The sequence below is a fragment of the Nuphar pumila genome, chromosome 3 (assembly GCF_984573655.1).
Source record: "Nuphar pumila chromosome 3, dmNupPumi1.hap1.1, whole genome shotgun sequence".
NCBI lineage: Eukaryota > Viridiplantae > Streptophyta > Magnoliopsida > Nymphaeales > Nymphaeaceae > Nuphar > Nuphar pumila.
The window spans coordinates 31127676-31270449 of NC_143251.1; the positions used below are offsets into that span (position 1 = coordinate 31127676).

Genomic DNA, 142774 nt, shown 5'->3' on the forward strand with positions numbered 1-142774 from the left:
ACTTGGTCAGAACACAGTATGTATTCATCCAGGCGGGTGGCTGCTCCCGAGTCCAGAATAGTCAGCCTAGTGACCCAAGAATTAAAAGATGGTTGGATTCTTCTTATGCTCTCATCTTATCTTATCTTATGGATAAGAACAAGATTTATCAAAAAATAAACATTCTTTTTTATCACATCACTTTTTGTTTAAATTAGTAATAGTGGATCGTGACGCCTAATGTATTACAACTTTATATCACCTTGATTTTCAAATATTTAAAATAAAGGCTTACTTTTTTAAGAAATTGCTAAGATGATTGCTGGAGTGTCATTCTCCCATTGAAATTACTTGTCTACCCTTAATTGCAGTAGCTACAAAAGTGACGTTAAACCATTATTTGCAAAGGAAAATGTTAAAAGGTATAACTTTAAAGAGTTAAGTGAGATGATATAAAAAAGGAGGTTAGGTGGTCATCCGAGCAATTTCTTAAAAAGGTAGGTGTTTATTTTAAATATCAAAAAACTGAGCTAAATTACATATGAATTTACCATACATTAAGTAATTAAAAAGTAAAAGAGAAGTCCTAGAAAAAAGAAAGTGCGTAGTTGGTAAGAGAAGATAAAATATTATTTGCTATTATTGGATTTGTTTTAGGTGTGGGATGCAAGTTTTCACTTATCTGAACCATGTACACAGTCACAAATATCGCCCATTTTTTTTTTAAACTCACAATTTTATTGTGAAGTTTTCAAAAACCAATATGATCCAAATAAATGCACCATTTTTTCAAAATATCACCTATCTTCATAAAACCACATTTTTACACAATATTTGCATTTTTACATACTTTTATATTTTTTATGTTTTCACTTTTTCTTATATATTTTTAAATGTAAATATACCAATATTTTTAAAAAATTTATTCCGAGATTTTTCCTTTGGTTTATAAAAAGAAAAAGGTTCGATTACCAACTTACCAAGCGAGTAGCTGCTGGTGCCTGAAGGCAACCAATGATGCTACTTAATTTATATATGATATTTTCTTTTCTTTTCTTTCTGACAGAGAAAGCTGGGGTTAGGCAGAGCCTATCAGTTATAGAACAATACCATTGTGATTAGAACTTGCAACGTCTCAACACAAGGTGACTTGCAATAACTGCTCCTGCCAGACAAGCGGAGCCCCGTTGGTGCTTTTTTTTTCTTAAAGAAGAAGAAAAAGACTCCCCTACCACATAGCTTGGATTTAGTTGCAAACCACTTGAAATGCTGAGTCAAGCTTGTCAGTGTCTACCATCTCAAACTAATCATATTCTATACTCAAAACAATTAATAATCAAACTAATTATTAGATTAATCAAGCAGTTCTTATATGCTATCCCATTAAATTTTCTTGAAGACCGACATGACGATATGGACATGATTTAGACAAGTTTGAAGGACCATGCCCTATTATTATTATTGTTTTAGACCGCCATGTTTTCACCTTTTTGTTCTTATGTAAATACCTCTTCCAACGGTCACAAAAGTTTTTATCAGCAATTTCTCATTTTTCAAAAACTCATGAGAAATTGAAAAAAAATCATAAATCTCGCATTTTTTCAGCAAAATCTCGGCAATAAAATTTAATTAAAAATATAAAAATTATTTTTTATAAGAAAATATTAATAAAAATTATTTAAAAATAAAAATATAGGATTTTTTTTGTGATAAATAGCTGTTTAAAACATAAATATCGCGTTTAAATCGCGGTATTTATATTTTTTCATAAATCTCATGATATTTTGAAAATCTCACGAGAAATTACCGTTTTAAACTTTCAGGCAATTTCTCGTGATATTATCACGAGATTTTCATAAATCTTGCGATATTTGTCACACTGGTGACAACCATAATGGGAGGGGTTCAGGTCATGGCTGTTGGTTAATGGCTTCCAACCACCAACCCTTTGCATTCAGCAGTCCACATATCAGGTCATATTGCATGTAAAGTTGTGTTTGAAAACCTTGGATCTCAAATCCGGTCGAGATCCTAGGATTTGAGAACAGACCCGATCTCAAATTTGATGATCTAGCTTTTATTCCCTTCGTGACCAAGGATATGAAATCCCTCATTTGAATAGCCTCGGATTTTGGTGTGATGCCTGTACCACCTTAGCAAGCCCCACTTCCCTAGTTCTCAAGTGATGTGTGGTTGAGATTGAATATAAGCGATGATTAGTCATACACGATATGACCTGATCTGCCCTTTTGGTTGTTTGGTGTCATCACACTGATGAAGAACAGCATCCAGGGGTGTTGAAATGCGTACAATGTGAGGTAAGTTTAATCAACTTTTGTTACCTCATATATGTGGGTTATGAGAGGAGCTCTTTTGAGCATATTTTCTTCTTGGAATTCAAGGATGGGAGGTAAGGCTGAAAATCTCTTTGGCTTTTGCTTGTATTCTCCATTATCGTAGTGAAGAAGAATTGCCATGTTGTTGCCCCGTGAACCTAGGCATCTTTTAGGAAACACGTTAGAACTAATGTATATATTTCTTTTCTTTGTTTGATTTGGTCATGATTGGCAAACTTGGCTAGTAAACTTCTGACTTGCCCGAGTTGACTCATGGCACCTCTCAATTGAGAAAAAAAAAACTAGCATAACTATGTTAGGACTAAACTTGGCCAAATCAATGTTTTTACTCAACCAAGTCAATTGAGAATCAACCGAATCACCCGGGTTTTCTTTAAGACTCGGCCCGAGTCTCATCTATTTTTTCAATAATGACTAATTAAGTGCATTTAAAAAGTTTAATTATGTGTCACCTCTTACACCCAAATTAAACACTCCTTTTTAGTGACTACTTTTTTCATTGCATCATTTTTTTTAGAAAGATTTGCTTTCTAGTCAAGTTTAATTAAATCCATTCATTTTAAGAAGTTTAGGTAGCATTTCTCACACCCAATTAAACATGCCTTCTTTAAAGATTTTACTTTTTTATTGCATGTGCTTACGATTTTTAATGTTTTACCTGTCCCCAAAGGGGTTTGGCATAGTGGGATGGGACATAGGCCGCTAGGTAGGTGGTCTAGATTCAAATCCCATGGGCGTCACCTCTTGCGCAAGCCAAAGCATGGTGACCCCTAGGGGCAAGGGGTAATCCCTTGGAGTTTTAGGCTACCAGTACATCACCATGATTAGGTCTTTGATCTTGTGGCCGTTTCTCCGTGCAAATATATAAAAAAAATAAATAGTTTTACTTTTTTATTAAGTCTAATTAGAAAGTCAATTATTATTTTTTACATAAGGTAAAGACACGAGAAAAAAAAAATTGCAGAGCATAATCATAAAATGGTAACATAAGTATAAAGCATATGGATGCAAAATTTACAGAAACGGGAGAAAAATTGTAGGAACCATTCGTTTCCTTTGATTTTGCACCTTTTACACATATCGACACTTTCTATCTGCAAGATCAATGTTGTGTGGGTGCTTTGATAAAAAAAAAATTCTGAAAACAAGATAAAAAAAAAGCAGCAAGACAAAAGGGGAGAAAGAGGTTTTTACTGAATTTCTGCAGGGGTCGGCTGGAGTTCTTCGAGAAGTTGGAGATGAAGGATTCCTTCGGTCAACCAGAAAAAGAGGAGTAGGCTTGCTTCGCTATGCCGCAGGTTTTACTAAAGGGGTCTGATGGTGGAGGTGCGATCTTTAGCCAATGATCGGTGCCCGATGTGAAGGGAATCAAAAAGAGGAATGGATGCTGATGAAAAAATCTCGGTGCTGAAGAGGACCTTTGCAGTTTGCTTATGTAGATGCTGGAGGAAAGGAAGGCTTTCTCGTCGATTAGAAAGAAAACTGAGAAAAATGGGATGGCGCTAGAAGTGAGATAGATGAGGTGAATAACGGAAGATGGATGTCCCTCAAAGAAGATTGATGCCCTTCTTTCTCCTCCTGTGTGTGTTCTTATAGGAAAGCAAACGAAGGCTCGAGAAGGGTGAGGTCGTTGAGGGTGAGCGGAGGAGGGAGAATTACATCCAATTAGGCATTCCTTCTTTAACGACCTATTTAAATATAAGTTGCCTCTTTTTCTATCAAAGAGAAATGTTAAAACTAAAAGTTTAAAATTTGCATATTCTTTATATATATAGACACGAAGGTTTTTATATTTATAAATTATATATTTACTATTTATTTTAATAAATTAAATTAAAATTTATGGCTAGTTCAAGTCACCAAGTTGACTCACTTGAATCATTAAATTAAGGGAGGCTTACTTGAGATTGAGTCTAGAGAATGCCAACCATGTTTTTGGTGATTTAATTCAATCCAACATCAAAATGTTTGGCTTGTAAAGTGCTTCCTGAGTATAATATGTGCAAGCTCAATGTTTACAGAATATGTCTTCTACTAAGTTAGAAGTGTCAAAGTTTAATGGAACAAGCTATGCTTTGTGAAAGCTAAAGATAAACACAATACTTGTGAAGGATGATTGTAATGTAGCAAATGAAAGTACTGACAAGAAACCAAAATACATGCATGCATCTTATACTTGATAATTTGGTGTTGTTCAACATGTCCGATCAAACCATTGTTAAGGTTTGTGGGATAAATTTAAAAGCATCTATGAGAAAAGTTTGTCCAACAAGTTTTTTCTTTGTTACCAACTTTAGAACTTGAGGATGATAGAAGGCTTCATTGCAAGAACACCTCCATGGTTTCAACAATCAACCATTTGATTTCTATAGAGGTTAAGATTGAGGAAGGAAAAAAGGTTGTACTATTGTTGTATTCAATGCCAGATTTATGGGGTGAATTGATTATGTATATTAGAAATACTAAGAATCTTAACATGGAATTAGTTATTTTCACCTTGTTTGTTGAAGAAAGTCATTGTAAATTTGGTATTAATTATTTTGTTATTAGACAGTGGCAATACATATCTATGTAATAAGAAAAGAGTAGAATAGATCAATCTAAGTCCAAATTAAAAGGCTACAAAATCACAAGGTATTAGAAATGCCGAAAGAAGAGCTATCTAAAAGGCAAATCTCAAACTTGATTCCAAGTAAGCACAAACAAGTTCAAAAGGTTCTCAAGAAAACATAGCATATAAGGATGCTTCATCTAAAGATGGAGAGGTGCTCTCTGTCATTTCTTGTAATACCTTGGAGCATAAGTGGATTATAGATTTTTATGTGTCCCTTTATATAACTTTATGCATGAACTATTTTCACTTGTATAATCATGCAATAGATGTGCTATTTTTATGAGAAATTATAACTCATAAAATATCTAAAATTAAATAATTTAGAATCAAGAGGCTTGATAGCATCGGAATCACACTTTAAAACATGAGACATGTTTCAAATTTTAAGTTTGTTGTCTTTAGAAAAGCGTAATTAAGATGAATTTAGATATTTTGGATAAAAGGGTCCACTAGATATTGTCAAAAGAACACTTATGGTTTTGAAAGCTGAACTACAAAGAAATTTTTATAAGTTGATTGGTGATATTTTGGTTGGTAATGCAATGCAAATTCAATGATGACATGGCACATGTGTTTGGGTTGATCAAAATTTACTTCTAGAATTGAAATCTACTTCTTTAGATTTTTGTGAAGACTGTATATTCGATAAACACTCTAAAGTACTTTTTTTTTTTAAATTTTCTAAGAGCAGAAGTAAAAATGTATTAGACTTAATGCATTTTGATATTTGGGAGTCTCCTATTGAATCTTTTGAAAGGCAAAAGTATTTTGTTTCTTTTATGAATGATTTCTCTAAAGTATGGATATATATGCTCAAAGAGAGAAATGAAGCATTTACTTGCTTTAAGAAGTTTAAAAAGCATATGTTGAAAACCCAAAAATGGAAGATAATTAAATGTCTTAGAAGTGATGATAGACTAGAGTAGACTTAGAAATATTGTAATGACCATGACATTGATAGGCAATTTACAGTTCCAAGGGATGTACCATAGAATGGGATTATTAACATATGAACCATACCGTCATGGATCGTGCTCGAAATGTATCATGGCATAACTAGAATAGTGATTTTGGATAAAGTTGTTAGTATGGCATGTTACCTAATAAACATATCTTTTTTATAGCACTTAATTATAGAATTCTTGAAGAGATATGGGCTAGTATTAATTACTCTTTCTTATACACTTTTGTTTGTGATGTTTATGTTTGGATTCCCAAGGAGCAAAGAACCAAACTTGTTGTAGGTCCAAATATATACACACACCAAAAGCTCCAGCACAAGAAATGGTCAAGATTGAATCTTCAAAGAGATTGATGAGCCAATCTAACACCTAAATCTTGAGGTAAATATACATGAAGAAAGTGCTAAAATTAGGGGCATATTGAGTTTGATGTTTCATAAACAATGACGGATCAAGGTTAGTTTATACACAATTATAGAATAATCACTTTGCATGTTATCACAATGTAGAATGAACTCATCTCGTATAAATAAGAGTGTGAATCAATTGATGTAGCAAGGTCAATATTATCCAAAGAAAAAGGGATGGAAGATATACATAAAAACAAGACTTGGGAAAGTTACCCAATGGAAGGAAGAACATTGGTTGTAGATGAGTATACAAGTTGAAAAAGGATGTTGCAAGAAACATTAAAAGATACAAGGTAATTTCAAAAGCTAAGGGCCTAAGGGCTACACTCAGCAAACAAGTATTCATTTTAATCAATTTTCTTTAGTTGTTTGCATGACCACAATTCATATTAATTCAAGTATGACTACAATTATAGATTTGAAGCTAGAACAATTAGATGTTAAATAGGCTTTTTTGCATGAGAATCTTGATGAAGAAATTTATGACTCAACCAAAGCCTATGAAGAGGAAAGCAAGAAGAACTTGGTTTGCAATTCTTAACAATTTAAAGCAAGCTCTAAGATATTGATGTAAGCGATTTGATTATTTCACTGAGTTTGAGATTTCAAAGTAGTAATGTGAGTCATTGTGTTATTATTTAGGTAATGATAACTTTATAATTTTTGTTACTGTAAGTTAATAATATACTAGTTGTAGACATAAGTACCAATGTAATTGCAACCTTAAAAACTCAGTTGATTGGGAAGTTTGTCATTAAGAATCTTAAGGACAATAAATCAAATACTTGGTATGATAGTACTTGAGGACAAAAAGAACATGAAAGTTTGGATAACTCAAAAGTTTTAAGATATACGATGTCGAATTTGTCTCTACCTGACTTTTTGTTGGTTACAAGTTATCTTCTGAGTAGTTTTCTAGCACATATGCATAAAAGAAAGATATAACTTGAATATCATATGCATCTTTAGCAAGTAGCCTTATGTTTGTCATAATATACACTAGGCCAAACTTGCACGAAATAGTTAGCAAATATATGATAGATCTAAGGAGAGCTCTATGAAAAGAACCTTTTGTTATCTAAAGAGCACTTTAGATGTTAGCATTTACTAAAATAAGGATAGTTTAAACACGACTAGTTTTGTGGATGTTGATCTTTCAAGTAATCATGATAAGTGAAGATTTACAACAATTTATGTATTTTTTTAGCCAATAGTAGCAATGTGGACTACGAAGGCAAAGCACATGGAATTATAAATGCTAACAAAGAAGTTGTTTGGTTGAATAGATTGATTGAAGATGGGTATTTCGTTAAGAAAATGATATAGTTTATTGTAATCGTCAAAATGTTACTGATCTTGCAAGAATTTTAATTTTCATGGTCTATCCCTATCTACCAGGTAGATCCTAATCAAATGAAGTTGGATAAAGATGAGGCAAATGCTGATGTTTCATGAGAAGGCAAGCTAAGGCAAACACAAAAATGTAGGGATGCAGGATAAGATAAATATGTAACAATATCAAATATGATAAAGATCATATTAGGTTTAGTTTAGATATGTAACATGATGTCATGGTTTTGCTAACATTATAAAACATGAATCTATATATTAGTGTAAGGGTCTGTAACAAAATTCTCAAGTGAAGTAAATTATTCAAATTCACTATTTCCTCTAATTTTGTTATGGTATCAAAGCATTAACAAAAATAGAGTTTGTTACCATGGCCTCTTATGTGCCTCCTACATCGGCATCATTCCAGAATTTATTCTCTTACCCATCCACATTAAATATGAGAAATTTCATTTACATCAAGTTGAAACAATCCAACTAAATTTTGTGGAAAACACAAATATTAGGATTGATAGAAAACAAGGACCTTCTTGGATTCATCAATGGGGAAACACCCATGCCGCAACCATTCATCAGCTCCCCCACACCTAAATCTCTGAAAAATATGTTAAACCCAGGGTTATGCCTCTCTATGATGTTTCATGCCAACATACATCAAAGGTATTGGCCCAAAACATTTAAGACTGCAGTGTGGTTGATAATCAGAATTCCAAGTCGCACTTTAAAAATGAAATCCCCTTTTGAAAAATTATATGGTCGAGTACTAGATTATGGATATTTGAGAGTTTTTGCTGTGGGTTTTACCCATAACTACGAGACTACTCTATAAATAAACTTGATCTAAGTTCATTGCCATGCATCTTCATTGGTTACAAGGGTTATAGATGTTTGCATGTTCCTTCAAGGCGTGTTTACATCTCATGACATGTGATATTGGATGAGAGAGTCATGTCGTTTTAGTATTTGAAACCAACAGACATTCAATATTTAAAAATGCATGAACTAATAGACTTTTCTTCTTGGTTTCCAAACATCCAAGGACGTGCAACAACATAGCGGCCTGCAGCAGCTGATATATATGATGCTATCGAAGCATACAACAATGCTGACCACCAAGTCGGCTAGGCAGAAAACCAGTTTCACGCCAGTGCTGTTTCTTTCATTGATTTAACGTATAAGTCATCACATAACTATGCACTCACAGTCAGGTGTGTTCAAGCCAAATCATAAGTACTTCATGGCTACACTTACCATTCTCCTTGAACCAAAGTTTTTCAAGGCAACACTCAAGCACTCTGGTTGGTTGAAAGCCATGAAGGAGGAGATGCTCACTCTCCACCAAACCGGGACATGGGAATTAGTTCCCCAATCACCCCACATGAACATAGTCTACTGCAAGTGGGTGTTTAAAACAAAGACTCGTGTTGATGGCTCTCTCGAGCAGCTCAAGGCTCACCTTGTCGTAAAAGGTTACAGCCAGGTTGTCATAATCAATTTTATCGAAACTTTCTCACCAGTGATTAAGCTGACCACAATACATGTACTTGTCAGTAGCCACCATTGCTCACAGATGAAAGATACATCAACTCAATGTCAAGAATGCATTCTTGCATGGGCTTTTAAATGATCCTGTGTACATGTAAAAACCACTCAGCTTTGAAGATTCCAACAAGCCCAACCATGTTTGCAAGCTCAAGCATGCACTGTACAAGTTAAATCAGTCATCACATACATGGTTTGATTGTTTCTGTGATTATTTATTATGTTTGGGGTTTTATTGCAATGTTGCTGATTCTACATTGTTTGTTTGCAACAACTCAAAAGGAACCATCTTACTTCTTTATGTTGATGGTATCATAGTCACCAGAGCTAGCCCTATGTTTTTATCTGATTTTATTCAAAGATCAAGTTCTGAGTTCGCCATGAAGGACTCCGGGGATCTCAATCATTTGTTGGCATTCAGTTTCAACACTTGAGGATGGTATTTTCATGAATCTATCAAGGTATGCCCTTGACATTCTTAACCAAGCTAAGATGGTTGACTGCAAGCCCATTTCAATGCCTATGGTAAGAAAACCATACATTTACAGCGATGACACATTTTTCTCATATCCTCATTACTACCAAAGCTTTGTCGGAAGCCTCTAATATCTAACATTCACTCGGCCTGACATCGCATATTGTGTCAACCATGTCTATCAATGCATGCATGCACCAACTAATCATCACTTCTAACTGGTCAAAAGAATACTCAGATATGTCAAGGGTACTCTTAGTCATGAGATTTGATTCTTGTCAAGAAATCCTATTGTTTTATATGGCTTCTCAGACGCTGATGGAGCAGGCTGCCCAATCACATGCAGATCCACCACTGGCTACTGTATATACTTAGGTGGTAATTGCATATCATGGAGTTTGAAGAAACATTCAACCGTAGCTCATTGAAACAAAGTACTGTGCACTAAAATCCACTACTACAGAATTAACGTGGATCTCATTCATCTTGAGTGATATCGATCTATTTATTTCAGATCCACCGACTTTGTTTTGTGACAATTTATCTGCTCTTCACCTCATTATCAACTCAGTTTTTCATAATCACTTTAAGCATGTAGAGCTAGATTACTCAGATATGTCAAGGGTACTCTTAGTAATGGGATTCGATTCTTGACAAGAAATCCTATTGTTTTATATGGCGCAGGCTGCAAGTGCACAGTACTGTGTATACTTCGGTGGTAATTGCATATCATGGAGTTAGAAGAAGCATTCAAACGTAGCTCGTTGAAACAAAGTACTGTGCACTTGCATCCACTATTGCATAATTAACGTGGATCTCATTCATCTTGTGTGATATCGGTCTATTTATTTCAGATCCACCCACTTTGTTTTGTGACAATTTATCTGCTCTTCACCTCATTATCAACTCAGTTTTTCATAATGGCTTTAAGCATATAGGGCTAGATTACCATTTTGTGAGGAAAAAATAGCACTTAGTCAACTCATTATCAGTACATCCTAATCAGATGAAGTTGGATAAGGATGAGGCAAATGCAACAATTAAGGCAAATGCAGCTGTTACGTGAGACGGCAAATTTAAGGCAAATGCAGAAATGTAGGGATGCAGGATAAGATAAATTTCTAACAATATCAAATCTGATAAAGATTAGATTAAATATAGATTAGATCTGTAACCTGGTGTAACTGAGAGTCTGTAACACAATTCTCAAGTGAAGTAAATTCTGCAAATTCCCTATTTCCTCTAATTCAGTTAATCCCTTGGTCGTGTCCTTAGTCGTGTCCTTGTGAGTTGTTACAACTCCTTGACGATAACCGAGGCATTTGGAACTTGGGAGCAATCGCATAAGTGACATTGCATGGTCCCACGGCAATTTGAATGCGGGCCCCCTTCTATAGATGGGTACAGGTGATTGTCGAGAACCCAAGCAGCAACATCCCCGACCCTAAACCCTGCGCACAAATTGCCCTCTTTTGCGTCTCTCTCTCTCTCTCTCACAGAATGATTACCTCCGCCAGATGCCCTCTCTCCCCCTTGGCCTTCCCCAGCTCCACCCGTAACCCTAACCATCGCAGACCCTCCGCCGTCGTCTTATGCAGGTCGCGGCAGCTCGAGTCGGAGACTCTCAATGCCGAGCCAGCCCCCGTCTTCTCCACCGTCCGATCCTTCGCTCCTGCCACCATCGCTAACCTCGGCCCGGGCTTCGACTTTCTCGGCTGCGCCGTCTCTGGGCTCGGTGACCACGTCACCGTCACCGTCGATCCCTCCGTCGATCCCGGCCGCGTCGCGATCTCCGCCGTCCACGGCACCCCCAGGCTCACCCTCGACCCGCTCCACAACTGCGCGGGGATCGCGGCGATCGCAACCCTCCGGGCCCTCGGCGTCCGCTCCGTCGGAGTCTCGCTCTCGCTGGAGAAGGGGCTCCCTCTCGGCAGCGGCCTCGGCTCGAGCGCGGCCAGCGCCGCCGCCGCCGCCTTTGCCGTGAACGTGCTCTTCGGCGGCCGACTCTCCGGCCTCGACCTCGTCCTCGCCGGGCTCGAATCTGAGGCGAAGGTCAGCGGCCGGCACGCCGATAACATCGCTCCCTCGATCCTCGGCGGGTTCGTGCTTGTCCTCAGCTGCGACCCGCTCGAGCTCATCCGCCTGCCGTTTCCGACCGGCCGGCAGCTCCGCTTCGTTCTCGTCTCTCCTGAATTCGAGGCACCGACGAAGAAGATGCGAGCCGTCCTGCCGGAGGGGATCGGGTTCAAGGACCACCTCTGGAACTGCAGGCACGCAGCCGCGGTGGTCGCGGCGGTGGCCGCAGGGGACGTCGCCGCCCTAGGGGCCGCGATGTCGGCCGACCGGATCGTCGAGCCGAGGCGGAGCCCGTTGATCCCGGGGATGGAGGCGGTGAAGGAAGCGGCGGCGACGGCCGGGGCGTTCGGGTGCACGATCAGCGGAGCCGGGCCGACGGCCGTGGCGGTGACGGACGACGACGAGAAGGGTCAGGCGATCGGCGAGGCGATGGCGGAGGCGTTCTTGAAGGTGGGCGGTCTGAGGGCAAAGGTGAGCGTGCAGACGCTGGACCGGGTGGGCGCTCGGGTGGTGAGTGCCAATTGAGTTTTTTCTTCTCCTTCCTGATCCACTTTGGCTAAAATGTTTCATGTATTTTCAAAATTAAGAAATTGGAAGTTCCCATTTGAATTAAGAGGAATATCTGGTTTTTGCTTGGATCCGTTGGAGAATGCCTGTTTGGATCCGTTGGAAAATTTGTGATGGATCTGGTTTTTGCTTTTACCTGTACTGTACTTTGTACCTGCAACTTTAATAAACTTGCGTCGTCGTCTTTTGCTTCTTATACAGTCTCAGTTTGGATTTGGAGTGTCAAGGTTCGTGTTTGTGTCAAACCAAACCCATTCCCCTTTGGTGGTTTGGGGGGTGTTCCAGTTTGGCATTTAGGTTTTTCAGCTTAGTTATCTGAGCAGGGGCCATGCTATTTGGGGTGCTGTGTGTGTCTACACGACGAGCTCAAACATGTCCTTTACGACGTGTCCAATACCATTTATATATTTTAATTGCTTGTTGCATTTTATTATTAACTATTGAAACTTTCTCACATATGTTTTGTATATCAAGTAATTAAAAAATAGAATTTCCGATTTTATGTGCTGATTTTTTTACAAAATTTATGTGTTGGTTTGCATCTTGTCTCTACTCCATAGATGAAGGTTTTTCCCCAGTAATGATAGGGGCACGGGTGTAAATTAGCTGAGTAAATGAATTTTATGTTATTGACATTTGGTTTCTAATGACTTGGGTGTCCAATTCCAGCCAGAGTTTATTTAATCCCTGTTTGGATGACAGAGGCCAAAACCTGGTTTTTGGAAAAACTTGGTTTTTCCTCAAACCAAGGTTTTTGGCAAACAACCAATTGAGAAACTTTGTTTTTAGGTTTTTTGGTCACCAAAACTAAAAATTGAAAAGAAAAAAATATGGCTGGCCATTTTCCTGTCAGTGGATGGCCAGAAAACGGTCTGCCATGCCCAAAAATGAAAAAAAATTAACTATGATTGGCCATTTTCCCGGCCATTTCCTGGTCGGTAGTCGGCCGAAAAATGGTCAAGCAACCTAAAATCGCAAAAAAGAACAAAAAAAAAATCTCCAGCCATTTTCCGACCACCCACCTGTCGGAAAATGGCTGGTCGGAAAAATTTGATATTTTTAGCAGTAGATTTAACCTCTGTCAAAACTCGATTTTCTCAGACCTCTGGGAAAAACTCGATTTTTCCTTGTCAGGGTGTAGACAGACCCTAACGTGCTGTTTCCGTTCAATCCATGAGTCGTCTATCAAAACTTTCAACACGAAAGTTGCTCCTAACCCATTTCTCTGTCATTTCCCCAAAAATGAGAATTTTTTGGATTATCCAAGTATGTTTTTCGAAATTTTCTTTTTTGTCTAACGTTCTTTTCCAATCTGTAACCCGAATTTCAATGATGTGAGAAGAGGAAATTTTTCTCTGTTTGTCAGAGACGGTCATGGATTTGTAAAAAAAAAAATGAGCTATTTTCCGGCCGCTCACCTATGGGAAAATGGCCAGACTCAGGTGGATGAGAATGGGCTGGTAGAAAGAGAAAGGAAAGAGTGTGGATGGAGGTGGGGAAGCGGCCTCCCCACGATAAACCAGGTTGCAAACCTAGGGGAGGGCCCTTTTTTTGGATAGTCAGGTTTTAAGAAAACCTAGTTTGAAACAAGGTTTTAGTGTGTCATCCAAACCCACCAAAACCCAGTTTTAAACTCGGGTTTGAGTGATCCAAACGATACCTTAGGTGAAACAAGTATGGATCTGGGCTGGTGAATATGGGTACCATCTTGTTGTCCACCTAGGTGGTGGTATCCCATGTGGTAAGCGGGGTCTTGTTCCAAGCTGAAGGCCCAGGTTCGAATCCCTCTCCCACATGGGCCTTAAGAGATATCTGGTTGGTGTCTGCCTAACCTCAGCTTGCCTTTCAAAAAAAAACTTTGGAAGCTTATCCATCTGGTTGTGCGTGCAAAATCAAGAAGTATTTTCATCCATTTGAGTTTCTTTGGAGGTCATAACTTAGGAATTTTGTTGATGTTCCATAGCAGGTTCTAAGCAAGTACTGGTATAATTTTAGCAATATTTTGCAGTCGTCTAAAATGTTCAAAATACTGCAATACTTCTAAGATATCATAATTTTATTGTGAAAATTGTGTTTTTATATCGGTTATCTCAGGAAAATGGAAATCAATTTTTTTCCAGCTTTAGGTCTTCCCAACTGAATCATGAAAAAATCCAATTATAATTAACATTCAAACTTGTTTACCTGTAACCAGCCATCAATGATGTGAAATTAACACCGTCCATCCTTTTCCATCGTATCAATTAGCAGGATCTACTGATTATTTATGCAAATGCAACCTATTAATTTCAAACTAGTGTTTATCTCGATTTACTTCACGCGCACATGCACGCATGCAGGTCCCATATGGATCGTGAAAAGGAATTGGTTAATCAAAGAGCAATGTTTTGAAACAAAACCAAAAGATTTGGTTGTGGTGGCAAATTTGGTTAGAAAGGGATTCCTGTGTTTTTGAAGATAATTACTCTTCTTTTTTTTTATAGGCAAGCTGGGGTTTGGCAGACCCCCTACCAGATTCAATTCATGTAAACAACTTTACAATTAGACTTTTTCCTATTGGGGGTGTGGATCCCTAAATTTTGAAAACCAAAAAGTTGGGTTTTATCCGAAAAAGAATTTTGGATCGAAAAACTGAATTCGAATATAAAATGAGAGAGTTGTGGTGTTTGCTCTCCTAGTTGCACGTCTTTTCTCTTTCACCGAACAAGGATCAACTGCACGCGAAGCTCAAAAACTTCATCGTCGGGCTTTAGCTTACGAGTAGTCTTATCTTGTACGCAGCTCTTGAAAAGAAAACAGGCTTGATGGTGTGAGCCACCTCCAAGGCTCGAGAAAATATAAAACAAGTATATGAAAGTTAAAAAAAAAATCATGCTTTTAAAATGATGAAATAAACACAAAAAGGAGACCGAATCTCACATTGGGCTTAGGTAGCCCTTTTCTATGACGATGATGAGTGCAATGACACTTGAGCAACACTCTGGCAAGACATGGGCTCTAAAGTGGTTGAGTGAGATAAGGGATCTGGTTATGTAGGCTTAGCTAGGTTAGACCTAGCTAAGCAAGTCTAGAGTATTAGATCTAGAAGGCTAGGGAGAGTAGGGATTTCTGCAAGGTAATGACACTTTTAGATCTCAGGTGCTAAATGATTAATGAGGAGATTGGACCCCTATCTACAAATTTTCTGACAGATTTAGTACGGAGGCCTATTATTTCTGATTGGTGAAGGGTTTTCTAGCATAGAATTTAGGGAAGAGATAAGTAGAGTCGTTTAGGATTTTAGAAATAGTAGTTAAGTTCATTTAGATACATAAATTTTGACCAGGTCATTTCATATCATAAGTCGCATACCAAAATCTTGTGTTTTTGGTATATTTTAAGGTTTTGTGAAACTCAACTATATTTTTGGCCTTCAAAATGGCATTTTTAAGGATTTTAACCAAAATAACAATTAAACTAAAGGTTTTGGTCTTTTCAAAAAATAAAAAAATTAGGTTAATCAGACATCAGAGTAAAAAGTTATGACCAAAATAATATGACTTATTTAGTAAAAAATATATTTTTTCAGGTAAGTCTCAATTTGAACGCATTTTTTATCCTCAAATAGATCAATTTTGGGTTTTTTACCAAAAAGATAGATTAAATTTAAGCATGTTAGCTTTTCAATGCATCAAAAATTACCTCAAACAAACATCCAAATAAGAAGTTATGGCCAAAACAAGTTGATATTTCATGATAAATCATTTGTTGTTATTACTTTTATGAATTATCCTTATTAACATAGGTCTCACTTTAACTAAGTTTTTTGCCTACCAAATCGATCAAATTTGGTTTTTTGCTTAAAAGATGAATTAAAGCTGAAGTTGTTATCTTTCAAACGCAATAAAAACCACTTCAAATAGACAACAGAACAAAAAGTTATGGCCAAAACAAGTTGACGTGTTGAACCTATTTTTGTCTAGAGTAATAATGACAAATCATTTGTCATATGAAGAAGCTCAGGAGGAACCAAGTTGCATTAAGTGTAATGTCCCAAAATTTAACTCAAAATTTTTAGTAATTTTTTTTTGAAATAGTAAGCTGAGTAGAAATAATTTAAATGAAATAGTGAACATCTTGAGCGAGTTACAGGTGTTCGCATCCAAACATAACATCAATTAAAATAGATAAAAATCATATGTTCAACACATAAAAATTTAAAAGAGTTATTACAGTAAGTTTATTCAAATGAAATAGCAAAATGTTCAATTAGATAAACAATGGTTAGGATCCCCCGAGATTGTGTAAATCATGCCCGCATCTGCAACATCCCACAACGGCTCCTGGATAGTTATTCATGACCTATAGATTTTTGGCAAAATGCTTGTCAGACTTCACTAGTCTCAGTAGGGGACTTGTCCCAAAGCACGCAAACAACATACCATTATATAAGAGCATGCATTATAAGAAATTTAATATTGAACATTCATTAATAACAGAATTACTACCAAACATATGAAATCATGTATTATAAAAAATTAAATGTTGAATATTTACTAATGACAGAATTATAACATATCTCAAAGCATATTTCAAAGCTAACCATAGTGCATTCACAAAATTCAGTATGTAAAATTAATTGCATTAAAAATGTAAAGTTGAACAGTTATCATTTATGTTCCATAATTAACCCCCTATGGGTATGCATAGTTTACTTACATCGAGACAAATGAGACTATTCAGGGGTTTATTATGTTTAAATATTGTAATACCCTGAATGACTATATCAAACATATTCTTAAAGGGGCAGTGTAATGACCGAGACATCTTTCCTAAATGTTGAAATTTCAGGATGCATCTGACTTTTGCAGAAGTTGTAGGACCTACCCACCTAGGACAAAAGTGGTAGACCAGGTTTCCTAATTCTCTGAGGTAAGAAATCATTGAGTTATTGCCCCTCGTAACAAGTGATGTCTTTTTGAAAAAATTGTAGTTTTGAAAAGATTTTTATATGAAAAGCATGTGAAAACCAGACATCAAATAATAAAAATCGGTTCTCACAAGTGGTAGAGACCGGGTCGAACTCAGGGAATGTGAATATTTCGTATTCAAACAAACAACTAAACTATTCTTTATTGCCGAAAATGAGAAGTATGAAGAAAAGTAAACTACTTGGCTATTACAATGAATGAATACCCTACGCAGAGGGCTTATAATTGTTTTATTACAAACCCAAAAATTGAATTCAATTCCTAATTCTAAAAGAAAAGTAAAAGAGTCTTCTGTGCTCGTGCCTTTGCTCTGCGCTTTCCTGTGAAACACGAACACGCAAAGCAGAAAGACAAAACAAATAGTACTATACTAAAACAATGTAAAATACTGTAAAAATATGTGGAATAAAAGAATGCAATACGTAAAAACTACAATGACTAAAATACGTAAAAAGGCCTAAAATGTACAAAAATGATATATCTAAAGTAAAACTAAATGCAAAACATAAAATAAAACTAAAATGCATTGTTTGAAGTGCAAAATAAAATGTGAAATAAAACGATATGCCTAAGATGAAACTCACGTAAAAATCAAACTAAAAAAAAACTAATGAAAATAAAATGATATACCTAATGAAACTAAAATGTTAATTAAACTAATGACATGTCGTGACATGGATAATTGCATACAACTGTGAAATTCAGTCTTAAAAACACACAAGAAGATTGGTTTTAAAAAAACACACGGGCCTATGAAAATCTGTTTTAAAAACCAACTGCTTGTGGAAATCCGTTTAACACTTGCCGTGAAATGGGGCTTCACAGCAAAAAAAAAATCAATTGTTGTGAAGCTTTAAAAACAAGTAATCATGAAGGAGCTTTAAAAACAAGCAGCCGTGAAAATCCGATTTTCACGGCTGAACAGAAGAAGGTTGCCGTGAACCCAGGGACTTTCAGATTAACACAGAAAATTGCAGATTTAACAAGTGTATTTGTAGATTTAACACAAGGAATTTCACGACAAAGGACTATGAGATTTACAGCAAATTCGATGATTGAATTTGCTTTCACGACATAGCTTCCGGCAAAGGCATATCCAATCCAGCAGATGCAAGAAGTCCGGCAGAACTGAGGATTGAATCTGACAGCCAGTAGAGGAAAAAGGATTACGGCTAATCTAATTTGAGTTCTGGATGATCCAATCATACACAACAACAACCGCTTCTATCTCATGCAATTGAAATTTCGGCAATACAGAGAGAAGAATCTAGCAGGACGATACCAACGGATCTAAACGGATCCCGACAAATCTGAAACCACTCCAGCCTTTTGTTACATTGCAGAGCTCTGGCAGCAGCAGAGGTTTCAAATTTGCATGACAAATTAGATGAAGTTCTGACAGATTGAAACTTCTTCTGATCACAACTGATCTAAAAAAAATTATTCCACAATTGATCGATCGATTAGATTGATCAATTTCTTTGATCGATCTAGTCTTTTACAACAAATCCCAGAAGAATTTCTGGCCGATCCAGAATTTCATGGTTGTATGCTATGCAGATTGATGCAACATGAAATGCTACAGATGAAGCTAATGTGCTAATGCAATGGAGATGAAGGTTATACGATGATGCAAATGTGATGAAATCAAAACACTAAATCAGAATGCTAAAACATGATTGTAGCGGAGGAGAAGAGAGAAGAAGGAGAAGAAGAAGATGGAAGAACTTACTATGATTTGGATTGGGTTGAGGAGAGAAGCGGCCTTTCCCCGGAATCGACGCTCCTCGTTGCAGAAGGCTCACACCGGCGAGATAAACGGGTTGAGAGAAGAGAGAGATGAAGGAGAAGAAGGGGGAAGAAGAGCCAGTGGAGGAGAGGGATTTAGAGAGGAGAGGAGGATACATTTTTTTTTTTGCAAAGGGAAGACAACCCCTCTCAAACCCTGCGTAGGGTATTTAAAGAGGGGCTTTTGGCTCCTAACTCCTATCAATTTTACAAAATTCCAAAAAGAAGAGTAAAAACTAATTGATTTTTGAAAAACTCTAAAAACTTACATTTTGCCTAATCTATTTAAAAGTCTTACAGAAAATATAACTCTAATTTATTTATTTTTTCAAATCTAAACTACTTAAAATCTAAATCCTAAAGAAAATATCCCAACTAATTCTTAAACGACTTGAATTGCCAAATTAACTTGCAATTTATGCTTTTTCTGATATTTATCTTTTTCGTGCGTTTTCTCGAAACTAATGATAAATATGAAAATTTAATGCAATTATTATCGGATCATGCTTGAATTAATATGATAAAATGCTAAAATAAATGCATGATCAACAAGTTTGGGCATACAGCACCAGCACACTAGAGTGTGTACCATCTACCCTCTCCAAGGTAGAACCGGGACCAGATGGGCATTAACTTTATCAGTTTAGTGTTTATGACATTATTATAACTACTTCATTAGGCTACCAGGGCTTTGAGATCTCATGTACCACACTAGAGTATGCAAAAAACCTGCCTTCGTGCAAGAACATCGATTACTCCAATGTGGTAGTCAATACATTATTTTATGGTATATTATGATTACCCATCCAGAGTACTCGTGGTATCGAAACACCAACAAAATTCAAAATTAAGCTCCTATACAAAACCAGTCTAGCCTTAATTTATGTTTGTGTTCATGTATTGTTCCATTATTACTATCTTGGGTATATGTAGAGTACTCCGTTGGTCCAATTCGACACATACCCAGCTCATGGGTGAAACACATATGTGCACTCAGGACACCATCACAACACAATATTGGCATGACACAAACACAATTTAAAGTGCTTGTGTGGCACTACAAAAGTTCTACTAAACATGTTTTGCTTATTTACAAGCTTTTGCAAATCTATCAACCATTCATATATCCACAACCATACAATTTATCAAACACATGCATTCATATTTGGGACTATGGTCATGACAATCACGTGTGAAACATACATAATTTAATGTAAAACAGTAAATGCATACAACATATTGTGCATTTTTGCAAAGTTCAGAAAAGATACATAAAATCTTTTCATACACAAAGGATAAAAATTGGATCTTATGTGATATCATATTCATGTACATTAAATCACATAAAATGATGAAAAAGACCATAAATAACCTTATTTTCATCATGTTTCGAAAAATGTCAGAATAGTGTACAACTTAATACATTAAATAATGGTCATATGCATGCAAGCATTAGTTTTATGTATACATATGTATACACATATATATAATATGTATCTCTTTCACCTATATATATTCTACTAACACATACATATGGCTATATGCATGCAAGCATTAAATCGTGTACAACTTTCTTGAAGTTCGTGTGATATATTGGTACGCCCACCGTGTATCACATACTCTCACTAAAATTTAGATTGATACTTTTTTTGCAAACCTCAAGAAGTTTGCATAATCATATATATGAACTTCCTATAATTGAAACCTAGAAACTTTACAAATATTTCACTAAATTCACATATATAGTATAAAATTATAATCATATCTGCCAATTTTCTGTAACTAAAACCTAAAAATTTTGTAAATATTCTACTAAATTCGCATATATAATATAAAGTTTGCATAACCATATCTATAAACTTTTTTGTAATTAAAACCTATAAAGTTTGCAAATATTTCACTAAATTTACATATATAGTACAAAGTTCGCATAACTATATATGCAAACTTTCTATAACTGAAACCCATAGAAACTTCACAAATATTCTACTAAATTCGCATATATATTTCAAAGTTATCATAACCATATGTGAACTTCTTATAATTAAAACATGTAGAAACTTCACAAATATTTCTCTAAATTCGCATATATAGTATGAAGTTCACATAACTAAATGTATAAACTTTCTTTAACTGAAACATGCTTAACTTTGCAAATATTTCACTAACTTCACATATATAGTATAAAGTTGGCATATAACCATGCAGATCTCATTTTAACACAATCTTAAGGAGATCCACAAATAAGGGGCGACCTATACAAATTTTTGGCATGATAATTTTCTTATATTTACATTCTTGTTGAATCATATACAAAGTTATTTTTTCATTTTATTCTTTTTCTTGTTTGTTTCTGTAAAGAACCTTAACCATTTTTCCTTTATAACCATCAACATTTTTTCTCTCCTCTTTCAGTGATTTTTGTGACTTTTTTTTTGTATTCTGATGAAGTTGTGGTATCCTTCGCATCAACTTTCCAGGTTAGGTCAAAAGGTGAGTTTCATAACCCCTTGCGTATTTATGTTATTTCATTCTAAACTTTTTATTTTATTTGTAGATATGAGCATTTACTAGCACCATGAGTATTTGTGTTTGGTTGTTGGTGTGGATGTTTTTGTGTTTTATTTAATATTTACCACTAGATTTATTGTTTAGTATTTATTATGTTTAGGGTTTCTTTCATATATATATATAATATAGATGATTTATGTTTGTTTGTTTATCCTTTAATTAATATTTAGTGTTTTTGTGTTGGTGTAATGGGGATAGGGTTTATTGTGCACAAGTATTGAATAGGGGTTAAGAGGTTATTATGGGTAATTAGTTTTTAGAGTGGTTGTTGTATGTTGTTATGTTAATTGAATGTTTCAAGTGTATATGGATGGTCTTTTCTCATATGCTATTTTTCATTAGATGAATGATATGTTTTTGTAGTTGATGTAGGCAATTAATGATGACTTCTGAAATGATTAAAATATATTATATTAGCACTGATTGTCTTACTTGAAGATAAGGAATTTATGATCTTGATGTCTTATAAAATTGGATATGTGAAAAAGTCAATGATCCTCTAGTATAGTTGTTCTTCGAACATAGATAGCGAACATATATGAATAGGTGTGTTGGATGATGATGATGATGATGTAGAATCGACGTTATTTAGTAATGATGTTTGCTTAGTTTCTCACAGAGCAAAATAAGTTGTTGCTTGTGAAGTTAAACAAGAAGCAGTTGATGAATTTAATGATGGGAATCCTGTGGAGAATATGCATTTATCTCTGGCACCATCTATCGAGCTCAATCCTTTGGCGAATATTCACTATCTTAAACAGTGAACAATATCGATATCTCAAACATTAAGCTCAGGTACGCACAGAGCATGCAGTTTGCCAAACCAATTAGAAACATAGATCTTCACGTGCAGGTAATGAAGAACTTTTACAAACAATTGATGTTGTATATGATCTGAGATGAACCATGTGGGCAAATCAATGTCAGTTATCTAGTTATCTTGGTCACAGTAATGTGGATGACATCCAACCTTCTAGGGTAGATGATAAAGCTAGGTACAAGTTGTTGGACTTTGTAATTTATGCTTGATATGTAGGTGTGATGATGGATGTTATATTTATATGGTTAATCTTGAAAGTTGGAAATGCAAGAATGTTGCATGAATGGAAGCAAAAAAAAATGATAGATGAGATGAAATTTGATTTAATTTTTGTAACAGAACAATCAATTAATGGTAGTAGCGATAACGTAGATAGTGAAAATCAGATAATATCGATGATGATGACTATACCATGTATGTTGAGCCATACTCATAAACGATAGGAGATGACCAATACACTGATGACATTGGACAAATAATGACGGTTAAAATTTTTGCATAAATGGCAATTTGGAAGTCAAAACCATGGTATATTGTATAAGCCATATGAACATTTGTTGAGTAGTAGAACTGTTTTATATTTTTATACTAATAAGACGTGGTTGAATAAGTTCTCATTCAATAGATTCTCATACAATAAAGAACAATTGAAAATCATCAAAATTGAGGCATATCAGTTATATGATGAGTTGCATAACAAAAAACTTAATGATTATTAACATTTTTAGTAGCTAACAATAAGCTCAAATGATCAAGAAATTGTTTTTGACAAAAGATTTAATGATCTTCAACATTGTCGCGAGAAAGAACCCGTAGACTATGGTTGATTGCCTCTGAAAGATTCATTGCATAAAGTTGAGTGAAGCAACATTATTTTAAGTAAAGAAGTATGAAAGCGAGCATATATTTTATAAATCATTGGGTAACCTTATAGTAGAAAAAATATCTTTCAAGTGGATTATAAGTGTTATTCACAAATACAAACACGATAACCTAAAGATGATGCCAAGAGAAATCATGAATGATATCAGTCGTGAAGGTGTGAAGGTCTTACAAACAAGCATGGTGTGGACGGGAACAGACAAATGAGACGTTATATAGTTCTTTTGAAAAGTCCTTCAGAATTATTTTTGCCTATTTGGATCATTTGATAAAGGTTAATCGAGGATCGCTAGGGTACATTAAGATTGATAAAAAGATCAATTTAAGTACATGTTATTATCATTTCATCCATGCATCGATGTATTTTTTAAAGAATGTTTTCCAGTTCTTTTGGTAGATGTCGCATTCCTAAAAGGAATATATATGAGTATATTATTGTCATCCCATAGTATTGATCTTTGTAGTAAGATACTTTTAGTAGCATTTGTAGTTATGGATAATGTGTTGAAGGATCTATGGGCATGGTTTTTGGAGCATGTGAAGGAAGAGTTCGCTTTCTTTGACAAATATAAAGAGATATTACAGTTTACAATTGTCTCAAATAGACAAAGATCTAAAGTATATTGTCCTCCCGCACACATGGCCTACATATCATGTTGGATATTATATGAAGCACTGGACAAAAAATTAAGAAATTTGGTTTACCACTGAGTGTACTTTGGTGGATCATAGCCCAAGCAGCCATGAGATGACAATCCAATTACTTTCTTGAAAAAAATTATAGAGTAAGATAAAGTTGCATATCATTATATTGCTACCGGCCAAGATCCAAAATATTGAGTTGTCACTTTCCAACAAGAAGATATGAGTGACTAGCGTTTAATATAGTAGAGAGCTTCAATGCATGGATTTTTGTCATACGTGACAATCTTCTAATTTCTCTTGTGGAGAGGCTTTCTTTTGTGCTGATAAAACTTTTTTTAAAAAGAAAGAATATCGAAGAACAAATGACAGGCATTGTGATGCCTAACTTAAAAGAAAAAATAGAATAACTAAAGATAAAGGTACAACAAGTACATGTGCAAATAGTACAATGCCACCGACATCAGTACAAAGCCCACGACCGATCTCATAGTTACAATGTTGAACTTGACAAGCAAAAATCCTCTTATGAAGAGTGACAAGTTAGCGGGATTTTGTGTGAACATGTAATCGCATGCATTTTGTATGAGGACAAGCTACCAGAAGATTATTGCGATAAGTTATTTACAGTTGAATCATATCAAACTGCATATAATGCATATTCATTCCTTCTGATGGTGGATAATGTCTCGCACATTGCTTCATCTTAAGGTTTTTTGTATATATATATATATATATATTTTATTTATTTATTTATTTATTTATTTATTTGTTGTCCTTGTAGTATTTGTGTTTGGTTGTTGATGTTGATGATTTTTGTTTGTTTGTTTGTCTTTTATTTAATATTTAGTATATGATTGTATGTTTAGGGTTACCTACTTTTAGGTTTTTTATATAAATATATATATTTGTTAGCCTGATAGTATTTGTGTTTAGTTATTGTTTTAGATTATTTATGTTAGTTTGCTTGTCTTTTATTTAATATTTGATATTTTTGTTTTGGGATAATGGAGTTAAAGTTAACTATGAACATGCATTCAATTGAGATAATGGGGTTATGATTGAAATGACAGGATTTCAGTGTCAGACAACAATTGTGGTTGGTGTGAGCAATTATGTTAATTGAATGTATTAAGGTTATATGGATGGTCTTTTCTTACATGTTATTTTCATTTGATGCATAATATGTTATGTGGTTGGTATATATAGTTAATGATGGCTCTAGAAAGGGTTAAAGTACATTATCATCTCATTGATGGCCCTCATTGGAGATCTATAATGGTGTCTAACAACAATAGTTTTAAAGAATATATGACTTTGATGTCTCATAAAATCATATATACCAAAGAGTATCTGAGTCTGAGACTCCAATATAGTGATTCTACAGACATAGAAAGCCAGAAAAAATTTATAGTTGTTCTAGATGATGATGCATACTTTATGTTATACAGTAGTGATGTTTACTTAATTGTTTTCATTGTACTACATGACAAAGTTAAACAAGTAATTGTAAATTATTTTCAAGAAGCAATTCATGGATAGAATAGTCACTGACAAAGTTAAACAAGTAATTGTAAATTATTTTCAAGAATCAATTCATGGATAGAATAGTCACTGACAAAGTTAAACAAGTAATTGTAAATTATTTTCAAGAAGCAATTCATGGATAGAATAGCCACTGAAAAAACAATGCTTCAAATGATGATATGAAATGTGTGGAGAATGTTCATTATTTCAGACAATATCCGTTGAGGGCAATCAAGAGGTGAGCATCCAACTCTCTCAAACAATTGGCAATATTGATGTTTATAACATGTCCGTGAATGGCATGTAGTTGCCCTAACTAATTAGATCAAAGGATTTTCAACACTTTGAAACACATTTAAACATTGAAAAATTATAATCTAAAATATGTTACTTGTAGAACCAGATCAATGAAAAAATCTTACTTGTTAGAGAAAGAATGTCATCCAACCATCACAATATATAAAAGAATAACAAGAAAAACTGATTTTGTTCGTGTTGATATCACAATAAAAACACTAACAACATTATATTCACAAAATGAAAGATATTTGAAGTGATGCACATTTTATATATATTGCCATTGAAAATATTGTGCGATATTTCAAAATATCATGATATTAGTGGCATAGGGGAGGAGGCTTGCCAAAACTAGTACCAAATATACCCTAACTCATATTGTACTATTAGAACGAGGAATCGCCAACAAAAGAAATTGCCACTCACACACACATGTGGGCATGCGCAAGTCCTTAGGTACATGTAGAAGGAGAAGGGAGTAGCTGCCTATGGCAGCCTACCGTGACCGATGGGAGGTTTTTGAGTTGTTTTTTCTAAATCTGACCACACAGATGCATTCGACATGGTCGATTTATTAGGAAACATCACTTGGATTGTGTTTTTTCAATAACGAACATGATTTTTTAAGCCTTGAATAGTTATGATATTTATAAAAATTTATACCATCGATTTTCAAACTTTATAAAAGCCTACATGCACATCGAAATCGAATGATACGAGAGTTCATTCCTATAAAATCAAACACGTAGAACACATTTGTATGGTCAGGTTCAAGAAAAACATGTAAAAGAACCCTTCAAAAGCCCCGTAGGCAAGCAGTAGGCATAGGCAAATATCAAGTCATACTTGTGGATTTTTGAACTCTACAATTGGCAAATCTGATATCAAAAGGACAATTTGCAAGCCATACTTATTTCTAGAGGTGCAAGTGGGTTTGATCCAGATCCGATATTTCCAACCAATCAAAGATATTTCAGACAGAATATAAAAAAAATGTCTATATTATAAATGGGTCGGATTCAGAACAAATAATGTTGGGTTTACTCAAGTCCATGTTGAATTTGGACAAATAATTGGTCCAAAACCAAGTTAGAACCAACCCGTTTTATCTGTTTCACATAAAGGATCAATACACTTGACCTGTTTTATGTGGACCCAGTGCCATAGAGGGGGGTCGGATCATATCCAGATCCGAAATTATACCATGCATTCTGGGTCAGATCCACTTAATGAAAGTCAGATCCAATGTCAGGTTAACCCCGACTAATAACTAAGGGTGTCAACTGGTCAAGTTTACCCAGACCAAACCCTATAGGGTCAGGGTATGGTGATAAATAAGAAGACCTGATTAAGACCTGGGTCCAGACCCAAAGGTCCGATTAATACACGGATTCGGGTATAGTTTATGAAATTTTATACCAGACTCGGGCCCGGCCTGAGTTTCAATTAAGACCCGCAAATTTTCAAAGTAAAAATGGTAAAAAATATTATTTTACCGGGTATGGTCCAGGTCTGGTTCATGTAGTTCTTATCAGATCTGGGTATGATTTCTCTTATAATAGACCCGATTAGACCTAGGTCCAGACCCGATACCATACCCAAAAATCAGGTTCAAGTCTGGTTCCAACTGGCTCCAAACCAAACCCGACCCGTTGACACCCCTACTGGCCGATTGCAACCCTGTTAGTCACTTCCCAAAATTCCTCCCCATGCAAGTGTTCTTGTCTCAAACAAGTAAAACCAAAGGGATTTAAAACCATCTCTCTCCTTAATGCCCCAAACCTCCTCCTGCCCCTCCTGCCAAACAGTACATTATTATTATGAGCCAGATTTTGGAAAATATAGTAACTCTTGCCCATAAGGGTTCCACACGCCTGACTACGTGAGTCAGCTAAGGCATAAGTAAAAGGACATTGAGACATGCAGGGATTTCAACGGTTCGGATTCGGGTTGGATGTAGCCAATACCAATTCCAACTGATTGGATATTGGCTAATTGGAGTTGGAATGGAAAAAAGCTAATACAAAATCCTAGACAATACAAATACATGTAATTAGAATATCGGTCAGACTTGATCATGAAATCCTTATACCAAATCGGAAACTGATTACTAATCGGATTCATTTTTCTTAACCTTGTCTAACTAATTGGATTCAGAATCGGGTCAGATATCAGATATACCCAATCCATTGATATCCCTAACAAGAAACTGTCCCTGGTGTGGTGTGAGGGTACTCGTGGGGTTGTACACTGCAAACAACAGAACAAAGCTACGATCAATGTGATACCTTTGGGTAAAGAGACATTCAAACTAAATTAGTGATTTTTCATATTTGAAAAAATGGTTACTATTATGATCCGACTTTGTTTGGTGTTTACTAGTTTGAAACAGGCAGACTTAGATGCCTATACCCATGCAAACACACACGCTAAATTCAGGCCTACAAGATTTGGATTGAATCCAAAACAAAAATTCTCATAGATTTAAATAGAGAAAACAGAAAATAGGTTTTGTTTTGTTTTGTTTTGTTCTGATGAACTTTAGAAAAAATGTAATTTCTCCAAATTGGATGAATAGAAAGAGATGATTTTTTAGGTGGAGCTTCTATGTCTGAAAATATTTGGCTAAATTTGATGATCTAACTCCTAAGAGTTTGGGATTTATAAGGTCGGGAACAAAAAAACGAAAATTGGGTCTAGACTGGGTTTCAGATTCAGAAGAGTCTTGTAAAAAGGTTGGTTCTCCTAACTGGTTTGGAGTTTAAGACATTTTTTGAGGGTAGGTTGAGGATACCTTAAAGCACCTGTGGTTAAAATTTCAACGTTAGATTAGGTAGGATAAAAGAGACATGACCTAAAAAAGTTGGGTCAAATTCTACAAATCACAGCATGCAGAATTGGGTCGTCCTTAACTATATTCGGTTTGGGTCAAAGAGGTGCATAAGTGAGTTTGAGCCTAGGTGGAGGTAGTTTCAACTTACTGGAAGTTAGGAAAGGTACTTGGAAAGGTCTGTAACTGGTTGATATGGTTGGGGCTGGGCTGAAACCGTTGGGAACACACGAGCTTTTTGGAATTGTGAATCCACCTAAGTTCATGAGGACTTTGGTGAAAATGGGCCTGGGCTGCAGCCTAGATCTACTAGGGATCAGCTACCACTATGAGTAAGAGAGACAAATCAAGGGGAGGGATTCGCTACAAGGTCAAAGAGGGACCTAAGTTTGAAAGAAGGACTAGGGGCCAAGAGAAAGAAAAGAAGGAGCTATGTCCAAAGAGAGAGAGAGAGAGAGAGAGGAACGATTTTGAGAATGAGAGAGCTCTTGTTAATAAAATTTCTCAACAATACAAAATGAGCCACTATTTATAGGCTCAATAGAGGCATTAACACCTAACTCCAATTACAAGAAATTTAAATGAAAATAAGAAATCCTAAGAAGTTTTTTGAAGTTTCAGCTCTATAATTAGATAAAACCTTCAGGATAACACTTAGGATTTTCTTAAACACCCTTGCACAGCCATCTAAGTCACATTCAAGAAGGTTGGGCACCCTTCAAGGTGGACTCACAATTTTTTTAAAATGCCAAAAATGTCCTTTCATAACTTTCTTGGATCTGGGTACTTCCTTGATTATTTGCTCTACTCCATCCAATGCCAATGTGGATTTGGGTTCTTCTGGATATGTAGCATCAACTAGATCCATCTAAGTCCCTTGGTGTGTTGCATATGGATCTGGATCTAAGAAAAAAAGTCTTTATCAATTACTGAAACATGGAGCTTAGATTTGAGTTCTCACCCGAGACTGAGTCTGCATTATTTAGATCAGGAGATAGGTCTGCAAAAATTAGGACCGTATCAAGGTGCAACCAAGACAGGATTTAAACAAGCCATATTTGCCCAAACTCAAATTGTTCTAGTTGAGTATGCCCTACTAGATGCTTGCTGGATGTTCATTACAATGTGTCAAAATCGATTCACCTAGTGAATCAATTCCTCAAAAAACAATGATAAACTCGATCTGAATCAATTTGTTTTTTAATCAAAACTTTTAAAAAAACGTTTTTTACTCAAAAATCAGAAAAAGATAAAATTAAACATTTAATAAATGCAGAAATAAAATATGATGGCGTGCACTATAGAGTTGAATCCAATTTTAAAATATGGCAGCAGCAGATAGCCACTGGCCAGCAGAACACCGGCCCTGGCCAATTATCAGGCTGCCAGTTCTGGAGAGAGAGAGAGAGAGAGAGATCACTGGTGAGCACAGATGATGGCAGGTCCAGCAGCTAGTGTGGTGTGTGTGAGGAGTCGGGTTTTCTCGGATAGTTTATTTGAACCGATTCAAGATAGAAATGGTCGATTCTGTCCAATTCTATTGATTTAATAAAAAATCATTGATTGAAGAAAGCGGGGGAGATTTGATCTGAGTCAGCCGATTCAGACTAATTTTAACATTGGTTCATTTGCAGGACCTGTCCTAGACTACAACTTAAGCAAGCAAAAAACTTTCAATATGCACTCTGTAGCAGCTTAAAGTTCAATGCCAAATCAGCCATGAAAAATACAATATTGGAGTGTGAAACCCATTATATATTAACCCCATTTTTGCAAAAGCAAATAAGAACCGCTTTTTTGCAACTTGCAAGTTTACGCGTATGGTCAAGATTGTCTCTGCAAAACAAGAGGGCCAAGCTACTAATGTACCCATCGAAACCCAGTCATTCACCTGCTCGAAGATTGCATAGTTGTTTACAATGGAGCAATACAAAGTTTGTTTTTTCCCCAGTGCTGGGAAACATTATGACACTAAACGTGCATGTCATTTATATTCCAAAGAAATGCAAGGTTCTTTTTTGAAGTGTTGGAAAACATTCTTAATCACTAAATATGCATGTCATTTGTATCCCAACGAGAAACAAACCTTTAAAGTGGCATAATCAAAATGCAGTCGCAGAAAGATATTCTGCCTGCTAGGGTTTTCCATATAATCCTATGGAGAGTCTGCTAAGGCTTTGTATTACAGTAAAAAGGAAATGATCTTTGCCTGTGCTGACTTTGTCTCTTGCATCAAAGATCATCATGATCATATAGCAGCTTCAACTTCATCAGAATCCACTGATGCACCATTTGTCCTGTCATCAGCCCGAAGCTGAGATGAGACCTCATCAATCGCAGAGTTCAGCTGAGCTATCTTCTCTGTTAAGATTTTACGTGTTTTCTGCCATCAGTAACACCAACCATAAATTGTTAATGAAGATAGAAATGATCATTATTGCATTCAAACTCAATAATACTACATACGATTTAATTTTGCCAAAATTTGTCATGCAAGACATGTTGCAAGACAGACCAAACAAATTTTGTTAATGAAGATTGAAATTATTATACAAGAACTTGTGTTTCGAACTCAATTGTGATGTATAACAGAAGTACAGAGGATTTAGTGTTGCTAACATTTTTGCGTGCAAAACAGGTTGAATGCCAAACCAAAATGAATTTTGAATATTTTCAAGCATACCTGACGACCCAAGCCAGAAAGCAACAGCACTTCATTGTGAAAATCCTACTAGATTTAAGCAGAAATTTTTTTCAAAAGAAGCTTAATCATACAAAGATGTGGCACCCTGAGATCCACCCATATGGTGCGTGTAAAACCATTATAATGATACAAGCAGGCTGTCTATAATCTGCAAAATGCACACAAACATATGCATACACACACACACACACACACAACAAGAAGAGACCATATTTTCAAGTTACATAAATAACTAGAAGTTACTCACAATCCACAAACAAATAAGTGATATCCTCTGTACACATCCACTAATCCCATTAAATTCTATCACTTGGTTGCTGGCCACTTGATTATGGAATCCGATAAGATTTTATTGAGGTGCTACTTGATGATCTCCAATACAAGAATACATGTGTATAGTCTCAAAGTCACTGAACAAGCATCCTTAAGAAGCTCAGCAAGTATTGAAATCAAAGAGCATTCAACTTCAGTAAAGAATCCAGAAAGAATTCTTTCAAAAGAACAAGATTCCTTCCTCAAAATAGCAGAATTGTGAACCAAGCTCTTTGTACCAATAGCCCAATCAACACTCCAATAAAAATTGTGGATGTAAAAAGGACACATGCATTTTGCAAATGATACTTCCCAGTTCCTTTCAAGTGCCCCCTTGTGGTCATTAATATATTCACCAAACTGATAAGATATCCAATACGAATATCATATGGCGTCTTACAGTGAACTAATTTCAGCTAAGACTAATAATTACTGATTCTTATTTAGGTATGAAAAATAGAAGGAACAAGTTTTGGGCAGTAACTATAGTTACAGGAAGTGCCCTTAGGGGTGGGGAAGCACCACACTTCCCCTGAAGAGGGGGAAGCGTGGGGAAACTCACTTCCCATGTAATGGAAGTGTGCTTCCCCTCGCTTCCTTATCGCTTCCCATTTGCTTCCTGCTTGTTTCCTCTTTGTTTCCCACTCGCTTCACCCTTGTTTTTTGTGTTTTTCATGTTCATATTTATTTATTTTTTGCTTCCCACTTGCTTCTTCCTTGCTTCCCCCTCATATCCCCATTGTTTCCCCCTCGTGTCCTTAATGTTTCCTTTTTTGCTTCTCACACCATCACACACTTCCACAACCACTTTTAAAACAAATCCTGTGCCATGCTTCATGCTACTTTTTAACACTCGCTTCCCCGCTTCCACTTCATGCATTGCTTCCTGTATCCATTCCGCTTCCTGGTAACTATGACAGTAACAATAATTTGTTTTCTTGTGTTCATACTGAACATACCAGGTGGCTTTTACAGTTAAGATTATTTAAAACTAAGGGATAAAATGGTACATAATAAAACATCAATACAGTGGTCTCCCTTGTTCAATGTGTTATGCTCTCTCTCTCTCTCTCTCTCTCTCTCTCTCTCTCTCTCTCTCTCTCTCTCTCTCTCTCTCTCTCTCTCTCTCTCTCTCTCAGTGATACATACACCACAGCTGGGCAATGCATGGTCAATCAACTAGTGTTTCACTACAATAAACCGATACCGCGATTATATATCTTACCAACAACTGTACACACATAACAACTTGAATCTAGCAAAGTTCATACAGATAACTAAAACAAGATTAATCTGATTATGAAATTTTTGATTATTTGGCAAGAAATTTTGCTAGGAGAGTAATCTACAGAACCGGCCATTTAGCTTGTAATTAATGCTTACCTCCAAAGCCTTCTCCTCGTCATATATAAACTTTGGAAGCTTTCTCATCAGATCCTTTCTGTCTGCTCCAGCCAATGCTTTGCTAATCTATAATGGACAATGATAGACTAAATTAACAATCACATCACATACATGGATAAGATTTAGACACCATGGATATTAATTATAGCAGTTACAGAAAGCTTCAATTAGAAGAAAACATATCTGAAGCAGCATTTTATCATTTTAAAGCAGTAAAAATTGAGTTACCAGGGCACATACACTGAATTTTGAGTCCTGAATATATTTAAGAACCTCTGTAACCATGTACTCCATGAATTTTATGATATGCCCGAAGCTAATGAAGTAGGTCAAACCATAAGCAGATGACCTATATCAAACAAGATGTCCAAAAAAAGAAAAAAACCCACCTGAAATCACACAGGAAGTTTCTCATCTTTCACAATCACAGTATCATTAAATGTGCCATGACGATGGTGACCGTATAAGAATTTGCAGATATGATTGGAAAGAAGCCATAAAAACTCGAAGGCATTTTTCTTTAAACCAACAGTCCAGATGATTAGACCGACAATTCATGTAGGACCTATTATCTATTTGTTGTTAGATTGTCAGTCCAAATGGTCAGCTAAATTAGATACATTGTGCCCACTCATGATACTGTTCCTCACAAAGCCATAAAAGGTTTCTCAAAACCTAGTAGTTCCGATAGTCACAAAACATAACTTCCAGAGCAAATATTCTTAATATCTAACAGAAACATATAAATGAACAGCATATCTAGATATTATTCCTGACAGAAAGCTGCAACCATCACCTACAAATCTCTGTTACCAGGTTATACATGCAGGATATATGTGTAGCCAATTTCTTTGGTACATTCCCCCAGAAATAGGGGAAACATGTGTGTGATTGAAGTGGATATGCAAGTTGCAGCCTCAGGCTGAGAACACTATTTATGTCATCATGATTATAAAGCATGGCTGACATGGCATACTGATCAATTTGAGATGTGTGGTGTGTATTATTAGCATGCTTTAAGCATAGCTAAAAAATCCACTATGATTCCTTGCACAAGAATAGAGAGCAAAAGACTATTGAAACACAAGCACCTTAACATGAAAATCTCTTAGCACAAATAAATGACTTGGGAATTCTAGAAAATATTCTACCATGCAAATCTGTAATAAACTCAAGGGAGAGATTCACAGCCATAGTACCATCTGAGTTGATTTGGTTAACATATCCTTCCGAATAATATCTTGATTACAGTTTTTATCTTCCCTAGAATATGTCCATCTTCAGGAAACTATGCCAGAGACTGAGAGTTAAATCCTAATAAAAGATCTTGGTCCAGCCAAACATAAAATGGTTGTGAACCATGTTTAAAGCTTGTAGGGTTATGCAAGCAGTTACCTGTGGTGCATATATACAACCAAGAGTTCCGACTATGATGCCTCCCAAAATGAATCCCCCAACAAAGATGCCTGCACTATTTGTCCTTCCACCATCTCCACTGTACTTGCAAAGCAGTAAAGGCATGTCAGAAGGGTTAACGTAAAGTGAAACTAACTGCAACTTTTTCAAAAAACTGATGCAAAACAACAGCAAGGATGCAAAAGTCTAAGAATCATAAAACATTTCCTTTGAATTTAACTCATTATTGCCCAAATAATGGAATCCACTAAGGATCATGAGAAGTCTTTTTTTTTCTTTAACATCTTAAGCAATTTAAAGGAAAAGTGAGTCAAAAAGAGTTTTATCTTTACAAAAGCAGACTTTATTCTTTAAAAGAGATAATTAATTAAAAAATATTGTGTGTCTGTGTGTGGGTGGGTTTTCAATTTCACCCTGTTTGGAGCTCCGGTCCTAACACTTACTGCCGAGTGATTACTGCACATTGATTGGAACATAAGATGGATAAAGTGGGTCAAGTTAAGTTCATAATCTAGTTGACCTGTACTCGAAAGTACCCACCACTATGGTTATGACATAGATAGGGCTTAGTAGAAGTAACCACGTTAATAGTTAATAGTAAGAAATACACTCCCTCTAATGCAATAAAGTACTCCTGACTAGGCCATGAACAACATCATAACAAGCATAAGGGTCACTTATTAAATGTAATCAATTGTCTCATGTAACCAGAGATTAAATTTTTCAAGTAGTTGTAAAGCGGTTCAAACATTAATAATAGTAACTTTTCATCCAGAGATCAAATTCTTGAAGCAGTTATGAGGAATGTCAAACAATTATGCAGTAACTTTATCGGTCTTGGTTGATGACCAACTCAACTATGTCAAATGGATGAATGATAGATCAAGAACTTTGTTTAATTGTTAATATGACAGAATCTTACAAGAAACTTACACCTAGATTGTATTATTTACATTTTCAATTTGTATGAACACTTCATGTGTTGATTTCTACTTTGTGAATAGAATATGTATGCATTTATATCTGAATCCCACTAAATGTATGCTGGTATACTTCAGCATTGAAGCACCTGAGTTGAACCACTTACAATAAGCTCAACTGGCATGCAGTGCAAGGGAGTGTTAACTCATATTCATATGCATATAGAAATCACCTAAAATGCTAAAGCCAGAGAGATTGTATTTGTTTTAATATAACATAACCTAGCGATGCACATATTCATATGCACAAAGAAATTACCTAAACCACTCAGAATAATTGCTGATTCCCGACATTCATGGTAGGAACATTAAGAAAACCGTAGGTTTTATGAGTATTATGTTACTGCAGATAGCATGCCTTTTGCATATAGATAGGGCCATTGGACCTTAGTAAGGTTAAACTGGATCAAGACACATCTAATATGAACACCTTGCGCGAGGTATATGGATTGGAACTATGCAGATTCGAGTTGACACTAGGTGAATTCATGTTTAGTACAATTTGAACTCAGGTATACCAAAACATATGGAACTTTCTTGGTTCAATTCTGAAATAATTCAGGATCCTAATATTTAATTATAGGGCTAATACAGGATGTAAGTAATACCCATTGTGATCTATATCTGACACGTGTAAAATCTGGTTTGGCCCATAGAACACAGCAGGTTGGGTTGAATCTGCGCTAGTTTGAGTTACCAATGTTAAGTTAGACTCATAAAGATTATATGCAGAGTAGACTCAAGTACTCCTAAGCAAAAGGCATAAAAGGAGATAAATAAACATTACTTTTATTTATGTTTTATAAGCAAAAGGTAAACGAGCAATTAAAAAAATACACATCCCAAAAGTCTACCTTAGTGTTGACTCTATCTAACACAGACACTCCATTTAGGGTCTCATACCCGTGTCGACACAGGTACCGCCACCGGAAGCAGTGCGAGTACACCGCGGATCGGGTCCCATAGTGACAAATATTGTGAGATTTATGAAAATCTTGTGATAATATCGCGAGAAATTGCCTGAAAGTTTAAGATGGCAATTTCTCACGAGAATTTCAAAATATCGTGAGATTTATGAAAAAACATAAATATTGCGATTTAAACGTGATATTTATGTTTTAAACGGCTATTTATCATGAAAAAACCGTGTTTTTAATTTTTTAAATAATTTTTATTAATATTTTCTTATAAAAATATTTTTTTATTGTCGATATTTTGCTGAAAAATGTGAGATTTATGAAAAAAATTCAAATTCTTGCGAGTTTTTGAAAAACAATATTTTTTCATTTTTAACTTTGGTCACTATGTCGGGTCTCGCACTGTGTCAGGTTGGGTCCAAAAATAACCCAACCTGTGTCATTTTTTTTAAAGAACCCCCCCAACCCCCTCTCTCTCTCGGCTCTCTCTGCCCTAACCCCTCAACTTGCTCTCTCTCGACTCTCTCCGCCCCTCACAGCGCCACCTCGCACAGCCCCTCGCAGAGTCGCCTCTCTCAGCCCCTTGCAGCGTCACCCTCTCTGTGCAACTCAGCTCTCTCTCTCTCTCTCTCTCTCTCTCTCTCTCTCTCTCTCTCTCTCTCTCTCTCTCTCTCTCTCCTCTTCCCCATCTCTGTGTCCCTCTCGATTTTCCTCTCAGTCATTTTTTAAGGTGTTCAGTTTTTTTTTTTTTAAGGTGTTTTTCAGTTATACTTATATATATTATTAGATATTCAGACCGAATATAGATTGTCTATTTTAAGATAGAATATAGATTATTAGATATTTTCTACTGAATTTATCTAATAATCTAGATATTTTCATACTGCATACAGATTATTTAGATATTTTCAATTGTAGTTGTAGCTTCACTTGTTATTGAATTTTGATTCTTTCAATAAAAGTTGTTAGCCTGTTTTGTTACTAGTTTAGTTGGTTGTTAAATGTTAAATTAATTTATGTTGTCTTGTTGGAATAATAGATTTTGATTTTTGGAATTTATTTTATATTTATGTAATATTTAATATATATATATAGCGTCGTGTCCCCGTACCCACATTTTTTGGAATTGCCATGTCGTACCCTCCATACCTGCACCCATGTGACATAGTATTGACTACAGTGTTAATAGGACACACGCATCAATGATATGGTAGTAATATTTAGAACCAACAAAAAACATAGCACATAAAGTCATAAACTAAGCATGTATTAGACTATCCAATAATTTTGACATCTGATATATCCTTGGAGATATATTCGAGAGGATAAAGTTCATGGTAAAAAAAATGCCCATGGATGATGTAAGAACAAACATCTGAAAATAGATTAATAAAAACCAATGGATAATAAAGGTCAAATTTCTTGAAGACAAAGTGTGTTGGTTATTGGTCAGGGCACACATATCCTCAATCTTTGGTAAATAGGCAAGACCAAATGAAGAAACAGAATGTTGGAGTCGAAACAACTGATCAAGAAACCCAACATGGAAAAGCCAACACTATGGGCAAAATGCAGTGGAAAAAAGAATATGTGGAAATTTTTGTTGGTTCAATACAAGGGTCAACACAATGCCTTTCATAAACAAGCTTAAGCTGATGAACTATAAAATGGGAAATATCCAGTTAACTAATGCAACCTTGTTTAGGACATCTTCAAACCGCACAAAACACCAAGCCTGACATAATAATGGAAAATAAAACAAATAATACATAAGAAAACGGTCGTGTTCCTAAGTCTGACTGCATTCAGTTCTGTATCCATATGCAACTCAATACAGCAAAGCAGTATGTGTGATTAAATTATAGTGTTAAGGATCTGAGCAAAACCGAACAGACTAACGTAGATTAAAATGAAGTGACAAACACAACATGAAAGGGTATGATAATGAAAAAGCCAATAGTTAATATTGGGAAACATAGACAAATTCATTAAATATAATAAAAATCAGCTTATCTGAAAATCAAGCACAGGCAATTGATGCATAAAATTAAATTATAGCATTCATGGCAGCAAATGTATGAGTCCTTTTGCAGAGATAGTGCATGAAGCCTGATTTGTACAATCAAACATTCCTTAACAAGATGAAAACCAGTGAAGATTCAGACACTGAGGACAAGTACCTGTAACTGGATCGAACAGTCAATTTGCCTCTATAGTTCAAAGGTTTTACTTTCTTCTGGTGTCGGAGGTTGCATGATAATTGAGCAGGCACAAATCTGTGCTCCAATGGCCTACGTGGAAGTAAACCTAGAAAAGAAAATCGGGAATCCATATTAGATAGACTAATGGCTTGCCAAATTAAGGAGAACCAGGCCAACAGAATAGTACAATGTAAACATAAAGCCGTGTAATCTCCATAAAATCAAGAGGTTCAGCGCTGCATGAGAAAAAACAGAAGGGTTCAGTATTGCATGAGAAATCCCATCACTTGGGTTGATGTTAAGCAGCAAAGTGCACACTTTTGGTTGGATATGGGTTTTGGTGAGATCTGGTGCCAGTTGACAGGCCACCCAGAACTAGTGGTGGGTGGGTGGGCCATTTCTGACAGTCCCCAGACGTTGCAAATGCCCTGTTTGCTTTCAACAAGAAGAAGATCATTATTAACACAAGAAAATCAGCAGCCAGAGCACGACAACAATGGGCCAGAGGAAAAGGGGTAGATGATCTTAGGACGCAATACATTTTCTTTAAGCGCCAACAAGGCAATCAAAAGGTATGAAAAGTGATGAATCAAGTAGATTTGTAAATTAAGAAAATGACTTGATAGGTGAAGCAATCAAACCAAAAATAAAGAAAACTTAAACTTCAGATGTGGAGTTTAAAAATGCAAAGCATTTTCCACTAACAGAATAAGGTTCTGTTTGGGAACCTACTGTGGGAGCACCATTGGAGTAGAAGTGTGGAATCCATAGCATCAGATTTTGTTTGGGAGCATGGAGAAATGGTATTTGAGGGTGTTGGCATAGGAAATGCCACCTCCAAATCCTTAAATCAACTACCCCCACAGAGAGGTGGTGAATTGCAAATGTATCGCCTACACCCACTCCAGCATACACTCTGATGGTGCTTTCAACCACCACCTAGTTCAGTTTTAAAGTGAAGGTGCATTGATTGACCGTCACCCTTCCCAAACACCTCTCATTGGAAATGGCAAAGCAATGACTAAATATCCCAAACAAATGCTATAAGTGCCAAATCCATGTTTTTTACTTCATATGTGGAATCCATAGCTGCAACCCCAGCGTCTGACTCCCAAACAGAGCCTAAAAGACAACCAAGTGGATCCATCGAGTAGGAAAATGACTTGAAATTGTAAAATAAAAATGAATATAAAAAAGCTTAAGCCTGGTGTTCAACAATGCAAGGCATTTTTCAATAGCAAAAAAAAAATAGAGGAAAGGAACACTCGCATCAACACAATATCAAAATCGACTACCAGCTCGAAACGACCTAAACTCCACAAAATTAACCATCCACAAATGCACAACGATGTAATAAAGCATCATCATAGCCATAGAATATCAACTCATTTAAACTAAATCTCATGACCAACAAAACCAGCCATAAATACAACCCTTCTCGACGAATTTCATCAGCTAATTAACGCCATTGATCACCCAGAAAACAAAAAGTAACCTAAAATTCCGCACAACCAACCTAATTTACGGCATGCAAAACCTCAAAACCCCAACGCCAACTATCAAATGGAATCCACAACTTCATGAAGCGTCCACTAAGAGCCGACCGACAAATCCATCTTGATCAATGACATAATTTACAGGAATTAAATCCCTCGAAGCAAAACATGAACGTTAACCATTCAAATCAAATGCACCACAACAATCTTGAACCCAATCAAACGGAAATAGAAACGAGGGGAAAAAACGGGTCCAAGAAAACTCTAAATCACGGGTATCAGAGACCAAAAACCCTAGAATCCCCAGCAAACTTTAATCTGGTGCAAAGGAACGGCAAAACCTCCACGATAAACCGCAAGAAAACGTCAAAAAAAGAAAATCGTAGAATCGAGTTGAAGAGGAATGTTTGTTTACTCTGAACAGAAGCAGCGGAGAGATCGAGGGTTGAGCACGACGGCATCGTCATCCCTAGAGAGAGAGAGAGAGTCGAAGATGTTAATGCAGCGCTCCCACCTCACGCATGATGATGGTGAAGATGATGATGGATTTGGGGCCCTTGATGGATCGGATAAAACCCGATTAGATTATGTACCAAATCAATAGTAGCCGAACTTGGATTTGAATAGTTAGATCCAATGTCACGAATCTTGTTGTTGGAATAACCTTGGCATGAGAAATTCACGCGAATATTTTGAATACTATGTTTTTTCTCAAGAAAATCTTGGGATGATATCGCATGCATAAAAATATACAAGAATGTAAACCAAAATGTAGACAATATAAAATGCTATAAAACTCTTTTTATTATGTTTGTAACTTAGTTGCACGACAAAAACATGATATTTTCAAAATACCTGATATTTTAAACACATCACAATTTTTGGTATATATTGGCTTTCTAAAAGTGATAAATCGCTATATTCTGAAAATTTGAGAGCTTAGCCCGATTAATAAATTAATTGGATCGGGTTCCACAGCATCTGGTTTTCAAGTGAGTAGGACAGGTTCTTACCCATCCATGATTCAAGATCCCAAATCTGATCTGGACAAGCCAACAACTGAGGACTCGAATAGGATGGCCCACCAGATATCTTCTGAAACGCTGGTACCATCAGGCAGTCCCGGCTGGGTCTCAAAATAAACTGCCCCTCGTTTTCTTTTTTTATTCTCGACTCTCTCTCTCATCGTGATTGCACAAGTATTTGTGTACAGAGCCTGTCAGCTGTGGGGCCCAACGCCTGATGAAGGGCAATCAAGTTCTTGATTTGTGCACTTCAGTACCTTTCTTGCTATTTTTTTCATAAAGTGATGGTTTGAGAAAATAACAAAAATGTCTTTTATTTAAAAAAGAAAAAATAAACAGTTTAAAAAAAAAAAAAACATGTCTTCCATCCAAAAAGTCGAGGATGATGTTGACTCTTCAAAGTCTTCTTCTTCTTTCTCCGTAAAACACTGTAAAACCCTCTCTTTCTCTCTAGAGAAGAAATTAAGGGAGGCAAAGAGTTTTCCCTAAAGAAGGTAATGAACATCAACCCTCTCACTCTCTCTCTCTTTTTTCTCTACTTCTGTGCATATCCAACAGACGATCCTACATTGCTCCATCAAACACCGACTGACCTGCACACTGACTGTAGCATCATTCAACTTGATAAGTTGTGGAGCTTGATTCATAGTTTTTGCTCTTACAAGAGGGGGTTTGAGGGCTCCTCCCAGCGTGGGTAACATCATTCAACTTGATGAGTTGTGGAGCCTGATTTAGAATTTTTGCCCTTACAGGAGGGGGGTCCGGAAGCTCCCCCCAGGCGCGGATCCCAGGGGGGGCCGCCAGGCTCGGGGGGCAGCGCCCTCCAGACCAAATTTTTTTGGGGCCTTCCAACAGCGATTTGTAGTATTATCGGGCTTTCCTACAGCGATTTGAAGTATTTTTTGGTCTTCAACGAGCCCCACAACAATTTATAGTGTTATCCGGCTTTTCAACAACGATTTGTAGTGTCTTCCATAAATCGCTATAGCGATTTATAGTGTTTTTGGATCTCACTATAGTGATTTGTAGTGTCTTCCACAAATCGCTATAGCAATTTATAGTGTTTTTGGATCTCACTATAGCGATTTGTAGTGTCTTCCGCAAATCGCTATAGCGATTTGTAGTGTCTTCTGCAAATCGCTATAGCGATTTATAGTGTTTTTGAATCTTATTATAGCGATTTGTAGTGTCTTTCGCAAATCACTATAGCGATTTGTAGTGTTATTCAGTAAGCAAATCGCTACCCGAATTAGGACCAACTTGTCAGGGCCATATTCCCTAACCGGAGGTCATATTCTAAATCCGTAAAAAAGTGGTGTCTTTGTTATTGAGTTTAGTTTATTCCTGTAAATTTTAAGCAATTTCTATTGTCATTTCATTCATCATTTTAACTAAAAACCAGACCCTTATTATTTTGTGTTATTTGAGTTGCACAACACCATTCTCGCTTGACATCCACATCTTGATTATGGCATGCTCCTTGTTGGATTTTCCATTGATTTCTTTCAACCTTGCTTAGAACAAACATGTCTTTCTCACCATGATACCCTGTGCATTTTTTTACCACGACACCCGGGACCCATGCCGGGGGGAGCCCCCGGACCCCCCTCCTGTAAGGGGAAAAACTCTAAATCAGGCTCCACAACGAATCAAGTTGAACGATGCTACCCACGCTGGGAGGAGCCCCCAAACCCTTCTCTTGTAAGGACAAAAACTCTGAATCAGGCTCCACAACGAATCAAGTTGAACGATGCTATCCACGTTGGGAGAAGTCCCCAAACCCTCCTCCTATAAGGGCAAAAACTTTAAATCAAGCTCCACAACCCATCAAATTGAATGATGCTACCCATGCTGGGAGGAGCCCTCAGACCCCCCTTCTGTAAGGGTAAAAACTCTGAATCAGACTCCACAACTCTTCAAGTTGAATGATGCTACCCACGCTGAGAGGAGACCTCAGACCCCCCTTTCTGTAAAGGTGAAAACTCTGAATCAGACTTCACAACTCTTCAAGTTGAATGATGCTACCCATGCTGGGAGGAGCCCCGAGACCCCTCTCCTGTAAGAGTAAAAACTCTGAATCAGGATCTACAACTCATTTAGTTGAATGATGCTACTCACGCTGGGATGAGCCCCCAAACCCTCCTCCTATAAGGGTAAAAACTCTGAATCAAGCTCCACAACAGTCAATGTGCAGGTCAGTCGGTGCTTGATGAAGCAATGTAGGATCTTCTACTGGATGTGCACAGAAGCAGAAATAGAAGGGAGAGAGAGTGTGAGAGGGTTGATGTTCATGGCCTCCTCCAGAGGAGATTTCTTACTCGAATAATTCTGCAGTGCAGAGACTGGGTCTTAAATAATCATCTTCGGGGCACTTAAGTCTTTACAACCACTCCTTTTCAAGAACCGTCATTTTTTTTTGCACCAATGGAGGAGAGGGTACTTAAGTCTTTGCAATCGCATCAAACTCCAATGCTAATTAATGCTGACAAACATGGGGATACGAGACACACATGCTTACATACGTGGTGCTCTTTGAGACCCCCGAACATGAGATGTAGCTAACTCCCCTGTTCGGGGGGGGCATATAACTTGCTTCTGATCCCCCCACTCCCTCCTCCCTCCTCCCTTCTGTATGTCTATCGACTCCAACTGCCGCTTATACGCATTCAGCTGCACTTACAGATCGTCGTTCTATGCAAAAATCCCTCAACTGGTGGTGGTGGCAGTGGTGGTTCTGGTTGGCCCTCAACAGATCGAGCACCACTGGCTATCAACGGCCGCAGTCCAACACCATCTTTTAGGCATCCTTCTTTCTCTTTCTCTGGTGGGTCTCGTTGATGAGAAGGGTTGCTTTTCTTTGAACTGCCCGATGATGAGCGGCACCCAGTAGCAGCTATGGCCGCTTTGCTAGAGGGGGTGGGGTTAACGGTGCATGAGATCCATTATGAGACTTTTTTTTGTCGAACCCATCCAAGACGAGTGTTGCATTCTGGTTGTTGGGTGAGCGTTAGCGCCCACTGGATTTCGTTCTTATGATGATCAGAATGCAACAAAGTCCTTGAAAAAAATACTCCCTTTTTTATCATGAAACTGCTAAGATGCCACCCAACGATTCGACGTGAACTTGCCACAAACCGTAGGATATTCTTTCTTTGATAACCCCAAAAATACTCTCTCTCTCTCTCTGTCCCAAGCAGGTTATATGTTCCCATCCCAAAGATGCACTGTAGCAAACATTCGGTGTTCAGGTCTGAATGAGTGTCACGTATATAAGCATGTGAGGCTCGTATCCCCGTGTGTGTCAGCATCACTTAGCGTCAGAGTCCAGTGTTATTACAAAGACTTAAGTATCCTTTCCCGCCATTCCCGTCATGAAATGACGGTTCAAAAAAAAAGGCAAAAATGTCTTTCATCTAAAAAAGAGAAACGACGATTCGAAAAAAGGATAAAAATATCCTGCATCCAGAAAATCGATGATGATGTTAACTCTTCAAAGTCCAAACGTTCTGTTTTTGCCCTAAGCAATAAACTTTTGCACCATCTACTGTAACAAGAGCTCCCTTTGACGATGCACCATTTGTCGTCGTATGTTGCCATCGAAGCACTCTTTGTCATCGTTTGTTGCCACCAAAGCACCCTTTGTCGTCGCTTGCTACCGCCAGAACACACTTTGTCATTGTTTGTTGTCGCTGGAGCAACCTTTGACGTCATCTGTTGTCGCTGGAGTACCCTTTGTCGTTGTCTTCTATCGTCAGAGCATCATTTATCATCGTCTGTGCAGTGGCAACATCGTTGCCACCATCGGTTGTGTCTACCTTCTGGGTATTTCTCCTCCACTGTCGGATTACCAAAACTCCTATCATTTCAGTGAGTTTCGTGTAAGGTTTCGCTATGCAAACAAATCGATTTGTAAATCTGAATGCTAAATCTTACAACTGGTTGTACTATTCATGTTAAATAACACTTATTTTCATACTGAAATAAATCGATTTATACCTATCCACCTTCTAGGCATCAAAAAATAGTTAGAATGATTTGTTCTTATGAAGGCCAAACATTTCAATGATATGTACTTATGAATGCTAAATTTCTACAACGATTTGTACGTTGGAATGCAGCAATGATTTATGCATTTAATGGAGTAGCGATTTATACGTTCGATGCAACAACGATTTATACGTTTGAAGTAGTAACGATTTAATGAAATTACCATGATTTGTACTTAAGTTTGATAAATCGTACAACAATGTTTACGTGTGAAGCCTAAATGTTACAACGATATGTACTTATGAAGGTTCGATTTCTACAATGATTTGCAAGTTTGAAGCAACAACGATTTATATATTTAAAGTAGTAGCAATTTGTATTTATGAAGTTACATCGATTTATACTTAAGTTTGCTAAATCTTACAACGATGTTTACTTATGAAGCCAAATATTACGATGATTTGTAATGTTGGTGATTGTTTAACAAATGGGATAATTTATATTATTATATACTTGGGGAGGCGATTGTAACATATAATGATGCGATTAAATTTATGTATTGTGCAGGTTAGCAATGTCCAAAGCTCGACATACAAGAAATCTCCAGTCGTTCGATGGGATGACTATTAGAGAAATTATCTGTCAGTCCCATCTATATGAGCGTTATGAAAGTTACCAAAATATAATGAAGATTGAGATTGATAAAGACAAGGACAAAGTGTTGGAATTGTATAATGTGGAGCATTATCCATCAGATATTGAGGTTGAAGAGCAAAGGAAGCATGAGGAAGAACTAAAGATGAAGAAGAAAAAGAATGACAAAGAGAAGGAAAAGCAAAAGAAGAAGGTGGAGAATGAAAAGCAAATGAAGAAAAGGCAAATGAAAAAGGAGGAGGTGGAGAGGGAAAGACAAAGGAAAAAGGTGGAGGAGAGGGAAAGAGCAAGGAAGAAGGAGGAGAAGAATGAAAAGCAAAGGAAGAAAAGGCAAATGAAGAAGGAGAATGAGGAGAGGGAAAGGCAAAGAAAGAATAAGGAGGAGGAGGAAGAGAAGGAAAGGCAATTAAAGAAGGAGGAGGAAGAGAAGGAAAGGCAAAGGAAGGAGAATGAGGACGAGGAAGAGAAGGAAAGAGAAAAAAAGAAGCAGGAGGAAAAAGAGAAGGAAAGGGAAAGGAAGAAGCAGAAGGAGGAAGAGAAGGGAAGGAAAAAGCAGGAGGAGGAAAAGAAGAAAATAGAAAAGAATGAAGAAGTAGAAAAGCAGAGGAAGGAGGCGGTGGAGCGAAGGAGCAATAAGAAAGGCAGAGGAAGAGAGAATGAATGGAGAACAAGAAAGGCAGAGGAGGAGAGAATGAATGGGGAACAAGAAAGGTAGATGAGGGAGGAGGAGGAGCGAATGATGGAGCAACAAGAAAGGCAGAGAATGGAGGGAGAGGATGAAGAGGAGAAAGTGTGACCAAGGTACGCAAATCAATTATATATGTTACAATTTACTATGATAGTATTATTATGTATAGTGATTACTGTGATAGCAATTACTATGTATAGCTATTAATGTGATAGCGATTACTATGTATAGCTATTAATGTGATAGTGATTACTACGTATAGTAATTACTGTGAATGATTTATTGTGATAGATATTATGTATAACGATTACTGTGATAGCGATTACTATGTATATTGATTACGGTGATAGCGATTACTGTGAATGATTTACTGTTATAGGTATGATTATATATGGCGATTACTGTAATAGCGAGTGTGCAATTATTATTATTTATAGTGATTACTGTGTACATTGACGTGTAGAAGTACAAATAAGACTAATTTTGATTTGATATGAATAATATGTTATTTTGTGTTATAGGAATGTCAGAAAAGAAGTAGAGCACCAAGTGAAAAGCTCAGAGGACGGTGTCAGTGGCCTGTAGTTTTGTCATGGTATGGACAACCGAGTGAATATCAGAAGGATTGATTACAAAATATGCATTTCGACAGCCTTTTGGACTAGCATTATTTTGAAACGTGCTGAAACACCATGACCTACCTCGTAAATAAGTAGAATCATAAGACAAACACATTCCAATTTGATTCTTTTAAGATCACTATGACCCTAGAAGATGTTGCGAGGATTACGGGCCTTAAGTGCCATGGAAGTGTTGTCCTATTATGGGATTCAAACTATAACGCAAGGGATAAGTGTGTGGCCCTTCTAGGAATGTCGATGGAGGACTAGAGTCAATGTATTTCTGGTGGAAGCAATTCCACATCGATGAAAGTTTTTTTTTTCGTAATAAATGGAAAGGTTGGTCTGCTACATGTGCATCTGAAAGAGCTGGCCAAGAGTTGCGCGGCTTTTTTCTTTATTTTTTTGGACCTACTTTATTTTCTGATTTATCTAGTTCGAGGACAAGTTACATGTGGCTGCCGTTCTTGGAAGACTTAGATGAAGTCGCCAACTATGCATGGGGTGCTGCTATGCTCGCACACTTGTACAGTCAACTTTACCGTGCGAGTAAGGGTACAAAAACCGTTGCAGGGTTTTGGCCATTTGTCCAGGTAATTGTTTAGTACATATTTTATAGTTTTAGACTAAGATCATTGAAGATTATAGTCTTACTAATATATTGATTTTGTAGGCCTGGTTGTGGGAGCATATTGTCACCTTGTATCCTTACTGTGGCCCTGCGATTTGTGGTTTTCCAAATATCGGTCGGTGGGCTAGAATAAATGTCAACAAAGATAATGCTAAGTTCATTTTAGATGGTCTACAATTAAATGAGTTAAATGGTTTAAAATCGTTTATAATCGTTTCATCATTTATCATTTATTAGTACAAATTATTGAAATGTTTAGCATTCTTAAGTAATCATCATTGTAGGATTTTGTCTTTGTTAGTACAAATTGTTCTAATGTTTAATATTCTTAAGTAATGATCGTTGCATGATTTTGTATTCTATAGTATAAATTGTTATTGCTTTATCATTTAACTTTCATTAGTGTAAATCGTTGTAATCGTTAGCATTCTTAAGTAATGATCGTTGCAGGATTTTGTATTCTTTAGTACAAATCGTTATCACTTTAGCATTTAACTTTCATTAGTATAAATCATTGTAATCATTAGCATTCTTAAGTAATGATCATTGCAGGATTTTGTATTCTTTAGTATAAATCGTTATCGCTTTAGCATTTAACTTTCATTAGTGTAAATCATTGTAATTGTTAGCATTTTTAAGTAATGATCATTGCATGATTTTTTCTTCATTAGTAAAAGGCGTCATTGTTTTAGCATTTAGCATCCGTTATTATAAATCGTTGTAATATGTAGTATTCATTAGTGTAAATCATTTTAATACAAAGCTCTTATTAGTAACATTCATTGTAATGTATTTAGCACTCATTATTATAAATTAGTTTAATATTTAGCATTCATTAGCATGAATAATTATGTTTATAACTAAACCATAATCACAAATATACAGGTTGTGTGGAGACCGTATGAAGATAGGGAGGACGAAGATCAAGAAGTTGTTGCTCTGGCTGTGAGACTGTCTGGCTGCGATATTTGGCTATTTAGCAATTATGAAGCCGAGTTGCAGCATGGTAGTCGAGTTCTTCTACAAACTGGCTTGTGATAGTCTACCCCAAAGCAGTTTGTGGAAGTGAGAAGGAAGATGAATAGTGGTGGGGTCAGTAACATGAATTGGCACAAACGCTTCAGGGAACAATTGGATAGCTGAAACAAATAAGGTATTTGTGTCATAGCATATGATTATAATGAACAATAATATGACCCTAACTATTTCAAAAAATATTGGGAACTCATGCATCGAAATGTAGAGATTGAGAATAAGCAACGTGGAAATATTGGCAACCCATGCATCCCTCTTGTCCCCCATCATGTTGTCTCCCAGCATATAAAACACGTTCATCATATCCCTCTGGCTACAACAATGATTCCCTTAGTTGCAGTACACAATGAGGAGCTAACACAACTCACAAAAAAGAAGGTAGTCTCTGCCACAAGCTTAGAGATATTGAAGAGGAGAATAAGGAGTTACGAAAGCAGGTGAAGAATTTGAGAAGACAAATGCGGTCACAACATGATACACTGATAGAGATGATAACCAGTGTTAATAATAACATCGAGGGAACCAAGAGGCCACCAAGGAAAGAGAGTCCACCAAGAGAAAGAAAGAGATGATTTGTATGTTAGTCCATCTGAGTCGTCAAGTACCACTGAATAAACATTATATGATTTTTTTATCCCGATAATTCTTTGTTGTAATTTGATAATTCTTTGTTGTAATTTTATAATTCTTTTTTGTAACATGACATTCTATAAATGTATAATTCTTTTTTTAATAAGTGTAACACACAAGTGCCACTGAACAAATCATTGTAATGTTCGCCCTTCATAAAAAAAATCTAAGAAGCTTTTAGCGTTGTGTAATGTGCAAATTATGATTTACTTTTATAAGCTATCTTCATATCGTGATTTACACAAACATTGATAAAAGGCTGAAATGATTTGTACGTATAAAGACTACATGTTATCGTGATTTGCTTGATTTTAATTGCTTTGCAACCAGTTCTATAAGGGATCATAATTTATTTTTTATAGAAAGTGTTTTATCACGATCTGTACAGCCATCCCACCTAAACCCATCAAATAATCGAACCAATCCATTTGAATATCCTATGGTGACTTACCTTTATGAGTTTTGTCTAAGTGAATGATATGTTTCAACATGATTTACATAATGACTGATTCATAAATGGTAGAAAAGAAAAATAATAAACAAATCGATATGATGTTTAGACTTAGTAAAGTACAAATCGAGTTAACTTAAACGATACAGACATTATTGTGTAAATCGCTCTGGGACAATATTTGCTATAACAATTCAGATAAAGTATATGTACAATGATTTGCCTTATCGTGATTTACACAATGACTGATAAAAGGCAAAAAGTAGAAAGAAAAAACAATTTGACACGATGTTTATTGGTGATGTACAAATCTAGGTAACTTGATAAATACAAATCAACTTAGAACCACAATTCTTTAAGTTTTATAAAATAATAATATTTTTCTTATCGCATTTGCTTTTATGAGCTATATCTATGTAAACAATATGTCCTATCATGATTTACACAATGACTGATTCATAAAAGGCAGAAAAGAAAAACAATAAACAAATCGACACGATGTTTAGACTTAGTAAACTACAAATCTAGACTTAGTTGCAAATCAATTTCACTGTAACAATATGTGCTATCATGATTTGCTTGATACGGGTTGTCCTATCATGAATTGTTTTTACGAGCTTTGTCTATGTGAACAATATGTCCTATCACGATTTACACAATGACTTATTCATAAAAGGCAAAAAGGAAAAACAATAAACAAATTGACATGATGTTTAGACTTAGTAAAGTACAAATTGAGGTAACTTCAATGATACATCATGACCAATGGTTTGGCTTAGATACAATACATGACCATCATCATCAAAGAAAACAAAAATCATCATCAGCATCACTCCCACGTCCAAATAGTGATGTGCTTCGAATGCAATCCAGGTGCACATGAAATCCAACTTGCTAGTGCAGAAAGCTTCAAGGCAGAGTTGACGAAGTTGCATATGGTATAGATTCCAACAAGCAAAGAAGATGGAGCCCGCACGACTGTAGCATATTTGCCATGAGGTATATCGAAGATTAGGCAGATATTTTTCTAACTGCGATTGATGGTTTGCGAATGATGCAGGGTTCGACAGTAGGAATAGATCAAATAGATGGTCATTAGCATCACCCTCTGTCTATCATGCAGAATATTTGTGCTTGCTCTGGTATGGCGACAACAATTGAGAATGATTATGGTCGTTATATTCTGCGTAAGCTTTGATATGCTTCACGACAAATACATCAGAGTCGTATGTGTCATGAATATATCAATGTATACATAGAAGATAACCACCATAATTATCATCAAAGATTATACAGATCTTTCCTCATGGCGTGAAACAATTATATTATCAGCATCAAACCCCATCCATCAAGTACAGGTAGAATGAACACAGAAGAACAAAGAAGAAAGAAAAATACAAGGAAAAAGAAGATGTAGGCGAAGAAGAAAAAAGAAGAAGAAGGAGAAGTTGCGCTGCTGCAGAAAAGAGGAAGAGAGGTTAAATAGATTAGGGTTTTAGACTTGGACAACGGGTCGGGTAGGGTTTTGCATAGAATAGGGTTTTACACAGATCTATATTAGGGTTTTACAAATATATCAATATCGTTCACAAAAACAAACAAAGTCATATCATTGTCATGGTAACTTCATAAATACAAATCGATGTCCTGATAATTATTTGTTGAGATTCTAGAGTTTTTTGTTATAATTCTATAATTCTTTTCTGTAACGTGACATTCTATAAGTGTATAAATTTATTTTAATAAGTGTAGCACACAAATGCCACTAAACAAATCATTGTAGTGATTGGTCTTCGTAAATAAAAATTATATAAGCGTTTAGTGTTATATAATGTAAAAAATATGATTTGCTTTTACGAGTTGTCCTCCTATCACGATTTACACAATGATTGATAAAAGATTGAAACGATTTGCACAAACATTGATAAAAGGCTGAAACAATTTGTACGTATAAAGGTTATGTGTTATCATGATTTGCATGATACAGTTTGGCTTGCAACCAGTTCTATAAGAGATCTCGATTTTTTTTATAGGAGTTCTATCACGATCTGCACACCTATTTTTTATAGAATTTAGGGTTTAGGGTTTAGGTTTAAGGTATATGGGTTTTACGGGCTTAGGGTTTAGGTTTAAGGTTTTGGGGTTTTATGGGTTTAGGGTTTAGGGATTTAGAATTTAGGGTTTAGGGTTTTAGGGTTTAGAATGTAGTTTTTGGTGTTTAGGGTTTAGGGTTTTATGGGCTTAGGGTTTAGGAATTTAGAATTTAGGGTTTAGGGTTTTAGGGTTTAGAATGTAGTTTTTGGTATTTAGGGTTTAGGGTTTTAGGGGTTTAGGGTTTAAGGTTTTATGTTGTAGGGTTTAGGGTTTAGAGTTTAGGGTTTAGGTTTTGGGGTTTGGGTTTTAGGTTTAAGGTTTTGGGGTTTTACGGGTTTAGGGATTTAGAATTTAGGGTTTAGGGTTTAGAGTTTAGAGTTTAGGGTTTTATGGTTTAGGGTTTAGGGTTTAGGGTTTAGGGTTTTGGGTTTTAGGGTTTTGGTGTTTAGGGTTTAGGATTTAGGGTTTTATGTTGTAGGGTTTAGGGTTTGGGGTTTACGGTTTAGGTTTTAGGTTTTTACGGGTTTAGGGTTTAGGGATTTAGAATCTAGGGTTTAGGGTTTAAGATGTAGGTTTTGGTGTTTAGGGTTTAGGATTTAGGATTTAGGGTTTTTTTTGTAGGGTTTAGGGTTTAGGGTTTAGGGTTTAAGATGTAGGTTTTGGTGTTTAGGGTTTAGGGTTTTATGTTGTAGGGTTTAGGGTTTAGGGTTTAGGTTTTTGGGTTTTACGGGTTTCGGATGTAGGTTTTGGTGTTTAGGGTTTAGGATGCAGGTTTTGGTGTTTAGGGTTTAAGGGTTTAGGGTTTTATGTTGTAGGGTTTAGGGTTTTAGGTTTTGGGGTTTAGGGTTTAAGTTTTGGACCTATCTAAATTCCAAATGGATCCTCTTAAATAAATAGAATTTGGGTTCATTTGATAACCAAATAAATTTAATTAAAATATATATATATATAGATAGATATGTGTATATATATAATAGTTTATATTGAGTTTGGATTTTATGAGAGTTAAACGGGTCTCACAACCAACCCAGTCCAATCACTCCGCCACCTAAACCCATCACACAATCGAATACATCTCATCCCACCAAATCTGTTTGAATATCCTATTATGATTTGCCTTTACGAGCTTTGTCTAAGTGAACGATATGTCTTATCACGATTTACACAATGACTGATTAATAAAAGGTAGAAAAAAATAATAATAAACAAATCGAGACAATGTTTAGACTAGATAAAGTAAAAATTGAGGTAACTTGATAAATATAAATCGATTTACAACTTGATAACGCTTTAAGTAATAGTTGCAAATCGATTTCGCTATAACGATTTGTACATCCATGGACATAAAGTAGAAAAGATTTGCCCTATCGCAATTTGCGTTGATGATCTTTGTCTATGTGAACGATATGTCCTATCCTGATTTATACAATGACTGATAAAAGACGAAAAAGAAAAAGAAAAAACAAATCGACACAATGTTTATTGGTAAACTATAAATCTAGGTAACTTGATAAATACAAATCGACTTATAACCAAAATTCTTTAACCACGATTTGCTTAGTTGTCCTATTTTGATTTGCTTAGTTTTTGTCCTATCATGATTTGCTTAGAATAACAGTTTTTGTCCTATCGTGATTTGCTTTTATAAGCTTTATCTATGTGAGCAAATTGTTGTAATGTTCGCCCTTTGTAAATGAAAATCAAGGCTTAGTTGTCGAGTTTTGTAAAAGGCAGACAAAATGATGTTTTTTAATTTAATTAATGCACAATGTAATTTATTTGTGCACGATTTTTTAAAATAAGCGATATATGAAACGACGTTTCCTTTATAAACGAATGGCATGTCGCACAAGTTCAAGAGTGTGTCGCTTCGCTTTGCTTCATGAGTAAGGAACAAATAAACCAATGTTTCATTTATAAACGATGTGTTCGTGGGTCGAACATATAACTTGCTTCATCATAAATGGGGTATCAATGATGAGGAAGGAGATGACGATAGCTACACGATCAGCGATGGCAAATAAGGCATATATTGTCTAAACCTCGTGACGAGTTTCTTTAAAATTTGTCTCTTTTATAGCATATATTTGATTTGTGTTATGTACTGTATAAATGAATTTCAATATCGTTTATTAAATATTCTGCTAATGTTAGTGGAATATCTACAAAAAAAGGTGCCCAAAAACTCAACAAAGAGCTCCACGATAACATCAATCAGCTGCAAGATGAATTTGCAAAAGAAAACACTATCAGTAATTTTATATGTATAAAACCACTATCAGTTATATATTTACGTATGCCATGGGTATATACGTGAACACGTGCATATTTGATGCAAACAAACTATATCTGATTTCATCATGTATATTCAAAGTAACACAACAATCAATACTAGATGTGTCATCACCCCTTATTTCATAGTATATCGGTTCTCTTATATGTTTATTATTTTTATTTACTCTTGTTGCTTCGCGTTTTAACCTTACTATTATCACTGTTTCGTTCAATAGAGTTTCATCTGTGAATGCCATACTTCATTGGATTTCAAGATAGACTACCATGTTGGGGTAACGATGATCACTGAGAAGACTTTTGGTCAAGTGAAAAGGTAAGTGAAGAAACATCTTGTCCAAGGTTTAGGCATAGCAGTCCTAACACGATTTGTATTATCGATTTGTAAGATATTGTATTGATTTGCAAATATTGATTCCTACACTCTAGCAAACTTCTAAGCATTGGCTCTTATATATGATGGATTTACAGAAAAAACAACTATGGTGCTATAACTCATTGAACTTTCACACTGATGTACAATGTGACTTTATGCATTTGATAAGTTTCTATCTATAGTGTATTGTATCTTGTACGGTGGCCCAAAATTTACTTGCTTCTGCATTAACCACAGGAGGGATTCGTCAAAGACGTTTTGGGTGTCGACATTGGTAAGTGAAGGTTGCGTTGTGCAGACCATGCTTCTTTATAAAATAATGGCATTGATTGTGGCGTATTTGTAATGAAGTATATTGAAGCAATATACAATAGACAAGAACTTGATTTCTCCGTTGTATACTCTACACTTAAACATGTTTTATTATCCTCTATTATTGGGGACTCAATTTATATATTGGTGTCACATTACCTTTTTATTACAGGATGATATACCTTGATTCCACACAAAACTATGCAAAAAATTGACAGAGTTTCTAATTACGGAAGAGAAAAAAACTCAGGCAACAAGAATACCTAAAAGGCAATGAACGATGCAACCCCCCATGAGTAATATGATGTACAAAGATTTCTACCAGATTTTGTAGACTGTGTATACAAATTTTGTAAGACTGTGTATACAAATTATGTAAATCTCTCTGGGTTGAAATAAAATTTTAATTATACTAAACACGCCAATAAGTTGGACTGTTATTTGTAGCAAAGGCAAATTGTTGTCTCTGATATAGACGTCATTGTGAAATCGCTATAGAATACTGTATTATATAACGATTCAAATACATTATATGTATAAGGATTTATCTTATCATGATTTACACAATGACTTATAAAAGGCAAAAAAAATAAAGAAAAACTAATTGACACGATGTTTATTGGTGAACTACAAATCTAGGTAACTTGATAAATACAAATCGACTTACAATCAAAATTCTTTAAGTTTTATAGAATAATAGTATTTGTCCTATCGTGATTTGCTTTTACGAGCTTTGTCTATGTGAACAAATCATTGTAATGTTTGCCCTTCATAAATAAAAATTGTAAAAGTGGTTAGCGTTGTGTATAGTGAAAATTATGATTTGCCTTTACGGTCTTCCTGTCATGATTTATACAAAAAATGATAAAAGGCTGAAATGATTTGTACGTATGGAGGTTACATGCTGTAACAATTTGTACGATATGTTCTATAGCGATTTACATAATGACTAATTCAACGGTACAAATCGATGTCCCGTTTAAAATTAGTAAAGTACAAATCGAGATAACTTCAATGATACAAATCGAGTTAACTTCTTAAATACAAATCATTTTTGTTCATAAAGACAAACAAAGACATATTGTTCTCCCGATAACTTCATAACTACAAATCCACATGATTTACAACCACATTCATTTATAAAAAATATTAGTATTTAGTTATAATACATCATGACCAATGGTTTGGCTTAGATACAATACATGACCATTATCATCAAAGAAGACATATATCATCACCAATATGAATTCCATGTCCAAATAGTGATATGCTTCTAATGCAATCCAGGTGTGAAAAGCTATTTACAGAAAGATATTTATGTCAAACGATATCTATCTTTTAGAGACTCCTATTTTTACAGAAGAGATCACCAAAACATCCATATCGTTCATCGTCGAGTTCATTTCTTGCTACAAAGCGATTCTATGTGCAACTGAGGATACATTCTCTCCAAGCAAACGAGCTCATTAGCAATGGCAGCCCACTGCACCATTTTCCTCAGACTGAGGTTGATTCTTATGTGCAGCTGAAGATACATCCAAACAATGATGTGTTTCTAATGCAATCCAGGTGCGCATGAAATACAACTTACTTGTGTAGAAAGCTCAAGGCATAGCTGATGAAACTGCAGAATGTATGGGATACCAACATATGGAGAAGATGAAGATCACACGACTGTAGCATATTTGTCATAAAGTATATCAAAGATTAGGCAGAAACTTTTCTAACTATGAACTATAGTTTGCGAATGATGGAGTATATAAAAAATTATTGTGCACTACTTTAGAGAGAAGTATAGAGCCTTAAGCACTGTATCATACTTGTCTTGAAGTATATCAAAGATTAGGCAGATTAGGCAGTAGGAATAGATCAAATAGATGGTCATCAGCATCACCCCCTGTCTATCAAGCATAATATTTGTGCTTGCTCCGGTATGACGACAATGATTGAGGATGATTATGGTCATTATATTCTGCATAAGCTTCGAACCTCACCTATCAAGGACAGGTAGAAGGAACACAGAAGAACAAAGAAGAAAGAAAAATACAAAGAAGAAGAAGAAGACGAAGGCGAAAGAGAAAAAAGAAGTTGCACTGCCGCAGAGGTTAAATAGAATAGGGTTTTAGACCTGAACAACGGGCCGGGTAAGGTTTTACATAGAATAAGGTTTTACACATATCTATATTAGGGTTTTACAAACATATCGATATCGCTGTTGCGGTAACTTTATAAATACAAATTGACGTCCTGTTAATTATTTATTGGGATTCTGTAATTCTTTGTTGTAATTCTATAATTCTTTTTTGTAACATGACATTCTATAAGTGTATAAATCTATTTTAATAAGTGTAGCACACAAATGTCACTGAATAAATCGTTGTAATGATCAACCTTTGTAAATAAAAATTAAACAAGTGTTTAGCATTGTGTACTGTGAAAATTATGATTTGCTTTTATGAGTTGTCTTCCTATCACGATTTATATAATGATTCATAAAAGGCTGAAACGATTTGCACAAACATTTATAAAAGGCTGAAACAATTTGTACATATAAGGACTACGTGCTATCGCTATTTGCTTGATACCGATTGGCTTGCAACCAGTACTATAAGAGATCGTGATTTGTTTTTTATAGAAGGTATTCTATCATGATCTGTACAGTCATCCCACCTAAACCCATCCAACAATCGAACCAAATCCGTTTGAATATCTGATTATGATTTTCTTTTACGAGCTATGTCAAGAGGAAGTGTCTGATCACAAATTATTTTTCATAGAGGTGGTGTCCGAAAATGATATGTACAGCCACAAACATAAAGCACAAAAGATTTGTCCTATCGTGATTTGCTTTTATGAGCTTTGTCTATGTCAATGATATGTTATATAGCGATTTATACAATGACTGATAAAAGACAAAAAAGAAAGAAAAAACAAATCGACGCAATGTTTATTGGTAAACTACAAATCGATTTACAACTTGATACCAATTTAAGTAACAATTGCAAATCAATTTCATTGTAATGATTTGTACAGCCACAAACATAAAACGGAAAAGATTTATCTTATCGCAATTTGCATTGACGAGCTTTGTCTATGTCAACGATATGTCCTATCGCGATTTACACAACGACTGATAAAAGACAAAAAAAGGAAGAAAAAATAAATCGACACGATGTTTATTGGTAAACTAGAAATCTAGGTAACTTGATAAATACAAATCGACTTACAACCAAAATTCTTTAAGTTTCATAAAATAACAGTTTTTGTCCTATCGTGATTTGTTTTTGTGATTTATACATGTGAATGATACATATTACAACGATCGAACATGTTAATACAATCAAATACAATTATGTAGCTGAAGAATTTACACGTGATTCCTATGTTTTATTGCTCGCTCTCGAATTGATATGAGTCTGTGATGAAACAGAATAATATAAGACACTATATTAAGTTTTATAAGAAATGCAAACATCCTCCCAACATTGATTACATACCAAAAGACTTGTAAAACTAATGCTATCATTCCACTCAAACTGGTTGGGAGGATTGAAGGTTTCAATGTTGTAGTGCACGTCTGTAGGGTATTGTTGCATGTTGGAAATTACAAAAGTTAGATATTGATAAGCTCCACGTAATGCAATTTATATGAAAAGCAATATAATGTATTACATACATGTTCATGAGAAGGGCTTGGTTGCTTTTGCCTAAGCTTGGTTGTTTCTTAGACCTTTTCTTGTCAACCAACTCTAGTGCATTTTGATACCCTTCACTAGGTAAATTTTCCCATCATAATCTACAACGTTGACTCCAGACTTGTTGAAGATGATGTTTACGCTTCGGCATAACTTCTCATGTGTGTCAAGAGAATTATGATTTTCACCTCTGTTGTTCACTCCCACCTTCTTTGACTTGTCTTCATGAGCTGCAATAGACTGATGTTGAATTAACTGCACATTTTCAACTAACTTTCTCGACACTTTTTTCATGCATACATAGACTTCTTAACTTTTTGATGCCAAATCTGTTACATGCATAAGTGACCTACATAGTTGTTGGTAACGGGAGGCTATGTGACACTTCTCATCAATATCAGATGGATTGACATTATCTGTATCCAGCAGTTCAATCCTTGCTTGTCTCATCCATCTTCGCATTAAATATGACTTATATATTTCTTTTATCTTCTCTTGATTAAATACCTTTAATGCATGACGACATAAAATACCTTTGCATTCATATATTTTGCACGTACATTCAATTATTCCGTTGTCAACATTGTATGTAACATGTACTTCTTACATTTTTGAATGCTCTTCGCTCTCCCATACAATATAGTATTTGTGCATATTCTCGGTTTGCATACGTCCTTCTATGTTACAGCTCATGACCTGTATAACCGCTTTCTTAATCCATTCAAATACAGATAGTGTATACAGATCTGCAGGTCGCATTAATATTTTCATGCCCAAAATTACAAGCGTGTATTGAAGCATTTCACATCTTGTTCAAGCTTATTTTGTCTAAGACCGTCTACAAATAATTCATATTGTTCCATGAAGCGAAACATTGTTAAACATGAATACAAGGTTTTCTTCAGTGTGGCATGCATAAATTCAGCTCTTTGTGTGCTTATCATACCTGCACAAAAGTATTATCTTCCATATGCCAATGTCCACTTCTCTTTGTCTGCTTATAAATTTTTTAACCACACACAGTCTTCAAGGTCATACATCTGAATCATTTTCTCCCAATCAGACATAAAGGTGACCTTGTCTACGCTCTCAAGTACACACCTTATAAACTTTTTATCAAACCCTGTCTTCTGATTAAATATGTGTCATATGTTCTTTGTTGCATTTTAAAAGATATGTTACAAACATAGGCGATGAGACACTACAACCAAAATTGCGTAATCACCATCTGTAAGTACAACTTCAGGGTGTTTCCCATTCATTTCATGTGTAAATACTCTGAACAACCACTCAAAGGTTTCCGTGGTCTGAACATATAAAAAAGCACCGCCTAATATGCAACTCTGTGAGTGATGGTTCACTCCGACAAACTGTGTAAATGGACATTGTTCAATATTAATCTTCACTGTCATATCCAAAACAAGCACATCATTGAAGCATTCATAATCTACTCTTAACTTTGAATCTGCCCAAAACATATTCACAACATATCCATTTTCATCCAATTGCATTGTACTAAAGAAGTCAGGGTCATTGTTTGATTTCTTCTATAAGTAATCAACCAAACAACATATTCCACCATTCTTTATGTTATTTGTCATCTTCCTTCTCAAGTGGTTTTTTAGATCCATAGGTGTGAATGGCAGATTCTCGTGACCACCATTTATGTGTGTGCATAAATTGTATGTCTTCCTTGGTGCAATGTCAGTGATATCAGTTATTTCAACAATTACAGCCTTCGCGTCAGTTACTTTACGATGTGACCTTATCATAGGAGTCATAAATGAAGCTGCTAATTTATGGTTATGATCACTGATTAAAGTATGAACTATACATTTCCCATTCGGAAGTCTTTTTAACACCATTTTCGCTGGACAACCACATCTTGAGTCTGACTTGATCCTTGTTAGATTTTCACTTGACTTCTTCCAACCTTCCTTAGAACAAACATATGTCTTTCTCACCATGATACCCTGTGCATTTTTTGACCAAGAATACCTTCTAACACTGAAGCCAAGTTTTAAGGCATAATCATTATAAAATGTATATGCAATTTCCTCATTATTAAATTGCATTCCTTCTACTGGAACATAGTTAAGTGTACTATCATGTACATTTCCAGTGCCTGCACCTTTATCAAGTGTATTGTCATGATCGTCTACCTCATTATTGAATTGCATTTCTTCTGCTGGAACATTCAAGTCAAGAGTGAATCCAATGCCTGCACTCTTCTTATCATGTGCATCATTAGTACACATGTTCATTTCTTCATGTGTGTCCTTAGTACAAATGTTCACTTCTCCAATGATTGAGATAATCATCTTCATTGCAACCAGATGATAAGCTCACCACTGTCATAAGCAAGATATCAATTTGTGTTAGCCAACACATATGTTTACTACGATTTACTCAAGATGCATATAACAACGGATACAGATTAGTTAAGTAAGTCAAAGAAATGATTGAATGAATCACAGTATAAAAGCAACAGTGATTTGTTATTTACCATGCCAATAAAAGAAATGATTTATCGTATATGTGTGTTGACGATAGTGATTCACTTGACAGCGATCCTAAATTTACTTAATTCTATTTAGCTATATTAATATAACTAAGTATAAAACCTTATATTATGTAGCCATATAATAATATGCATCATGATATACCATCTCTTACCTCTTAGTGAGGTTTCAACTAAGCACATGGGGGCCCACAAGCATGGGACATCCCCTCTTGTGCTTTCTAACTTACTAATTATTAAAACTATGTAGTTTAGGTCCTAATACACTAACCTTTTTAACTTATTTAGTAAGTTTTGACTTTTATTATTATTGCTTTTTAGACAAAATCTCAGCCAAGAGAGTTCACTAGGATGGCATGTCCTACCTTATAGAACATCTTCTCTATGTCTCAAATGTTCATACAAAGTTTCCTTTGTGTTGGCTTTTAACATATTTAATTTATTTATCTTCTTTTCTACTTTACTTAATTCTTTTAGAAAACATAGAAAGTCATTTTCTAGGGTTTTAACTTACCAAATTTCAAACTTAAATTCCAACATGAAATGCCATATAGGATGGGCCCACATAAGGGGACGCCCACCCTATGTACCTCCACTATATTATAAAACCTAACTAATTTAAGTTTTGTATTTCATAAAATCCCTATTTAATATTTTATATTATTTTGGAATTTGGATTTCAAATCCATCTAAAACCAATTCTAATTTAATAAAATCACATTATATACATATCAAATTAAACCTAAATTCATCTAAAAGCATACTCAATTTTATTTGGATGAAATTTATCAACTATTCTTGTTAAAATTATATTTTTCATAAGTTTAATTTTAAAATATGAATTTTACTAAAAATAAAACTTGAATTCTTTATAAATATCTTTTATAATTCAACTTAGATTAAATTGTATTTTTATATTTTTTCACATAAAAATCCTTATCAATAATATTTATACATTAAAAATACTCTGAAAAGTCACAAGTGTTACAAAAAGCCTCTACGAAAGCTCTAAAAGAAAATCTTCCCAAGACTTCAGAAAAAAAAAAGTTCAGCGATACTTTAGTCCACTACCAACGCTCCCAATTTAGAGAAAGAAGAGGTGTTTGAGAATCCCATTGAAGAGAAAGACTTTAAATATGATGATGTAGTGGAAGACTTTGACTCATCCAATTTGGCATATACAAATGTTCATGCTCGGATAAACTCTTCAAATTATGTCAGAGAGAATTCAAAAGTTGAAACTCCTCATGTGTCTTTAGAGGAAGAAGAGAGCTCTATTAATGGGATTTCTCAGAGTAGCTTGAAATTTGTTGAGAAAAGATGCAACTTTGCAATTCTCATGCTCATGTTGTTCCTAAATCTTTTGATCTCAACCTTGACCATTAAGAGTATCCATGGAAGAATTCAAATCTTTGAAATCTTAGTTCGAACTTCTGCCGCTTTTGTTCGATATGGTAAAAGTGTCTTCTGCAATTTGCATTATACAAAGCAAATCTATGTTGGGTCAAGAGAGCTAAAAGGTTAGGCAAAAATTTTAATCATATGGAAGATCAACATTATCTGTCATTTTGCAAAGCTAAGTTTGGGACAACACCAAAGCAAAAGTCCAATTCCTAATCCCTTGAAATATCATTGTTGGAAGGGAGGAGGACAAAGTTGAAATATGACTAACATTATACCTTAAAATGAAAGCTATCATGGACATGTCTTCACAACACGTGCAATCTATTGTTGGGGTAGACTCAAAGCTCACATTGTTTTCCAGATTAGGCTAACGAGTCAAAGGAGGTAAGACTACATCATCTAAATCAGGTTCACTTTCAACTTTTTGCAATCCAAAGTCATGCATTCATCATTCTCACATATTTTGGGAACATGAGTAACTTGTTTGATCATATATTGCAAATAGTTATTTCAAAAAATAAAAATAAAAATAAATTCAAAATTGGAAAAAATTAAAAAATAAAAAAATAAAAATAAAAATTCCAAAAGAATTATCCTTTTGCTATAAAATTTTTGTCATTTGAATGAATTTTGTCAAGAAATCATTGCATATATGAGAAGTCCACGTGCATTTTATGAGACTCCTTGCATCATTAATAGTGGTTGATTTCTTTCTGTTGTTGTGAAGAGAAAACTTAAAGGTAGAGCTCTTTATGAGAAGTGAACATAAAATGAATGAGCTTGTAGTAAAATATAATGATAAATTCTATTGTGAAGCTTAAAAATAATAAAGGGTGAATTATACATGAGCATGTTAAGTTTTATGTTATATGGTTACCATGATGATTCACTTAGAGAAAAAATTCTTCAATTTGAAAGATGTCAATACTTTATTTTGCTTTGCCCTTGCTTCTCATTGCCTCCTGTGGTCAGTCGTGTGGATTTATCAATCTCATGCACTGATACTTTTTGCTTTAAGTCTTGTTTCAATATCTCAAAAAAAGACTAAGTTGGTCATCTCATTATACAAAGCAAAACATATCCATTCAGGCCTTATCTTGAGGGGTTTTTTATTTTATTTTATGAAGGAGAGCATGAAGAAGAAAAAGAAAAGATTTCTCACAAAAAAATGTTGCAAAAAAGAAAAAAATGAGAAAATACAAAAAAAAGAATGAGTCATCTCATCTCCTAGGCTTGGTGGTTTCTCATAAAATCATCACATAGTCTTAGGTCCCAATGGTAGTGGTAAAAGAACAAAAAAGTGGTATTATTGAAAAAAAAAGTGAAAAAGTGAGAAAGCTAAAAAAGTTTTAATATTTTCTACGCAATTAAAGATCTCATGCAAAAGATGCCCATGATTCTTTACCCAATTTATTTTATGTGAGCCTCATATTCAATGATGTCATATCTAACTTTCTTTGTTAACCCTTTAAGCCTCATGAAAACCTAAAGTTAAAAAAAAAATCATTTACCTAAAAAAAAAGTCGTTACCATTTCATTCATTATCAACATCATTACCATTATCTTAGTTTTTCAAAGTCAGTTAGACGTTTCCAAGTGGATTTGGTGTTGTGCAAAGAGTCTCTGTTGGCTATGGAACAAGTTCTTTCTAAGTTTCGCTCATGTAATAACCTAATTTGGAAGGACAAGCCACCGGATTGGCTACCCTCTATGGGAGATCTTTTGTAATTGCTTTATCTTTAATAAAAATTTGGCGTAACCCCACAAAAAAAAAGGTTCAAGACAAGCTTGGGTCGCTTGATTTGAGTATCACCACTACTCATGATTCATGAGCATAAAGTGTGTTGAAGATTCTTTTAAAATGCATGTCCAATTTTTAGTTCATACTTGACAACCCAATTTGACAACATGCCTAGTTTACTCCAAACATGACTGAGTTCGTACCTATACTTACCTATCTTTAGTTTAAATGTAATGAATAAATAGTCTATTAAATTCCCATCACACCCCCGCTGCAAACTAAACCTCTCTCTCATCAATTCTCATTCACCTCTCTTCTTAGAACATCCTACCATCAAGATCACGGTGGAAGAAATTATTAGGGGAACGACGTTAAGTACATGTGTTGGACTTGCAAGATCAAAGTTTCTTTTTAGAAAATAAAACATGAGGACACGAATTTGTTTGATTTTTTAATAAATAAAAACTACTTTTGATGTTTAATCATTTAAAAATGCATTTTATTGAAATATTATTAAAAATACTGCACAATTATAAAAAAACATTAAAGTAATATCTGTATGTGTCAGCATGTATGATCATGACCAGGGACAAGCCAAAATGAAATGTCCCTGTGACATAGAGATCAATTATCAAAACAATCATGGTGGAATCCATTTGTATCACAAGAAAACAAAAAAAGGATGAAAAATAGAAGAATGACTAGGGATGGCAGTGGACCGGGGGAAAATGGAGCCCTGTTTGGACCAGGTATGGAGGACATGAAACAAGGATGAATGTGGGGATAGACTTACGCTTTCTCTCGCCCTACCTTGCCCCGTCCTCGATCCCCATTAGTAAAATACTAAAGCACTCTTTAGGGATGACAATCGGCTGACTGAAAACGGGTCCCTGCTCTGCCTTGCCCCGTTTGGACAGGGGATAGAGGACATAAAATGAGGATAGAGGCATAGATGAAGGTTAAAATCAAAACCTATGCGAGGATGAAAGGTAGAAATTTGAGACAGGGTGAACATGACTGATCGCAAAATATTGGTTGTGTTCTTGTAAGTAGCAAAGGGTGTGTTTCTGACCCTCAGTTCTCAAAGTATGCTTTAAGACCTTAGTTCTCCTTTATAGTTACATCTATTTGGGATCTTTAAAAAGTAAGATTCTAAGATAAAGTGTTTGAGAACCTCAGATCTTTTTTTTATGTATCATTCACAGTGAGAAAAAAAATGAAAAGAAAAGAGGATGGCCAGCTCAACGGTTTCCCTTGAAAGTTGCATGAACAAACGAGGGCTTAAATTTCATAGCTTTTGCAAAAACTAGTTCATAAAGGTTTCACTTATATGGTAGGGGCAGTTGTGAGTTCCAAAACCGCAAGTGCCGCTAGTCGCAAATATACTTCCTCATAGAGACCCAAGCGGTTTGGTGTAGTGGGATGGAGCCTAGACTGTTTGACGGGCAATCTAGGTCCAAATCTCATGAGTGCCACCTCCTGCGTTAGCTGAAGTTTGGCGACTTCCTCGGGTCGAGGGGTAAGCCCTTGAAGGTCTGTGTTGACGATCGTAAGTACAGCAGGTTGAGCCTACACGTCTAGGTCTCTGTAGCTAGAGTGGTTTCTCAGAGTAAAAAAAAAAGCTTACTCATTGGCAAGTAATATTGTGATACTCCAAAGAGACCTGGGGTTTTTACGAGCAACCCCAAAAAAGGAGAGGGTATTGTGTGTTCTCCCCTAAAGACACAGGGTTTGCTACAGTGCGTGTTCGAGGGTCCGAATGAGCGCCACGTATATAAGCACGTGGGGCTCGTATCCCCCATGTGTGTCGGCATCACCTACCATCGGAGTCTGGTGCGGTTGCAAAGACTTAAGTACCCTTTCTCATCATTCTTGCTATGAAACGACGGTTTGAGAAAATGACAAAAATGTGCTCCATCCAAAAAAAGGAGGATGATCTTAACTTTTCAAAAAGTCCAAATGTTTTATTTTTTCCCTAAGCAGTAAACTCCTATGTTGCCATCATATCACCCTTTGACAATGCACCGTCTACTGTAATAGGAGCTCCCTTTGATGATGCACCCTTTGCCATCGTTTGCTACCGTCGGAGCACCCTTTTTCATCATCTGTTGCCGCCAGAGCACCCTTTGTCGTCATCTATTGTCATCAGAGCACCCTTTGTCGTCGTCTACTTGTGAGAAATAGTTGAACTACCAGAGAAATTGTCATTTTATCTATTGTTCATCATGATACCATGGTGCAAGCATCGAACTGAGTAGACAGAGAATAGTGATTTACAACAGAAATAATGGTGTCAACATCAAACTGAGTAGATAGAGAGCAGCGATTTATAATAGAAATCAAATTAGAGAGTAGCGATTTACAGTAGAAATTAGATCAAAGAGTAGTGATTTACAGTAGAAATTAGATCAGAGAGTAGCAATTTATAGTAGAAATCATATCAAAGACTAGCGATTTACAATAGAAATCAAATCAGAGAGTAGCGATTTACAGTAGAGATCAAATCAAAGAGTAGCGATTTATAGTAGAAATCAGATCTGATCTTTGCTGTAAATCACTACTCTATGATCTAATCTTTACTGTAAATCGCTACTCTTTGATCTGATTTTTGTTGTACATCGCTACTCTTTGATCTGATCTCTACTGTAAATTATTACTCTTTAATCTGATTTCTACTATAAATCACTACTCGTTGGTCTAATTTCTATTATAAATTGCTACTCTGATATGATTTTTACTATAAATTGCTACTCTCTGATCTGATTTTTACTGTAAATCGTTACTCTCTAATCTGATCTCTACTATAAATCGTCACTCTCTAATCTGATTTCTATTGTAAATCACTACTCTCTGATCTAATTTCTAGTATAAATCGTTACTCTATGATCTGATTTCTACTATAAATCGCTAGTCTCTTATGTGATCTCTATTGTAAATCATTGCTCTTTGTCTACTCAGTTCGATGCTGCCACCATTATCTCTGTTGTAAATCGCTATTCTCTATCTACTCAGTTCAACGCTTGCACCCTAGTATCATGATGAACAATAGATAGAATGTTGATTCCTCTTATAGTTAAACTATTTCTCATAAGCAGACGATGACAAAGAGTGCTTTGATGGCAATAGACGATGGCAAGGGGTACTCTAGCGGCAGTAAACGACGACAAAGGGTGCTCTGATGGCAGCAGACGATGGCAAAGGGTGTGTCGTCAAAGAGAGCTCCTGTTACAACAAATATTGCATTGTCAAAGGGTGATCTGAAATGTTTAGGGCAAAATATTGTAAGGAGTGCCTTTTACGGAAGAGGAGTTTACTGCTTAGGGTGAAACAAAATGTTTGGACTTTAAAGAGTTAAGATCATCCTCCTTTTTTTGGATGGAGGACATTTTTATCCTTTTATAGAATCATCGTTTCATGGCGAGAATAGTGAGAAAGAGAACTTAAGTCTTTGCAACCACATCAGACTCTGATGTTAATTGATGCTGACACACACAAGGATACGAGCCCCACGTGCTTATATACATGGAACTCATTCAGACCCCCAAACACAAAATGTTTGCTACAGTGCATTTTCGGGGGGGGGGGGGGGACATATAACCTGCTTTGCCAAAAAAGAAAGCAACGATGAGAAATGGTGGGCTTGATCATTAGGTCTTCTCCAACATCACCATCATCATGATCCCAATAGAGCACCCAAAAAAAAGTATGTATGACTAAGGAGGTAACATTCAGGAGAGGGTGTTATGTGTTCTCCCCCAAAGACGCATTGTTTGCTACAGTGTGTGTTCGAGGGTCCGAATGAGCACCATATATATAAGCACGTGGGGCCCGTATCACCGTGTGTGTTGGCATCACTTAGCATCAGAGTTCAGTGCAGTTGCAAAGACTTAAGTACCCTTTCCCGCCATTCTCGTCATGAAATGATGGTTCAAGAAAAGGAGAAAAATGTCCTCCATCCTGAAAAGGGAGGATGATCTTAACTCTTCAAAAAGTCCAAACGATTCATTTTTGCCCTAAGCAGTAAACTCCTATGCTACCAGTGGATCACCCTTTGATGACACACCATCTGTTGTAACAGGAGCTCCCTTTGATGATGCACCCTTTACCGTCATCTGTTGCCGTTGAAGCATCCTTTGTCATCGTCTTGAGTCCAAGTTCCTGCCTTGGTTTTTAGCTTATGTTACAACACATTGCCTCCTTCTCATTCCTGCCTTGTGTTACAAAACATTCTCCGGTTCGTTCCTACCTCGTGGAGATAACTATAAATCGATCGACTAGTTCGATCATTGGTGGGTGTCATAGGGGCATTTGTCGGCCATCTCTTTTTCCAGTCTTCTCTTCTTTTTCGTTTTCGTTAGGCAATATGGAAAAAAGCAATGATGCACAAACATTCCAACAAGTGCCATTAAGACGTTGTGAGTACCTTTCCATGTTATCATGCTATTGTTGAAGAATGTATGTCATCATGAGTGCCATTATGGTGTTGTTTTATTATTGTAGGTGGATCTTGTCTTTTTTACGGTTGGAAAATTATAAATATTTATAAGATGCTGAGACCTGTTGACAAGAAAGCTTATTTACAAATGCGAAGAAGGGCCTCTACCCCATCCGGTATCGTTCATTCACTCAGTATATGCAATGTATCGCAAATCGCGGTTGTAGTAACATACTACCAATTTATGAGATATTATTTTGTTTGTTAATATCGATTTGTAAGCTGTTATGTTGAATTTTTGTACCAATTTGTAATATATTTTGTGATATGTATATCGATTTATAAGATGTTATGTGTTTTTTAGTGTCGATCTATAAGCTATTATGTTGAATTGTCGTATCAATTTGTAATATATTATGCGATATGTATATCGATTTGTAAGATAATATGTGTTTTCTAGTATTGATTTGTAAGATATTTGTAGAAAGAAATTTAAAATGTGTGTGTGAAGAAATACATTGTTGCGCGCTTGCGGTGGTGATTTTTGTATTCAAATCGATGCTCATTTAGCGATTTCTATTGAAATCGCTTCACAGCATTATAGATATAATTAAATCGTTGTCACGTGAATCACTATCGTCAATACACATATACGACAAATCGTTTCTTTTATTGCCATGGTAAATAACAACTCGATGCATAGTATAAGCAAATAACAAATCATTGTTACTTTTATACTGTGATTCATTCAATCATTTCTTTGACTTGCTTAACCTTATCGGTATATGTTGTTATATGTATCTTGAATCAATTGTAGTAAACTTATGCGTTGGCTAACGCAAATTGATATCTTGCTTATGACAGTGGTGAGCTTATCATCTGGTTGTAGTGAAGATGATCTATCTAAATCATTGAAAAGTTATGGAGAAGTGAACATCTGTACTAATGACGCACCTGAAGAAGTGAACATGTGCACTAATGATGGACATGATAAGAAGGGTGCAGGCATTGGATTCACTCTTGACTTGAATGTTTCAGTAGAAGAAATGCAATTCGATAATGACGTAGATGATCATGACAATACACTTGATAAAGGTACAAACACTGGGAATGTACATGATAGTACACTTGACTCTATTCTCGTAGAAGGAATGCAGTTTAATAATGAGAAAGCTACATATAAATTTTATAATGATTATGCCTTAAAACTTGGCTTCAGTGTTAGAAGGTATTCTTGGTCAAAAAATGCACAGGGTGTCATGGTGAGAAAGACATATGTTTGTACTAAGGAAGGTTGGAATAAGTCAAGTGGAAATCCAATAAGGATCGAGCCAGATTCAAGATGTGGTTGTCTAACAAAAATGGTGTTAAAAAGACTTCCGAATGAGAAATATGTAGTTTATACTTTAATCAGTGATCATAACCATAAATTAGCAGCTTCATTTATGACTCCTATGATAAGGTCACATCGTAAAGTAATTGAAACGCATGTTGCAATTGCTGAAATAGCTGATAGCGCCGACATTACACCAAGAAAGATATACAATTTATGCGCGTACATAGATGGTGATTGCAAGAATATGTCATTCACACCTATGGATCTAAGAAACCACTTGAGAAGGAAGAGGACAGATAACATGAAGAATGAAGAAATATGTTTTTTGGATGATTACTTACATAAGATATCAAACATTGACCCTGGTTTCTTTAGTGCAATGCAACTGGATGAAGATGAATATGGTGTAAATATATTTTGGGCAGATTCAAAGTCAAGAGCAGATTATGAATGCTTCAATGATGTGCTTATTTTTTTATACGACAATGAAGATTAATACTGAATAGTGGTCATTTGCGCAGTTTGTCAGAGTAAACCATCACTCACAGAGTTGTATATTAGGCAGCATTTTTTTATATGATCAGACCAAGGAATGCTTTGAGTTGTTGTTCAGAGTATTTACACTGGCAATGAATGAGAAGTAACCTGAAGCTATACTTATAGATGTGATCACGCAATTGCAGCTGCAGTGTCTCATGTATGGCCAGATGTACATCATCGCATATGTTTGTGACATATTTTTCAAAATACAATAAAGAATATAGAACACATATTTAATCAGAAGACAGGGTTTGACAAAAACTTTACAAGGTGTGTACTTGAGAGGGTAGACGAGGTCACCTTTATGTCTGATTAGGAGAAAATGATTCAGATGTACGACCTTGAAGACTAGACTTTGTGTGGTTACAAAATTTATATGCAGAAAAAGAGAATTAGGCATTGGCATATGAAAGACAATACTTTTGTGGATGTATGATAAGCACACAAAGAGCTGAATATATATATATATATATATATATATATATATATATATATGCCACACTAAAGAAAACCCTGTATTCATATTTAAAAATACTTCGCTTCATGGAATAATATGAATTATTTGTAGACGGTCTTAGACAAAATGAGCTTGAACAAGATGTAAAATGCTTCAATACACGTCTTGTAACTTTGAGCATAAAAATATTGATGCGACCTGCACATCTATATACATTAACTGTATTTGAATAAATTAAGAAAGAGGTTATACAGGTCATGAATTGCAACATAGAAGGATGCATGCAAATCGAGAATATACACAAATACTATATTATATAGGAGGACAAAGATTATCCAAAAAGGCAAGAAGCACATGTTACGTACAATGTTGACAACAGAACAGTTGAATGTATGTGCAAAATGTATGAATTCAAAGGTATTTTATACCATCATGCATTAAAAACACTTAATCAAGAGAAAATACAAGATATACCTGAGTCATATTTAATGCGAAGATGGACAAGACAAGCAAATATTGAACTACTGGATACAGATAATGTCAGTCAATCTGGTGTTGATGAGAAGTGCAACATAGTCTCCCATTACCAGCAACTATGTAGGTCACTTATGCATGTTGCAGATTTGCCATCAAAAAGTAAAGATGCCTATGTATGCATGAGAAAAGTATAATAGTTTTCAATTTTGGGTTTCAAAGAAGTAATAAATTCTCATGGTTTTAGGATTGGATTGGTCTATGAGGTCTCCTTTATTGGGGTTTCCCTTTTGCTGCAATGCATAACAAAATCAGAGTGAAGGCTTAAGCGTACTTGAGGCGGCCATCGAAAAACTGGATGATGATTGGTGGTTGGCGCTGGTGGCTGGAATAGGGTGAGCTTCGCTCCTCAGCCGAATTGCAGCCCTCCAATGAGTGCAGGCTCCTTCAACAGACAATGAGCAGGATCCATCTTTCCCTCTTTAGTCAAAAAACTCAGAAATGATAAATTTCTTTCTTAACCATTTTCTATGTTTTTCTCTTCATATGGGTTTCTTATTGACACCCATTTATATAACTGCAGCAGGGGATTGGTTAGCGTAATTGTTCTCTCCTTAATTTTCTGTATGTTTATCGAAAGGAACACCAAAAAGGGAAGTTATCATATCGTGGATAAGTGTCACACATTGTGGCTTATCCCAACATTCTCCCACTTGTTCCGACGATAAACCCTTAACCAGTAAACTTTATGGGAATGACTTGATGAATAGATTGGCCTTTACAATCTATTCTATAGATCCTTAGTTGAATCTCTAATCCTTATGAGATAAACAACAAACAACCATAAAGAGAATCAATAAGCTGAATGTGATCACTTTATGCATATGTCAAAAAGAGTTTAACAAACTCATCCTCAATACATGTTCAGAATACAATCCTGGTGCTAGCCCTTTAGTAAAAAGATCAGCAATCATCTCTTTGGTACCAATATTAACAATATGCATTAGATGATTTTTTGTCCTTTCTTTAACAATAAAGTACTTTAATTTCATCTGCTTACATGACATAGTACTTTTATTGTTATTCGAAAAGAACACCGCAGCTTCATTATCACAGTAGACCTTCAGTGGCTTCTCAATGGAATCGGTCACCTTTAACTATGATATAAAGTTCTTCAACCATATGGCTTGCGAAGTAGTCTCGTACAATGTTATGAACTCTACCTCCATGGTGTGAGCAGCAGTGGTCGTCTGCTTTCCACTCCTCCAAGAGATCGCTTCCCTAGCAAGTAAGAAGACATACCCAGTAGTAAACTTTCTAATATCAAGGTATCCTCCTAAGTCTGCATCTAAGTAGCCAATGAACTCGAGGTGATCAACTTTATTATACGTCAACATATAGTCTTTTGTTCATTGCAAATACCGCAAGACTTTCTTAGCAGCCTTCCAATGAGATATGCTTGGGTTAGACTGAAATCTACCAAGCATCCCTACTGCGAAGGAAATATCTGGACGTGAACAAGTTTGTGTGTATTGCAAGCTGCCAACAATTGATGCATATGGATAAGCATTCATCTGTGTTTTGTCAATTTCGTTCTGTGGACAATCCTTTAGGCTCAATTTGTCACCTTTTGATATGAGTGTTGCACTAAGAGAATAATTTTTTATCCCATATCGCTTTCATACCTTATTTATGTAGGATCTTTGGGAGAGGCCTAAAATGCCTTTTGCTCTGTCTCGGTGGATCTCTATGCCAAGTATATAAGCAACCTCACCCATATCTTTTATATCAAAATGTGATACAAGAAACTGTTTTGTCTTTGTAAGTAACTTTATATCGTTGGTTGCCAACAAAATTTCATCCACGTACAATATCAATATAATAAACTTACTCTCACTTTCCTTAAGGTATATACATTGATCAATAATGTTTTCTGTAAACTTGAAAGTCATAATGACTTGAAAAATTTAATATACCACTATCGGGAGGCCTGTTTAAGTCCATATATTGATTTGTTAAGCATGTAAACCAAACTATTATCTTCAGAGAAACCAAGAGGTTGTTCCATGTATACCTCTTCATTAAGATCCCTATTGAGAAACACTATTTTCATATCCATCTGATATAGCTCTAATTCATAATGAGCTCCGAGGGCCAAAATTACTCTCATTGACTCCTTAGTTGAGACATGAGAGAATGCCTCATTATAGTCAATGTCCTCCATCTGGGTGAATCCTTTAGCAACCACTCTTGCCTTATGTCTCTTTATGTCACCTTTGGAGTCTCTTTGGTCTTAAAAACCCATTTACACCCTATGGGTTTTACTCCTTTAGGTAACTCGACAAGATCTCACATTTGATTCTTATCCATAGAGTCCAACTCTTCTTTCATGACTTTTATCCAGTGTGAAGATTGTTTGCTTTCAACAACTTCCATAAAAGTCAACGGGTCATCATCTATATCTATGAAATCATCAAGCTCCTGAAGGTACATCACATAATCAGGATGTATGGCAGATCTCCTAACTCTTGTGGATCTCCAAACAGGTCGTTCTTCAGGCTCAAATTGAACCTGTTCATGCTCTTCTGCATTGTCCACAATAGGTTCACTTTGGATTTGTGTATCAACAACCGGGTGATCAAACACATCATTATTAGGAATAACAATATGGTATCTCTCGGTGTTCTCCTTAACAGGTGGTGAAACTGGATCCTGTATTTTCTCAAAACCAAGGTTTTAAAGTGTACTTAATCCTATTGAACCATCTTCAAGGAATTTTGCCTTATTCATTTCAACAATCTGTGGTGAATGAGATGGGCAATAAAACCTATATCCTTTTGATCTCTCTGAATAACCAATGAAATATCCATTGGTTGTTCTTGGATCAAATGTTTTAATGTGGGGGTTATACAACTTAGCTTCTGTAGGACATCCTCGTATGTGTATATAAGACAATGATGATTTTCTACCTGTTCACAACTCATAGGGAGTTTTAGGCACAGATTTCATAGGAACCTTATTCAAAATATGCACAGCAGTCCTTAAGGCTTCACCCTACAACTTCATGGGAAGTGTTGAATAATTCAATATGGTCCTGACCATTTTTTTAAGCGTATAATTTTTTCTTTCAACTGCACAATTCTGGTAAGCACTACCAGGCATAGTATACTGAGGCACAATGCCTTCCTCTTTGAGAAATCACGCTAATGGTCCTTCTCTTTGCCCCATCTCAGTAAATCTATCATAATATTCACCACCTCTATCAGACCTGACTATCTTAATAACTTTATCAGTTTGTTTCTATACTTTTTTCTTAAATTTTTTAAACATCTGAAAAACATTAGATTTTTTTGCAAATCAAGTAGAGATACACATACCGTGAATAGTCATCAATAAAGGTGATAAAATATTTTTCGCCTGGGGTAAAAGGTCCACATACATCCGTATGAACTATCTCTAATATCTCACTACTATGTTTGACACTCTCTTTATATGTGTTTGTATACTTAGCTTTTATGCAATCAACACACTAGTCATTGTCGATAAAATCTAGAGATTTCAAGATCCTTTCATTTATAAGTCTCTTTATTCTCTTTTCAGAGATATGACCCAACCTTCGATGCCAAAGCATGTATGATTTATCATTAATCATGCTATATTTATTTCTAACAAATGCGTATTCAGAAGTCAAAAACTCCTGAGTTTGGATCTTCACGTTTAATTTGTACAAATCATCATAAACTAATGTAGAACCAATTTTAATAGAATTTCTGTAAATGAATAACTTGAAATTTTCAAATTTAAAGCAATATCCAAATTTATCCAATCTTGAAATTGAAATTAAGTTTCTACTATATGATGAAACATAAAAAATATCATGAAGATCCAAATCTATGTCTGTATCTAAAGTGATCCTGCAGGTCCTAACACCCTTCACATGTGAACGCATCTTGTTCCCCGAATAGATGCTCTTCTCATGCATTGTTGGTTTGCTTCTGTTCAGGAACGACTTTAGACAATTGGAAATATGAATAGTAGCACCAGAGTCAATCCACCAACTATTTTTAGAAATTTGTAATAAATTATACTCATGAGAAACAAATGACAAATTACCTTTCTTTTCTAACCATTTCTTATACTTTATGAAACATGCCTTTCTGTGTCCTTTCTTCTTGCAAAATAAGCACTTTATGAGAGCAGAATCAAATTGTTTGCTCTGAGATGACTTATCTCCTGCTGACTTCTTTTTAGCATTTTTCTTGAATGCATTCTTCTTTGGTCCTACCTTGGAGCCATGAGAAGCCATATGTGCACTTTGTACCTTCTCTCCTTTTAATTTTTTTTCCTCTTCAACACACATGTACATAAGTTCATTGAATGTCCATTCATCATTATGTGTGTTGTAAGATATTTTGAAAAGTCCATAGTTCAAAGGTAAGGACGCCAGAATCAAATGCATTAGGAATGAGTCAGAAATGGTCAATTTTATGTCATTCAGCTGAGACGCTATGTTCTTCATTTTCAAAATGTGCTGGCGAATATTACCCCCTCTAAAATATTTCATAGTTATGAGTTTCGACATTAGGGTAGTGACCCTGGCCTTATTGGAACTGACAAATTATGCCTCAATGGCACTCAAGAATTCCTTCATTGTCCTGCATTATGGGATAGTACTGCAAATATTCTTAGCCACCTTAGATTGCAAAAGCAACATGCTAAGTTTATTCGAGCACTCCCACTTCTCAAAAGCACTATTTTGTTCAGCAGTGCTTTGATCAGCCAGGACAGTAGGCTCATCCATTCTTAAGGCCAAATCCAGATCCATATACCCTAATGTGAAAAGGACAATTTCTTTCCAATCACTAAAATTAGATCCATCAAAAAAGGTATAGAACTTGAGTCATCTAAAATCACAGAACTAAAAACTGCATGACAAAAGACATGTATCAAAAGAAAGCATATACGAGACAAACCTGATGAAAAAAGTAATAAATAAAAGGTCCTGAATATGCTTATTTCTAGACGAGTGTAGGGGTTATTGAAGTCTTACTTTGGTAAGAACTCCAACATACGTAATCACTCTACCTACCGACCATAGTTGGTAAAATCAAGGTTCATGTGAAGCTAGACCATCATCACAAGGTACATTTGGATACACATGTGTGATATATCACAATACATTTGCCTTATTTTACCCTACATAAATTCTAAACACAACAAAACTTCCTTTGGGTCATTTATCATTTCATGAATTTAAGTACAACATTAATATCAGTTAAAGCTATATGATAGAACAAAAATTTGACAACATACGTGTATTTATTCACTTTGGTGATATGAATTCACTAAGTCATCTAACTATCCTTGATACCAATATTATACATTCATTTATGCATGCATAATTATAAATAAAATGCATGAACAATAACAAAAGTCAAGCTTAAATGGGTAAAACTTAGGGTCCATAAGCAGGAACATGCCTGAAAACACTCTTAACCAATTTGAAACAGCTCTGAACCGGTCATCTAAGGGTTCAAACCGATTCTGAACCTTATGAATTGGTGTCAAGTATGAACAAAAGTTTATAAAAACCCTATAATCGTATGCCAAAATCTTTGTATCTTCTTATATTTATGAAAACAGGGTCTTAGCATCTCGGAACCAGTGAGAAACTTAAAGGAACCTGTCAAAAATGGCTCTGAACCGGTCCCGAAAAGGGTCAAATCAGTCACAGATCCGGTTCAGTCCAAATAGTGTCTGAACCCTTACTGGATCCGGGTCAGACTCAGTACTAACTGGATCCGGGTCAGACCCAATATAATATAGATCCGGGTCTGACCCAATATAATCTGGATCAAGGTCTGACCCGGTATAATCTGGATCCGGGTCTGACCTGTATTAACTGGATCCGAGTCTGACTCGGAATGAACCGGATCTGGGTTTGACCCGGTACTAACCGAATCTGGGTTTGACCCGGTATAAACATAACCCAGGACGAACCTGGTCTTTCCGGATCAGATCCATACCCGAACCCGATCCGGTTCCACCGATAAAAAGCAAAAAACAGAAAACTGAGGGTTTCTGTTTATAAAATCGGTAAAACTGAAAGGGGTTTTTTCCCATCTGGCCTGTCAGCGACCGATGTCACCTATCGGCGACCCACGTCACCTGTCGGCGACGCTCCTTCGACAATGCTTGCCGCCCGACACAGCCCCACAACTGAAATCCAATGTGCCCTGGATGTCGTACGTCGTCGGATGTTGCATGTCGACGGACGGTCCCTGACACCGGTGAATCGGTCGTCGAAAGCTACCATTTCCCGACGACACACCCTCATGGCAACCCCCACTGCTCGACGACAGAGGAAAGTAGAAAAAAGGAGGGGAGGTTTAAACCCCTTTCCGGCGGCTGGCGAAAGATGTCGGCATTGAAACACGGTGACCCCAACGACGGCTAATCACCCTACAGCCTGATGGCCACAGGTAAATATGAACCTTATGCGGGTTTTTTTTTACTCTGTCACCCCACGGCGACAGTCGTCGTCTATCGACGACACCATGTCGCCCCACGACGACCTAATGTCGACTGCCAGCATTCTCTACAAGTAAAACCTTTACCCTGCATTTTTTTGTAGCCGGTTGTCGCCGCCTGCGACCAACGTCGCCCCATGATGACTCCTCTATGCCAAAAAACACTATCGCCCCATGACGACATTCGCCGAAAAAAAATGCCAACGAGCCCTCGCAGCAGAAGCGTGGCATGGACCCATAACCCATTGTTGGGGTTTCACTTTTGCTGCAACGCATAACAAAACCGGAGAGAAGGTGTAAGTGTACCTGAGGCGGTCATCAAAAAATGGATGATGGCTTGTGGTTGGGGCTGGTGGCTGGAATAGGGTGAGCTTCGCTCCTCAGCCGGACTGCAGCCCTCTAATGAGTTCAAGCTCCTTCAACAGTCAGTGAGCAGGATCCTTCTTTCCCTCTTTAGTCAAAAAACTCAGAAAAGGTAAATTTCTTCCTTAACCCTTTTCTATGTTTTTCTCTTCATCCGGGTTTCTCATTGACACCCGTTTATATAACCACAGCAGGGGATCAGTTAGCGTAACTGTTTCCTCAATTTTTTGTATGTTTATCGGAAGGAACGCCAAAAGGGGAAGTTACCATATCGTGGGTAACTATCACACATCGTGGCTTATCCCAACATCCTTTTGATTGTCTCATTGAATTGTTCTTGCCTGCATTAAATTTTAGTTCTAAAAATTTGTTTTTTTATGGGAATTTTTGTTGATTTTTTGCTTCCGCTATTGTTTGGTTTACTCTTTTTTATTATTTCCTTTGAGTTGTTTGTTGTAGATCACAATACAACTTAGGGTACATTATAGAGTATTGCATGAACTCATGGGACTGTAATGGAAAAGTAAAAAAGCAATTGGTCCCAAGTGCTAAGAATTATGCTATGTAGCTAGTAGCTCTCAAAATGTAAAAGTTCCAAATGTAAGAATAATATAGTGATCCAGCTGATCTTTATCGTTTTGTTTATTTTCTTTTTGGTCTCCAGACAAAAAAGAAAAAAATCTTCTATATTTTCTTTGAATGTTTGGGGATATTAAGAAGTATTTTTATCTTTAAATTATAACAAAAAAAAGAAAGCAATGATAAATATATTGCATGTAAAATGTAATTTGTATAATCAGTGTTTTTCATTCAAATTTTTTAATTTTTTTTTGGAGAAATTATTTGATTTTTTCAAGATTTTGCTGATAAAAACTTGAGAAAAAAATATATATTTTTAAATCTCAAGAGAAATTCACAACCGAGAAAATTTGTTTTAAACTTTTGTCAAACACACCCTTAATGACAAGTTTCAGGTCTTTAAGATCAATTTATTAGATCATTTTGCCAATAGGCTCCGCACACCTCGCTATGGAAGAGCGTTCAAGCTTAGTTACCCTGCTGCACGCACAAGGACACGACACGGATAAAGTCGAGCATAGTGACAAAAGTTTAAAACAGTAATTCTTGGTTGTGAATTTCTTGGGAGATTTTCAACTTTCTGAATAATTCTCGAGTTTATTCGGCAAAATCTTGGGGAAAATATTAAAAAATTCAAATAAATTCTCAAAATATAAAAAATAAAACGAAAATGAACTAATTACACAATTAATTTTACATGCAAAAAAAATATATAAAATCTATTTTCAATCCCACTAACCATATCTAAGCCGTATCAAACATCAAAAAAAGAAGCAATTCAATTCACTTAACACCACCAACAACAAAACAATTCAATTCACTCCATGTGAACCAAACAAAATATGTAACATAACAAACTCTGAGTTTCTGACAACAAGAAAAGAAATTTATGAAGACGTGGTCAAGACAATAATAGGGCATCCTCTACGACATGAACCAAGGGCCTCTTAGTGACATACTGAACATTGGATGGCCTTTGCACTTGAAGGGATACCATTTATGTATCTTAGTGACATACTGATCCCTTGTTTTGGACTGGTAGAACCAATCCATGCTAATATCATTAAAACCAATATTTTTGTTTTGGTTAGAGAGCCATTTACCGAAAGAAGAGGATTCCGCCCTGGGGACCTCCCCAAGTAAGAACTCTCTCTCTCTCTTCCCTCTTTCCCCTGAACAAACTAGCCCGCAGAGAGGAAAAAGAGAAAAGGTCACACCTCAAAGCAGACTAGGTTGTGGTGCATTGCCCCCTCCACACAAGGATGGCATCCTTTGGGCAGACATAATAACTTCGAAAAAAGAAAGAAAGTTGGGCTATTTTAATCCCAAACTGGAAAAAAACAAAGAAAAAACCCTACTAACAGTCAGTGCTATCGGTGATTTACCCACCCATAAGGGTATGTTTGATGGCTTGTCCAGGGTTAGATTAAATCAAGGTTGTTAAATGCGATGAGGCGAAGCGAGGCGTTGAGCATGTTATGAAGCAGGCGTTGAAGCGTAAGCTTCATGATCAAAATAATAAAATATATAATATTAAAGAGGACACTGATTTTTCATTTTTAATTAATAAAACTTATTTTTGATATTTGATAGATAAACTTACATTTTTAGTGAAACACTATTAGAAGGCATCAAAATCATATTAAATATTAAAGTAATGTTTTAAATTTTGAGCTTATGAAGCCGAACCGTTTATCTAATCGGATCCGTTTGCAATTTTGAAATTCTCCCACTTCTGCAAATTTAATTTTTGGATAAGCACACGCAAAGACTTCACAAATTCATATTTAATATTCAGAAACTAAATGATGGAACTGATTCTGATTAAATTTAGGATTCTCATGTAAATGCAAATCAGATTCTACAATTTCTGAAATAAATAGATTGAGGCACATGAACAACACCGAAACAAGTTTGTGTTCGAAATCTGTTTCACAAGAAAAATATATTGGAAAGTACAATCCTATTTAATGCAGAATATGAAAAATATTTATAAACAAACATTGTGATAACACTTTCAGTGAAATAACCTTCATTAAACCGTCATGGTGCAGGCGGGTGCGCTCATTAAAACGTCGCACATGACCCAACTACAAAAAAAAACTTCATTAAGCCACACTCTGAACTAACCTTACGCTTCAGGTATTGAGGGTGTGCCTCAATACCTTGAGCGTGCGCCTCGCCTCTGAGGCGTACGCTTCAGGTACTGAGGCGTACGCTTCAGGTACTGAGGCGTACACCTCTCACAACACTGGATTAAATGAACAAAAAGAAGGGAACCAAACATTGGTTTTGTTCGTTCCGTAACAATTGTTTCAAGTCCAATGTTTGTTTGGACAGTAATCAAATGCTATGCTTCAAAAATTCGTTGTTTGATGACAATGTGCGGACAACTTGGGCAGTCACGCATAATGGGTCAAATTACTTCATTTTGGATCGTATGACCCAATCCACCCACCATTTTATATGTTTTAACAAGTTTATTATATTTTTTTGCCCGAATATAGATTTAATTACAAAATTATATCTAAAATCATGAATTTTTGGCCAAAATATGGATTTGGAATTGGATTTTTGCCCTGAATATGGATCTTGAATGAGATTTTTGCCCTGAATATGAATTTTAAATTAGATTTTTGCCCCGAATATGAATCTCAAATTGGATATTTGCCCTGAATATGGTTTTTTTTCTCGAATATAAATCTCAAATTGAATTTTTGCCCTGAATTTAATCGACAACTTGAAGATCCAATGATTTTCAATGAAAATCATGGTCCCAAATTGTTTTGGATGAGAGTCGTAATTATGGTTAAAGCTGTAAGCTTTTGAAAGTACATGGCTGTGTGATCTATAACATTAATGGGAGATTGATACTTGTTTTAAAGGGTGGTTGTTGTCTAAAAGTAGCGCACTGACTAAACCCATGAGTTAGGCAGGATTTATTCAGATTTTTCATTTCTATTCTATCTCTATTTATTTCTGTCTTATAAAATCTGACCATGGTCTTAATATAGTAAAATATGTAGACATATTGATGATCAGGGATGAATCTGTTGGTGACGTCTTTAGGAGGTCACACATTCAGGAATAGTTATAGATCAATGTGCTTAGGCATCTGATGTGTCTCCTCATATGGACACACTGGTCTTTGCAAGATAAACTTTCAACTATGAGTTTCATGGCCGTGATCTTCCTGCTTATACTTGTTCTATGGATAAGCTGGAACATAAGATATGACCGTTTTAGTTGACATGACCGTATGCCATGTTCATAACCTTAGTTTTTTTAATGATATATATATATATATATATATATATATATATATATATATATATATATATATATACACACACACACACACTACACTGGACTGTACCATACTCTTCAGCAGAAACTTTAGGTGTGTGCTGTATCTGATCAATCTGACCCAGTGGTTGAGTTCAGCATTGTTTCTTTATTAGAAATTGCACTTTAGATCAAGTGGCTTTGATGTAAAAAAGATGATTTTTTCAATTGTGAAATTTTCAGTACTTGTGAGCCATTGGTTTTTGAAGCTCTTAAAAACCTGCTTACACAACATGGTTTCATGATCCGAAATATATTTTGACTAAACAAACTATGCAGATCATATTCATAGGGTTTAATCCACCAAAAAAAAGTGAAAAAACAGGGGGTGTCTATAAGAGAGTTCGGAACTGAATTTAGCCAATATTTTCCCAACCACAAACAAGCCCCTCAGGAAATTTGAAATGTTGTGGCCAAGTGGATGAGTAATGTTTCTTAATAAAGGGTCCTTAATTTAATTCTTACCACTATTTAGTATGAATGTTCAAATTTTCATCATGTATTTTTGCATCTTATGCTTGTCATTTCTCATTGAATGATTTTGTTCCCGACAGGTTGTAGCTATAACCGTGTTCTTCTTGCTGGCTGTTGCATTCAATGCCTTTTTTGCACCATTTCTTGGCAAGAATGTGTTTGAATATGTGGCAATAGGAGTTTATACTCCAGTGGTAAGGGGAAACTTGTCTTAATTGCTCACCACCTTCATTGAATGGCCATTTGTCAAGGAAATATTGTACATGATTATCATTTTCTTTGTGCTCTTCAAAACTTTTCAGGCACTCTTGGTTTTTATATTGTATGTTCGATGCACAGCTATTGATCCTGCTGATCCCGGCATCTTAATAAGCCCTGATGAACGATTGACTGGTAAAATCAATATTAGTTTGCCTGGTCAGTTGTTGTTTCCCTAAACTGCTGATGAGTCTATGGTCATACTTATCAACACCATGTGAAAATGTAAAATCAGGTAAAAAACCTTCTCTAGGAGAATCTGAAAATATAGAGCTAAGGTACTCAGGAAATTCTGTGAAGCAGAAATCTGGTTGTTGTTCTTGCATTGGAGGGTTCTTCTGTGGGTGGCTGGTGAAAGAAGATTGCTGGAAAAATAAAGATGTTAATCAGCAAGAAGCCAATGAAGAAGATGTCTTATTCTGCACATTGTGCAATGTAGAGGTACATATGGCTTCTCGTTTTCTACTGTTCCAAAAAATTTCACGTATCGAAGCTTTTTGTTCTTATTTTTTTGGTATTTTTTATTGATAATTAATCCCTGATCTTTATTGATTGTAAACCTTTTATCACTATGAATCTGCTGTAATGAAAATAGCGAAAGCACCAATAATCCAAAGATCTCTTTAAAAGAGTCAAACAAAGAGCCAAGAACACAAGCAGGTAAAGTGCACAAATAAGGGGTGAAGTGCCTAAAAGGCAAAAAAGTATTATTGAAAAGAGAGACAAAGTGGGCTGAAAAGCCTTATCTTTACAAGAGGAAAAGCTCCTTTATTTATAGAGGAGCCAACACCTTAGAGCGGGACCACAAGGGGCTCCCTTCTGGTCGTTGGGAGCCCCAAGGGCTATGTCACAGGGATTCGGCTAGCAGGGTGCCGCACCCGCGTCGACTCGACGCGGGTGCGGGTGCTAGTGCCGCACCGGGTGCGGTCAACCCGATCCTGGGTGCGTTGACCGCACCCAGGATCATTTATGTCCTTTTTTTATTTTTTTATTTTTAAAAATTGCCCCTGCGAATTTTTTTTTAAAAAAAAAATCTGCTGACAGCAGTTGTCAGTTGCTGTCAGCTCCTGACTTTTCAATGATGGTGGTAGCCTTGCTTGTGCTATCGTGCAGCTGTATATAAAAAAAATATCTGCTGCTGTCAGGAGCTGACAGCTGCTGTCAGGAGCTGACAGCTGCTGTCAGCTCCTGACTTTTCAATGATGGTGGTAGCCTTGCTTGTGCTATCATGCAGCTGTATATAAAAAAAAAAATCTGCTGCTGTCAGGAGCTGACAGCTGCTGTCAGGAGCTGGCAGCTGCTGTCAGCTCCTGACTTTTCAATGATGGTGGTAGCCTTGCTTGTGCTATCGTGCAGCTGTATATAAAAAAAAACTGACAGCAGCTGTGATAGCTGCTGACTTTTCAATGATGGTGGTAGCTTTGCTTGTGCTATCGTGCAGCTGTATATACAAAAAAAAATCTGCTGACAGCAGTTGTCAGCTCCTGACTTTTCAATGATGGTGGTAGCCTTGCTTGTGCTATCGTGTAAAATTTGAAAAAACCCGCCCCCCGACCCCTTATATATATATATATATATATATATATATATATATATATATATATATATATATATATATATATATATATATATATATATATATATATATATATATATATATTTATTTATTTATTTATTTACATTTTTGCCCCTGTCGCACCCCCGCACCCGGGTTTTTTGGAAGTGCCGAATTCCCGCACCCGCACCCATGTGACATAGCCCAAGGGTCATAAATATGACCATTGGGGCCCCAACGACTAGATGGGTGGGGCCCCTTAGTGGTCCAATTACAATAAAACAAAAAAAGAAAAAAGATAAATAAAAAGATAAAAAAGAAAGAAAAAGGAAAAACCTAAAAACAAAAAGTACAAGGTAATTTACCAAAATACCCCTATATGGTATTTGGATGAACATAAAAAATGCAAATGAGTTATATGTATATATATACATATATGTATATATATATATATACTTATATATATACATGCGTTATATATATATATATATATATATATATATATATATATATATATATATATATATACACACACACATTTTAACACGCCTCCTCAAACTTTACGGGGAGAAGACCAAAAGTTTGCCAAGAAGAAACATAAAACGCGGAGTTGGAAGCACTTTGGTGAAGAAGTCAGCCAACAAATATTCTGAAGTAACATATGGTGGTGTGATGGTTCATTTGAGAAATTCGTCTCGAACATAGTGGCAATTTATTTCAATATGCTTGATACGCTCATGGAATGTATAATTGCTTGCGATGTAAATCGCGCTCTTGTTATCACAACACATCTTGATGGAAGAAGAAATGAGGATGCCCATGTCATAAAGGAGACTTCTGAGCCACACAATTTTCATAGTTGTCATCGACATGGCCTGATATTCAGCTTCAGTAGATGATAGAGAAACTTTTTGTCGCTTCTTACATCTCCATGAAATGAGGGATTCTCCTAAAAAAATGCAAAAACTAGTAGTTGAGATTCGATCATTGGGATTTCCTCATCAGTCTGCATCAGTAAAAAAAATTAATTCAAGAGATGAAGAAGAGGATAAGAAAAGCCCTTTGGAGATGGTGTTCTTGATGTATCGCACAATTCGCATCACGGCCGCCATGTGAACTGTAGTAGGAGCATGTTGAAATTGACTTGCAGTATGAACCACATGAGCAATATCCGGACGAGTGATGAATAAGTAAGTAAGGGATCTAATCAATTGCCGATAGGGGGTAGGATCCTCAAGAAGAATGTCATCCTCAAGTCTCAACTTTGCATTTATAACTTCAGGAGTTTCAACTTTCTTTTCATCTAAAACTTCTGATTTGGTATAGATGTTTGCTACTAATTTCATTTGAGATAGAATGTATCCTCGAGGAGAATACGCCACTTCAATACCTAAAAAATATCTCAAAAATCCCAAGTCAGACATATCTAAAGTTTTCTTTAACATAGACTTTACATCATTTACTACCTTTTTGTCACTTCCAATGATGATCATATGATCAACATACAGAAGTAGAATAACAATGAAGTCACCTATTTTCTTAACAAAAAAAATAGTGTTGGTGTAACAAGAAATAAAACCCAAATTGATTAATGCATTACTAAACTTGTCATACCAAGTTTTAGGAGCTTGCTTAAGGCCATATAATGTCTTTTTTAATTTCAAAATTTTACCATTTAAATTCATGCCAGGAGGTGGTTCCATATAAACTTCTTCACCCAGATCTCCATTTAAAAAGGCATTCTTGACATCAAGTTGAAAAATGGGTCATTTTTTAATAGAGGCTATTGCAATACGGGTTCGAACACTAGTCATTCGAGCAACAGGGGCAAAAGTCTCTTCATATTCTTAGGCATATCCTTTGGCTACTAATCAAGCCTTAAATCTTTCAAAAGAACCATCACTTTTTTTTTACTTTAAAAACCCATCTACATCCAATGGGTTTCTTGCCATTAGGAGGATCGATGATTTCCCAAGTTTGTGCTTTATTAAGTGCATTAAGTTCAAGTTTCATTGCTTCATTCCAATGGGCATATTGTTTGGCATCATTATAATGGAATTGTTCATGGAAAGAATAAAGAGCTAACAAACAAGCTCAAAAATTTGGAGAAAAAGAATCATAAGATACAAATCTATTAGGTATTTTAGAAATACGATTTGATCTTCTTTGAGAGGATTCTTCTAACGATTCATTTTGAGAGAATTTTTCAAGGGTACAAGGAATATTATTTTCATTTCTTCTAGTATAAACTTGTGTGTGACTCGTTATATTTTCATTTAAATTTTCATGTAGATCATGTTGCTCATCATTTTGAGGTTCAATATGATCTTCAATGACAACTTCAGGAGTTTCAATAGTTTCAACATGATTGTCTATGCATTTTTCTTGAGGTAACAAGTCAAACAAAAAAGAATAATCAACATTTTCATTTAGGTTATGAGAAAAACCATTTTCTTCTTCTAGAAAAGTGACATCTTTTGAGATATAAAGTTTGTTATTTAATAGGTCAAAACAACAGTAACCTTTTTTGTTTTTTGCCATATCTTAAGAAAATACATTCAATTGCCCTTGAAGAAAGTTTATCGATTTTGTGAGTTAGAACAAAACACTTACATCCAAAAATTCTTAGCTTTTATAGTCGGGAGACATATTGTAAAGTTTTTCAAACGGAGAAAGATTTTTTAAAGAAGATGAGGGTGTTCTATTAATTAAATATGTTGAAGTCAGAACAACTTCGGCCAAAAAGGATTTTGGAATATTTTGGGAGACTAATAGAGTTTTTGTTGTCTCTATTATGTGTCTATGTTTTCTTTTCGCAAGACCATTTTGTTGTGGAGTGTTTTGACAAGAACGTTGAAAATTTTTATTTTCTTTTAAATAACTTTGAAAATCATTGGACATGTATTCACTTCTCGAGTCAGATCTTAAGAATGGACAGGTTTCCTAAAAATTGATTTTTAACCATTACATGAAATTCTTTGAAAAAAGAGAAAACCTCAGATTTACGATTTAAGAAGTAAATCCATGTAAATTGAGTAAAATCGTCAACAAAGACAATGTAATATGAGAAACCACCTTTAGATATAATAGGAGAGGGACCTCATACATCAGAATGGACAAGTTCGAACGGCCGCATGGGAACATAATTTCTTAAGGAAATGGAATGACTTTAGATTTTTCGAAAATGCAATCTTTACAAGTTATGTGTTTGTCTTTACAAGTATTGTCCAAAAAAGGGAAAAGAGACATCTTTAAAAAGTTCGAATGACCAAGTCTCTTATGCCAAACTTCAATATTTTTGACATTTACAAAATTACAAAATGACTTGGATGGAAGAGTCAAAAAATCCATAAAATAAAGATCGCCCCTCCTATGGCCTTGCCCAATCCTGCACGGTGCAATATTTAGGTGAGAAAGAGACTTGTCAACCATGGTCGGTAATTTGAGAGACCGAAAAAAGATTTAAGTTAACTTTTGGAACAACTCTTACTTTAGGGACAATTTTTTTTTGAGAAGATTTCAAGTCAAGTGTTCTAATACTTTCAAGTTTTAGAGATGTCCCATCGGCCGTTGAAACATATGAAGATATAGGGTCGAAAAAAACATTCGAAAGAGAGTTTTTATGAGATGTCATATGAAAAGAAGCACCAGAGTCTAGTATCCACATACCTGGAGGTGATGATGAATAAGCTATGACGTCTCCAAAAGTTGATGTTGATGAAATCTTGAGAAGATGTTGGAGGACTTCAGAAATTTGACAAAGAGTTTCTTTAATATCTCCTCATTTGATATTTTTTTCTTCCTTCTTTGGAGAGTTTTCTCCAACCGCGTCCACCGTTCCTTTAAGCTTTGGACAAACCGACTTAATATGCCTCAGTTCATTACAATGGTGACAAATCACTCCCTTTCTATACCTATTATTTTTGGAAAAATAAGGCGGTCTATATGCTTTTACATTTGTTTCTGGCCTAGTAACGGTCAAAATTTCATCATTCTTAGGACTTATGCCAAGACAAGTTTCCGCTTGACATACTTCGGCAAGTGCATCTTCAATAGGTAAGGTTTTACTTCTATGAATAAGAGATGCCCTAACTTGTTCAAATTCGGCCTAAGCCCATGAAGAAATTGAAAGAAATGCTCTTTTTCAATTTGTTCTCTTCTTAACTCAATATCTTTCAGAGCTACCTACTTGGGCTCAAGAAGAGCGAGTTCATCCCAAAGAGGGGTTAAAGCACTAAAATAATCACGGACACTCATGTTTGCTTGTCTAGTAGATCTATTTTTTTCTTGGCAAAAAAATTGTCTAGCTAGATCTTTTTTGGTATACATACCCTTAAGGAAGAATCATGCTTCATTGGCTCTCCTAAATTTCACAATGTTGGCACAATTTTTAATATCAACATTGTTCATGAACCATTGTTACTTTCCCAATCTTCTACCTTGGATTAGTGCTCATTAATGGCTTTGATGCGGTCATCTCCATCTAGAGCTCTCTCAACACCTCCTTCAATTTTGGTGAGTTTTAAAGTGGGTTCAAGAGTGGTGCCCATCACAAAGCCCCACAACTTCTTATCTCTTGGATGTTTTTTCATAGCCGATGCCCACATAAGATAGTTTGCGCCATTGAGTTTGAAGGAGAGCTCAACTCTTGATTCATGCTCCATTGATGACGGGAAAAATAGAAAATGAAGAGCTCCAAAGATCTTTTAAGAATATTGAAAATCCAATGGCTCTGATACCATGTAATTAAAATAGCGGAAGCACCAATAATCCAAAGATCTCTTTAAAAGAGTCTAACAAAGAGCCAAGAACACAAGCACGTAAAGTGCACAAATAACCCACTAAGGGGTGAAGTACCTAAAAGACAAAACGTATTATTGAAAAGAGAGACAAAGTGGGCTGAAAAGCCTTATCTTTACAAGAAGAAAAGCTCCTCTATTTATAGAGGAGCCAACACCTTAGAGGGGGACCACAAGGGGCTACCTTCTAGTCATTGGGAGCCCCAACGACTAGATGGGTGGGGCCCCTTAGTGGTCCAATTACAATAAAACAAAAAAAGAAAAAAGAAAGAAAAAGGAAAAACCTAAAAACAAAAAGTACAAGGTAATTTACCAAAATACCCCTATCGGGTATTTTGATGAACATAAAAAATGCAAATGAGTTATATGTATATATATATACTTATATATAAGTATATATATATATATATATATATATATATATATATATATATATATATATATATTTATATATACACATTTTAACATCTGCTTCATGGAAACATCATGTTGCATTTGCCATTTTATTTTCGGCTTTAAGTTATTTTTATTTGAGCATTATACATTGTAGTTATTTTGTAGTAGTGCAAATTTCAATAGCTATTAATACAATGACATCTTCATAAACTTGGATATTTTCTCTTGTTAATATTGTGGATTTTGGTATTTTAGTTCCTTGTTGGCTGTCTAAGCAAAGTCGGAGGAAAAGATTTCTTGGTAGTTAACAAGAATCATTGGCTTTTCTGATTTAATTGTCGGTCCTATTGTTGTACTACTTAACATTAAAAAAAATTAGTGAAAACGGCATTAATATGCAAGATTGTGTAGTTAATGCTGTGGATTATCACAATGGGTACACTTGGGTGGCATTCCAGTAATAGTATCTTAGAACACAAGTGCTTTAGGTTCTCATTTATCCATTTCCTTTTATTAGTTTTGACGCTTAGTCAAGATTTGTGTAGATGATGTATTAGAGTGGTATCTTGGGGGCATATATCTGCTACAGTCAATTGTGTGCACAATCGACTTTTTGGCCTTGTGAAATTTCAACCTTTGATACTTCTATTGGTGCTTCCACACAGATCTTGGCTGCTATACAATCAATTTCCTGGATGTGGAATTGCCAGTTTGATTTGACATCTTGCACTATGACATGCATGTGGGAAGAATGTAGTTCTTAATTTCAGTGTTGTTAGAGGCGAACGCCTGAGTACCTAAAGCGTACGCCTTAGAGGCGAAGCGCAAGCTCAAGGAACCGAGGCGCTGTAGGGAGGCGTTTGCAGACTCGAAGCGCACACTTCACATGGGTGAAGCGCACGCCTCACGTCGAGGTGTGCTTCGCTTCTAAGGCATACGCATCATGTTACTCTTTTTTAAGTTGGATCAGGAGATTCAGGACCCTAAATTAATCTGACCCGTTTAAACTTTAACCCATCTTACGTTCTTAACTCTTAAACAAACAAAAACCTACATTTTTTACCTGTCTTCTTCTTTGCAACCCAGTCTTGGAGGCTTGGAGCAGATGAAACAGTGAAGGGAAGTAGTAGCAGAAGTTCAGAACTCAGCAGTAGCATCGGCGGTGACATCATCGCGAGCTACCTGTTGGACAAGGTATTTTTTAATCTCTAATCCCTTTTCTGCTCATCTGTTGCTATTTTTTTTTTAATACTGAAGGGGAACATGATTCTTGGTTCAGTATTTTTTTTGAATACTGAAGGAGAACATCACCGCAAGCTACCAGTCCAATATTTTTTTTTAATACTGAAGGGGAGCCCTTAACAGATCTTCCAGATCGACTTTTTCTCAAGCTTCTTTGACTTCTCAGAAGGGGGAAGAACTAACGAGATATTAGGGTAAGAGGAGTATTGTTAAAAAACAAGATCATTTCCTGCAAATAATAAATTTGGAAACCGTTGCAGACTATGTCACAGGGATTCGGCTAGCAGGGTGTTGCACCCGCGTCGATGTGACTCGATGCGGGTGCGGTCAACCCAACCCTGGGTGCGTTGACCGCACCCAGGGTCATTTCAGTCCATTTTTTGGATTTTTTTTAAAAAAAAATTGCCCTATAAAATGGGCTGCGAAATTTAAAAAAAAAAAGAAATAATAATCGCTCTTGAAAGCATTAACGATAAAATCGTGATATGTTGAAAATATTGCTTTCTACTTGTTATGTAGCAGAAAATTGTTGTCCAATATGGAATTAAACTTTTTAGAAATCAGAGTTAATTAATATGCATTAAGTAATGTGCATCATTTTAGGCTAATTAATTGTTGGTTTAGATGGTTTTCCATAAAACAAACTTTGGAAAGTAGTAACTCATTAAGAAAAGAAAAAACGTTCAAAATTCGAAGCCTTGGGAAGTGTAACTCAATTACTTTGATTGAGTGTTTTCGAGTAAAGCCTTTAATATGGTACATAGCTTGGTTTTTTCTTTTCCAATTTAGCCTTTTATGTTTTAAGTATTAGTTTAATGATTTTGACTAAAAGAACATGAGATTAAAAAAATTATTCAAAATTCACCAGGAAAACACGTGCAATAATTTCTCGTTTTAAACTTTTGTCACTATGATGTACACCTAAATTTATTTCTCGATTAATTTCAATTTTTTGTTATGATCAAAGTTTAAATTCCAACCTCGTTTATCCAAAGCCTAGCCATATGATTATGGACGAGCCATTGTCTACTTATGATGATTATACCAGGTATAGATCCGGGTTCAATTGATTTACATGAACCAGACCCAAATTATACCCAGTAAAATCATATGTCGGCTAAATTTTGACCAATGAATCAATTGCACTATTGACTATTCAATTCATGTCAACCAAATTTTGACCAATGAGAGGCTTGAGGTGTTTCTTTTCTTCCCAATCGGGTCAGGTGTTCGATCGACCTGAATCCATTTAATTAGTTTTGGTAGAAAGTTTCGGATCTGATTCTCGTAAGCAGGTACATCTGTGATGCATGGGACTTGTCACTTTTTTTCCAAACGAGTTCTTGAGAATTTTGGTGAAAAATAAAGGTCGTGATGAGTTTAGGAAGTTGGAATCTCTAGATTCGTGAAAGTAGAAAATTCATGTTTGCCATTTTCTCTTTTTTTTTGTCTGACTCGTGTCTCTCTCTCTATATATATATATATATTTATTTATTTATTTTTTGCCGCACCCCCGCACCCGGGTTTTTTGGAAGTGCCATATCCCCGCACCCGCACCCGCACCCATGTGACATAGGTTGCAGAGATTTGGGTAAAGTTCCATTGCAGAGATTTGGAACTAGTGCATCGAATGTTTGAATGAAATCCACTCCTTATAAGAGTATGTTTTAAGAATACTCTTATGAAAAAATTTAGGTTTTCAGTAAAGATTACATATATGATGAAGGTAGTAGTTGGAACTAGTTCTGTATTCTAGCTGATCACCAACTAGTTAAGATTAGGGTTTTTAGGTTTTGTTTTACATCTACCAAACTACTAAAGATTTGGGTAGATTTGGGTATACTTTGCCACAATGCCTAAGCAACACAACTTATAACATACAAAAAGCCAATTAAGAAGTGGAGGAACAGAGGAAGTACAATTGATTTATTTCAGCAAGAACACAAGCCACTTGAGGACTTCTCGTTTTTTTCTGTAATAGGCACGCTATCTAATGTCTCAAAAAATAATACGAAGACAAGAAAGTAGGAAGTTGAAAAGGATGTTGAAGCTCAAGACTCCAACGCTTCTACCCTTTGGGGAGTGTTGATATATTTATATTTACTTCTTGGCATTTCGGACTAATTTTTCATGTGAAAAGTTCATCTGAAATCACACAAACAAGATCGTGAGGGGCAAGAATCTGGGTATGTATAAGTATTACAAGGCTCTTAACAAGACTATGATATGAAATTTTTCTCTTGGTGCAAAGAGAATTTACAAGGTTTTCATTCATCCAAACAACAATTGGTTTTGCACGAAGGGGAAGGATAGAGAATTCTATGTTTAGTTCTGAATTTAGTTCTTGATTAAATCTATCTCATCTAGGGCTAAGATGTGTTGGAAACTTAAGAATAGTCTCGTATTGAGCGTGATTTTGTAAAATTTTTATTATTATTATGCATGAGTACTATTTGGATTGGATGATAGAGATGCTTTTAAATATATGTTTTCTTGATTATGGATTGTATTGTTTTAAAAAAATCTAATTTTGTGCAGGTGGTTTATCTTAAAAAAATGACAAGGACAAATCCAGCTTGGAAGCATTGTTTTGAAGAAGATTTGAATGATAAGAAAAAAAGATGAAATTTGGTAAGTATTGTAAGGTAGTTTATAAAAGTGTGGTGTAGCAAGAATAAAAGAGCATCTAGCTGGAACTCACAAGAGCATTAAACTACGTGATCGTGAACCAAATGAGGTGACACAATTTTTTGCAAAATACTTGCAAAAGAAGAAAGAAGAAAAAAAAACAAGAAAAAAATATATTACAAAGTGGTATGAATGAAAGCTTTACTCAAGGATTGATGAGTGGTGAACTTCTCCAACTACTAGTAGAGTTAGAAGTTCACAAACAAGAGGCCCTATGGATCAATTTGTGAGTTCAGAAGCTCGTCAGACAACGATAAATAATGCATTCAAAAAAGAAGAAAGAAAAGAAGTATGTTATGCTATTGGGCGATTCTTTTTTGCAAATGCGTTATCATTTAATTTGTGCAATAGTCAATATTTTGAATCCATGTGTGAAGCTATTGCTAATTATGGTCGAGGATTTAAACCACCAAGTTATCATGAGATGAGAACTTGGATTTTAAAAGATGAAGTGGATAAAACTCAAATTATGTTGGAGGACTACAAAAAGACATGGGCAAGAACTGATTGTACTATAATGGCAGATGGTTGGATGGTAAAAGTAGAAATTTGATTAATTTTCTTGTGAACAATCTTTCAGGTAGTCTTTTTGAAGTCTTGTGATATTAGTGGAATAAGAACGACAACTGATAATTTGGTAAAGTTATTTAGTGAAGTTATTAAAGAAGTCGGAGAACACAATGTAGTACAAGTAATTACAGATAATGCAGCAAATTACAAGGCTGCAGGTTTGAAGTTAAAAGATATTGAAGGTTTTCAACATATTTTTTAAACACCTTGTGTAGCGCATTGTATATATTTGATACTTGAAGACATTGGCAAGATACATTTGCATAAACAAGTATTGGAAAAAGCAAAGATTGTAACTACATTTATATATGGACATGTATGGCTTTTAAATTTGATGAGAAAATATACAAATGGTAAAGAGCTCTTACGGCCAGCTATTACTCGTTTTGCAACTTCTTATCTTGCTCTTCAAAGTATTGGTGTAAACAAAAAGGCATTAAAGAATATGTTCTTATCTTCATAATTTCAAGATAGTGAATATTATATCAAAAATCCAAAAGGCAAAGAAGTAACACACATTGTCACTGAAGATAGAAAATTTTGGAAAGCAAATGTTTATATCATCAAAGTCACATTACCTTTGGTGAAAGTATTGAGAAGGGTTGATTCAGATGATAAACAAGTTATGGGATTTTTGTTTAATGATATGAGAAAGGCAAAGAAAGAAATAGCTCATAATGTAGGCAATGATAAGAGCAACTATATAGAAATTTGGGATATTATTGACAAGAGGTGGGATAATCAAATGCATCACTGCTTACATTTTGTAGGGTATTTTCTAAACCCACACTTTCATTATGATGATGATTGTGTAAAAGATAAAAAAATTAAAACTGGGTTTAAGGAATGTTTAGAAAAGATAGTGCAAGAACGTTGTGAGATTTTGATTCAGCTTGATACATATGAAAATGCAATTGGTTTGTTTGGTAGACCAGAGGCAATTGGCACAAGAAAGAGAAAAAATCCTGGTATGTATTTTTCTTTATATTGTCTTAATTTCAATTCTAATTGATCTATTTTTTTATTAACTAGGTCTCACACATCTTTTGACCGACGTCAGGCATCCCCACCTTAAGCCGAGACATCGGGCATCCTCACTCAATGTCAGAACGACAAGGACATCCTCACCCTAGGCCGCAATGGTAGCATTGTTGAGAAGCAGTCATCGTACATATGCATATGTACTAAGGGTAGTTTGGTAACTACTTAATAGGTCGGGTGCATTATTGTAAATAAGTTGTTTCTGCCTAATCTCTCTGTTTAAGTGAGATTAGACCTAATGATAGCTAACGATTCTTTCTTCTTCTCTCTCCCTCTCTTCTCTGATAAACCTGAAACCCTAGCCGACTTCAACATGGTATCAGAGTAGGACGTAGCTCTGGGCGTCTGACTTGATCGATCCACATGTTGATCGGGTGGCACCGTGTACATCGTGAATAGCGATCTGAAGCTTCTCCAGCAAGAACGCCGTGTACAACGATCGGGTGTGCCAACGTGTACAACAACTAGATCCTCTCTAGCCAATAGGAACATGATCGGGTGGCGTTGTGTGCCAGCGTGAACCACGATATGAAGCCTCTCCAACAGGAACATAGATCGGGTGGCACTGTGTATAGCGTCTACAACGATCGTTGTGCACGTAGCAGCAGGGAGACTCCGACCGTGTCAATGGTGGCTGATGTCGAAAAGGCCTGCAACCTCCATCATGATGCGGTCATGGTGTGCATGTTGTCGGACTTTTTTTTGCGCGTGGCCGTGGTATGCATCTTGTCGCAGTTTTTAAAAAAAAAAGGTGAATGGTTCAGATTTTATCAGTGTGATTAAAATCTGGTCGAGTCGTCTTCTCAGTTGGTAGTTGGTGTGCACGTCAGTTTTGGATCTGAACAACGTGTTACAGTTTTTTTTTATGTATATCCGATTTTATCAATGTGATTAAAATCTGGTAGAGTCGGCTTCTTAGTTGGTAGTTGGTGTGCACGTCAGATCCGAGTTTTCAGCAGTTGGTAGTTGTGTGTGGTTGTATTTCCATGGCTGAAATATAGAAGTCAGACATGAAGACCGAAACAGTGGTTGATTATAAAGCCTTTGCAAACCCATTTTCATATGGATCATCTGTAAAGTTGGATGAGACTAACTATGCTAGATGGTCTCATACGTTCATGATGTTTGTTTTAGGGCATCGTAGAAAACATATTTTGTTGGAAAATGAGCCGAAGGACAAAACTTAAAAGTATGCTACATGGAAAGAGGACAATGATATTGTCATGTCTTGGATTATGAATAGTGTGCAACCTCACATAGCCGACGGGCTTAAGGCAGCTTTTGAGAGACTAAATGCTCATAGACCATTATGCTGTGACAAACAAAAACTGCACCAGGAGCATACCATGGTCACATAGTTCCTGACTGGCTTGTCAACTGAATTCTCAGTTGCCAAAGTTCAGATGTTGACAGGCTCGGATGTTCCCACTCTTGTTGAGGCATATAATCGACTAAGCAGGCTTGCCATGTCCTTTCCTTCATCTCAATTGTAATCACAAACCTCTGCTTTGTCTGTTTCCTATGGCTGGGGCCAAGGTTTTATTCCTAATTCTCGAGGTCGTGGACGTGGTCGAGGCACGGGAGGACAAGGCAAGCTCCAGTGTACCTACTGCAGGAGACTTGGGCATTTAGAAGATAGATGATTTGACAAGAATGGACGACCTCCCACATCTTCAGCTAAAGTGGTTCTTGCAGCACAAGTGGCCAAACCCGAGTCCCCCTACTGTTCCTCCTAGTGATTCGGTTACACTCACTCGTGCTGAATATGATGATTTGTTGACACATCTTCCATCTAGTTCCCCCGTGGCTGATATTGCATGCTCTGCAGGTGATGAATTATCTTGCCAAGGTAATAGGTGGATTATTGATTAGGGGCATCTAGACATTTGTGTGGAAATGAATGTGATTTTTCAAATTTGAATAGTGTTGCTAATCATAAAAAGGTTGTTCTTGCCGATGGAAGTTCCTCTCCCATTGTTGGCCAAGGAAATATCTTCATCTCCCCTACCCTTCAGTTATCAAATGTTCTCCATGCCCCTTCATTCTTTCAAAATTTGTTATATGTTAGTCGTGTTGCAAAAGAACTGAATTATAGAGTAATATTTGACCCTGCCTGTTGCACTTTTCAGTACTTGCCGACGGAAAAGACGATTGGTGGAGGCTATGAGGAAGGTGGAGTCTATTATTTACACCAACCAGTTGGTTCTGTTCATTCAGCAGTTGAGTCCTCCTCTAGTCCGTTGCTTTGGCATCATCGTCTTGGTCATCTTCTGTTGCTTAAATTGCGTAGAGTTATTCCTCATATCTCACCGTCCACTACTTTGTTGTGTGAAGCATGTCAGCTTGGGAAGCATCATAGGAGTTCATTTTCGTCTAGTCAGAGTCCTTCAAGTCAAAATTTGTTTGATCTTCTTCATGTTGATGTTTGGGGTCCAAGTAGAATTCTTAGCCGTTCTAAGTGTCATTATTATTTAGTGATTGTAGAAGATTTTTCCAGATTATCTTGGGTATTCTTGTTAAAAGACAGGGCTGAAGCTTCCATTATTCTCAAATCCTTGATTATTGAAATAAAAACTCAGTTTAATTCTTGCGTCAAAGTTGTTCGCATTGACAATGCTCTTGAATTCAAATCTTTTGAATTATTATAATTTTACAAAAATCTTGGAATCCAACATCAGACTTCTTGTCCTCATACCTCGCAACAGAATGGAGTAGCGGAGCACAGGCATAAACACATTCTAAATGTTGCCTGTTGCCTCATGATTCAGTCTAATATGCCTGCATCTTACTGGGGAGATGCGGTTCTAACTGCGAGATACCTAAAAAACCGTATGTCTTCAACCTCTGTGGGGGGTCGTATTCCCATTCAAATTCTTAGACCTAAAGCTCCTATTTTCCCTATCTTTCCAAAGGTGTTTGGTTGTGTTGGCTTGACAGGCTGAGCCTGGATGCCAGATGAGCCCAGCCGAGTGGTTGGCTGGGTTGGCTGAAGTATTAAAAATTCTTAAGAACTTGTATGAAGTTACCACTTATTAGTAGAAGCACTCTGAAGAAACCAACATTGGCAGGCTGACACCAATAATATATCTGTTAGAAGCTAATCAAAGCCAGAAATTTTCATAACATCAAGAAACAAATAGCCATGCTATACAAGATAACATCAGATAAATAAGAGACCTCAAATGTTTTGCTTAACATGAGCAGTGGGGTAACACAGAGACCTCAAATGTTTTGCTTAACATGAGCAGTGGGGTTACACCTGTTTATTTACATAGCATTAATCCTGAGGAAAAGCTGCATTTTTGCTCAATTGGAAAAATTAGGAGAAGAAGATTGTTGAAGATCTGAAGGGAGGCAGTGAGAGGCAATATAAAAGATTATAAGGTGGCCAAAAATGTAGCTCTAAGACAGGAAGGAATGGAGAAATATGACTCACAAAACTGACCTCATGTAGTTGGGAATTTGGGATGAGGCTTGATTATGATGATCAAAATAATCTCTTCAACCCTGAAGGTACTAATGTCACAAGGTGCTTTTGTGCATCTTCAGTTATTGTGACACACAATAACCCCAAATAAAGACATGGAGAGATGTGGTAAATTGGGACATGAAAGACTATATCATCACGACACAGGTTTCATCTTTAGATGGGGACAATTGAGGTAGCGGGACCTATAAAACCAGCCCTAACTCCAGCTGACCCCAGTCGGCTGGACTGGTTGGCAGGCCCAGTCGGCTGGGCTGTTTTGACTAGCTGGCCAATAGGTTGTCCAATCCGGGGCTAACAAACCCGATCAGCTGCTCAGGCATATGCAGAAAATGTATACTCTTCTTAGAAGGAAATGCAAATTTAGGACATGCAAAAATTTCATCTTAATATGCATTGTTGTGGTTATGCAATAATGAATGTGATTATGTGCTGACATGTACCTGCCAAGTTATTGATATTTTTGCAATTAATATGAACATGCGCACTTGATGGGAATATGTACTTTCATGTGCACACACACACTCAAGGGAGTATGCATTGGCGTGGATATATGTATGTGGATGCAAGATTTCACGGGGGAAAGATGCATATGAATTAAGCACTTTCATGCTTATGAATGGTTTTGTTTTGCATGTGTGCACGTGCATTTGGAGTATGAGTCTTGTATGATAAATGACACAATGCTTGGTTTCCGTGTGTGATGCATCGATGGCCTAAGTGGACCATCGTCGGCCTGGGGAGCCGTGAGCTTGGTTGCTTTTTCTTATATACTTAATTGCATCACTTAAATCACACTTGGTGGTACTGCACTCTACTACACTGTTGTTTTTCTCACGGGCCGGAGTCCCGTAAGGGTCCTCGTAGGAGTGGATGTGAGCTTTTGCCTTTACTTATGCATCTGGTATTATAAATGTCAATAAATGGTTGTTAATAAAAGATAATAATTAAGAACAGTGTAATATACATTCTGTGATCTCCCATCTGAAGAATGGGGATCTTAGAGGTGAGGTTTTGGGGAGACTCTGAGGATACAAAAATCTGTGGGCTTTATTTTTGTCCCCTGAACCCGATATTGAGGTTCTTTCTCCTAGCCACGGTTTTAAGGAGAGTCTGTCACTTGACCTGGGGGTGATGTGTTTTGACACAGCTGTTGTTTTGGTACTAAGAAAGTAGCACTTGTGGGCGTGGGGTGTCCCTAGTGTCCCCGACATTAGATGTGGAGGTCTAATGTTCTGATAGATGGTGTTGTTTCCTGATATCGATTGAGGGTTAAGTTTAGAACTCAGTAATAAAATACAAATTGTGTGTTAAGCTACCCTGGGACCCTAACTTGACCTCGAGATTTTACCCGTTTGGTGTATCCGCGATCCACGAAAATTAAAAAGAGGAACTTAAATGATATGTATTTAATAGGGTATGCATATGGAAAGAAAAATTTAAATGAAAGATAATAAAGGGTTCATGCATTGCACATAAATCATGCATTTTCCTGCTATGCATTAGAACATGCATATTTTACTTATTCCCTTAATCATTACATGATGGTGAGTGTATGTTATTTGCTCTCTAATGCATGTTGAAAGTCTTGTTTACTCAGTTCTTGTTATATGTTATTGCTTTAATGTTTTTCTTCATGCTTAACACTTATAACTGTTGCATGGAAAAATCTTTAAATGCTATAAATTGTCATACTTGCATTTTCCTGAAATTATTGCATGATATCTTATCTTAACCCTTTGTCTCACATATTTCACTAAAAAGTAGTTGTGCTCAGGATTTCGATTCTGACACCCTACTTTATTGGTTTTTCAAAGGGACAGGTGATCAGTGAAGTTGACAGCTCTTATGAGGGCACGAGAGTTACGCTTGGTTTTTTACGGCTTCACTTGCGGACAAAGTGACTCTTCTTTTCGTTTTGTTGTTTCTTTTAGTTCTTTTATTTCAGTTAGTTGGTACTTCATTTTCTGTTGAGTAGAATACTGTCGCTAGAGTTGGATTTTGATTCATAAATAAAGAGGGTTGTTTTGGTTCTTGTGGATGATAAATGTAAGTCTCTTTGTGATGTTTGGCTATCCAATTGGAATTGGAACTGTGAGGACCCTGGGTCTCTGGGAAGTTTTCTGCATTTAAAAAAAAATCCACATTTTCAAGGGGTATGAGTCGGGGTCGTTACAATATGAAGTTTGATGCTATTCATGATCCATGGCATAATTATGTCATTATCTTCTTCCCAAGTAATATATTTTTCCGCTTTATCATTTGGTTCAGTTTCCAACAAAATATGTTTTCTATGATGTCCAGACACCAACATCATAAACGTTCTGGACCACCTTGCATAGTTTGTTTCATTTAATTTTACAGGAGAACCATAAGAGAAAGGATTTGCGAAGGCTTTATATTCCCCAATAGTCTCATTCTTGTAATCAGATTTCGAAACTTCACCCATAATGAATAACACTAACTCAGGAGATACTACCAATAACGTTGTTGCAATAACCGTTCACGTAATAAAAATTTATCGCAGTATGTAAATCTGGTAGACTCCCAAAAATCGTTCAGATTTACTCTCCAATCCACTAAGAAATCGAATCTGAATGCTTCAAGAACACACGATCTGCTCCACACTATGCAGATCCAAGACGGTGATGAATCTAACCACGACACCAGATCTGTGATCAGATCTGAACTAACCAGAACAGATCTGAAAAAGAAACATGTAGATTCACGACTATTTAAAAAAAAAAATCCTCCACGACATCCCGGTCCACAATTGAATAAAAGATGCATTTGATCGATGATCTGATATGAACAAATCTCAGACAAACTGCTCCACACGATGCAGAACTCACGACGACACCAGATCTGTGATCAGATCTGAACTAACCATAATAATGATCAGACAAAAAAAAATATGCAGATCCACGACTACTTAATATTTTGTTTTTCTTCGACATCCAGGTCCACGATTGAACAGTATATTTAATCTTCACCACACTCACAGATCTGAACCAACAAGGGCATATAATAAAAAAATGCAGATCCATGACAATAGATTGCATTTAACCAAAAAAAAAATTGTCAACCGTCACCCACTTCACGACTTTTGCACAGCACCCATACCTGTCGCTACCCGATCTGGTCGACAAAGATATATAGATCCACCGTGACTTTTTTATTTGATTACAGATCTGAGTCATGACTCTTGTCAGACCTCAGATCTGTACCACTCGTTCTTCAAAAAAAAATTAGATCAGGCACACCTTTTTATCGGATCCCCTTCACGCAATCTACTATCCTTCACTCGAGCTTTGGCGCAGAACATGAGATCACACTCCCAAGGTCGACTACTTTGATACCATGTAGAATAAATAATAGAATATGCAGAAACCAAGAAAGGGAGAGAGAGAGAGAGGGAAATACGTCAAAATCTCTTTAGGTCTAATCTCCTTAGTTTAAATAGAGATTAGCCAAAAGAATAAATTTACATATGGGTCCCTCATTATTTAGAAAATACCAAAACAGCCTTAAGAATAAATAAAACTTTAAGTGGTTGACTTATCTTAACAATAGTCACAAGAAGCAGTGAAAAAGACATCTCTGAGACAAAGTCTCATCTTCATAAACACTTTGTGACTAAGGATCTGGGACCACTCAGATATTTCTTAGGCACAAAAATCCAGCCTCAACGGGCTTAATCATGGTTCAACCAAAGCCACCCCATAATCAGTGTCCCTTAAATAGTACACAAACTTTTATAACCATTCCAATACAACATCCATTATTCTCAGATTGACTAACTATCCAAGGTAGATCAGCTTTAACATTTTTTTTATGTGAAGCAAAGTCTTAGACAACTAAAAATTTAGGTTCCAATTTGATTTTTCAAACAACTTTCTTTTACATGCCAGAAATCAGATTTTTATGACACACCAAAAAAAATCAGATTTGTATAACATGTCAAACTTACTTTTAAAATCAGATTTAATCAAATCAGATTTTCAGCACTTTCAAAACCTCTTTTAAAATATGCTTTAGTATATAAGTATGCATATATACATATACTGCTCAATATATATACTAATCAATGTATATATGTCTTAATCGCTATATACACACGGATATTGTTCAATTTATACACACGACCTGATATATATATATATACATACATCGGAAATCAGTTTGGTGGATAAGCATCGATCCACAGTCGAGGCTATAATTAGCATGAGCTCTTTGCAAAAGAAACACAGATTCAAGGATTAAGGCCAATTAAAAATCTGTTTCATACAAGAACACCCTTGAACCCAGCCTGACGTGATTCTAATGTAAGAACGCAGTCTGCCATACATTTACATGAATGTAAATCTTTTTCAAGAACAAAAAGAAAACGCAGTCCGTCATGCATGTATATGATTGCAACTCTTTTCTTTTTTCAAAAACAGCAAGAAACACAATCTGTCATACATACATATAAATGCAGATTTTTATTCAAAACCAGATTTACAAACTTATTTATCATGAAAGAACGTAGATCTATAGTCAAAACCAGATTACATGTTTATCATAAAAGGAACGCAGATCTGTAATCAAAACCAGATTACAGCATGTTTATCATAAAAAGAACACAAATCTGTAATCAAAACCAGATTACAGCATGTTTATCATAAAAAGAACACAGATCTGTAATCAAAACCAGATTACAGCATGCAAGAACACGATTCTTGAATCAAATACAGATTTGCAACCAGATTGAGCGTGCAGGAACACAGGTTTAAGTCCTAACACAGATTAATAAACTGGTTCACATAATAAACTTAGAGATTTATTAATCCTACACAGTTTTGCAAACTGATTTAGCATAAAGATTCACAGATCTTATTCCTCACAGATTTGCAAACTGGTTTGCATAATAAATACACAGATTTATTAATCAAACACAGTTTTGCAAACAGATTTAACATAAAGACTGCAATCCCATAAAATGGCAGGTTTCAAATCTGGATTTTTTTTATCAAGAATACCAAGAAAAAACCAGATTTACAACCCCAATCCCTAAACCTATGCCTGAATCATACTACGCCAAATTCTACCTAGCTGAACTGAGAAAATCCCTGAATCATCCTACACTAAATCCTACCTAGCTGAGCTGAGAAAATCCCGTACCTTACTTGCGGCTGCAGAATAAAAATAAGTTGAAAAAGAAGGTGGTGACATTGAGGGGGTGCACACGCTGCACCCTCTTTCTCACGGTACAGCCTCCTCTTCTCTCTCTCTTTATATATTTTTTTTCTTATCCTTCTCCCTCTCTCTCAAAAATCAGCATAGAGAGAGAGAGGCTACCACATGGCTTTTATAAAATACATGGGACTCCTCTAAGGGGGACGTCCCATGTGTTCTAGAAATAGAAAGGCTTCTATTTCCTCATGGAAATAAAAGTCTTTCTATACTAGTACTCTCATATATATATATATATATATATATATATAATCTGGTTGTATTAATTTTTTTCTTTTTACAACTTACCTATTCTACTAAAATTGGATATTGGTCCAAAGGGTCCAAGATCTATATCCGGATCCATCCAACTTCATATTGATCTTGGATCTCAACCCAAAGGGTCCAAGATCCAATATTAGGATCCATATCATGTCAACCACATATATACATATATATATATATATTATATTAAATCAATTTAAATAATAAAAATACATTTATTTAATAAAAATTAGATTTATTAAAATTAAGCAAAATTTGCCAGATGTTACAATTATTCAAGGGCTCAATGATCTGTCATATGCCTGACCTGCATGGGCAAGTATCCTAGGTTAATATTGATTCCGACTTCGTAAAATGTTTCAATATTTGCTTACTTGTGATCTGCCGGTCTTTCAAGGCTTTATCTAAGCCTTTATAGTTGCTGCAGTGTTTGTCCCCAACTTGTGTACTGTCCAATTGCAGATCAGTTCACCATCTGAGTCTACTCTATACGTATGCTTCCTCGATAATTCAATGGGATTTTTTTGTCTTTGCAGTCAAAGTTAGTGCTTTATGATTGCCAGCTGCTAATCCTTTTGATTGCTTATCCAACCGATTCAAAGTTGATTGTTATTTAACTTTTAAACCTTTATCTTGTTAATGATCTGGTTGGTGCTTCTTTTACATTATTGTGCTTTTTATTGTTCTTAGGTTCGGAAGCTTAGCAAGCATTGCAGAAGTTGTGACAAATGTGTGGATGGTTTTGATCACCATTGCCGTGTATGCAATTAGTAGTTTGTTTCTTTAAATTTCCAAATAATGAATGTTTTTACACATATTTGGTGTTCATTTGGTTGATGAGTTCCATTTTTCGCATGCAGTGGTTGAATAATTGTGTGGGGAGGAAAAACTATATTACCTTTATTGCCTTAATGGCCAGCAGTCTTGTTTGGGTAAGTATAACATGGAAATTTTTTATGTACCGGTGATCTTTCACTCGAGATGTTGATATAAATTTTGAATATGCCATCTGACATTATACTTATTTGCTTTTTGTGACGTGTCACTCATGCGCTACTTTTGACAGCTTACGGTTGAGTATGGTGTTGGTATTGCGGTCCTTGTCCGATGTTTCATTGAAAAAAAGGAAACTGAAAATCAGATAGTTGATAGGCTTGGTAATGGGTTTTCCCGGGCTCCATTTGCTACAGTTGTGGTATGTGTTGATGAGCTGAGCTTCTCATGGTGTTTCTTTTTTTATGTTTTCAAGAGGAATTTCCTTCAAATTTTGAGAGTGCAACATTCTCTTTGTTGTATATATTTTCTCCATTGCAACCACTTGTTAAATGGTGAATAACTTTTCTCAGTTTTTTGAAGAATATAAATTGTAGGCGGTAAAGGATTCATTCAAATATGAGAGAATAATATGGAAAAATCACAATAAATTCAAAACATTGCTGATATTTGTGACTATGATTGGATGTGCCTTTTCTCAGCTTTTATAAAATTACAGAATTTCCTCACATGAAATTATTACATTGGAAGGAGCTGTTTGAATTTTGAAAGTCTTTTAGTGTGCTTTAAATTTGGAGTTTTAGTGAGGCACAATACATGCACTAGGGTTTCTTATATGTTTCATCCTATATTCCCACTAGTTGTTTCCTAGTTCCTACTAATTTTGATGCATATAGTCTGGAGTATGTTATCATGCTTTCGTTTGCGTTATGTTCTGGAATGGTTCATTGTACTTTTCTCTGGAATCATCCATTTCTATTGGAGTGACAAAATACTATAAAACAACCATTGCTTGATAATATTCTCATATATAAGGTCAAAGCTAACGTGAACAAAAAATGATCCTATATTCTATATGAACCATATTCTTGCCTTGAACTCAAAGAATAATTTCTTAATCTAAGAATGAAATTGGGTATTGGATTGCAATAATCACTATCTTTAAGAATTGCACAGTATTATGTTGCCATAATAATCTGAAGCAAACACACAGAGAAACATTGTTATTTACTTCCCAAAATCATATTTGCTTTCAGATCCCAGAGCTGATCGCAGTGGTTCAGCATCAAACTACTCATTGTTTTTTTTCTTCTTGGATACTTTCATGTACAAGTTCTCTATAATAATCTTCTGTATTTTCACCCGAGCTTGTGTCCTCTTGTTTTTGAGTTATTGCGCACTTCAGGTTGTAAGAATAACTTTTTATAATATTTCTGTATTAAAATACTTAAGGCCTGTTTGCTTCATGCAATTTTCATAGGAAATTGCTTAGCTGACATTCCTTTCCCTCCCATTCCTACCATATGCGAAACCACTACAAGAAAATTGTTAATTAGCGACGGAAATTAGCGACGGATTTTTCCCGTCGCTACTTAGCGACAGATTAGCTAGAGATAGAATCTGTCGCTAATTCGCGACGGATTAGCGAGGAAACGACTTTTATCGCTAATCTGTCGCTACTTAGCGACGGATTAGCGACTGCATGTTTTTGTCGCTACTTTTTATTACAAGAACACCATTTTAGCGACGGATTTAGAGAGGGAACTCTGCCGTCGCTAATCCGTCGCTAATTAGCGACGGAGTAGCGACAGAATATATTCCGTCGCTTTTTTGGTATTTTGGTTTCGCGACGGCTTAGCGACGGAAAAATTCCGTCGCTAAATGTCGCGTAAATCCCTAATCCCATCCCTCTTTCTCTTTTCCCTGTTTCGCTGTATTGCTCCCTCCCGCCGCCCGTCGGCTCTCGCCACCGTCCGACCGCCGCCGCTCGCCAGCCGCCGCTCCCCGTCCACCGCTCGCCAGCTGCCGCTACCCGTCAACCTCCCGCCACCGTCCGGCGACGCGCAGGTAATATTCTTCTTCTTCTTCTTCTTCTTCTTCTTCTTCTTCTTCTTCTTCTTCTTCTTCTTCTTCTTCTTCTTCTTCTTCTTCTTCTAAACGCAGGGGGTACGCCCCTTCCCTGCCGGAAACGCAGGGGGTTTAACCCCCTGCCGTGCTTTCCGGCAGGGGGGGTCGACCCCCTGCGTTTCCGGCAGGGGGGGTCGACCCCCTGCCGGAAACGCAGGGGTTTCCGGCAGGGGGTCGACCCCCCTGCCGTAAAGGCACGGCAGGGGGGGTCGACCCCCTGCCGGAAAGGCATGGGTGGTCGACCCCCTGCCGGAAACGCAGGGGGTCGACCCCCCTGCCGTAAAGGCACGGCAGGGGGTCAACCCCCCATGCCGGAACTGCCTTTCCGGCAGGGGGTTTAACCCCCTTCCCTGCCGGAAAGGCAGGGGGTTTAACCCCCTGCCGTGCTTTCCGGCAGGGGGGGTCGACCCCCTGCGTTATGCTGCCTAAGTGACTTGTCAAAAAAAAAAATCTGTTTTTGAATGCCTATGTTGCCTATATGAATCGTTTGAAAAATAAAATCTGTAGTAGGAATAACATGCTGCCGATGTGTATTGCTTTTGAAAAAAACAATCTGTTATGAGATATATTATGCTGTCTATGTGAATTGGTTTCAAAAAAATCTGTTTTTTAATGCATATGCTGCCTATGTAAATCAGTTTGAAAAAAAAAAAACTTTAGTAGGAATACTATGTTGCCTATGTGTTTGTTTGAAGAAAAAAAATTTGTTATGAGATACCTACGTTGCCTATGTGATCTGTTTTGAAAAGAATTTTTGTTATGGATACCTATGCTGCCCATGTGATCTCTTTTTAAAAAAAAAAAGTTATTATGTGATCCCTATGTTGTCCATGTGATTAGCTTGAAAAAAAGTTTGTAATATGTGTATATAAGATGTCCATATGGTTTTAAGTGTAGTTTGCATATATGTTGTCCATATGGATTTTAAGTTGAAATTTTTTTTGTAATGTATATATACAAGTTGTCCATGTTGTTCAATTTGTTAGTTTGTTAATGTCTACTGGTAGTTAGTTTTACTTCAATTTGTTTTCTTGAAATCTGGTTAGTTAGAGTATTTCAATCTATTAGTCTTTTATAATTATATTTTTCTTAGATAGATTGGTATTTAATGTTCTCACAATTAGTTAGTTAGATTAGAGCTATTTGAATTCTTTATGATAGTGGTGGTTAAACGGAGTTCACATCTTTTCTAGTAAACTAATTGATTGATTTACTATTCCTTTGCTAAGTAGTTCAGATTAGAAATTGTCTATGACTTTATGTTAGTCAACTGGTTCAACATGTTATAGCTGGTTTGTTAAATTAGCATCTTCTAGTTAGATTTGGCTTAACATATATACTATTTTTCTTTTCTCTTCTTTCAATTAGTTAGAGTTGTTTTAATTTGTTTTAATTTTTTTAGTTAGTGTTTCATCTTGTTTCATGATTAGTTAGTTTGTTACTTAATTTGTTTTGTTTTTGTGCAGATTTTTCAATGGAACCAACTCGTGCTCGGCCACCTGTGGTAAGTAAATGACAAAAACAATGCAAATCGGGTAAATACCCGTGGTGAGTAAGTGATGCAAACGTATCACATGTTATTTAATTTATTGAATGCAGCACTTTATTGTTCACACACTCACTTAGTTGTTGATATCTAGGACTGCTTTGTTGGAGTTCGGAGATCATGCTGAGCATGATTTTAATGTAGAAATATGGAAGTGTTCTTATTTTTGGAGTACGGAGTCCATGCTAAGCATGGTAGTAGTTAGTGAGATATTGAAGTGTGTTTGCTGCAGGTACATGTTTGCCATTTATTTGATATGAATGATTATGATGTATTGCAATGTTTGATGTAATTGTATCCATGCTTGCATGTAGTTACTTTCAATTTGATTTTGACTTCCATGTGAAATTTTATAATAAAAGCATGCTTCAAATGATTGCATCATGTCATTAATAGTTTGCACATGAAAATATTAAGTTATCAATGTATGCATCAAAATTCTTGTTACTGTTTGACATAGTATATTGCATGATAAATTTGATATTTTCTTCATCGTAGCATTCTGATTGTTTTTTTCTTAATTCGTTGGGATACTATTCGTAACATCATACGACAGAATGACTGCAAACCGTGAATGGATGTACCGTAGGATAGTGGACAATGAGTTATCGCATGAATATATGGATGGTGTCGATAGTTTTATTGAATTTGCAACGGCGAGTGTCAGTACGGTAGATCTCACAGGTTGGATTAGGTGTCCCTGCAAGATTTGTAAGAATAATCGATTTGTAGAACCTCATGGCGTTAGACATCACCTATACAGGAAGGGTTTTGTGAGTGATTATCAGAACTTGACGTTTCATGGAGAAGAATTTAGAAGCGATTTTGATGCACGGGTGAATGTGGTGCACGATAATTCATATACGAATTTAATATTTGATGCTGCAGGAACAGAACTGGGTTCTGCTATGAGTTCTAGTGATATAAGAACTGCCGTAGATGAAGAATCACCAAACGATGCAGCTAGTAGATTTTATGATTTACTTAAAGATGCTGATGAGCCACTTTGGAACGGTTGTGAGAGTCACACTATCTTGTCTGCAGTTCTTCAACTAATGAATTTGAAGTCCGAGTATAATTTGAGTCAAACATGTTTTGACCGTTTGTGCATGATTGTGAAGAGTATGTTGCCTAAAGATGAGAAATTGCCACAAAATTTCTATCGTGCGAAAGTTATGGTCAACGCTCTAGGTATGGGTTACAAAAAGATTGATGCTTGTCCAAATCACTGCATGTTGTATTTCAAGGAGCAGGAAAACGACATATCATGCCTGTCATGTGAGCATCCTCGGTTCAAGCCAAAGACAAGAGGCAATGGTAGCACGAGATCAAAGGAAGTTTCATACAAGTCGCTCCGCTACTTTCCTATCACTCCTAGATTGCAGTGATTGTATATGTCTTCAAAGACAGCTAAACACATGAGATGGCATGCAAATAAAGTTCGACACGATGAAAACAAGATCACGCATCTTGTTGACGCTGAAGCTTGGAAGCACTTTGATCGTACTCATCAGAACTTCGCAATGGAAGTGCGAAATGTTAGACTCGGTCTATGTACAGATGGATTTAATCCATTTGGAGGTAGATCAACTCCGTACTCATGCTGGCCAGTATTTGTAACTCCATACAACCTTCCACCAAGCTTGTGTATGAAACGTCCAAATCTTTTCTTGTCTCTGTTGATCCCTGGTCCGACCTCACCTGGCCAAAATCTTGATGTATATCTAAGGCCATTGATTGATGAATTAAAAGTACTGTGGGATGACGGTGTTACCACGTATGATGCCCACAAAAAACAAATTTTCAACATGAAGGCCGATGTTCTATGGACAATCAGTGACTTCCCTGCATATGGTATGTTATCTGGTTGGAGCACACATGGGAGGTTGGCTTGTCCGTACTGCATGGAGGATTCCAAAGCTTTTAGATTGAGGCATGGAAGGAAGCCTTGCTGGTTTGATTGCCATCGTCGATTTCTACCCAGCGATCATCCGTTCCGACGTCAAAAGAATGCATTTACAGCAGGCACAACTGAAATGGAAGGTCCATCCTCAAGATTGTCTGGCATAGAGATTTTAAGAAGATTGCGATACTTTCCAGATGTATTAACAGATGCCCGCAGTCCTACACCCTTCCGTGGATTTGGGAAGGAACACAATTGGACGAAAAAATCTATTTTTTTGGAACTACCGTATTGGCCGACCCTATTGATACGACATAATTTGGATGTGATGCATGTAGAGAAAAATGTGTTTGATAATGTGTTCAATACAGTAATGAATATTAAAGGAAAAATGAAGGATAATCCGAAGGCCCGTATGGATTTAAAATTAATATGTAAAAGACCAGAATTGGAACTCAAAGAGTATAATGGCAAAGTACTGAAACCAAAGGCGAAGTACGTGCTCGGACCTGATCAAATAAAACATGTATGTCAATGGTTGAGACAACTGAGATTTCCAGATGGATATGTCTCTAACATTGCTTGGGCTGTGAAGATTGACGATGGACAGTTATATGGGTTGAAGAGCCATGATTGTCATATTTTTATGCAACGATTGATACCCCTAGCATTCCATGATATGTTAGACAAACCTATATGGGGGGTATTGTCTGAGTTGAGCGGATTTTTCAGAACATTGTGCGCATCGGAGGTCATTGTATCAGATGTAAAGAATCTCGAGGACTCTGTCATCACCACTGTTTGTCTGTTAGAAAAGATATTTACGCCAACATTTTTCGATGTTATGGAACATTTGATCATACATTTGCCATATGAACTAAGGGTTGGTGGCCCTGTGCAATATCGATGGATGTACCCATTTGAAAGGTATATGTTTTTTTATATTTGTCTCTTTAATGACAGATATTTAAAATTTGAAATGTATATTCTTGTCAGATGCATGTTCGACCTAAAAAAAAAGGTTCGTAATAAAGCAAGAGTAGAAGGCTCTATTTGTGAGGCGTACACTTTAGAAGAGATTTCAAATTTCTCATCTATGTACTTCGAACCTCATATTTCAACACGTTACACATGCCCGCCTCGTAACGATGATGGAGAACAAGTAACTGTAGCTGACAAGCTGTCGATATTTCAACCACTTGGGCATGCATTTGGTAGTTGCTGATCAAGGCTATTGACAGATCGAGAGCAAGATGCAGCACACATCTATATTCTTTTTAATTGCTCAGCGATCGACCCATACATCGAGTAAGTATATGTATATGCAATTCAATTATAAATCCTTTTATGTTCTATATGTGGATATATGACTCGGTAATATAAGTATTTGTGGTTTGCAGACGATTTGATCTAGAGTTGCGAAACGAAGTTTCACATCTCACTGATGCAGAAGTACAAAAAAAACGTGAAACTAAGTTTGTGGAGTGGTTGAAACAGTTGGTAAAGAAGCTAACATAAATTTTGTACTTATAAACAACACTAAGTTACTTAATTGATCGTGATCACAATCATTGTTTATGTGTGTGCGTAGGTTCGCAATGGTGATGTTAAAGATCAAGGAATATGTGATTTAGAAAATGGTTCGACCAAAGTTGTGCAATGCTACAACGGGTATATCGTAAATGGTTATCGATTCCATACAAAAGACTACGGTATAAACAAATCAACGATAAATAGTGGCGTGTGTGTCAAGGGTAGCAGCTACGGTGAAAATGAACATGATTACTACGGTGTTATAGAGGAAATAATGGAGTTGACTTACTTAGGCATGAATAACAGGGTTACGGTATTCAAGTGTCATTGGTTTGATCCAACTGCAACAAGACTCGACAAAGCTTCAGGCATTGTGGAGGTGAATCATAAATCCAGGTTTGGAACATATGAACCATTCATATTAGCCTCGCAAACTCAACAAGTTTATTATACTTCATATCCGAGTATAAAAAAGTCAGATAGAAATGAATGGTGGGCAGTTTGCAAGGTGAAATCCAAACTATACCCCGAGTATGATCAGTTACAGGAAGATGAGTTAGCTGAAGACAGTGATTACTATCAATCAGATGATGTCTGTGACTTCGCTTATGGTCACGATGTTGTGCATGATATGCATGTCATATCTCCATTGGCTGATGAAACATTCATAGAGGAATGTGATTCAAATGATGTACCAAGTGGATGGGCAAACAATGAAGAAGAAGAAGAAGAAGAAGAAGAAGAAGAAGAAGAAAGTCAAACTAGTGACGAGGAAGAATTCTCAAGCTAGTGAGCAAAATCTTATACTACAAACCTCTATTTAAATGCATTGTAATACTTGATGTGAGTTGTATTGCAATACTTGGTGTGAATGATTAAAAAATTTATTTCAATGTATTGTAATACTTGATACGAATGATTCGAATGCATTGTAATACTTGATGTGAATGATTTCAATTATCTGAATGTATTATAATTTATGCAATTAACGAATGATTTGAATTAGTGCAATACTTGATGTCAATGATTTGAATTATTTGAATGCATTGCAATGCTTGATGTGAATGACTTGAATACATTGTAATACTTGATGTGAATTATTTGAATGTATTGTATGACATATGTTATTTGTTAGAATATGGTTCGTGGAGGTTATAGTGGTCGCTCATCCAGTAGTAGCCAGGCTCAACCTTCATCTTCACGGGCTCCTGTGATAGGTATATCATATAACTAATTAGATGCTTGATTAGTTCAAATGCACATTCTGAGAACTTGGTGTGTATTTTTTTACAGATGATGTTGCGCCTGTACACGACCCACCTACACCAGTTGATCGCACAAGTCAACAGCCAACACAGGAAACAGGGTCTTCTCAGGCTGGCACAAGAAGACTCATTCGAATAGTGTATATCGATAATCGACCGTAAGTATTTTGTTTTCAATTATTGCATATCTTTTAAATATTTTATATTGATATTTACTGTGTAACAATTCATGTGCAGCACGAGGTTTGAGCCACAAGAAGTAGTACGGGAGATTAGAAATTCACTTCTTCAACATCTACCAGGACCAGTTGCTCAATGGAAAGAGTACCCAAAGGAGGTGTTAGACAGATTGTGGTCATCATTCATGGTATACAGTTGTTCCTCATAGTTAATGTGTTTCATATTTAATTTATTTAAGCAATGTCTACTAACTTTCTGAAAATATTTGTAGGCTTCGAATCGCTTTGCAACTACGGTGGAAGAAAATGATGCAAGGAAGGTGTGGCAGAAGGTGGCTGCCAATCGATTTGCAGACATGCTGCACACTATGAAGACTGCAGCAAAAAAAGCATCTGGCGTAGTAGATGATCCATTACTGTGGAAGGGCCATGGTCCTATTACTATCAGGAGAGATTACTGGGATGAAATGTGCGATATGTGGGCGGGAGATGCATTTAAAAATCGCTCTGCGAAGGCTTCACAAAATCGATCGAAGATGCCCGAAGCCCATCTACACACAGGTGGATCTAAGACATTTGGGAGCCACCTAAAGAAAATGGTAACTCATCAATATATAATATTAATTTTATAAGTATTGTTGCAAATTTGTGTACTAAATCTTTTGTCATTTAACTTCGCAGGAAGCAGAAAAAGGAGGCAGTGTACCATATAAGGATGTGTTTGTAGAAACACATAAACGGAAGACCACGGGAGTCTTCGTATCAGAGAAGGCGAGAACGACAACGGTATGTATTAATTCTATTAATAATCATTGCAATATATATGCAAGTTATCATAATGTTATCATTAATTATTAATGAATACTTTAAACATTATTTTGTAGGAGGCATATGAGCAACAGATGGTAGAGCGATATGGCGAAGACGCTACTCAGCATCCATCATTTGATCCTACAGCATGGGTGACTGCAGCAGGTGAACCCAAAAAAGGTCGCGTGTTCGGGTTTGGGAGTAATATGAACACTTCACCAGTTATTGGTTCTTCCAGTTACGGCTCACCGACTTCTTGCGCCGACATAAGCTCCAAGCAGCCGACTATTCTTTCCGGTGATGATGTACGCGAGATCATTAATGAATCACTGAATAACTACTTCCAATACACCGTCGCCCCCTTTCTCCGAAATGAGATCAAGGCCGCTGTTCAGGATAGGGGATCTTCGATTCCAGGTCCCTCTCAGGTATAATCACATATATAGTTTTTTTGACTGTCTTAAAGCACATCTGAGCATGGTAGAATCACATATAGAGTTTTTCTAGATGCCTTAGAACACATATGAACATGCTATAATCACATATTCAATTTTTTTACTGCCTTAGCACACATATGAGCATGATAGAATCACATATAAAGTTGCTTTGCCTGCCTTAGAGCACATATGAGCATGCTATATTCACATATTCAATTTTTTTACTGCCTTAGCACACATACGAGCATGATCGAATCACATATATAGTTTTTTGCCTGCCTTAAAGCACATCTGAGCATGGTAGAATCACATATAGAGTTTTTTTATATGCCTTAGAACACATATGAACATGCTATAATCACATATTCAATTTTTTGACTGCCTTAGCACACATATGAGCATGATAGAATCACATATATATATATTTAACTTTTTGTCTGTCTTAGAGCACATATGAGCATGATAGAATCACATATAAAGTTTTTTTGATTGCATTAGAACACATAAGCATGCTATAATCACATATTCAGTTTTTTTACTGCCTAAGAACACATATGAGCATATTATAATCACATATTCTATTTTTTGACTGCCTTAGCACACATATGAGCATGCTATAATAACATATAGAGTTTTTTAACTGCCTTAGAACACATATGAACATGTTATATATCATTTATGATAGAATCACATATAAATTTTTTGGCTTTGCCTGCCTTAGAGCACATATGAGCATGCTATATTCACATATTCAATTTTTTTACTGCCTTAGCACACATACGAGCATGATCGAATCACATATATAGTTTTTTGCCTGCCTTAAAGCACATCTGAGCATGGTAGAATCACATATAGAGTTTTTTTATATGCCTTAGAACACATATGAACATGCTATAATCACATATTCAATTTTTTGACTGCCTTAACACACATATGAGCATGATAGAATCACATATAGAGTTTTTTTATTGCCTTAGATCACACATGAGCACATGATAGAATCACATATAGTGTGTAATTTATTTCATTATATTTTGTTTATCAATACTGACTGTTCTTTTCTTGTGTAGGCTGCTAGCGATAATCCGGGTAGTGGAGCTGAAGGGACAGATAAAGACGATGAACAAGAAGACGCACAAAATCTTGGCGATGATTAGAGGACTGTGTTGAAGAAGTTCTATTTTTTTTATTTTTCCTAATTGTAATTGTTGAATTGTAAATAATTAAACTTCTTAGTTTTAAGGTGGAACGATTAATTATTATAGATACTTGTTATATGAATTTTTTTGTGTGGTTTGTTTTTTATTTACAGGAAATATAAATTGTACAAGAAATATAAATTGTACAGTTCTCGGTAATTAATTTTTAAATAAATTTTTTTTTATTTTTTTTCGTTTTTGCGACGGATTAGCGACGGATGATTCCGTCGCTATTCATATTAATCTAGCGACGGCTTAGCGACGAAATTAAATCCATCGTCACGCCGTGGTCGCCGTTTAGTACCGGCGGATTGGCGACGGAATATAGCGCTCGTTATTCCGTCGCAATTAGCGACGGACTTGGCGACGGAATTATTCCGTCGCCAGTTAGCGTCGAAATATTCGCGACGTAAGCATACTATCGCCGCGTTGTCGCTAATCCGTCGCTAACATGGTTATCGACGGATTAGCGACGGAATGTGGTCGTCGCTAATCTACTGCTTTGTTGTAGTGAACAAACATCAAATATCATGGTGTGAAAGTGCCATGCTGGCACAAGTGGGCGCCAGTTTTTCCCACCACCTACCACTTTTGATGTGCAAATCCTTCCACCCCCTCTCCATATGAAAGCATTCTAGGAAGGCTGAGCTGGCAGGTTTTTTCAGAAAATCCATGCTCCTTCCCATGGAAGGCCGCCCTTCCTGCCCATCTGACTGAAACAAATGGGCCCTTAATGAGATGGGTACTCATATAGAGGCACTTATTCCTTTCGAAGGCATTATTTATTAACTTTCCTTGGCATTGTGGGTACCTATTCATGCAGCAGTCTGTCATTTCTTTAAACTGATTAAAGCTGCTCCATGTTTCATATCTAGTCCATAGTCACATAATGATATTGGTGAGGGTTTTTCATGGAGTAAAAATATGTGTTTTTGCCCAGAAAATCTCAAAAGTTTTTTTAACTTAACAGTAAGTTGAAAAATTAAAAATAAAAATTTCATGAAGATATCTACATATGATTATGATTTGACATGATATTTTTATTTTGAAGCTTTTCTCAATTTATTGCTGTACTATTGGATTAAAAAAATCCTGTAAAAAACGTGATAAATTAGAAAAGGCAATATTTGTGCTGTTATCCAGCCTCCATATTGATTGTTTGATATACTGATCATCACATAATTCATGTTTATCTTTATTAATAAGCTTATTCTTGCTCCGAGTACTATCTTTTTTCTCTCATTGGTGTCTTTTTGGCAGGCTTTATGTACGGCTGTATCCTTTCTTGCTTCTATACCTCTGGGAGGGCTGTTCTTTTTCCATATGATACTGATCCGAAAGGTCTCCTTTGGTGAAAATTCTTTGCAAAACTCTCTCTCTACACCATTAATATTCTATTCAGTATGAAATTTTTAATCAACAGGGTATCACCAGTTATGAGTATGTGGTGGCAATGAGAACACAAAGTGAGCCACGTGATCCCTCTGTAGATGGAGATCAGCAAAGTGTACCACCTTCGCCAACAAGTTCTGCTGCAACTGGCTTAAGTGGAGGAAGTTCTCTTGGGCTGCAATATAAGGGTGCATGGTGTACACCTCCAAGAGTATTCGTGGATCAGGTATTCTATATTTGAGTCTATGCATTTCTATTTTTTCATGCATGTGGGTTAGTTTGTCTTGTCATGAGGACTTTGCGGGCCACCTATTTGAGCCTCCAACCGGACTGAAGTCTGAGTTGGCAGTGGTTTAATATCCTCATGCAGCTCTTCGTGACTCCTGGCTCCGGATACTGGGACACAGCCATTTTTATGAAGTTTCCAATATGAATAGTATATAAGGGAACAATAGAGGGGCCAAAATGGAGTATCCATGCAACATAGCTACTAAGGCTGCTGCTAAATTCATATTGAATAAGTATGGTTAGCGTGGCATGAATCAAGTTAGTTATCAGCCGCTGACCAAGTCCCAACAGTTTCGGTAACTCTAGGTTCCTTGCCAACAGGATTTTTTGTTCTCAAATAATATCAGAAGGTTTTAGCTTTTCCACACACTGAGAAACTTCTTGGTGTTTCTCTGCATTAATCAGATAACTTTCTTTTGGGGATACTCAATCAATGCTCATCTTCCAACTGGCAAAGTTTCATGCCTTTTTATTTTTCCAAAGCAAAAAACCTACTGAGCGCCATTATTTAACGAGTCTTGATTACTTAAAAATGGTTAAAACTGTCAGTGTCATAATTCCTCAAAATTACAAATGCCATGTATACCCATGATTATCATTTCCTAAAAATGTTCATTTTGAATAAGGAACTTGCAGTACTCTCTTTTTTCTTTCCATTTCCCTGAATTGATAATGTCTCATTTTCTGAACAGCAGAAATGCATCCGAACTACTTTGAATGTCATGATGTTATCTGTGATTCCAGCAAAGTTGCAGTCATGCATTCTAGCCAGTGCATAAGCTCCTCTAGTGTGGTTGGGCGAATATGTGGAATAATGCATTTTATTCTATTAAGTTTAATCTGAGTACTTTTTTGTCTTGAAATTTTTTTCATGAAACTCATTGTGGTAGTATAATTCCAGGATGAGATAATCTCTCATTTAGGTCCTGGAAGGGTTCCCTCAACTGTTGATCCGGATGCTGTTGGTTTCCCAGACAGAGGGAAAAGATTACCCAAACGGCAGGTCAGAATTAGTGCTTGGAAATTGGCTAAATTAGATTAGATTCCAATGAGGCAATGAGAGCAGCTGCAAAAGCTAGAGCTTCATCATCTGTGCTTCGACCAATCAGTTCACGTCAGCATCCTGATTCAGGATACTGTGCAAGTGGCAATGCTAATGGTGCGAGCAGTGTCAGCACAGATTTTGGTCTCCCCAGGGATACTAAAAGTAGCCTTAGGTTATCTTTGAAGAATTCATCCCCCCCAAGTCAGGCTAGTAGGGATGATATTGAAACAGGAACTTGGAGTTTCAGCAGTCCTGCCTATACAAATAACTCGGCTGCTCCCAGTCCGCTGCCGTTAGAGCCGCCTGCTGCCTCTCCTGATGCTGACAGGATGACATTCACAGTGGGGAGACTGATGGCCAATAGAGAACATTTCAACCCAATATATCAATCATCTGCTGATGGATCACCATTGTCAACTAAGACGAATGATGTCCATGAAAGTATTGTAAGCCATAGTTTCGATGAAAAGAAGATGAGAAAGAATAGGGGCAATATAAAAGACAACCAAAGGCCTTCTGTCTTCTGGGATCCAGCAGCAGGTCGATATGTTTCAGTTCTACCATCTGGTGGAGATAACCATCCGCTGGGAAACAGATCCAGCTCCTCTCAAATTATGGGATCAGAAGTTACATCTGCTGCTGCAATTTCGAATCCAGATCCCCTGAAGTGTTCTCCTTACAAGCTTTCAGGCACAGAGGAACAATCAAAGACATTTTCAGGAACATCAATGCAGACACAGAACCTAGTTTCCACAGAGCAGTCTATCTTCTTTGGTGGTCCACTGTTAATGGTGGATGCAACAGAAAGTTCTAGACAACGTGACTTATCAAGACCTGCTCAGGAAAGTGCATCAGGTTCACGGATTCAGGAGGGAAGAATGGGGAGAGGAAGAGGGTCTGATCAGTTTCCAGTGTTTGTTCCAAAAGGTTCTGACGCATCCTATTCATCCGGATTGTCTTAAAATCTGTTTGGTTTTTTTATGATGGTATTCATCCTTGGACAGAAAGATGATAAGCAGTTGTTTTCTGTCAATAGAAACAGACGGTTGTTACCTGGATCTGGGATTGATTTTGAGGAAGAATGACGATCAATGCAGAATTTGGTGAGGTACGAGTTACATTCCATTGCGAATGAACTGGGTTTTGAGCTTCATAGCATGATCTGCTTGCTGCTCTGCATGCAAAATTCGGCTTTTTCGGTTGCGCACATCAGTAGGTGATGCACAAACATTGAGTTGCATATGGCATTGGGAATTCGACTTGAGATTAGGTTGCTTGCATCCCCAAGTGATGCACAATTGTGGAGCTGCACGTGCATGTGTAAGAAGCGCACCTGTAGAAGAATGCATAGGTTAATCCAGCATTATTAAAGTAAAAACAGGAACCCCTTTCCATGAACAAGCTTTATGGTTTCTAATCCATCAAGTGCATGATATACACTGCATTGCTTATCTTGAGGTCAGGAAATTGCCAAAAGGTTGAAGTGACTTTTGGAGAAGTGTGCTAACAACTTTATAGGTAGCCATTAAAATTGCACTAACTTTTTTTACCAAACCGGCTAGCCTTGTTCTTTTCTTAGATCACCATTATAAAAAAGCCTTGATGAGATCAAAATATATACTTCTATTTGTTTATATATTTGTTAAATTTTTGTAAATTTTTTATAAGCTCTAGTTTTATATTTTTTTATAATCTTGTACAAAGTCGTTATTTGCATGCAAGAAAAAAAATTTCATAAACAAAAAAATTAAAATTTTATTTATGACCATGGATTTCATAAAAAATTATCTAAAGCCACACAAAGATTCCAACCCTAATCACTTTTATCAATTCTAATCATGATCCTTAAACCTTAAGCTCAGCATTTTGTTGTGAAAGGTAATCTGGACATCAAAATTTTAAGCTTTTTTCACTTTTTTTTTTCAAATTTATCACTCTTTTATTGTCCCTTCCTTTTTGCTCGTTTTCAAATTGGCCAATCAATTGAATCCAAAATAAGAAGCAATCAAACCACAGAGCAATAAACTATTTCAAGGTTGAGAACTACTCAACATAAAAGGGAAAACCATGAAACAGATCTTCAATGAATGAAGGTGAAGTTCTCAATAGCATTCGAAACCAGATGAAATTCTAAGCCTTTTTCAACCTACTGAAGTCCATTTGACTTTTCTGTGGACTATAATCATCAAATGAATGAATATTTGGATTGACAAGAACATAAACAAGAAAGGGGCACAGCTAACCGACCTTCCCACTTTCATACTATCATAACCAGAAGGATCACCTCTCCCTTTTTGTTTTTTTTTTGAGGGGGTTGGGGAGGATTAAAAAAGGATCACCTCTTTTTACTTCATCAACATCACAAATCAAAAATGGAAATCTCTCTCTCTCTCTCTCTCTGCGCCCTTCCCAGGATAAATCTTTGGGGCAATTGATCCAGAAAGCTGCAAATAAAAAGACTAGATGTTTATTGGATCAAACCTGCTTTATATCCATATTTTGCTGGGAAATGAATTCTAATACCAGGAATCCAGTGGACAGTATAAATTTAAAAGCACCAGGAACTGTCACAGGACACGCCGTTTAAGGACTCGTGTCTAGCTAGGGGACACAACTGGACACACTACGACAAGGCCGGGCATGTAAGGACATCATTTTATTTTGTTTAATAGTTTTTTTAACAAACCAGGTAGATCACATCAGCGGGGCTGTTTTGAGTCTTTTGACTATCTCTGCTCATTTGATTGAACAGTTTAGGGTGCGGGCACACCATCCAACTCTCTCTCTCTCTATCTATCTATCTATCTATCTATCTATCTATCTATCTATCTATCTATCTATCTATATATTTTATATATATATATATATATATTGGGAGCTGTATTATTTCATGGCAATTTGATTTATTGAAACTTCAGAAATAAATTTGATTATTTCTGCATGCCTTGTTGAAAGATCAACTTTCATAATTATGCAAAGGTCCGATTCTGAAATGGTTATACTTATAGATTAAAAGTAGGATATTTCTTCTTCTTTTAGAATAAACGTTACAACAATATAACATCTGGCTATAGAATGGTCATGCGTCAGTAGCAATAAACTGTAAAAACACCACTTTTGCCATATATTCTTGAAAGAATACTTACCGTATATTCATGCAAACTAGTTGTGAACTTGTTTAGCGCAGGTACCTAAAATTCCCTTAACCGCATAAACAAAGAATTTAAGCAAGAGTTGAAGTACCTGAACATCGCCCACGAGTGAGTTTAGAGATTTTGTCTTCCTATGAAGCCAGCGTTCAATTCCAAATTCTCTGCACATTCTTTCGAGTACAGTAATGTCCACCTTCATAATTTTTTAAGCTTCTGCTATTGGAAGATCAAAGTACTTGGTGATATCTGCCAGAGAAATGCTTGCCACATGCCCTCCTCCTTGTTCTTTTCTCACCATCTTCTTTGCCTATCAACCAATCATTTTCTGAAGCTAAATCCACTGTGTTAACTTTGATGCAAACCACTAAAACTGTTCTTGAATATATCTCTAGATTAAGTAGAATAAGGTTGAATATGAACAAACTTTTTTAGGCTAGCTGGTAATGGCCTTGGTGAGATTATAAACCCACAACTCTCAAGATATTGCATCTCTTGCAATTTAAGTAGATCCCGATCCACTTGATAGTTACTTTGTGTATATATATAATATTTATTTATTTGTATATAATATATATATATCACATATATTGTATTATATCTTAGTCAAGCTAGGTTGACTCCTAACCGTTGGAGGCTAGATTAGCCGTTGGACTAGCTCCAACGGCTAGAAGGGTACTCCCTTCTTTGGTCTCTCTTCTTCCTATAAAAGTATGGGTGTGTATAAGTGTATGGGTTGCAACAGTGATATGAAGTTTTAGGGTTGAGTGTCTTTGTAGTGAGGCGCTTTGTAATTTTGCATTTTCTTTTTGTATTATTTGAATTTCATTCTTAATAAAATTATTAATTTTATAATCCTTGTATTCCATTGTTACTTCTATGGTGAGTATGTATTCAAATACATTATATTTTTTGTTCTTGATATCCATTCCAGAGTGCATCAAGATTCATGTCATTCTCATGGCATAGAATCAGAGCAAAACGTCGTGGTTTTAGAAAAGATTTGTATGGTATGGATTCAAGGTCTTTGCATTCCGGTATGTATCTTTGGCTCTTTTGGTTTCATATATATGGTAGGTATTTATTTAAAAAAGATTATATTAAAATGTTTTTTAATTAGAATTTGTCATCTTTTGATACATAAAGTATATGTTTTAGATTATGGATATATGCGTTGAAAAATTTTATCTTACAAAAGTATGTGCTTTCTTATATTTTTATGTGTTTTATGCTTTTCAAAATACTAAACTCTTATGTTGTATTTTTCTCTTGAATGTCTCTTAACATATGTGCATGTTTGTTCTTATGATCATATATGTGTATATACAGGGGCGTAGCTAGGATTCATGTGAGGGGGGGGGGGGGGGGGGGGGGGCAAACAGGGGTGTAGCAAAAAAAAAAATTTGTGCGATAGTCGGGGGTTCGGGGGCGCTGCCCCCCAAAATTTTTTTTTTTGAGATAAAATAAAAAATGGCTACAATTATTAATAAAAATCTATTTCATATGGACAAATCAAACTATTTGCTGCAGTCAGGGCTGGGCTAGGACTGGGCTTTTAAAACAAAAAAATTTAACTATTTCGGGAGGCAGGACTGGGCTACAGTCCAGTCGTGCCCCCCCTAGCTACGCCCTTGTGTATATATGGCTTATCTTTGAGATTTTTTGGTGTATCATGATGTTTCCTTAATAATTTTAATTATGTGACTAGGCATGAATTTTTTGTGAACTTAAGCTTATGAATCTTAGAATTTTTTTGCATAGTATTATCTTTAGTGATAACATAAATATTTTTCATGAGTTTATAAGGTCCTTCTATCGTCATGTGAATGTATTATTTCATGTGTGTTTAAGTGATATTGCCTTTTCTTGAAAAATATCTTATTGAGTAAAAATTATTTTCAAGTTTATAGCTTGTGTATAATGTTGATTTAAGGAATTCTTGCATTATATTCTTAGGTATATGTCATAAGTAGTCTATATGATTATTATTGGATGGAATAATTATGATTTGTCACTGCGAATACATAAAATAATTTTGAACATATTATGCACTTTTTGTGCATTTGTTAGTGAATAAAGATTATATTTTTTAATGTTGTGAGTGCTCCTCTAGCCCCCTAAGTGGCTATTGTGCTTATGCTCTGTTTACGGGTTTGTTTTTTGCCTCTTGTTTAAGGTGTGAGTGCTTATGCGTGTTTGTAACCCTTAGAAGATTCTTGTGCATTATGATAATTTAATTATTTTTAAAAATCTTTATACATGTTTTGGTCATCTTTAATATTGTATGTTTTCAAGAGTCTCATAGTAGACTCATGATTTTGATCTAACTTCTTAAAAACTTCTTTTTAATAAGATTATATAAATTGTCTTTATTAAGAGTTATTGGATTTTTTATATGTGATATACCTTAGTGCACTTATTCCCTGATTGGTTGATTTATGATTTTATCTTCTTTATGTAGATTGCTTATATTGAACATGATTTTTTATGTATTTAATGTTGTAAAAATTGTCATGTGACATATTGTTGTGCATATGATTGCATTATAGTCATTCTAAAATTTCATCTCTTTTATTGGATTTTGATTTGAAATTTTGTCTTTTTAAATTGATTTAATTTTTATGAACTCACCTATTTGAAAATTGCTTTTTGTGAGTATGTATTGCCTTGTTATGGATTTTTGCTTGTCCATCACTAAATTTTATATAATGCATCATTTGTTCTTAGCCTTAATGTTATTGGGTTAGGGTTAGACATTGAGGTGAATTATCTATGCACCTCATAACATCCTATTAATCTAGATTCTCAAGTTTTTTAGTGATGTGTCATCATTTACTTTCGGTCTAATTGATGGTTGATTGGCCTCTGAACTCATTGTTGTTGAAAATCTGAGTTGTCGTTGGGGTGAGTTGTGTATGCTCCTTATGTCATCTTGTCAGTTTAGGTATGTGTTCAACCGGCAGGTGATTGACCTCGGTTTCTATGAGTGTATTTTATTACTTATGTGTTTGCATTGTTATTTAAAGGCCAAAATCTAAACCGCTTGATGTTCTTTAGATCACCATTATCTGTCAAAGAGATCCTTTGATCGTGACCCACCAATTGCAATCTGTGCCCACATTTAATGATCAGGAATGCCTTTAAGACATGAAACAAGAAACATTAATTCTTATCTTCCGAGGAAATTTTCCAAGGAATTCATTCATTAGAGCCAGATGGTCCTGAAAAACATTTAGATTAGTAAAGAAACAACAGGAACATAAACCACAATGCACCATCAGAAGATGATATAAAGAAGCAACAGTAATAACATCTATTTGACAATCAAATACCAATTCAGAAAAATGTTGAAAAAACTTAAGAACAATACTAACCTAGGAATGGAAGTTTGATTGAAAATACCACAAAACAAAACCAAAAAATTTGCAAGTGAAGAAGCCCTTGACATAATTGATGGTGGATATATGCAAGTGTTGTGATCATAACATGCCAACTACAATTGTTTTGATGGGCCTTAAATTTATCAGTGAAAAGAACTTGTTTTCTTAGAGAATTTTTATTCATTCCCAAAGTGTTATATATATATATATATATATGGTTACAAATAAAGGAAATATTTTGAAAATATTGAGTTAATATCTTTGTAAATTCATAAAATGATATTAAAGGAAAAATATAATAATATTTAAAAATTTATATATATCATAATCATATCACAAAATTGTCAGTTACTTTTACCTTTTTTAGTTCTTTTTGATATCTTAACTATGGTTTCCTTCTCTCTTACTATATGTATTTTATTATCTAAACATGTTATTTTCTAACTTATTGCTGCTATTTTTATATTTTTAAAAATTTAAGTATGAAGTTTTTTCCCAAAAATTTTCAACTAAACCTATATTATCGCAAGAAATTGCCTTGTGAGATATAGTCAAAACAGTTATTTGTGATAATTATTTCCTATATATATATAGTAAGGAGTAGTTCCTATATCCTAAACCATGCTAACTACTTCAAAAAATTATAGTTGCATGTGTTTTTTGCTTAATCCTAACCTATAGTTGTGTTCATTATTGCTTATTCACTAAAAACATGCTTTGTAGCAAATCAATTTGATGAGAAACCTTGATTTCTATTTCACTAAGTTTTGGTGCAATATGAGGTGTCAATTTTCTATTGCTCTAAATACACATCTAAATATGAAAAATGCCTAATGCCTAATCTAATACATGTTAGATTAAGTAAGCTATAGGGAACACGTCTATGAGTTCAAATTAAGCAAACACCCAAAACTTTGTCCCTTCAAAGTTGTTTAGGACTTTAGGATGGTTTAGGGGTAAGATTGTTTAAGAGTTACTCATCTCTCTCTCTCTCTCTCTCTCTCTCTCTCTCTCTCTCTCTCTCTATATATATATATATATATATATATATATATATATATATATATATATATATATATATATATATATATATATATATATATATATATAACCCCCAAAAAAATGGACCAAAGTAAGACGCACACACAAAGAGGGAAAAAAGGCCTTTAGCGATTGTTGTGACCGCCGCTAAAGGTCTTTTTTGGGCCCAAAGCTTTAGTGGCTATCAATGACCACCACTAAAACCCCTTTTATGCTACACTTGACACGTGATAGGCACGTCCAATTTTTTTCTAATTTTTTATACTCTCAAACATGTGTGTGTGTGTGTATATATATATATATATATGATCAAACAAACCAAAAGTTTTTCAATAGAAAACCAGAGTATAAAAAGCCATTTTCACACACACACACACACACACACACACACACACACACACACACACACATATATATATATATATATATATATATATATGATCAAACAAACCAAAAGTTTTTCAATAGAAAACCAGAGTATAAAAAGCCATTTTTGCACATATTTAGTTTTAGATCATACGGAGAACTACCAACATATTATTCTCCTATAGCAATCTTGATGGTATTTAAAAGAAATCTTCCAGTACAAGTTCAAATATTTAGCTAACATAAAATAATTTCAGTTTCAGATGTCAATTCATGTTCATGTATCAACAATGATCTGATCATTTAAAAATGTAATGACCCTAACTCATCCCCATTGAAAAGTGGATTTTTTTTTAATAATTGTGAAAACCAAAACCCAAGATACCGAGGCCTCACAGACTTAACAACTTTCAACCCACAAGGGATCTCTACATTGAACCATCCAATCAAAATAACTAACTTTATTAATCAATAATCAAAGTTGAGAACATAATTAAATTGAAGTCTAAAATCATAGAGTCACATTGTCCAAGAATATCATAAGTAAGTCACGCAATCTTGTAGCCTTTTTGTGACAGTCGTCTTCATCACTGAGCTTCAAATCCTGTGAAAACATAGAAAGTACTGGGTAAGAATCAAAGATTCTTGTACGAATTTTTAAAAAAATCTAAATAGACAAGAAAAAACACAAATCAAATTTCTGCAAGTATTCAGATAAAATATAACAACAACAATCTCATAATTTAATTACCATCAAAGCATTTAAAAACCATTACCATGCAATAACAATATCTCACATGAAATAGAACAAGTAAGAATGCATGAACTAATACAGAACGGTAAATATACATGATTTCAATGCACATGCATGAATAAATTATTAAGTTATGACTAAAGTTCTCTTTTGCATGCATGTCCCTATTAAATACACACCAATTTAATTTCACTTTTCATTAAAACCTGCAGATACTCAAAACAGATACAACAAATTTATGAAGTTCAAGATAGGTTCTCAGTTGTTGCTTAACACATAATTTGTATTTTATTATTGGGTTTCACACTTGTTCCTCGACTTATATCAGGAATCAACATCATTCATAAAAATATTAGAAATCAACATCTAATGTCGAGACACCAGAGAAATCAACATCCACTGATGTCACTTTCTTGGTATACCAATAACAATAGTTGTGTTTACAACACCACTACCAGGCAAAATCAGGGAAAACTCATTAAATCGTGGTAAAGAGGCGAACCACCATATTAGGTTCATAGGCTAAATCACACATGAAGTTTTAGTATCCTCACGGTTTTCCCAAAACTGCCATCTAGAATTCTCATACTGTAGAAGGGATATTCAAGAAGAAAGACATTAATCACATTGTTTAGCTCTTTTATCTTTTTATCAAAAGTCAGATTCTTTATAAAAGAATCATTTTGCAAATCAACATGCAAAACACAATACAGAACCTTGCCTATTACAAATATAACAATAAAATTAATTTAGAAAGCCAATAATTTCAAAAGTGAATTTTGCAATGCATAATACTAATCTTGGAACTACACATGCTCTTGACCCACATGACCTGTTGTGGTTCACATCTGACCATCGATGCATCTTATGTAAAATTCTGAGTGAACATGCACATACACAACTATTAAAACATGTCCATAATGCACATTCATTCTCACACAACAAGAATGTACATATAAAATAATTTACATACGCATATGAATACTTGCTTGCAATATGCATTTTTCTCTCATGATTCATCTCATGGATAGTATCCAAACATGCACATGATCATGTTAATGCAACATTAAAATAACTTTAGAATTTATGTGTTCATGATATGCACATCTATTCCAACATGATATTCAATTTCATGAACATACATAACCAATAAACACCTTTGTCAATTCGAGCATGCTCAGGACACAAAACATAACTATCGAGCCCAAGCTATGTTGCCCCCATACACAGGACACCACTAGCATGCTATTAGCAGCACGTTTCTCTTGCATAAATATGCAACCAATGGTGTTGGACAGTGGACAATGTTGCACATAAATGTGCAACCTTATTTTGTCATATAACAGCCCACCAAAATCATAAATAGAATACCTCTCACAACATTAGAATAACTTATTTGATTTATATAGACAGTTCCTTAAACAATTTCTAATTTCAGCAAGTCATAAGACAACATTAAAACAATTTTAACCAACCTAATGACATCAATTAAAATTCTGATATGAAAGCAATTATGACAACCTCGAAATAACTTCACCATAACATGTTAAAAATGCTGGAAAAATATGTTATTCATCTTAACAAAAATTCAGGTTTTTTCTTTTCTTTTAATTGCCAAGGATTTTGGTGTATGCACATAGGCCTTAATGTCAAATCTTAAAACACAGCATACTGGGGTGTGAGGCAAGTCTGTATAAAAAAAAAATAGATGTACATGGCAGATCTGGACCACATATGTGTGTACATGTGTTCAACAGGTCCAGTCCAGCCAAAGAGTGAGTACATTGCAGATCTGGATCAGATCTGCTTGTACAACTGCTTGGCGGATCTAAAACAGAAGGTGCATATACATTTAAATTTGAACATGCTTCTTTAATGAAAATCATACATGAGAAAATAAAAAACTGCATAAGCATTTAAATCTAAACATGTTTCCTTAATAGAAATGATACATGATAAAAAAAAATCTCAAAACTGCATTTGCATTTAAATCTAAACATGCTTATCAATCTCATAAAAAAATCATGCATATCCAATTCTAATGAACTAACATGCATATACCAATCTCATAGACTAATCATGCATATCCAATTCTCATAAACTAACATGCATATACCAATCAAATTAAACCAACATGAATGATTCATAGTCAACATACACACGATATATATATATATATATATATATATATATATATATATATATATATATATATATTTGTCCAGTTAAAAGGGTAAATACATGACAGATCTATACCAAATATGCATGTACAACTTCCTAGGCAGATTTAAATTGAATCAACATAGCAAATTTGAGTTAAAATAGTGAGCCTAAACTCGGCAAATAGGCTCCAGATATGCCTGCTAGAATATTGGCAAATCTGGGCTATATATATATAAAGCAAGCTATTGTTATAAAATCAAAAAGTTTGAACATGAATAAACAGAACACAAGCCATGTATACATCAAAATCAAGATTTCCTACCCTCATGCATCAATACATTTGATTGAACATGCTAAAAAAATCAGATTTATTATTTCCATCTAAAATCCCCACATAAGTCTGATTTAGACTATTTCTCCCCATCTGATTCAAGAGAGAAACCTGGACCTTTGTTTGAAAATAAAAAAAGACCAAAAATAATGTCGGATGATCGGAATGGAAGGAAGTCCTCTTCCTCCTTCTTCTTCCTCTTTTTCCTTTCTCTCTCCTCTCTCCCTCTTTCTCTCTTTTTTCTTTCTTTTTTTTTGAATTTTTATAGAGGATGGGCTCCTCTAGAGGGTAACGCCCCTCTAGAGTCCAGTTTTGGCTTGGAGATAGAGTTCTACTAGTGTAGAACTCTAGTCGTAACCTCCTTTCTACTTTTTCAACAAATTTGAATTTTTATTATTTTTACTTTTTTTACTTTTTTAACTATATATGGGCTCTTCTAGAGGGTGACACCTCTCTCTAGAATCTTTAAATTTTAGGTAGAGTTCTATAAATGTAGAACTTCACCATATCAATACAGATTTTTGGAATTAATTAAATTTTTATAATTAATTGTTATTTATTAAATATTAAAATTTTAGAAAGTTTTGGAGAGTATTTCACGCCTCTGGTAGTCTTTTTAACTTTGAATTTCTTTCAATTTAACCTTTATATTGAAATTAAAACTTTAAATTCATTGGACCTAGATTTTTAGATTTGGATCTAGATCCAAGATCCATATCTAATATCCATATGGATCTCAAACTAGACCAGATCCTGATTAATATAGGTCTTGGACTAGGTCCGGATCCATATCAACTTAGATTATATAGATTAGATCTGATCTGATCCGATCCAATCCAGAACCAGTCACATCGAGGTGGGACATTTTTGAAAAAATGTGATTTTCGGGCCAACCGTAACTTGAATTTATAAAAACAAAATATCAATATTTTTAAATTTTTGAGACACATATAATGATTTATTACCTGAATTTTGCCTGAATTTAACCCTAATTTCACTTGAATTTTGCTTGATTTGCAAGGTCAAAAATAAAAAAGTTTCACCAAATCTTAATTGGCTCATTTAGGTGTTGTCAATGGATCCTGGGCCAAGCCTAGACTTAGCTAACAACAACTGAAATCGAGGATTTCTATCAACTTTACGAAACACTTAGCCAAATTTTATGAAGTCTCATAATTTAATATTATAGAAAAACACATAAACAAAAACTTGTTCATCATATGATTACAACTAAAACAAGACAAGTAGATATATTCAATGAGATAAGGAGAAACAATATAAAAATTTCTTTTCTACTGCAAGAATATAAAGAATTACAGCTAAAAGCACAAACACAAAAATATAGAAAAAATCCAAAAAAGCAAGAAATAAGCAAACTAAAAGTATTGATTTATTTTCCATATAAAATTTGTTGGGGTTTTCACTTTGTATATCTGAATGCATATCCAAAATCATGTTTGTGTGCAATATGCATCTTGATGAAATTACTAAATAATAGAGATTGACATCGATTTGCTTTCTAATATAAGTGGTTCTTTTGCATCTTGCAAGTAGTTCAAGTTTGAAATATGCTTATAAATAAACAATTTTGATCAATGTGCAACCCAATCTCAAGTTCAATTATAAGCAAAGGTCTATACAAAAAATAGAAATATATTGTTATGACAAACTGGGTCACCTTGTTAGAGCAAGCCTATTCTAATTGAATGACATCAAAGCAAGCATACTTGATGACAACGATAATTTGGATCATAGGTATTACATAGATTTTGGATCTATAATCTAGTTGTTTATGTGTGCAAAACCGTGGGGGTAACCAAGTAGTCTACATAGGAGACTATTTTGGAGTTAATTTATATGAATAAAATGAGTGTTGAACTTAGTTTCACCTCCAAGTTATACATTACCCTTTAAAATTTGCATCATGTACCCATCGAGATGAATTTGCCAGCTTGTTTACTAATTGTAATTTTTGTTTAATTCGATAGTTTTATATTGCCAAAGAACTATATGTTTGGAGGTAAGTATTTACTTGCTAACAATTAATCAATTTGTATCTAGCTAATAAAGCTAATATTATTTGTTAATATGTTATTCTTTTGACTCATGACATTGCTAATATAGTATGTTAGGTTTTAATGCATGAGTTTTCTTTGATTATTTTTAACAACATATGTGACTTCTTAGCATTGTATTATGATTGTAGAACAATTTAAGACTAAAAGTTTATGATCAAAATTTGATTCAAGTTAAAACTTTATTAATAAAATGTATAATTTAAGACACTCTATAACAAGATAATGGATAGATATTTGTGGTGAGTTTAGTAATTTAGTTAAATTCTATTTTGAATCAAATAATGATTTTATCATATCTAATCATAAGAGCCATATTAAAATTGAAAGTAAGTTGAATCAAAACATTATTAAAATGATTTATTAAGGTTAAAATTTTCTTTATAGAAGATTTGTTCAAATGGATAATTCATAGAGAAGGTAGTGATTTAAAAATGCTAAAACTCATGGGGGTACCCATGATTTTTTTAAATTTTGCCATGTTCAAATTTTACTTTTACTCAAAGGTAAATCTTATGATAGCAGTGATGAGATGGCGAGTTGTGAAAAATTCAAGGCAATAAATTTTAACATTTTATTTTCTAAGAGACCTACTATTCTTACATAGTAATGAAAATCTAAGGTGGATTCATTTTCGAGTAAATTTTTAAAAAAAATTTTTTATTTGATGAAGTTTTTATGACTAACATAAATTTCAAAGTTCTTCTCATAGTTTTATGAAATTGAGGAAGCGGTTGACTTAAGACTCCAATTACAATCTAGAGAGAGGATACATTTTATGAGTCTCAATATTTTGAGAAGATATTTGTTTCTCCAACCATAGATCACTTGCAATTCAGTACTCAAATTTGCAATCCGTGCCTCAAGTCCAAGAAGCACCCAAGCATCTTGGTAGGAAGCCCAAGGGCTTCAGGGAGCTCAAAAGCCTATTTAGGGTACAACTCTAATCTAGGGATGATAACACAACTGCCTAAGGTAGATCCTTTCAACTAATTAGATGGGGGGGGGAATAGATCTAGAGGACAAGGAAGAGGAAGTTAAGTTCATTCACTATACATCAGATAAGGGCAAGGGGATAGACCAAGGGTCCACAAGCAAATATACCTATAAGGACATGTGAAATGAGAATGTTTCTTTAAGGATTGATGCAACTTTTTTTGAAAGTATTTTTAAAAGAGATTTTTTGATAAAATTGTTAGTGCAAACTGTACATCAAATATTAAATTAACCGGTTTACACTAGTAGTGAAGTCCGGGTAGAATTCAATGAACATGTTTATAATTTTTGTACTCCACACATGAACAAACTTTATTGCCTTAAATAAAATGTAAATAAAACATGCTACTCTATTACAGAGGTTCGAGCAAAAATAAAAATTATTACAACCATAATAAATTAAATGTCTAGTGACCCCAAAAATTTTAAAAATAAAGAAAAAAAATTTGCAAGGTTTTTTTTCGCTTGCGATGTATCTTCCTTGGTCTGCACGTGCACAACCCTTGTTGTTGCTTTCTAATCAACAAGCTTGCACCCACCTGCAAAACACAAAACCACAAGACAAACAAACCAACTAGACTCCCTAATCTAGCTAATGTTACTTGTAGAAAATAAAGAAAATCTAAGAATAAAAAATTTATTTAAATGTATCAAAATCTAACAATAAAAACAAAATCTAAAAATAAAATTCACTACCCTAAGATCTAGTACTATACCAATAAATTAAAGAAAACACGCAGATTCAGTGGAGCCGCACCCTGCTAGGGTCTGATCAACAAATCAGATGTGCAATAAAACTTAATCAAACATGGCTTTAACAGACTGATCAACTGATTTGAATAGGCCAAGTATATTGATTTGATTGGATTCAGCTTTGGTATGATTGGGTCTGATATATCCAGCTGAAGCTTTGAACAATAAAAGTGGACCAGATCTGCCGCTGCTGGTAAATCTAATAAAAATAAATCAGATTTAACCAGACTGATCTCGCTTGGCAAATTGTTGGTCAGATCAGATCTGGTTCGAACCCACTACAGCTCGGTTGGAGGCTAGCTGAGTCTAAAAAAAATCAGACTTATAATTTTCGGCAGACCCCCTGGACTGAATTGATTCACACGATCAGATCAGATCTGTGTGATTGTTGGATCACGCTGGTCTATTGCAGGCATGATTAAAAAGTTAAATAAGACCAGGTTGAGCTGCTTGATCGACTGCCAGACAATAAAAAAATATATTAAGATGGGTGAACTGATCTAGTGGCTTGATCAGTGCCTGATCAAGGGCAATCGACCACATTTGCCAGCAATGGCAGAATTATAAATAATAATGAAAAGAAAGAGAGGGGCATCTTTCCCTCTCTAAGATTCACATTCTGTAACACCCCAAATAATTAACTTGAAAATTTTGGAATAATTTTTTTTTCTAAACATCAACGGAAATGTTTTATTAAATCCTTCGTCGATTTATTTGGGCGGGTTACAAGCAATAGCACAGACTCAAAACATTAAGTGAATTAAACTCTTCCCTGGAAATGTTACAAGTCATACATTACAAACTTAATGAATCATTAAAGTCAGAGTTCCTCAGGACATTCGAAGAAGATATGGTCACATGGAACTGTCCGCAGCAACAACCGCAATTGCTCGTCTTAATCTGTTTTCTGAAAATATGAATTCAGAAGTGGTCAAACTACCCTATCTGAGTAAGAAGCATAATATCTAGATGAATATGCTAAGTGTCATGTGTACAAGTATATGTGACATACATTTATATAAGCGTAACAAACTTTTAAACAAGTGTGGATGTGCAATTCACTTAATTAAAGCATTTCATGATATATGGCATAAAATATAAACATCAATGTACAACACATCATATTTATGACTCACATCTAAGCTATCATTTTTTTTATATATAAAGGAAAACATATCTGAGTTAAGCACCACATGAATGAATCACAACCATACTCTAAACAATTGCAACATCAAGCATTATGCAACTACTTGAAGACTTTCATAAATACATGAACTTTATGTTTTCTCTTGTTACTTACCCTGTGAGTACGCACATGCATTCAACATCGTAGCGGACCGAGACCACACGGAGGTTTGTTATGCTTTTTCAATTAATACCCCGTATGACTAGCCATACGAGGGTCCAAAGGGGATGGTTCACGACCAAGAGAGTACTCCCCAATGGCTAGATTAGGATTAGGATGCACCCTGTAACTTCTGCAGAAGACTTGGATCTACCACCTAGGATGCATTGGTAGTCCTAGCCCCCTAACTCTGAGGACTGGGGACTGGGTGAGACGCCTAGCTCTCACAAAAACTAGAATGTCCCACGAAGTTTGTATCATCTATCCTCTCGAAGGTAGACCATGGGTCTAGTAACATACACCATCTTTCAGATTTACTCAGAGCCCTGAAAAACCAGTAACATATATCGTTGTCAGGTATACCCAGTATCCCGAGAAACCAATAACATATACCGTCTTTCAGGTATACCTAGGATCCCTATTTATTTTATATGTGCATATTTTTCATTCTTGTTTGTTTGGGTCCAGTAACATACACCATCTTTCAGGTATACCCAGAGCCCTGATAGAAACTGATAACATATATCATCTTTCAGATATACCCAGAATCTAGAATTTTCATTTAGGTGACCATGTATTAATTTATCTTTTGTTTTTGGTGTTAGGGTACATATATCATTCCCCACTGGTTATGCCACAACATGTCATAACCCAGGTTTAACAATTCATAAGTGCTCGTACGGCACTATCAGCATTTGGCGAAACCACATGATCATTTTTTAAGTTTTTATATAATCATGAACATGCAATGATCACAACTATGCAAATATCCATATCATGTGTTGTCCATGTACTGTACATAATCCTAAAGTTCATGTGTGAATCACATATTTAGTTTATTATCGAAACCATTTCCAACATGGATATTTCATTTTCTGTCAAAGCACAGTGGTAGCCTAACATTAATTTCATATGTATATGATAAAAATTGCATTTTTGCGAGAACCTACAAGCACACTCATTCCAATCATTTAAATAATGTATGCATCCCTCTGTCAATTCAATGGTTTTTCAAGTAACAAATACCCGGTTGAGTACATGATAACCCTTTTTGAGAATCTAATTCTATAACCAATTCATATATGAAATGGGCATTTTATAATTAGAACCATGGTCAAGACACTCACATGTGAAGAATACACAATCTCATGTGTTCTATGGGCAAGGGTCTGTGAGACCCGATCATGCTTGATAGATTTCCATAGTAAATGCACTTGAACTAACATTATAGTTCTTATATCAGAGTTGTTCTCATAATCATAGGTTCATATACAAGTTGATACCTTATGCAAGCATACATGTAATAACAACATGCAAATTTTCAACAATCAGCTTCATATGATACAAGTTATATGTCAAAATTAATATACAACATATTGCATCTTATCATTAATTAGGGTGCCCAATTCATTCTATGAAAATTATCGAAATTTCATGAAAAAAAATACATTTACATGTACATCATATGCAACTAAAATATCATGCATCCTCATTTGCTTACATTGCTTATTTATTTGTCATAACTGAATGCGAGTGGGTTTGGGTGAACATGATTTTATTTTACACACATCAATATTCTTATTTCATTAATCTCAAGTACATTACTATCAAGTTGAAGCTACTGATAGCAGAATCAGGATGAGCAAGAAAGAAGGTAACTCGACCATCAGTAATCTCTATGGTCCACATAACCAAACTCTAAGTTTACAATGCATTTTCCCCTTATTAATATTACCTTACACATTATTTTTTTTTTGTGTATTATACTTGCTGAATGATGGTAAGCTTAAACATTATAGCTTACCCAGGTAAATGTTGAAATCCCTTAGAGTTTGATGTATGGTATGTTAAATTCAATTTGATGCAAAAATTCATATGCTAAGTGTGTCTATGCCTTAGAGAACACTATTTTAATACCTTATATATAAACACTATAAGTTCAACTAAACTCACAACATCATAGAAAATAAAAAAATTACTCTTTATATATATATATATATGAGTTGAAATCTAAATTTCTTGGTTTACAAGATATACTATCCATCATATGATAAAATCCCTAAAACCAGTTCCTATACTAACCACAGAAACCGATGTTTCATGGCCATCTTGTGTGGTTTCGGTGGTCCCAGTACTACCGTATAGTAGCAACACTGGCAGGCCAAGCATACAACTCTCAGCCACACCCCGCTGTCGGTCCAGGTTTGTCGCATGCTGATGTGATGACCCACCCTGTTTCGTAGTAGTCTGCGCCCTTGTAAGTCTAAATGATTTCACGTCGTCGGGTTGGGTTTGTGTTCATAATCGATTTGTATTTTTTTCTACTGCCCGAGGCTAGTGTTCCATGTGCCATGGTTTTGAGGTTCTATTATATATATATATATATATATATATATATATATATATATATATACTTTTTTTTTCTTTCCAGGTAACCACTACATCGTTGGCAGCAGGCCTAAATACACTACTGAGCATGGCCATCACAGAATGGCTGTTGACCAACACTCGCTGCAATGTACACGTGGATGCATTATTGACTGGTCGACGCACACACTGTAGTGTAATGTCGCAGCATTGGCTGCAACCCGGACGTACACTGCTGTGTAGTAAGGTCGCAACGTTGGCTGCAAACCGAGTGTCTTCTGACAACAGGTTGAGAGATTCAACTTAATCCCTCCAGGTCAGCGAATCACCCAACATCTCTTTTTTTTTTATAAGAAATCAGAGATCGAACTGATGGTCACCGAAGTAATACCATCAGTGTGAGTCCCGATTCCACAACCGATTGACGTGTAAAATGCCCAAATGTTTTCTGATTCCACTGATAAAGATAACCGATCAACCAAAAAAAAAACATGCATACGATGGGAGTATGATCTTGATGCATTCATACAACGAAGATAATGACCACATCCATGAACACACGAGATGAAAGGCTACCATGTCTATTTTTCTTCAACAGGGAAAAGAAAACTATGTGAGATACGAAAGCAAACCTACAGTCCTACGCATGGTTTTAAGTCAACTAGGAACAAAATAGAGGTATGTCACACACATGCTTTTCATGATATTATATCCAAGGATGTAGAATAGTACTCTTACGAACACGTTTATAACCGATTTGCACCATGAATCGAACATGAAGGGGAAACCTATATACTCATATTCCTCTCCTTGACAGATTTACAACAACCATTGATCGTGAAGTATATATATATATATATATATATATATATATATATATATATATATATATATATATTATTTAGACTGATTTACTAAATCAACTACAACATGGGTATGCATGAAAAAAACCTATTTTTCTTGATTTGTACAAAAAAAAAATACATGTTTATATTATGTTTGTACAGATCTGAATCAAACCACATAATTACAATACACATATTCAATCGAGATAAAGTCTGTTCATGCATACTTGATTCTGATTTGTAGGAATCAAAATAAATCACGTAATAAGAAAGAGAGTTCACAGATTAAATCATGCTGAGTCATGCTAAGGTCTGGTCCTATATATATATATATATATATATATATATATATATATATATATATATCACTATGGAACTATGCACATGCATAGAGAGATCATGCACCCTACCTCTCAATGAATTGAAAGCCCAAATCCGGAATCGTGTGGTTAGATGATGGATCGATTTGGTGGCCACCTTCTTAAAAAATATTGCTGCTACACCTTGAACTTTCCAACGTATGAAAGAAGGAGGAGAATAAGAGATGAGGGTCTGAGAAAGAGATTAGAGAGGAGAAAAGAATACACAGTGGATGAGAGAGAAAGCTTGAGGTAGGAGAAGACGTACAAAGGAACTGAAACTGGAAAGAGAGAAGGGGGGGGGGTACGAGTTCCAAGGCTTGTTTTAGTAACCCCCTTCAGGATTATTGTTTTTTTTTCTAAACCTTCATTGCAACCTTCCCAAATGGCTGCTCATCATTATTTTTTTCTTGAAACTCCCTTCTATTCCCAAAAATGGAAGGGAGGCTCTTCCAATTCAATGCACTAACCCCTTCCTCTTCAATATGCGTGGGAAGGGGGACTTTCCCAAAGTGTTTCCCCTTCTCCCACATTATTTTTAGTTGAGCATTCTTCCTTTGAAAAGCGCCTAGCCCACCTTCTCCTTGAATGCCACCTATTTCCTCATTTAAACCTTCTTAAATGAAAAGTTGTAACATCTTTTCCAAATTCTAATAAAAATATTAATATATATTTTTTATAAAAATAGTCTTCATTGTTGGCACACAAGGGAATTTAAACTGGGGTCACTTCTTAAAGGGGTAATGAGCCCCACTAGTGCGCCATGATTGATTTCGTTGCAAATCTCTGCAACCAAATTGTATTTAACCTCGTTATGGCGGAATGACTTTTATTAATAAAATGTTTTCTTTAGCAAAAATGTTCTGGCACCTAAGGGATTTGAACCTGAGTTCTCCTCCTTGAGAGTCAACCATCCAAACCACTGCACCAATTCCTTTTTAGTTGCACCTTCTTACAACTAAAACCCTTTTATCCTCTTATGATATTCCGTCTAAATCCCTAGAATGGGCGTTTTCACATGCTTTTTTCGCGGATGGGGGTTTTGAACCTGAAACGTCTCTTCTTGTCTTGCCTCTTGACTCATTATCCTTTAAGCATGGGTTGCGTCTCATCGTCCTCTTACTTGATCACAATGTCATTCTCCTAGGAATTTCGAACTCTTACTTACTGCATTTTCAGAACTTGATTGGGATTCAACCATATTTAGATCCATTATAATCCAATTGGATTCTAATTGGGTTTCAAATTCGTCAAGGATCAGAATCCATTCGTCGTATATGAATCCAAATACTGGATCCATTTGATCCCGTTTGGATTCAAGATCCATTTGGATCAACTCTATATCACTTTACCGTATTTATTTCAAAGGATTGTATCATTTATTTATTTTGAGAATTATCAAATTTTTGCGGGTTTTACACGTGTCTCCCCTATTCTCTCTCCTCTCTTTCTCCTCCCCTTTTCTTCTTCCCTCCTATCCCTTTTCCTCATCGGCTTTCTTTTTTTTTTATCGGAGGTGTTGAGTGACACATGCTAGCATTGGGAAGGCTGCTTTTTTCTCCCCACTCTGTTGAAGGTGAACCCTCAGGTACGCTTCTTTTCCCTCTTCTCGTTTACTTATTTAGTGTAGTTTTGTATAGGTCAATCTTTTTTTTAATTCAAATATTTTTTGTATACTAGTTAATTTTTTTTATTATTGCTGAAAAAAAAAGAAAGGACACAGAATACATTCAAATCTACTAGATCTGAATTTCTTACTAGATTTTTTTTCTAAAACAATTTACTATTTTTCAACAAATTCATAAAACCTTATTTTTCAAAAACTATCTTCTAAAAACTTGTTAGTAAAAAACAAACTTTTCTAAAAAACTCAAATGGATCCAAACTTATTTATTTTTCTCTTTAATTGAAATCAATAAGTACCATGCAGGACCATGCCAAACATTAGTCAAATATGGATTTTTAATGCTCATTTCGCACAAAATCATGCATACAAATTGTATAAAATTATGCATAAATTATGCATGATTAAGAATGATGATGAGTGAAATTCAACAAACGTTCATTGAAAATGATGCCAAATTCAGAAACATCCAGCAATCAGAGTCATAGAGACCGAGGGTACAAAGCGTTTTGGCTAGGCAAGTTCAACCCACATACACTCCAGAGGTTGTGGTATTTGTAAATTGGATCTTGAACCCTCAACTTAATGAGTATGAAGAGATGGTCTAAAACTTGATGAAAGAGCTGAGAAATATAAGTCATCAGATAAGAAGTGTTAGGGGTGAAAGGAGGTCATATGAGATCCATGACTTCATATTAGGCTAGGACAATGATCCTTTGTGAATCACCCCGCACAATTTTGTCAAGTTCAATGAGATTGATAACCCCAAACCCATATGGCTCTATTCTTGAATGTTTGTGAGGACTGCTTAAATAATGACCGAGCCTTGATCCGATGGTTTCTTTGGAGCTTAGAAGAAAAAACTTTGTCTTGGTTTTCTACCTTTGACATTTAGGGACTTCAAGACTATGATGAACTTATCCATGAAGAGGTTATGATACTAGATTGACACCTTGCCTAAGATTAGTCAATTGTATGACTTGAAGTAACACCATCATCTTAACACTGAGCCAAAAATATCATAATTAGTGATGACCCCATAAGTCTGTCACAACAAAATTGTAATGGTGACGGCTTGGGCCGTCATTGATTTTATTAAGTGGTGATGACCCCATTAGCCGTCACCACTCAATTAGGGATGGCAGTGGACGGGGGCGGGGGACAAGGTCTCCACCCCCATCCGGTTTCAAAATCCGAACCTTCATCCCCGCACGGGGATGGATTTTAACCTCCACCCCCGCCTCCATCCTGGTTTCATGTCCTCCATCCCCGGTCCAAACGAGGGTGAGGTGAGGCAGGGCCCTGTTTCCCCTTAGTCTATACTCATCCCTTAAAGGATTGGGGACAGGGCGGGGCTAGGCAGGGATTGGGACGGGGCGAGGAAAATCGTAAGTCCATCCCCGCACGGGGATAGATTTTAACCTTCATGCCCGCCTCCATCCCCGTTTCATGCCCTTCATCCCCGGTCCAAATGGGGCAAGGCGGGGCGAAGCCCTGTCCATCCCTACACTTGATACATTGGTTGGACGAAAAAAATAAAACTGCCCTCCCTCTCTTGTTCTTATTTTCCTAAAACCGACACTCATACCACCTTAGATAACAACCTTAAGAGTTTTTCAAAACTCTCATTGCTCCACTACAGGAAATGCTCCTATCCTTGCCTCCTCCATTCGCTTGTTGCCTTCGGTTCAAAGAAGGGTTTTGACATCCGCTTAGAAAGAGGACAAGGGAGCTGTAATGTTCGATTCTCTCTCACATTTGAAACCCTTGTTTTCTTTCTTTCTTAGTGACTTGTTGAAGTCGCTCAGTTGAAGGATTCATGAATTCAGAAACCAATGGTGTGCATAGCTGAGATTGGGTGTACCCTCTAGAGTTTTTAACTTTTTATACCAATGAAACTCACGAATTTGTAAGGTGTTTTTTTCTGAATATACCAAAAAAATGTCTCCGACTGTTGAAAATATCAGAAATTTATAACATATATTTCAAATGCCAAAATCATGCTTCAAATGTGACATTTTCAAAATACTTTTATGTAAAATATATCATATTTATAGGTTTTTTTTAGCTATGCTACACAATGAAAACAATTATTGTGGTTTATGTATTACTTGTGTTTTTATCTGTATTTTATTTTTATGTTACACAATGAAAACAAAATGAAAAAATATTTTTTCAAGATTTATTCTAAAAGTCAGTTTTTTTGTAAAATGTCCAGACATTTTTCGCTGCCGAGATTTTGCTAATGAAATTTGTGACATTGGGAATGACTTCTAATGCATGCTAAAGAAACCAAGACAATAGTGACAAAATTTGAAAATATCTCTTGAAAATGCGATGTTTTAGTCAAGTTTGTAAACCACCAAAATATTGTGACATTTTAAAAATGTCACAATGTTATTAGAAAAATGAAAA

The 142774-nt window shown here is 35.7% G+C and overlaps 2 protein-coding genes and 1 pseudogene across 2 annotated transcripts; 2 read left to right on the forward strand and 1 right to left on the reverse strand.

Moving 5' to 3' along the window:
• Positions 1-11189: 11189 nt before the first annotated feature.
• LOC149842489 (homoserine kinase-like) lies at positions 11190-12526 on the forward strand. The gene has a single exon (XM_090000673.1). The coding sequence runs from the start codon at positions 11190-11192 to the stop codon at positions 12288-12290; it is 1101 nt and encodes a 366-aa protein (XP_089856799.1). The 3' UTR covers positions 12291-12526.
• Positions 12527-30551: 18025 nt separating this feature from the next.
• On the reverse strand, positions 30552-40602 carry LOC149842490 (uncharacterized). The gene is made up of 5 exons (XM_090001454.1): positions 40505-40602; positions 38573-38699; positions 34475-34574; positions 33059-33145; positions 30552-31042 (listed from the first exon to the last, which is right to left on the reverse strand). Exons 1-5 carry the CDS (start codon positions 40554-40556, stop codon positions 30908-30910), a joined length of 501 nt encoding a protein of 166 aa, XP_089857580.1. The 5' UTR covers positions 40557-40602; the 3' UTR covers positions 30552-30907.
• A 3144-nt stretch (positions 40603-43746) lies between these two features.
• On the forward strand, positions 43747-119929 carry LOC149842491 (protein S-acyltransferase 21-like; annotated as a pseudogene).
• The last annotated feature ends 22845 nt before the right edge of the window (positions 119930-142774 follow it).

Excerpts from the sequence above, each read along its gene's own strand:
- LOC149842490 (XM_090001454.1), bottom strand. The coding sequence starts at position 40,556 with ATGACGATGCCGTCGTGCTCAACCCTCGATCTCTCCGCTGCTTCTGTT. Across the intron at positions 38,700-40,504 it reads CTCCGCTGCTTCTGTTCAGA|GTTTACTTCCACGTAGGCCA; the intron begins GTAAACAAACAT and ends TTTCTTTTCTAG. Across the intron at positions 34,575-38,572 it reads ACTGTTCGATCCAGTTACAG|TGGAGATGGTGGAAGGACAA; the intron begins GTACTTGTCCTC and ends TTGCAAGTACAG.
- LOC149842489 (XM_090000673.1), top strand. The coding sequence starts at position 11,190 with ATGATTACCTCCGCCAGATGCCCTCTCTCCCCCTTGGCCTTCCCCAGC.